The sequence below is a fragment of the Chiroxiphia lanceolata genome, chromosome 1, assembly GCF_009829145.1.
Source record: "Chiroxiphia lanceolata isolate bChiLan1 chromosome 1, bChiLan1.pri, whole genome shotgun sequence".
In the NCBI taxonomy this organism is placed as follows: domain Eukaryota; kingdom Metazoa; phylum Chordata; class Aves; order Passeriformes; family Pipridae; genus Chiroxiphia; species Chiroxiphia lanceolata.
In genome coordinates, this window is record NC_045637.1 from 115838833 (window position 1) to 115983011 (window position 144179).

The 144179-nt window shown below is 39.6% G+C and overlaps 1 protein-coding gene and 1 long non-coding RNA gene across 4 annotated transcripts; one reads left to right on the forward strand and one right to left on the reverse strand.

The window, feature by feature from the left end:
• Positions 1–19229: 19229 nt before the first annotated feature.
• LRRC3B (leucine rich repeat containing 3B) lies at positions 19230–66051 on the reverse strand. 3 transcript variants are annotated; one of them, XM_032707655.1, is made up of 2 exons: positions 65908–66051; positions 19230–21460 (listed from the first exon to the last, which is right to left on the reverse strand). In XM_032707655.1, exon 2 carries the CDS (start codon positions 21295–21297, stop codon positions 20518–20520), a length of 780 nt encoding a protein of 259 aa, XP_032563546.1. In that variant the 5' UTR covers positions 21298–21460; positions 65908–66051; the 3' UTR covers positions 19230–20517. The 3 variants fall into 3 exon arrangements, with proteins under 3 accessions (XP_032563546.1, XP_032563537.1, XP_032563528.1); XM_032707646.1 differs by lacking the exon at positions 65908–66051 and adding an exon at positions 65158–65176; XM_032707637.1 differs by lacking the exon at positions 65908–66051 and adding an exon at positions 54007–54025.
• A 72449-nt stretch (positions 66052–138500) lies between these two features.
• On the forward strand, positions 138501–141394 carry LOC116793787. Its single transcript, XR_004359589.1, has 3 exons — positions 138501–138655; positions 139413–139534; positions 141314–141394. It is a non-coding gene; the product is annotated as an uncharacterized LOC116793787 (long non-coding RNA).
• Positions 141395–144179: the final 2785 nt, after the last annotated feature.

The following is a 144179-nucleotide window of genomic DNA, read 5'->3' on the forward strand; positions in this document are numbered from 1 at the left end:
TTTAATTAAACGTGTCCCTTTCCTTCTTTCATGAAGAGACTGTCGGCTAAGGAGCATAATGATTAAAATAAAAATTAATTATTCAGAGTTTCTGAGGACAAAGAAAGATTTCTTTCTCAGTCAATTTACAGTGAGTCAGTCTGCCAGGGCCAAGAATCAGGACTAAGTGAAAAGAAACCCAAGTAGGTAATTAACAGCAGTAACAGCAACACCAGAGGTGGGAGCTCAAAATACCATAAACATAAATGTTCTTCAGATGCTGTTTTTGTTCAGACTGACTGGAAAATGAGAGCAGTGCACTTTTTCTTCAGAAACTCATACTGAACTCTTTACCTTTGCCATATAACTCACTCCAACCTTATTCTCAAGGTTTAATTTTTGATACACACCTTCACAATCAAAATTGTAATTGCAATACGTTGTTGTTGAGAAATAGGCAATTAGATATAACGTTCCTAATGTGCTAAAATCAGTGCCATATTTGTGAAAAGGGCTTCATCTGTCACTGGAAAAATTGTATACCCATTACTAACTGTTTTGTTCCTATTTTACTTGTTTATTTTAGGGTATTAGATGGTCATTTCATTGTGGGATTCAAGAAGTCACGATAAGGCTGGCACAGCTCAAATTTCAGCTGAAAAACAACAGGAGTAGCAGTTTATAGGTAAAGTGATGCAGAATCAAAGACGCAGCACAAGAAACCGATAGCCTTATTTTGATCATGGTAAAATATAGACTGAATACTGATGTGCGGAACTCTGATGCTTGAAGAGCCCGAAATTGCCTAAAACATACTGCAGCCCATCCAGATTTTTGATTTAGCAGGTTTTTGGGAGAGCTGCTTTTTATTCAAATTTAAGTTACTTTGTGCATATGAAGTTATCTCTATAAATCATATTGGACATATATTTAAAACCAGACACACTTGTGAGTAATTCTAGTTTTATACTGACACAGATATATCAGTACTGCTTATTTCTGAGGATAAAGTATAATAATTAAAGATAAAAAAATACATTGCTTAAATAAAGTTATGTATGACACATCATAAATTAGATTAGAAAAGGTCAGATGATAACAAAGCCTGACTATATGCCAAGACCTCCAAATACTCATTCAGCTATTAATTGGGTACTTCTCACAGAAGAGCCTTGGCTCTTGGCCATTATATTTGACAGTACAAACTTGGTAACTCAAGGGGAGTGCTCTTTGAGGGTCAGATGGATGCTGCTTTGGTTCTCTTCTCACTTCTGTCACAAGCAGCCAGTCTGACTACAGACAGAGACCAGAGCCACATCTATGACTCTTCCTCACTTCTCCAACATTTGGCAGTGCTTAGCTGGCAACTACCTTGTGAATCAAATGACTTCTGTCAGCCCTTTTAAGAAATGCAGAAGCTGGAGATTAGGAAGGGAAAGCAGCCTTTTACGTCCCCTCCTGGTGGTAAGGATCCTTCCTAGAATCAGGCAGAACCTGGCTTTCCAGTAAATACTCTTTTAAACATGATTTTTCTCTCAACAAAGGTTGCCAAAGTAATTTGTGTACAGCATTCACAGTAAGATAGGATCTTACCATTAAACACCTCATTTAAAAAGGAAAATATCCTCCTTATGTGTTTGAGGATTTTGCCTTCACTGGGGTTAACCCATAGGTCTCCCGCTAGCATTTTCTGCTCAATTAGTTCTTTCAAAGGGATTATTGAATCTACAAAAATATTGCGTAATCTGGGTTAAATCAGGAAATAGTATAATGAGAACAAGTTACATGGGAAAGAGAGGTCAAAAAAAGCAGCAACAGGAACTCAGAAAATATGAGGATATAAATAAAAGGACAGGTGCTATCTTCAGTCATGCAATGTGATTTCGACTCAGTAATTGACTTAAAAATAGAGGACACTAAAAGAAAACATTCTGAAAAGCACAGTAGAGGCCTTAACCTCAGCTGGTATAATTCACAGAAATGAGTACAGAAGTGAATCACTATGGCAGAATAATAAGAACTTACATATTTATAGAAGAAGTGGCAAAAATAGCACTTGTCAAAAAACATTATTCAAAGCTAGAGAAAAATGCTTATCGAAGTAGACCACATTCTGTGAGCAGAGCTGTGATTACTATATTATGATTACAGTAAAGGCAGGCGATGCATAGATTAGGTTAATTTTAAATATAAGTTAAGCAAGAAACATTTGGTAACTATGATACAGATGGTAACAAGCCTAAAAAAGAAGGGATCATGTTTATATTTTCCTCCACGGCAGTATTTTTGGAATGACAATGGCTAAGACAGAACAAATACTTAAGTGGATCATGCTCGGCTGCATATATATCTGATCACATTTCAAACCTTGCCAGTTATGTGTTGGATATAATTATCTCAGACCCAGGAGAATTACTGAAGGAATTTTACTTATCAGAGGCAACTGGTGATTTTAAAGGATGGGCATTCCTCATTGGCCTATGGAGAAAAAGACATGAAAGGCTAAGATTGCCTTAGACAACATACACTTGAATTTTAGCCTTCTTGCTTTGAGGTGAGATATTACATCTCCAATTTTCCCTGTTTCAAAACAGTCCTGCTCAGCTCCTGAGCAATTTCACTGTAGAGAAACTTTGAGAGACAGAATAGGTGAGGAAATGCTACTTTCCTCTTTGGTTAATTTTTTTTCATTTGAATAGAAAACTTTCATAAAGTTGGAGGAATTCTGCTACAAGAGGAGTAAACAGGAGGAGAAACATGCTTTTTGGTCGGTATCCTGCAGGCCAAGAATACTGCTAAATCTGTGCTTTAATTACTAACATTTTATGCAACTGTCTATAATTAAAAGTAGAGTTTTCACTCAAAATGTATCTTATGCAAGCAACATATGTTTCGTGCAACTGAGCTTAACTGTTCCTATCCACTGAAGGAACAACTTAATTCCTGAAGAGCTGAGACCAGACAGTCTCCTTACAACGCTGCTGTGCTTCAGGAACCCAAGCTCAGTGTTACCACTGCCAGGTTTGTAAAGACTGAGTGCGATACCCTTGTTGTTCTAAAGCAGCGTAGCATGGTACTACATAGGTTTAAACCTACAAAGACTGTGACTCCTGTTTTAGCAGGACTATTTGCCTTGAATTCATGCAGTGCCAGGATAATTGCATCCAGAAGCAGTTTTCCCCCATGGTGGCTAAATGCAAAGCCCTGTAGCAGAGCCAGCTCCCCAGATGCATTGCTGGGCCATTGCATCCATTTTGCACATTCATAGCTGAGCAGCTTTTGTATGAACCGTTTCAGAACAGTGTATTTCAACACAACAGAGTTATGATAAAGGGTAGAAAGTGCTCTTGTTTCAATAAAATTAAGGAATAATTCAATAGCACAAAAATCACACTGCTTAATTGAAACTTTTAATAGCTTTGAAAATACATTTATTAACAAAATAGAGTTCCAGTCTTCTCAAAGATCAATGAAATCTGTATGAGCGTGTTATTTCTTTGAGAACTAGCAAGGCCAGAAATTGTTATGGAAATGCTATGGTTATTGGCTTTAAACAGAAGCCAACAAATTATAAAATAGCTAAGCCAACAGCTTTGATTCACTATACTTGCTTTGCAACTGAATAGGCTAAAGTGAAATAAAACTAATAGACATGCCTCAAGGTTAAAAGATAATTTTTCTGCAGAGTAATAAAATAACAGATATAGTTTTCTTCCAACAGAGGAACGACAACAACAAAAAAGCAAAAAAAAAAAAAAAAGCAGGAAAATTTCAACACCACTTGGAGCTGTTTGCAAATCATCAAAACATCTCAAAAAAAAACCAGTCAATTTTTTTCACATCATTTTGAACTAACTCTCCTCAAATGCTTAGAAACCTCTTCTAAGAGCCAAAAAAAGAACTGGCACCAACTTCAATTCTATGCTGCAACATCATGAAACACAGTGCAGTAGGATAATACAGTAATAATCCTTCTTGTTCTCCTAATATCTTCTCTTTAGTTTGTTTTGCCCAGAAATGTCCTAAGGATTTTTTTTCATTAGTCTCTTTTTGTGTGAAATACTGATCTGATGCTGTGAACTCATTACCTTATCCTCCAACACAAGTGTCATCAGCTGTCACTGCAAAGCTCACACAATGGTGCCAAGTGCTACTAAGATGTCTGCCGAGCAGCCAAAATGTGTTCATGGTTTGATTATTTATATTTAATCACTTTAGAAATATCAGAAACCATACAACTAAGCACACACTGTCACCACTTTTCTTTTATTCCATTCTATAAACATAGACTTTGTTCAAGTCTTTTCTGGGTATTGACCCTGTACATTACAAACATGAGTATTCTCTGCCATCTGTGCACAAGACTCTTCTTGTTCTCACTTGAAACTCTGACATTAAACTTGCACGTGGTCATGAGAAATGTGCTTAGGATTGTGCAGTGGCACTGAAATGCTAAGGAAGCCTCACTGTGAGTTTATACTCCTTTGGTAGAGACACGGGGGCCTGAGGCTCCACAGTAGCACAAATTTCAGATCAAGTTTGCAGCAATGCAAGATGTGATCAGCAAATCTGTCCAAACATTGTTTAATAATAGGCAAACTCTTTCTGACCATCTAGTGAAAATCCCACTTATTACATATTTACCAGTCTGTCTGTTCTCCAGTTTGACAGTGAGCTAGAACAAGATTATCTAGCAAAGTGCCCAGTGGAGTTCAGGATGTTTTGAGACAGGATTGTAAAATAAGCAGTTGATTGGTAACAAGTGTTCTCCTCTACAGTTATCAATATTAGTGGGATGATGAATACTATTTGTTCTCAAAAGTTGGAAACACTGCATTCATTTAAACAGCATCAGCATTGTTTTAGCCGTCATAAGGCCTCCGGCAAGGTACGTGGGAGAAGTTGACATGTTTTTGTAGCCAACTGACATAATTGGGAGAAAAAAACCAAGCAAGATTTTTTTCAATTTCTGCAGTTTGCAAGATCTTGTCTGTTGGGTTCCCCCCCTTTTTCTCAGCTATATCCACAAGTCTAAGAAACAACAGTACCTTTTCACTTTTATAACTGGCACAGTAAGCAAAAGACAGCAAGTGCAAATGTGCTTGAGGACTTAAGAGGAATGTAAGATCTTTGATAACTTAATTCAAAACCAACCAACCAGAAATCTGTGTGTGACCTTTAGTGTTCTTTAATAGTAGATAGAGATGATCAGGAAAAGCATATTACATTCCCCTATATATGAAATTTTGCAACTGCTTTGCTCAATGGCATATCTGTCACCAGCAGTGGAACATCTTAGATGTTCCTAACATTGACAGATCTCAGGTTAGAAAAAAAAGCTTAGACAGCTGGGTGCACTAGGGTACTACATAAAACACAGTTTATCTTGATCCTAAAATTCTGTCACAGAGTATATTTTTTTATCCTAATCTATCTTAAAGTTTTCTGTTGTTTCCCCAACCCCTTTTCCTAGGATAACTGCAAAAACAAGAGAGGAAGGTAAACTCAGAGACTCATACACCATGTAACAAGCCGGAGAAGTTTGTCTCTGAGCAAACAAGCCATTCTGTTGCCAGCTACTTTTGAAGAGCTTGCAGATGCACAAATTGATCTTCATGCTGAATTTGATGAGCCAAGTGGAAGCACTTCAGGATGTCACGTATTTCTAAAGCTAGACTTTCCCTGCCAGATGATTAATACATACTGCATTAGGATATGATGTCTGACATCAAGACCTTTAATTGTAACGAGTGGCTAAGCATTCGGATACTCTGAGCCCTTAATCCTCACTCGAGACACTAAAGTCAGTGTAGTTTTACCCTGGAGTCAGTCTTAGAAAACAAGATATAAAAGGAATGTCCTTTCTTTAAAAGTGGTCATTAGCAAGCTGCATGTGTTTTAGAGGAGTTCTTTGGGTTTTGTTCTCACCAATGCCGGAGCCCCTCTAACCATGTGCACAAGAGATACAGTTAACACACCGCATGTAGAAAACAGCGTTCTCAAAACATGAAACTCTTTTTCCAAACGTGCTGCCTCCCATTATGGGAATCATGAATGGGCTAGATAAACTGTTCTGCAGAGCTTGGATTTGGATATATCTGCAGAACACTCCCCAGCCCTTAGACTCTACTGGGGTTTGTCATTTTTCTATATTGATGCAGAGAACTGAATCTTGGCTTCAGTGACTGACAGGAAGGAAAAAAGCAAAATGAAATGGGAAGAAACACTTGTCACAAACATCCCCACACGTAGGGGTGATCTGGGAGATGATCTGGGTGAGTCCCATGTATGGTGGGGCATGGAGGCAGCAGCAGTGAAAACTCTTGCTGATGACCAGGTTGACAACCCACCAAACTGACTGAGCCCACACATTGCCCTTACTCCAGGTGGAGCTAGAAAGAACAGCTCCTATCTACTTGATTCCCACCTTGCTGGCAGCAGTATCCCCACAGACCCTCACTCAGCATCTCTGAGCACCATAGCTCAGCACAAGAAGAAGAGGACCTGGGCTTGGCTCCATTCTCCCAGGATGTCCTGCACTTTCAAAGTGAAGAATTGTTTTTATTATTTTAAAGAAAGATGCTTTTATTTCTGGCTTTTACCTTCTTCCTAAACGGGCATTTCTAAATTTAGGGTCTTCATTAAGAAGATGCTAAAGGAGCCTTGTTCTTTAAGAGAAATTTTTAATCACCTTGACTTCCAAAACAATCTGAATAATCCAGCTCTAAGTCTCCTCATTAAGGTCAGATTTATAAACTCAATCAGACTTTTGCTTGAGGTTTTGCAAACTTGGTCCTATGTATCAGTGTACTTGGAGCTGGAACACAGATGTTTGAAACTTCAGGAAATTAAAAGAAATTTAAACCTGTACATCAAATATTCCTTACCTTGTAGCTGACATGAGAGAACACACATACTTTGTATGGAGCCTTTCTTCCCTGTTGATTTGGTGGCTAAATTACAGCTGGGTAAAGTACAGATGAAGAGAATAAAGCTAAACCCTTCTTGATTTTCTTTCATGCTTTCCAAGACTTGATAAAGGATGCATCAAGGATGTTTGAGTTGCTGCATCTCCATGAAGAACCCAAACTGTTATTAAAACTTTATGATCTCTTTTATCTGAAGTTAATTAGCCACTGAAAAAATATTACAGGCTGAGTCTGAGGTAGTCTGACTTAAAAAAACCTCTTTAATTTCTCTTGTTAAACATCGTCTCATTTGGCTGTGGCAATTCACTACTTTGCTATTTCTGCAATCACTGTAACATTTTGCAGTTCTCGTAGGACTTCAATTTCAAAAGTGAAAAGTAAGCAAGAGAGAAACAATAAAACGGAACTTGTTTTCTAAACACCTTTCCAAGCGTCCTCCATATATCTTTTCCTTTGCAGGTGACCTGCAGCAAGGTGCATTTGTCTGAAAGTTGAAGAACGCTCCTGTATTTCATTTGGAGTTTGTTGATATCAAGCATCCCAGCAGACAGGTCTCCCATCCATACCATTCCCATCTAAGAATGATGAGGTCCTAGAAGAGGCTGGTAGCAAGCAACAAGGGTTTACCTTTATGGACTTGAGTATATTTCATGGAATAATAGTGATAATAGTCCTGAGTAATTCTCATTTCCTTGACAATGATAAGGATCTTATGTAGAGACAGCAACCATACCTAAAACATTAAATAAGTCTTCAAAAAAAAGGTTATTTTTAAATGCAGGATGCCTGCTTGCAAACTATTTCTCCAAAAATTCCTTATAGAAGCAATGGACATAATACTAGCATTATAACCACTAACCTTAATAACCACTAACCTCTGGTTCAAAAGTATAGTTTTTAACTTACAACAAAGCCTGAGACTGAAATTTTCGAAGTTCTTTAATTTTTAAAAATCTTTTTGTATGAGGGAGATATCTCTAGACTGGGAGGAAGGTGGTCTTGAGTCAACAAGAAAATTTTTGTGTTTTAGCATGAAAGGTAGAGCACCTCATAGGTTCAGTTTTAGAAACTTGCTAATCAGCCCCTGTTCACTGGCAAACAATTAATGTGATGTGAAAAAAGTCAGGGAAGATTTAGTTACATCAGCATGCTAGGAATTGGTGGGAAGGTATGAAACTTGGAGAAAAACATCAGAAAAAATGGTTCAGAGTATGTAATTTTGTGCTCACAATCTACCTCTCACCCTGCTATGTACATGTGTGTTCACTCTCAAGAGGATAAATACAAAGCAAAACTAACATGGTCACAGTAGGCCTTCTGAACACACAGACTTCTTGCTTCTTCTGCCTCCATGTCTTTGTGGTATACTAGCAGGCACTTATAAGAAGAAGGAGCAGAGACACAAGTCTTCACCACTCCCTGGTACTTGTTAGTTAGATTATAACTTCTGTTTCTTAGCTCTGTTTTACTGTCCTTGCAGTATGGCAATAACACTTGCAGTATGGTAATAACTTTGCAGTATGGCAATAAAAACAATAATATTTTACTGAATAATTCCAGGGAAAAACCCAAAAGACGTATTGGCCTTCATAGGTTTTGGGCTTTAAGGTGGGATAGGAGTTCATATAGATGCTTCTTGTCCTTCTTTGCACTGATGAAAGAATCTGATCTTTTCAAAATTCCCTGAAGAACATAATTAAAATTAGATTCTCTTAGTTATCTACAAAGCCTTGCAGCTGTCACAATTTGAGTGCTACTCTTCTTGATCTACTTAGCCCTGACAGCTTAAGTCAATGTTGAATTAAACTTGTGCCAAACCATCCCCTTTATCAGTATCTTTTTCTCTGATAGGAATCCCTAGGCACAACTGAAATAGGAGCACCTTTAAACTAGACTGGTTAAATATTCCCCCCAAATTACCACAGATTTCTTTCCCTCATGCTCAGTGAGGATGCTGGCAGTTAAAAATGCTTTCTGCAAGAGGACCTTCAATGTGATAAATGAGAACAGCTTCTTTGATTTTAATGGAATTACATTAAACTACTTCAGGTAGGGATTTGACCCTCTACACTACTAGATTTCACCCAGGAAGGCATTACAGAGGGATAGGTGGTCTCCCAGATCACAAATTTTTAAAAAGACATACAAAGCAGACAGGAGAAAGCAAGGGATGACTTGATTATATAGCCTGCTCCCTTTTTCACTACATCTTCCCTGTGTTTTCAAAGGCACATACAGCTGGTTTAAACAGCTTTCAGTGGGAAAGCAGAGCATGGACATTATTTACAAATTGCTTCCAGAAAGGAAAAATATCTTTCCTATTCAGTCTTTGATGAGGGCTGAGCAGGGAAGAACCAAGTATCAGCTTGAAGAGCCAAGCTGTGGGGTGGCAATATGGCACTGTGGGATCAACCCAGCAGCCACCATAAATTTAATGGCACCTTTTTTCCCCTACCCCACTTGGTGGGAACCGGCCTTGCAGCAGCAGCTGCAGCAGTGGGATGCCTTCTCCCAACCCAGGTCACCAGGCCACTAAGGTCTCAGAGGCTGCAAGTGGCAAGAGAGAAACACTCTGGCCAGCCCGAATGGAACTGGGGAACTGACCTACTCATCGGAAGCATAAGCATCTTTATACTCCTCTCTTCTAGCTCAGCTTTGCCCCCAAAAGGCCTTTTCAGAGCAGAGAGCAGCATCAGTGGTATTATGGGAGGCGGAAAACAAGTCATGGTGTCAGCAAGGGTTGTGGTGACTGAACAGGAGAATTCCCTCTGCATCCCCCTCTCCCTCTCAGCAGCTGCCTGAATGAATGCATATCTCCATCCATCCTCTCCAGGTAGTTTTCTTACCTCAGCCTCTCTCACCTCTTCCTTCTCTCTCTGCAGGGCTTCTCCCATATATAGATTGCCAGCTTTCTGGGTTTTACTGGCTTTTCCAGGCATTCCTGTAGCCCCTTGCTTCAAATCAGGTCCTCTTTCATCCACCCCAGCTACTCTTTTCTCCCTGGGAGCACAAGGTGCAGATTCGCATCACGCTTCACCCTGACCCTCTGAACGACCTCTTTTCTCCAATAGGAAATGGAGTTTGCATGTGGACATGCACAACGTCTGAGAGACAAGTGGATGGTTTGGCACTGAAAGACAGAGAACCCCCTCAGGTGTAGCTGCCCAGTGAACAAAGTGTGTTTTGCTCAGACACAGATGTCCTGCGCTCAGTCAGGGATGTTCCAAGAACCTGGCTGACTCCTTGCCCTGGGGTAGTGCCCTCAGACAAAAGCAACCTGGCAGGCTCTGACATGACATATATCATGCAGTAATTAAGTGTTTCTGCATTATGGCAGTGATAAATATTGATTTAATTACTCTGCTTTCATTTTTACACAAAAGGTTCCAGTATTAGGCCAGTAAGAGAATAGAAAACAAAATAAACATGAATCTCTTATATGAATATTGGAATAGCACATGAGCACAGCAAGCACCCTCTGACCCTCTCCCACCCACTCTCCAACATGTCTGCAGATAGTTTCTCTGGGATGCCGCCCAAGCCCATCATCTTTATATGCACTAACTCACAATGTCGAGCATAAAAATTCCTGCTCTCCTACCAGCAAGACCCAGCTGAGTCAAATCCTGCTGCACCCACACAAGTGCACACACACGTGTATGGGAACAGGAAGGTGGAACAGCTGAGGTCCATGCTTCATGAACCACTGTGGTTTTCCACAAGGGATGAGAACTGATGTTTCAAACCAAGTTCATCAGAAACAGCATCATCAGGCCTGCAGTGAGGGGTGCCATCTGCTCACTTTCCCCAAATTCAGCCAGCCCACGCAGTGCAGGCATCTTCTCAGTTTGTGTGGAAAAGCTGGTTCTCTGTGGAGCTCAATGCAGCACCTGCAGCAGAAGGAGCACACTCGTCAGACACCCAATACTGTGCTCACGAAACGTGAGCAGTTGTCACCCATATACCCCTACCAGCTAAAACTGACTGCTGTACCTATACTCATCACCGTGCTATGCCAAAACAAATCTACGGCAGTAGAAGGAAAAGCATTTCAACAATGATTAAAGACTTGCCTGCAGGATTTTCCAAATGTAAAGCCTATTTAATCATTGCATTTCTGTGTGCTTTCAGGAAAAGAAACTCAGCTCTAAATGACTCACTCTTCTCAGCCCAAATAATTTGTTCTCTGTGCTAAGTATGGCATCTATTTACTGAGACAGTCAGGGGCCAGGCATGAAATGTGTGTCAGGTCTCCTCAGGTCCACAGTTATGTACAGTCATATTTTTAATTGAGGCACTTTCCATGAAAGCCCTTTCCTCCACACCCCCACAGCTTGGAAATTCAGAGCTTGTTCATCCCAAGGCAACTTTCTGCTCACCTCCACAGTGGTATTCACAGAGAACACAATGGTGCAGAAACAAAAGTAATTGGAAAAAATATCAGAATACAAGCATTTTAACAATAATGGTGGGTATTTTCCAGAAGACTGCTGACTCCAGCAATTTTGCTATAAAGTAACTTTGTGAGTGATGCTGCCTGAACTGTGACCCATTGCTAGAAGCTAGTAACATGCACTTAACCCTCTTAGATTCCTTTTTTTCACTGACAAAGCCTGCCCTCATATACACACACTTAGGGATTCCAGAGGTCTATGTACAGGAAAATACAAAAAGACACAGTGTGTCTTTTTTCATATAAGAAATAAAAATTTAAGGCAATTGTCATTGCTAATTGTCACCAGCATAAGGAAAGGCTAGTCCTTCATTGCCACTCGAGAATTCTGAGAGTGCACCACTGTAGAGCTCTGTGACATAATTATTTGGAGGCTAAACTCAAATTAACCCCTTCAGTACAAAAGCAATTGCCAGAACGGTCACTCAGTTCACTCCAAATCAATAACACATTTATTGCAGAAATGCTGATCCCACTGAAGGCAATAGCAAAACTTCTGTTTCATAAGCAGCCCAAAGTACATTGCTGGGTGTGGGAAGAAAGTTTTCTAAAAAAACAAGCACAAATTCAAGTTCAGTCAGGAATTTTGGTGCATTACAACATAAAAACCCAAGACAGATATCGTTTTCCTTTAATTATCTAAAAATAAATTATTTTCAGCATTGCAGTTTGCATCTACTATCATGCATAGTTTCAGCTTTGCCACAGCTTTTGAAAAGAAACAGATGTTTCCAGGTACTGCAGAGCTTCTTTGTTTGAAGGAATACTTTTATACCTTAACCAGCTCTTCTAAGCAGATAGCCTTTTTCTACTTCAAAACTTCAGAATATAAAATGGTAAATTTCACTTTATTCATTTAATGACTAGCCATGTTTTAAAAACAGCTTGTGTATACATATCATATCTCATTTACTTTATAAAAATCCCTAATAAATTAATAAGTTCATGAATCTTCCAAAAAACACAAGAAAAGACCAAATCTCTGCCCACCCATGCACATATCTCCTAGTGAGGTTTAACATTAATAGCAACAGGAAATAATTTTTGATAAGTGAAAACAAACTTGCTTGAAGATTCAGTCTGAAGAGCCATGAAGTTTATTGAACCACAGATGCAATACTAAATAACAAAAGACTAAAGACGGGGGGAAAAAAAATCTAGTTCGCATATAGCTGTGATGTGGTTAGACATCCTCTTCTTGGAAATCCAACCGGCTGTGTTGGTGTTTTTCCATTTGTAATATGGAAGAGTTTGATGTCCCAAAACTAACTTGTACCACTCTGTAGAAAAGAAAGTTCCCTATGGTTTTAAAGGATCAGCTGTCTGGGATCCTGACCTGTGGTGTATCTGCTAGTAGTGGTAACCAAGTCACTTCAAGGAGAGGGTTCACAGACGTCATGCAATCAGCAGTTTCCCTCCTTCTACGTATGTCCTACAACAAAACAGCCGCCAGTGCTGAGGTGGGACTCTGAACAAACTGCTCTCAGAGTGGCATTTCCCAGGTATGGTATTTCCCAAAGCACTCACCCTTAGGGACTACATGAAGAAAGAGACAAGATGTTTTTGTGTTCTGTAATAGCAACCAGAACCATAGCTTCTGAAATAGGATAAAAAAAGGTGTGTTGGTTGCTCCATATACAGCCACATTAAGAATATAAAAGCCAGCATTTACTTGAGAACCTGAAATCTCCTTAGTATTACCTTAATTTAACAAAAACTCCTTTCCTTTGCCACTAAATTTAATTAACAGGGTAGAGAGATATTGTCTAGAGAGCTTATTTGTTGCAGTCACAGGTTATTTTCAGCCAACTTGATACGCCTCAGTACTCTCTGTAGCTAAGAACTCCATTTAAAAGAGACTTTGCTGAAAAAAAAGGTAATCTGGCTTAGGTACAGAAATAAAAAATTGGTAAGCCATGAAATGCAGCATTGAGCACAAAGCTAATCCTCAAAGGAAGAAACAAGAATGGGTCCTGGTAGTGTTTTTTCTTCTCTCCTTTTTGTCTAGCTTTGATGTCCAAAGATAACCTGAAAGTTCTGAAGCCTGTTTTTCCTTTCCAATTTTTTTCCTTGCTTTTATACATTAAAAACTTTCAGAGCATATCTGAAAGAGCATGGTTTTATAGCCACACCTATATAAAGAAAATGTATATTTTTCTGATATATACCTAAATATCTTTTTACAGATGTGCAGACAGGCATACAAACAGACCTCAGTGAGACATGGTTTAGCTAATATGTTAAACTTCAATCTCCATTTAAATATAAGTAGCGTCAGGTCATACAGTGCCAGTATTGGGGAAGATGTAGTTAAAAAGACCTATTTTTCCAAATTAAGATGGAGCTATGAAGAAGTCTAGAGATCACAAACTCTTTGACTATGAGGCAGTGACTAATAATTATGAAGGATGAAGATGGACATTTTTTGTTGTGTGTTTTTTTTTGGTTGGTTGGTTGAGGTTTTTTAGTTTGTTTGTTTGTCTTCCCCTCAATGTCGAGTTTAATCTCAATTTGGAGATTGCTGCGTCGTTACAAAATCTGCTTGCAGACTGCCCCACCAACGCAGCAGGATGCTCACAATGTGCTTCTGAATCCTCACAACAGCATTAAGAATAACACAGATGTTTGATTTCCCAAATAATTAACTGCTTCTCAAATTTCCTTGCAGTAGGGAAAGCTTAAAACCATCTCATTTTTCATTCTGGAGTTTTTTTGGAATTAACAGCTGTATTCAGATTCACAAGCATCTCAAGAAATCTCCTCCAAGGGCCATAACTATCTCCTAGGAGAAAAACACAGCCAAACACATTTGTAATGCCAAGAATCTACTCATTAACAAGTGCAGAAGAGAACAGATTCAGGGACACTAGCTGCACTTGTACACTGGTTTTTATACACAGGACTTCCTTATGAGCTAGAAGGCCTTATATCATCCACCTTACTATTTTGCTTTCTAGAAAATTGTACTGCTTTCTGAGACAGAAGGAAAGCAAAAGGTTGTTCACAAAGGTCTGTAACAGCTTGATATGGTAACCAATGGATGTGACTAAGGATCTCAGAAAGAGGATGAACTGTGCCAGTGTCACATTTTCTTCCACATCGCGTGCAGCTGGTACTTGGACCAGGGAACATTGCTAAAGGCTGAGGACGGAGGTGTACTTGGCGTAGAGGCAGCGTGAATCATGGCTTTGAAGCAACAAAGCAACATGTTTCATGATTAAATACGGGAAATCAAAGCATCCAAAGAAGTTCCTGTTTTATCTGTGTGCGTGTGTATATACACGTATCTGATATAGTCATGCACGTGCCTAAACACAGGGAAATGAGTGAATTTCAGAGATGTATGGATGACGTGCACACATACATACTCATGCATTTATTGCCATGCAAAACCCACCTACTTCATATGTTGCTATAGTACGGCACATATAAGCTGTGTCTAATGCTTGTTGGCTGGTTTCACTCCTCAGATTAACTGACTCGGGCAAAAGAAAACCAAAGCTTCCAGGGTATTTCCCTGTAGTAAGTGGCATTGTGAAGTACTTATACTTTCAATAAGCCATCACACCAGTTTTCACTTGAAGAAACAAGGATGAAGGGATTTCTTCGTGAAAAACAAGTTTTTAGCCTCATTTTAATGAAGAATCTGCAGGGAAATTCCTATCCTTTCTAGATGAACCACCAGGTGAGCTGTAATAGTATCAATGCAACTTGATATGTCAGGCAAGGTCTTTGAATAACTTTCCCACAGGTCCCCAGTGGAAAGCTGTCACTCCTTTAGTTAACACGATCTTGGCACAACTCTACACTGAGAGTCCAAACCCTGTCCAGCCATTAGTACTGCAATTCACCGTGAGGAGATACCAACATTTAAACATGATTTTGCTTTTCCTGGACTTCATTCCCACTCCATACATGTGAAACCTCCTTGTCCACAACAAATACCCTTTCAAGCCTCACAGGCTGGCAACATGATTTGCATCCCGCTGGATGTATGAGAGCATTGGCGCCATACAAATCAGGCCCACCTTCTCTTCTTCCACAAACACCCACAGCAGCATCTCAGACAGAATAAGAGAAGTATAGACTTGTGAGCCTTTCCTAGGGAAGCCACCCCTGCTTCCTGGGATGAGTGGAGACCTTCCTTGTTAAGAATTGTATCTACATAATGTTAGTATTGTTAACTGCTAACAACCTTGATTTCTGAGAATTTGTGGAGTCCTACCTTTGAATTTGTGTTTTCTTCTCTACAGTACCCTGAACTTCATCATTTAAATGCATGCTCTCTACAAAAAGTATTTTAAGAAAAACCCATAACCCCTTGCCTAACACTGTCTAATCAGAACTGCTCTATCTTCTGTTGCAAGAAACAGAGATCAGACTTCCTGAAGTTACCTTTTGTGTACTACTCCAGTTATTATCTTATGGCGTCTCACCCCCATGCTTGGGGATTTTAGATGTCTTCCCCTATGGAAACAATCTCATATCCTTCATGATCTTATCGTCTTTCTCTACACAGTAATTCAGATATAAGTTCATCTTATTTGAAGACAAGGAGAACCCGAACCGAACGCAATGTTCCAGATGTGAGTTCATCACAGATTTTATTCAGTGGTTTATCATGCCATTCCACCATGATGTTTGACTATTTCCCTCCTAACAATTTCTGGTGTTTGTCATTGAAGAGCTCCCCATTGTGCCTCCAAAATGTTTTTTCCATTTGATTATAGCCAATTTAGAGAATATCTTTGTGTTCATAGCTATGGATGTGCCATCTGCAGTACTCTGTAGTTATTCAAACCAAATCCGACCTTCATTTTATCATCACCTGCCAACACAGAAATGTGAGAACCTTCTGTATTTCTTCACAGTTAACTGTATGTTGGACTGCCCTCCATAACTGTTTATAATCCACAAATGTTATCAGCTCCTTTTTCCACACCACCCAGAAATACACTGTACAGCATTGGTCCTATTCTGAGACCTTTGAGACATCTTCTCAGGAATTTCAGTAACCATTCTCCTTCAAGAAAATGGACAATCTCTTACTTTTGTTTCTTATCTTCTAACCAATAATTAACTCACAGGATGACTTTTTCCCCTTCTCACATGCTAGCCTAGTTTCTTTCAGAACATTTGTCCTGTCTATCCACTGTGCTCCTTAATACCCAATTAACTCTTGGCCCTTGCTTAAGTGGGACTCCTGTTTCTGATTTGCTTAGAAAAAAAAAAATGTTCCCATTTGTTTTGGCCATACTATGGCTTTACATCCAACCTCACTAGAATTCATATCCTGTTTTCCTTCTCTGGATTTCCCTCTTACAATTTAAAGACTATGTTTTTAACTCATGAAAATCTCATTTACTCTTGTTTAGTTTAGCTCTTTTTCCAGGTGTGGAAGTCAAGGGACACCCTTTTTAAAATTCTGAGACCCCACTGCACATCTAAACATGGTGCAAGATTCCATGACACCTTCAAGCATTTAAGACTCCAGCTGTTCCTTTTACTTTCCTTTTTTGCTTCTTAATACTTACAATTTAACAAGCTGAAAAACAATGTGGTAGATTTTCTGCATGGCATCTCTTTGGTAAACTAGGGTTCTGTTCTCTTCTTTCGTCCCTGGGAAGATGAGAACCTGGATCACCACACTTTCTGTCCATACTCAGCCTCTGAAATTTATGGCAATTCCAGTGCAAAATCTTGCTATTATGAAGACTTGAAAACACAGTGTCTGTTAACAATGAAGATATCTGTATCTAATTCTGTATCAAGCTAAGAGCAAAATAAAAACATAAAGTCTGAGCCTAAATACACACGGACCCAATGCACTATCACAGATCTTACAGATCATAATAACACTAGAAAACTAACAGAGAAAAATCACCATTAGTTTTAAAAAAAAATTCAAGCTTGAGAGAGTTATCATTAACCATTTTGAAACAAAAACTAGGGAAGTTTTTTTTTAAGAAAATCAGGTTAGACAAATTAATGACATATAAGTTATTAAGCCCCAGCTCTACATTTCCTGAATTATCTTAATTGAAAACAAAAATAAAAAATCCCTGTGTTATGTATGTCCTTCATTTTCTGCCACATGCTATCTCCTGTGAATAAGGAAATATCAATTTCCTCTCATCTGTATTTACCTGCTAAGGTATCATAGCAAAAAATACAGCAATTTACTCATTTGTGAGCAAAACTGTTTTCGTAAATAACTCCTTGAAGTGTTAAACTTTTATCAAAGTTTAAAAATTTGTGCCATTGACTTCAAAGGGCAGAGTGTAGGCTTTTCTCCAGGGTAGTTTTGGACAGAAAGGTGTGTAGCAAATGTGAAAAAAAATGCATCTTTTCATGTTAAAAGTTTTTATCTTTCTTTTCTGTTTCTTTTCAATGAAATAAAGAGATATAGCCCAAATATTTGAGCTGACAGGAAAACTTGCATTGTCAGGTCCACATAGATGAGGAAGAGTGATTTAATTAATTTTCCTCATCAGCTAAATTCAGCTTGATGAGTTTGCATCTATTGGTTGTCCGAGTATTGCCTTGATTCTCACACTTTAAAAAAGAGATTTCAGTACAGCCTTCAAAGGAAAACTTTTGTGAGGAGAGATGTTTGATAGAGATCAATTAAAGAAAATCAATAGACCTGGAGAACTGACTGGAAACCATCCTTCCAAAACGTTTCTACAGAGTAACACTTAACTTGGTTTAAATTAATTTTGGTCTGGATTTAAAGATGTAGAGTCAGAAATTCAGCTTGGTTAAATCTATACCAGCTCCAGATGCTGTATTGTAGATCAAGTAATAAAGTGGAAAACCAGAAAAACTAAAGATACATTCTTTACATTTTTGTCAGTCAGGTTTGGGAAGAGGGGTTCTTTTTTAAAATGTTACTTGAAATATAATTTTTAAAACCTGCAAGTGTTTTTAAAGTGTTTTAGGACCATCCAGAATTGTGTAGATGTTGCTGTTTAAATAATTTTGTCCAAATTTTGTGTAGAAATTTCTGCATTCAGCTGTGAATAAACACTGAATTCTTGATTATATTAGTACCTCCAGCTCAGTTCCTTCTTTTAGCTAGTCCTCCCTGCTCTTTCCAAAAGTAGCATACTAGCTGGATCCTAAATATCACTTGGGGAACACAGTGATAGAAACTAAACCAGTTTTATTCTGAAGGAAATTTTAGAGAAATTAGGAGAATTACATCAGGAACAAATTTGGCTCAGCCTATACAGAGGCACTACACATCCCATTCAGTAAGGTTTGTTATATTGCCAGTACAGTATAATATTTTATATGCTCTCTTCAGAATCACATGTGTATTTAACCCTACTGCTTTTGGCTCCTGAAGGAGGCTATGCAGAGCTTGGGGGGCTGGGGTATATAGCTAGATAGAGCTTGGAAAAAGGAAAGTATAAAATGCTAACTAAGGAGGATGTGTAATCAACAGTCTCCTCAGTTTAGAAAATAAAATTTTTACTTAAGGGAGGTAGTTTCAGGAACAGAAATATCAGACAGCAGATATTTCCCGGACAGACTGTGCCCTTTACAAACATTAACACTCTCTTGATTTGCCAAAAACTGTTCATGGAGATAAAGCAACGCAAACAGCTAAGTTGGTCACAAGAACTCAGGTAGGACTTAGTCTACAAAGATTACATAAAAGGTTGACTCTAGGCATATTGAAAAAAAAATCATCTTCATTTTCCTGCTCTCTGATTTGCTTTGAAACAGATTTTAGCTATTCTTTTAACAATGTTCTGAAAGAAATAAGATAAACAAGCTAGTGCCCTCTAAAATATAAAAGAGTATAACTGTAACAGAAATAACAGATAATCTAATTGGAGAAATGATTCCAGAGTTTTTTCTTAATTTTTAAGGCTGTCTTTTAACACTTGTTCTAGCAAAGCAGCATTTTATATATTTTTTTATCCACCCTTCCGTAATCCACATTCCAATGTCAGTTAGACGGGACCTACAGGGACCCAGAGACAAGCATCATTTTATTATGGTAATAAAGAACAAGACGAATACATTCTTGAGAATTTGTTCCCTTTGAAAACTTTATCTATGAAAAAAAAATAAATCATATTTTTAAAGACAGCAGAAATTTAAAATATCCATTTCATATGCAACACTGAGTTTAACTCCATGTGGGCTTTATATCTTCCCAAATGTTTAGTCACAAAATCATACAAAAACACGTATTTTGTATCACACAACAGAATATGTCTAGCTTATATATTAATTTATTTCCTTCATTTTTTAAAAAAAGGCTATACTCTAAAAAATAAAGTCACTTTTAGTTATGAACAGATTATATACAGATTAAAAAAACCCAGGTTTATTAGGTTTTATTTTAATCATCACTAGTGGCATTCCAGTTTGAACAGTATACTAAGTTTGCTCTTGCCTTCTTGCTGTACTCCCCAGTGCTGAGGACAGCCGCATGAAGCTCACACAAGGCAGTAAGCAGGTGTAAGATGAAAATCCACCACATTCCCCCAACTTACCTCTCTTTGACATCCTGAAATGCAGCTCCTTTATGTTTTCTCCTCCCCAGCACTGCCTAAATGCCCTCTGAGGTCTTAACCAAGCATCAGTTCCTTACACGCGGAGTCAGAGCATTCTGCTCTCCTCACACTGTGCCCCTCTCCCATCTTGGTGGGTAGACCCCCAGACAGGCTACCATTCACCAGCTTTTCACTTTGCACCCATGGGTGAGAAGTGCCCTTCAGGGACCCTCCACTCCTGGACCTCTTCATCATCATTCCTCTGAAGAAACCAAGTGTGCTCTGGCACTGCACAGGTTTCTGATCAATAAATTACTCTGCTTTACATGGTTCAAATTTAAGCTTTTATTTGGTTTTTAAATTAAAAAAATAAATTTCGTTATTAAATAGTGGAATGGGTCTAAACTAATGTTTACATATTAATTCACTTGTTTTAGTATACCACCAGAGAAATAATTGAAGTATACCACCCAGACAAAACTTTCTGTTAGAAAGCTCAACAGTGGCGTAATTCAGTTAAACAGGAAAAAAAAAACAACCCCAAAAGTCTTAATGTTTACAATGAACGTTAGAAGTAAACCTCTGGTTTTAGCGTCATCCAATTCTAGTTCTCATCACAAAGGCAGTCATTGTATTCAGAATACTATACCACAGTGCTAATGTCATCAGCTTCGTCTGGTTTCTTTTGCCTGCTTGGCAGGGATTTCAAGTACTCAAGGTGCCTCCTTGCATCCTCCTGATTCTGTCGGACGTAATAAACTACATAGGAGATCACCATGGTGAACCAGCCAAACATGGTGACCAGCATGGCGTAATCAGTAGTCTTTTTAGGAAGGTTGCAGAGGTCAGCATCATTGGCAGCATTGAGGAATGGTCTCCCTGCGTGTTCATCCAGCACAGAAGTCTTGCAGATGACGTTGTTGGCTGTCTCATGGTTGGAGGCCATGCTCCGCAATACCTGCTGCAGTGTGCAGTCACAGTGCCAGGGATTGTTTGCAATCCTGGCTCTGGCCTTTAAGTTGTTGAAAGCGTTTTTGTGCACGCTCTTAATCCGGTTGTCAGACAAATCCAGAGTCTGCAAGGTTTCTGCCACCCCTTTAAAGGCGTGTTCATCTATAAACTCAATCCCATTTTTTGATAAATTGAGGACTCTCAGTTGGTGCAAGTCCTTAAAAATTTCATTGGGGATAGATGTTATCTGATTGGAGTCCAAATAAAGTAAGACTGTTTCTGGAGGAAGATCTCTGGGTATTTCCTTGAGGTTTGCATTGCTACAGCTGACATTCAGACCTCCAGAGAGGGAACAGAGGCAGCCTTTTGGGCACATACTGGCAGAATGAAAGCACAGTATCATGAGGACAAAGCTTTGTAAGAGCAGACACATGGAGAGGGAACGAGTTAACCACAGGTCTACCAAATGCATGCTGGGGTGTCAGCATAATCACATGACCATTTCTCATTCAGCCAACTATGGTGGAAAAAGGTTCGGCAAAGCTGAAATGTGGCTCCATTTTCTTCTGTGGGTTTAGTAAAAAACAACTAACACATGGGCTTCCTCATGGTCAGTGCTCTTCTTAGAACCATGCCTACAGAGAGGAAGGAAAAAAAGTTCTTTATACCATAAACTCCAACCCTAACTTTGTTTTCATAAAAAGAAAACAGAAATTAAAGTGAAATGCAACACTAAATAAATGAGCTATTATCTTAGGTAACTCCTATTAGCATTAATCTGAGTTTAGTGCATATATCCCCTGGACATTTTTAAGAGGATAGACTGCACTTACTACAAATTGCACAGGTTTGGTCTTTAATACTTATTAGAGAAGGCACTGGTTCACTTTTATCATAGATTTTTCTAAAACAGGTATAAAACTAAATTGCATTTTCCCTTGTTGAAGTAGAAGATGCATTAATAGGAGCCAGAAGTTGTATCCCCAGCAACAGTGACAGGTAAGTGAGGAATTTGTGGTGGTTAATGTGAACTTATCTCAAAATAATTTATGCTATTGTAAGTCTAAATCAAAATACTTTAGCAACAAAATATTTTTACTATATCAAGGAACAAAAATTAGGTAAACCAAATGCTGCTGCAAGACACCATAAACATCCACCATCTCCTTGTTTCTCTCCCCCCTCCTTCGCTTCTGCTTTCGAATGCTGGACTTCCCATACTTTCCAGTATTTTGTGAGACCCACAGACATAATTTCTACTTCCAGTTATCTTGAAAAATTTATTTGCATTTAACATAGAGAAAAAGAAATGGAACAACTGCCAAAAATTCACATACCCCACTTCCAAACCAAATAAAACTCACACAAATCTATGTACGAGCCAAACACAAACTATCTTATTTGTGGCATATATTTTGCTAATGGAACATATGAAAAATATTGTTCCTGCTCCTCCCTCTCAAGTTAGCCTAAAAATAGTAAACATCCAGAAGCTTTTCCATTTTCTCCTTTAATTGGAACACAAACACAGAAGTCTGAAATGCTGACCTATATGGTTTCAAACACAACCTTTTCCCCCACCCCTATTATGGTAAACTATGAATTTCTAACGACAACAGGTCCATTTGTTTTCATGTACATGCCCTCTGTAGAAGCTCAGATATTTGCAGCCTTCAGGTTGTATTTACATACAAATGAATTATATTTTTTTCCAAATCCACACTGTAGTCTGCTAAACAAGAAAATCCCTGCAGGGAGGATATGTATGATTTTACACGAAAAAGAAGAAATTGCATTGCAATCATTTTTTGCTTGCAGAATTGACATACCAACTACAGTTTCTGGCACATTGCAGTAATATGGATCAGATGTTTCATGCAGAATTTCAAACCCATAGCTCAAGTTTTATTTAATCCTTTTTGTTGAGGCACAGTATTCCCCACAGGAAAAAACATAAAAAACAACTCAAACCCATCTTAATAGTATGTACATTATGCGTGGTTACTTCATTGCTCAGGAATGGCAAAAGCTCAGCACACACTCACTGCAACTACTGCAGAGAGTAGTGTATTACTACTAATGCTCAACTTACCTATTGTTCAAGTCAGAGATTGCCCAAGAACCTAAACAGAAAGTTATACTTGGACTCCATAAAACTTCTATTCTAAAACTAAAAAGATTGTAGCAATGAGAAGTTGTGAAGTTAACCCTGGAAATGTGAAATCATTAAGAAGGGAAGTAAGCAGAGCATGAAAAGCTCCCTTTGAGGAGAGAGAGGTGAGGTAGCACCTCCCCAGTCAATGGAGTCCTTCATGACCTCTGTGGAAGAAACGGGCTTAATGTGAAAGAACCCCACTGCAGTGGGTTCATCCTTTCCATTTCTCCCTTTGACTCTTTGGTCGCTGCAGTGCCTGGTCTTCAGACCAGACAGAAATCTGCTACAGAAGGAGATAAGTTCCAGAAGTTGTTTTTTCCCAGCCTGCCCAAAAGCGCTAAGTACTTGCTAAAATGTGAAGCCCATTTGGAGGCCAAGCTGGAGCTGGCAGCTGCTCCCCCCGGCATTCCAAGCTGACATTCTGCTTCTCCCTCCAGCAGCCCTGGGTGTTGCAGCAAAATGGCCCATCCCCTGGAGATTCAGACACCTATTGTCTTCTCCCTTCATGTCTCACTACTGGGCTGCACCAAAAGAGTACATAAGTCGTCCAGCTCATCGCCACAGAACGAGCATCATCTCATCACCTACTACTCGTACACAGTGGCTTCCCACTACCAACCCCGAGTCCTACTGCTGGAATAGATGAGGGTGAAAGAGACAAGACCTGAAGTAGTCTCAGATGCTTAATTTTGTAGAAGCATAATCATACTGTTGTCACCAGAGTGTGACAATTGAATAACATATTTGCTCCATTACAGGCTAAAAAATCCTGCCAACCTGGAATTAGGGCACAGACCCTGCTGAGTCTTCCACAGTGCACCACCGAAGATCATGTATCAAAGAGGCCCCAAGAACCAAAGACAATGTGGAACATCTTCATCCCACTGAAGACAAATGAAACTATTTAATGCAATAATGGGTTTAGAGTGGAAATAGTAGGATCATTACAGACTAAGCAGGAAAATGTTTAATGAAGCAATGCCTCTTCAAAAGACATAACCAAGTAAATGGATACAGAGAGGGGAAAAGCTCCCAATGTTTTAAGTTGTTAGAAAGAGAAAATACAAGTTTAAATGCATAATGAACAACCCAGTCAACAAAACTTAGCTGAACAAGAACAAAGGTCAGCAAATTCTCAGTAAATTAACTGGAAGAAATGCAATAGGACTGAGCAACAGTCAGGGTAAACAGAGCTTTGTTTGCTTCCATAATCAGAATATCTGATCCAAGGTATCTGAGCTTTGGGTTTCAACAATAAACTTACAGCAAGAACTTTCTTTACTCCTTATCACTGCAAGAAGAGAAAAGAAAACTAGGATCTACACATTTCTAATGCCAATAGGAATATTTATGGGTTCTTGAACATCCATCTAATTTCATCTGCTTGGAATACAAAAAATAAAGAAGGTAGCAAAGTTGGAACTAACACAAGAGACAAACACTAAGGACTACAGAGAAAGGGATGAAAGACACAGAATTAAAATAAATACATAAATTAATTATAAATCTGCAAATAAAGAACAAAATTAAAACTAAATTAAAAAGTAAACAAAGGTACAGGGAAGTGACAGCAATTCAATGAGTACTGGTAGCAGCATGTTATAAAAAGGTTTTTTGTGTACATTTCTAAAATACAAATACAAACATAGAAAACCTAACATACAAGTCAAATATTGCAGGGCAATAAAACTGGAGACAGACGATTGCACAAAAGAGTTCTTTGCAGTCTTGCAATTTAAATGGGTTTTCAAGCTTTACTCTTCTCATGCTCCCCCAAGACCATTCACTCAATACAAACATCCAAAAGCGAAGAATGTTCAAATCCTGAAATCCTCAGGGAAAGCACATTGCTTTTAATACATAGTGAGATTTCTACTGAGCTTCAGGTGTCAGGTACTTTACAGTAAAAAAGGTGCAGAGACTGTATCTTAGCACTCGAATGCAATATTACTAAATTATCTGTTTGATTAATAACTTCTCCCCACAAGAAACTAATGATGTAAAGAATAAAGAAGCATTAGTGCCTCCAACTACCAACATGGAAAAAGGGTCCACAGACTTAGCCAAGTCACACAGACGGTCCAGGAACAAGACTGCCTGCAATATTAATTTATATTTTGTCTTCAGGGCAAGATACAGGAGGAAAGGAAATCCAACAACTATCAAACAGAACAGCCTAAAAATGACACAGACTGAGACTTTTTGTTGTTTAGGACAACACAAAGACAGCAAAAGATGCATAAAAAAAGAATCAAACATATATATAGTTAAAGATGTCTGACCAGGGGAAGAGGTTTCTGCTATGGTGTAGAGACTTTCAGAGTCCACATGGCAGCTTCAGTCATTACCCAAGTACTCACACATGTATGAGTAGTTCCTTATTGGTCCTCCCTCCACACATCCCACGCCTCCATAAAAAGTGAGAGTAGAGGAGCTGCCGACCCTTGCACTTAAGGGCCAGCCACTGCTGTTAGAGGATTCAAAAGCATAGACTAAAATCAACTTTAAGAGGTATTCTGCCTTTAGTATTTTGAATACACACACACAACCCCCTCAGTCATCAGGTGAAATCAGCAGAGCCACTTCTTGATGACACCCTTCCTGGAAATTTTTATCTTCCAGATGCAAGAGAGGGATTTACTCCCTACTTGTTCATGAGATGCCCTCTCCAGATATTGTGTATCTACATTTCAGCAGGGTCCTTCAAAGATTCCTTTCTAGCACTACAAAAATTACCTGTGACAATCAAATATCTTTGTTCAAGTCACTCCAACAATACAACACTTCCACTTAGAATTTCACCTGAATTCTCAGTTTCAGGTGAATACCCAAACATTTCTGTTGAAGAAAGATCACGAACACCACCCTTTTCCTGACAGCTGTTCATCAAAACGTTAAAGACAAAACCACGATCCAGTGTATTTAAATACCTTTATGGGTTGATTCCTGTTGTAAATCACAGAATGAGGGCCACAAATTAAGTCTGTAAAACAGGATCACACATGTACACACCAATGTAACACTGGGATCCTGAGGGAAGCAGTGAGGGCACAAGAACAAGGCAAGCTTATGGAGTCAAGTCTGGGGCAACAGTATGAATGAAAGTGAGAGCATAGCTGGCAGCCACTTATAGAATTTTATTTGGCTTCTAGGGTCAGAAGGTCTGGTTACAAAGGGTTTTCACTGTTGATCTCTTATGTCGTCGAGTGATATTTCCATCTCATGCATGATCACCGGTGCAGATCCCATAAGGTAAATTACGCCTTCACTGGCAATTGAGCAACTACACCATCCTCTTGCATGTGCAAAAAAAAAAGAACTGCACACATCTCACTGTGAAGGAAATGAAGGGATAGCAACTCCATTTTTTGTATCAATAATGTAAGGTACTAGAATAACGTCTCCTCTTAAAAGCTGCATCCCCTGATGAAAAAGACTGCATCTGTTACTCCAGCAGTGTCGAAGGGGTCACAGATAACTACTGATGCTCAGCATCTGCACACACAGGTTGTACTTACAGTTACTTGAAGGCACCATGATTAGAGAGGAATTTCTTGTTACTGTAGCTTATGTGCTCAAAGGAGCAGGCAAGATCAGAAGAGGTAAAAGGAAGAAGCCAACAGATCAACCACAGGGGGTGGGCTGTTGGCTGCATCATGACTGTACTCAATCTGTCTGGTCTGTCACTTTTCAACCACCAGAAAAATTGGAAAAAAATATGTACAACACAGTTTCCCAAGAACAGGGATTGTAGAGGATGATGCACAATTCACCTGCCTAGGCTCACCATGCTTCTGATGATGTACAGCTACAAAACTTAAATGACCTGTTACTAACTTAAGGCACAGTACCCAGAGAAGTCCTCATTTGGAAATGGATGCCAAATGGCACCGCAGAGCTTCGCACTCCTTGGAATCACAAGAGCCCACAACAAACATCAATTTCCTCAGTCAATACCAAAGGAATCCCTGGGAACAACTGCTGGCCCTCCACACCAGGCACACACTGCACATGGCGAGGTGCCTCCCATCCTCCTCACATATAGCCCATACAACTCACATATGAATCTATAGAGTGCTCCCATTTCTGTGGGCAGCAATACTGCCTTCAAAGGAAACACTCAGCTCCCGGTAAGCCTTTAAGAGACCCCTGAAAAAAATAGCTCAATTTTTCAAACCTGGTCTAAGTCCTCCCCTTCAGAGTAACAACTTTCTTGTGTGCCAGCATCGGAATTTTGATACAGAATTAGAAAAGTCCAGGAAATAAGACTCTTACAGGGCTCTTTTTTTAGACACCCTTTACAGCAAACTTGCACTTTGAATAAATATTAAAATTTTATAACTAAAAATCCACTAAAAGGGAACACTGTAAAAAGATCATTGTTTTATCTGACTTCTAGAAAATTACTGAGATGTTTTATAGTTTTGAAAGACCTGACATTATTATAACTTTTTTCCCCCACTTTAAGACATTTACCATGTTGGTTTATAGAAAAGATGCTCATTGATAAATCTAGTTTCCTATTCTCTATTAAAACAGGCCTTAACTTTGCCATATTGAATATTTTTGTTTTACATCAGGTTTAGCAAAGTACCCACTGAAGTAGAAAATACTCCCTTTTTTAATACATTGTTTTCCTTAAGTTCTGCTTCTTGTAATGCCAGTCTGCTTGTTACAAAATGCACACAAACACCTGCCTTGTTATCCTCATCCACACAGAGCAATATTTTTTCTTTTTTTTTTCCCATCGTGATAAAATGCCATCTACTACTTTATCTCTAAAAAAATTCCCTTGCAATTAGTATTGACAAGACAGCCATAAGCTGGAGACTATAGGCTGAAGTTAATGGGTGATTATCCTACCTGAAAAGTCCAGTTTGCTAGAGGACTAAGGACAGGACAATTTTACCTGAACCCAAAGATAGAGATTTGCCACCACTACTCCCTAACAATTACTAATGGCATATTTATGACAGAGAACATATCTACAGAAATAACTATTTATATACATCCTACCCTTAATCAATCTTACACTATTGGTAAATACAGACCTTATAGTAAGCTACACGTTGGGCTTTCCTGTGCACCTGTGTGTCATGCTTGAGAACAGCAGAACCTCTGGAGGCTAACAGAATCTGTGCACATTGGGAAAAAACCTCCATGAAATCCTGCCTGGCTCCACTAACATCTGCAGGCTGAATTGGCCCAAACTTTTTAAAAAATCGAGAAGATTGATGTAAAAATGCTGAGCGTCCTCCTTTCATATCTTACTCTAAATTCTGTTTCAAGATTTAGATGATGGCTCAAAAGTGACAGAATCAAAAAAATAAAACTTAAAATATTAAAAAAAGAAGTTTTGGTTTTTTTCTACTTCTCTATGGACATATGATAAGACTACACCATGGCAATGTGACAGACTGAGTGGGTATTGAGCTGGAAAATGATGATACTTACAAGCTAGAGCTGTGCAGGAGCAGCAAGACCCGAAGGAGAATGCAGAAGCCCCTTCTGACCTCTGTGCTGTCTGTGCACTACAGAACAACAAATTTCATGGGACCAAGTAAATTCCTTCAAACAAACAACACAATTTTTCAAAACAATACCACTTGTGTACTGTCAGCACACCACAGCTAAGGGTAATCTCACTAGCTGCACAGACGGACACTGAGTCAGGCAACTCAACCTTCTCCATGGCTCCAGGACTACATGAGGAAATTCAATTTAGCAGATGAAACAAGAATCTCATTTTGAGTCTCAGGACAACCTCTGTCTTTCATGTCTCTCTCCCTGTCACTCCTCAAATGTGTTGGTAGCTTCAAAGCTCAGCTACCTTGAAGGTAGGCAGTTAAAATGCTATGAAGCACCACACCAGAGAGATGCCACAAGTTGCTTGCAAGGTGCCAGGTGATTTAAATTCCCAGAAGAAAGTCTCTAGCAGTGAAAGCTTCTCACGATTGCACAATATGGCAAGATGAAATCCGAAAGAAGTAAGAAGAGAAATTAACAGAAGACAACGGTAAATGAGGTGGGGGAAAAAAGGAGTGCAAAAGATCACTGATTCTATGAATAATTGAAATGTCATGATTAATCAGTGTAAGCCTGAACTTCAATTGCATAATGGATTCATTATCTAATGAAACACCAAATGTACTCAAACTATAATATTCTCCCCAAAGATAGAACTCAGAATGCCACTTGACATTTTGTTCCCAAAAAACTTCCAGTATAAACATCTATGTATGTATAACTGTTCAGGCAAGACACTTCCATATAGGTAAAATTTTATAGATCCTAAGCTATGAATGCCCTCTCTTAACAGTCAAAGAGTAATAAAATGGTTGAGGAGAGAGCCAAATGAACATTTTAAGCTATAATTACTTTCTGATTGTGAGATCACTGAATTTATCATTCCTTATTACAGATTAACGGCTTAATTATACTGTGTGGGCAAATGAATCAGCACTTTAAGACTGATGTGTTGAGTTCATGCTAAAGAATGTATTTGACTTTTCTCCCTTTTCACGTCAAGTCAGGAATTATTTCATAACTCTCAGCTGATAAATACTTGTGTGAAGCTTAGCAGATATAATAACAGATCAATGACAGGAAAGTATTACCAATCATCTCCTAACTTTCCTATGATGTTTTGCTCTTGGAAGTCTTCTGTGGCAACACGTTTCTTGGAATGAAATGTTATATACTTGCTGGAAATGAAAGAAACAGCTGTAGGGGATGCTCTTAGGTCTAACAAAGATTGAATCACTTGCTTTTAAGAAGTGACGCCTACTTTTCCCACTTATCTCCTGCACCCTCTTCATATGATGTAGACTACAAAACGCTCCAGTCCCTTCCCTGAGCAATACAACCTGATGGGAAATATAAACAATATTTTGTATGCAAATCTATGCCACTTGAAAAAGTAAAGAAAACATTACAAACACTTATGGTGCGTATGTAGCGGTAACATTAAGTTAAAAATGAAAGGCATAAGATGTAAGAGACATCATAATCTGCAACATCATTTATCACTATATTTGGGAGAAATTGTCTTGGCAACCTATAGAAGAATGCACTCAAACTGGTTCAAAATATGCCAGTTACTTCTCAGCAAACGTATCTGCAAAATGATTTTTTTATCACTATATAAGAACATGAAGAACCACATTACAGATGCTAAGGAAAATGCTCCAACACATGCAAATGACTACTTGTGAAGAGTTCTCCAAAGTCACATAATTTGTTTCTAAATTAATTATTAGTGTGCATTAAAGCAAAAAACATTTTTAAGAGTTTGGGATTATAGTCTATCAAGTCTCAGCCACATTTTCTGAGACAACATCAACAAGCATTCTGTTTAGCAAGAAAACTCTTTCCACTAGCAGCTGAGTCAATCCTCCATATGATCTATACTAGAAAAAAAATATACTCTGAAAGCTTAAAATAACCTGAACTGGAAATACTTTGTCTTCCTTGGGTAGAGAGACCCAGACTAAAGTCTGTTCTGAAGACTGGTTATGAACAGAATACCTAGGCACCTTTCATGATTGCAGTAGGTTTTCAATAAATCTGATATAATCCAAGGGAAAATGTTTTCAATGCAAAATGGCAATTTCACAATATTTGCTGATCTATTTTTCTCCCATATCATAAAAAACCATGACTGAAGTGAAACAGACAAGTGCCCAGTTGGAGCCATACCCTGACTTTATCCAGTAGCTAATGATGGATGCTCCTTCAACTTAATTCTCCAGTATCAGAACAGAAAAAATGCCGTCTTGATCTCAAGTTAATTACACTGATCACCTCAATGATTACCAGCATAATCAGTGGCAAGTCTTGCAATTCAGTCTTGATAACTGCATCTGGTGACTGCAGATGGTGTCCTTGTCCAACTGAAAATCTCATTCTTATTTTGCAAAGTGTAAATCTAACCTGTGGTAACAAAAGCTTATCAGAAGCTGATAGGCCTTTAAGGAACCACTTTGCAAAGACAAGATTGAGATCACCTAGATGCCTTTCTTCCACTTTTAGGGGTGTTTATTTGGTTCTGTGTACTGTGATCTTCAGTCTCATTTGAGGTTCCTCCAAATGTTCCTGCAACTTAGTAGGCAGAGAGAAGTTGTAATTAGGCTGGGGAAGCTGTGCTGATAATAAAGTCAGCAAGGCAGAAATAACCATGCAAACCTGAAGGGACCGTTCAGCAAGGAACATGCTAGTGGCTTCGTAGAGTTGACAATCGTTGCACAAAGCAGCCAGCAAGACAGCTGCTGGCAGCAGATACCTGGGCACTGGGGAGTCCTAGAAGAGATGTGTTACAGACTCCAAAGTAAGACAAGGGAGGAGGAGAATGAAGCAGAGCATGACCGAAAGTTGCTTTTTCCAGCTGACCCTCTGTCACAGAGCAGGTTCCCAGGAACTGCAATGAGACACATTTCTTGGGTTAGACAGCTTAAAAGGAAATATAGATGTGAGCAGAGGAAGTGCCCCAGGGGCAGTTTAACATCCAGCTTCACAAACTCTTGCTTTCAAAATGGGATTTAGATTAACCCATCGTGTTAAACCACAGGAAACCAAGGCTGTTTCTCTCCGTGCACAATTGCCCAGTGACACAAACTCAGAGCAATAATCCACGACACAAGGAATTTTCAAGGAAAGAAGTTGGTAGAAGCTACTACTAAAATGAAGCAATCTGATTAATATACACAAGATAAGACTACAAAGAAAAAGAACATACTTCCAGAGCAATTACTCTTTACGAAAAAATACTAAAGGGGTTGAAAAAACCCCACAAGATAAATTAGCAAAAGGGGACAGCAGTTAAAATAGAGTACCTCAGCAGTTATTAATTCAGCTCCTTGTGCTTTGAAATATGCTAGCTGTATAATAACAGGACCTTTAAGAGGCATGCAGAAGTACAGTAACTCATTTAGAAAAATGCAAGAAAAATAAAATGTGTAACCGCATATAAAAGAAACCAAAAAAGTTTGAAACTTCCAATTAAAAGTTCTAAACTTAAACACCACAAAACCACAATCTCCTATTAAAGAAATTAAAATTGTGACTTATCCATGCATTTCAGAAAACAGCAAAAGAGAGAGCAAGTATGGAATAATTATGAGATCAATCAGCAATTAAGCAACTTCAAAAGATATTTAAGTGACCTTCCAGAATCTGGACACACTGAGCTAACTACAAGCCACTTGAGCTTGCCAAAGAAACTGGCTGATCAGTGATGCTGGTTTTGCTGTGTCAATGGTTATCAGACCTGCACACTGCCACTTGCATAGCTGAGAGAGCAAAGAGCACATCTACAACACACAAGCACACAATGTATTTCCCATTTCTCACCAAAGGTGTCAAGCAAAGGTATCATAAATGTTTACTGTACCAAACCACCCACCACTAAAACCACATCCTCACTTTTAATACTTTAATCCATGAGCAGCTCCAAATAACTGTAATTTCTTTTTCATCAGCTTGCCAAAAAAACTTACCTTTTTTTTTTCTTTTCTTTCTGTCACTGAATGCCATAATACCGGGCTAATAATAGATTTTCTTTCTGTATTAAGATATCATTATAGCTCTAAAAGCTCAACATGCGGGAGACTGAAATAGTCAGATACAGGGCTCTTGTACCATGACAGCAACATTACCAGGTTCCCATCAGGACCTGATTTTAGCTCTGCTGGCTGCTACTGTCATTAGAAGCTGAGGAAAAGACTAGCCCAAGCAACCTCTGTAGCCCTGCTTCAGATGAGGATCCCCCAAGCAAGTGAAATCTAGCAGTGTAAAGCTTCAATGCCATCTTGTGCTGGCAGCATTTCCCTAATTAAGAGTTTAAGGCCAGATGGAGCCGTTAGATCATCTAATCTGACCCCCTGCCTACTACGTGACGTATCATTTTACCCGGTAAACCCCATATTGAGCCCAGTAATTTAGGTCAGACCAAAGCATGTCAGAACTGAGGAGACTGCTGTGTGCCAAGGCAGTACCTTCTGTACCCACTGTTCTTGCACCATCCTGTATCTTCATCCACCATAACAGTTAAACTATTCCAGCAGATGTACCTGCTCCACCAGGATCTAGACATCAAGCAAGAGCCTCTGTTTTCAAAAGACAAGCTATACTGAAAGATAACGTTACACAGTTCATCATAAACACTGACATGTCTCCAAATGAAAGTTAGAAAAACTGGCTATTTTTTAATGCGCTGGTGAGTTACATCAGGCCCTCAACTGCCATTAAAGGACTTTGCAAATTACATGTGTTACATCTAAACAACAATCAGCACATTTTCATCTTGAAATAACTACTCTGGAGCGTCCCCAAAGCTTACTAGGAAGTCAGGTAATTTATTTATTATTTCTTTTAACCACAGAGTACTTTTCCAAACTCATAAAAAACCTCGCTGTGTACGTTCCTCTTCTGAGGACATAAGATGATAGCAAGTTGTTATTACAGCTTGATGTAGCAGATTGAAATCCTTTAAGGGTTCTCTAACCCTTACTCAGCAAAAATCTTCAGCCTGCTTGCAGTCCAGCAGCTTGATGAGAGGTAAGCCTTCAATGTTCAGGGAGTTGAAATAGAAATTGTTTATCAAGAGTTGCTAAATAAAAGGAACAGCTCTAAAGAAAAAAAAAATAATCTGCATTTTTCAGTGGAAATAAACACTAGTCTTTATCAGACATGAAATTTAGCTGCTCAAGAAAACCAAAACCAAGGCACAGCTGCTTGATACTGAGTGCACAGAGATTTTCCAGTCAGTCATTCATTCTACCCAAGGAGAAAAGAAAGCAAGAGACAAAAGAAAGTATTGTAATGGCTGCCTCCAAGATGAGAACAAATCCTTGAGGTCATATTTATTCTAAAGGAAAAGAGGTCTTTATCAGTTGCACTAGAGCACGACAGGAAGAGACTAAAACTCGGTTCAATAAAACCCTTATTTTAAAGAGAATACACCAGCTCTTTGTGTGTCCCCTCTGAGGTTATACAGACAAGTTGACTTTGGCGGAGCTAGCTGATACAAAAGCAGGAGTTGTGAAGGAAAAAAAAATCTTGATTAGCTGGGCAATGATCCAATAAGCAAGACACTGGAGGCTGCAAGTTCACAGCCGAAGAAGCTCAGGTAGAAATAATTTATAGCAAATTAAGTTAGGTCATGATAATGAAATTTAAAGACATGTGGGACATGATTTATTTTACTAAGGCTTGTTGGAAAGTGAAAACCAAGCAGTGCTAACAGGAGGGCTAATTTAACTCTGGTCACAGTTGGTACTGGCACTAGCATAAACTTAACTTGACATACTTGGAATGAGAAAGAGAATACAAGAATAGGATTTAAAAAAAAAAAAATTTAACACCATTTTTCCAAATTGCAGAGGAAAGCAGGGCAAATTCGGTCCTCTGAATCACTGCTGCTTGTTTCCCAATTTTAAAACACCCTGGCACGCAGCCCTCAGTGGCAAACGCGGTGGAAATACCTGATCGCAAGCATTGGGAAGGGATAGAAACCAACACCTGCACTGCAAAGCCGCTGCCATCAAGATGCAGGAGGGAGGATGGAAAACCCTAATGGGAGAAGGTCTAATAAGAGGTACAGCCCCCTTGCAGGTCACTAGAAAGTGGCAGCAATGGCAGAAGGGATGCTGCCATCTTTGAGGACTTTGCAAGTTACCTCAACAGGTTATCTCGTGGCAGCCTGGGCTTTGGCTTCATTTGGCAACAGATGCAGTGCCATTATGTCCTCAACTGTCCCTCCTGCCACCCATGTTTCTCATGCTATGAAAAATACCAGGTGAAGGGGAAAAAAGAAAGAGCCACTTTATAATGGATGAAGGCAGCAGTTTGCAGAAGGGGGAGAGAGAGAGAGAGAGAGTAATGAAAAAGTGTTAATATTAAAGTAATAAAGCTTGTGGCCATTTTTCAGTCTGAAATGCACAACACCATAAAACAACGCTTAAAGGCACTCACTTCTGTTCCAAACCACCTGCACGCTAAGGCACCCTGCTATTAGCACAGAAGTTGTTTACTACCAGTCTCATTTCAGTCTAACTCCAGGAGAGCCATAAAGCTGAATTTTTTCACTCAGTACAAGGCCTCAAGTGGCCCCAGGTTTTCTTTGGTATGCCAAGCCTCACTGTGTCACCTGCAATCCCTGCCCAGTCACTAACCCACTCATTTCAAACAAAACGTATAAAAGTCAAATCAGAGCAAAGGGAATCTGTGCCTGGAGCACGGCACACATAAACTCTCCTTCCCCCCTTCTCCTCCAGTTCCTGAAGCAACAGCTACTCTCAAGGAGGTCTATTGAGTACAAATACGATGGTGGCTTTGTCTGCCAGTAAGTGTCAGTTGTGTCCTACGCTTCCCCAAAATGGTCTAGGCGCATTGGTAGGTAAAATGAGACTTCTATTTCCTCTCCTAAAACAATTCCTTCCAAAAAAACCAAGGGAGAAGTAATGAAATATAATGGCAGAGTAAATAAATAATGGATATTGTTCTGAAATTAAGACAAATTTTTACCTGTTTGTTTTATTTGTCACTTGCCTCTTTTTTCTTTTTTTTTTAAGGGGGGGGGCGGTGGTGGTGTTTGTTTCTTTGGTTGCTTTTTTGTTTGCCCCAAATAAAAGCATATGAATTCAAAGCCACTCACTCACTTTTTTCCTCTGTCAGAAACAAACCTTAGGATTTAGGGGCTTTCTATAGAGATGGCCAAGGTACAGTGAAAGTCTTTGTCTCACTGGCAAGACTACTAATTCAAGGACTAGAAGACAGGAACGTTCAAGGCTGTCAGAAAAGCCTGTGGAATTGCAGGAAGAGCAAAGAAGAAGGAGAATCAGAAATTACACCTGTGCTCTCACTTCGAAGGGAGAAAGCCAGATGTGGGAGTTTCACATGAGAGACCACATTGGCTCATAAGCTGATGGCTGAGCTCCTTACAACCTGGAGCCCAGTGAAATTGCCTAGCCTTAACCAATTCTATAAATTATACCATCTTTCTGGGAGTTACATGACAAACCATGAAACTGCCCACCATCAGCAGCATCAACCTCCTATTGACTAAGAAGGTAGAAAGAGATGGACTGCTGTGGCCACCAAACCATACAGTGGTATAGTCTTTCCCCATACTTACACATCTTCACAGTAAGAGAGAAAATAATGAAAAGTGCCTTGTTAACTGCCCTCCTCCTTTCAAAAGCACCTTTACCTCTTTCATGCACTCAAATCTCATATCTGAATACAAGTCAAGAGTCCAGGACACCCGAAGAAGTCCAAATGGCCTATGCAACATTGTTACCAAGTCCCAGACCACATACCATGAAGAATGGCAAAACAAAGAGTAAAACAAACTGTATCACTTGAGAACAGAATTTTCAAATCCTTTTCCTCATGCTTCCCATCACAGGAAGCATTATGTTACTCATTCTCCTTTCCTTAATTGCCATAGATGCAGTGCCACAGTGCTGCGGCAACAAGCAGCCACCTCCATAAGCTGGTTCACATCTGAGCACGCCCTGCTTCCCTTCTTGCTTTCAGTCAGGCAAAGGTATTCTTCAGTTCCATTCTGCCCCATCTCACTGGACAGTGAGGATAACAGACTAGTTCATGCACAACAAAACAGATTAAACTTTCGTAATGAAGGGCTGCCATACAGTTTCAGTGTCACTTGTTCTGGTCCAAAGACAGTTTGCCTGCATCCCAAAAGGATGCTTCCTGAGAATAACAGATTTTCCACCTCTTCCAGCTGCAAGGAGAAGCCTAACCTTGTAATCCTACATTTCAAACCTTGCATCCTTTGCTAGCCTGAGGAGCAGCCCAGTGTTAAACCTCGGTCAACGCAGTGCTGTCAACCCATATTCAAGCTGCTCCATGATAGATGAGAGAGCTGTGTAAGCAGTAGGTGTTTACATGGCAATAGCCATATGTTACTGATCCACCAGAGCTCTCACGGTGCTCTGTGCTCAAAAGTGTCTCACCAGAGCACAAAAGAGAAAGACACTCATAGCCATGTCATCAGTAGTCCCCCCATACTGTCACCACAGTGGACGTGTCTTCATCAACAGGACTGCAGCAGACCTCAGTCCCATGCCTGCACCATCCTGTTCAGTACTCAGCATCTTGCTACTGGCCTCATTGCTGCTTTCAAAACATCAGAAGACTGTTAGTAAAGACAGGAAAAAGAAACTACGTTTGCAAAAATTATTGGATGTTATCCACTGGATGTTATGGAGGCAGGGCACAAGGAGCTGTCTCTCTAGCATGAAAGCATACAGTCACAGCTCTAGGGGGAACACTCCTCAGTAATGAACTCTGAGGTTAAAACCACTTTTTCCCATGATCATCCAAAGAGTGTCCAAGGCACCTCGTGAAAGGAAGGCTAGAGTGAGTGACATGCACCACATTGAGTGTGAAGAGAGAAACAGAGGTAGTCTCCTGACTTTCAGCCCTGAAAAGTCACTTCACCTGCTTTCCTTTTCATTAGGATATACAACCTTTCCTTTCTCTTTCCACTGAAAAACTGTCATCTCACAAACAACCATTCTAGAATTCTTCAGAGTTGCACACTAAAATGTACTTTGGCAAGCACTTCTGCGAACAGGAAGAAATGAGTGAGTCTATCATCAACCCAAAAGGTGAGTTACAACTTCAACTACAATATTAACTCACCAGATCATCATTTTGTATCATGATGTTGCTTTCACAGTTGTATAAAAAACTTCATAAAGAATGAGCAATTAATTCTCCAAACATGGTTTTAGCATCTGCCTTAATAAGGCAATCATTTATTCACAACCAAAGAAATACTAGCTTCCTTTTAGAATCAATGTTAGCAGTAAGATGAGAGAAAAAAGATTCTCTTTATAACCTGCAAAAAATTATTTTATTTAAAGTCAATCAAGTATTTCCCAGGCAAAATTCTATTTCTTACCTTTACTCATTAAAATAGGGCATGACTCAAAGTTGGATGGTGGATGAAGAAAAAAAGAGTAAAAATAATTTAATATTGTTCCCTAAACAGTGGCATTCTTTAAGTAATTTCTTATTTCTGCTGCATTTTTCACAGCATTTGTATCAAATGCATTACTAAAACTTTAATGGATATTTTAAGGTTATTGGGACATACATATTTTCTTCTTGGATTCTATGAAAACCATTTTTATAAAATATTACTTTTCAAAAACTTGAAAAACTTTTTAAAAATTGTATAAACCATTATACAATATGAAAATTTTCAATCAAAATACAAAATTTAAATAATGTTGGCATTGTTCTGTCTTTCTAAAAAGATGGTATTTTTTCTTTAGCAGTTCTACCACTTGGAGCTTTCACAGTCAGCTCTCTTCAAAACTAAGAGAAGGTGCTTCTTTGGTGCACTAAAGGTTACAGCCCCTTATGAACAGGTGAAAAAAGTGGCCCCACTGAATGCAGCTTGGCTGGGCTCACACTCAAGATCTTAGTAATGACCTGAAGCAGAAGCTCAGACGGTTGTGGTGAGATCAGACAACATGCTCTTAAGACAAGACACTTAATATGGGGTATGTTATGAATGGTCTATTGTGAACAGACACACACATTGCAACTCTGACTTAACAAGATATGATGACAACAGAAGATATGCTGAGGAAAATAAATGACCTTTTTTGTGTAACAGTGCCAGCAAAAAGCAGCCCAAAAGTTGGTACAGCTACTCTTGGGAATAATTACTGCAACCCCTACAGTCTCCAACTAGTTTTAAGGCGGTACCAAAGTTCCCATGCAGAGCCATCTGACTTGCGTGCAGGATGAGGAGCAACTCTGGCAGACCCCCATGTGATGCTATGCTGAGTCCTCAGTGTTGTGCAACCCCCAGAGTCACTGGCTCTTCAAGGAACCCTAAGAAATGGAAAGGCTTTAAAAAAGTTATAACCAACTTAAAGCTGGTAGAGCCATGCTGGAAGGGTAGATGAACACTGGCAAAGATGGGTGGCTCCTCAGCTCTGCCTCCATTCAGTGGGGATGTCCAGTGTCTCTCTGGAGGGCAGGGCTGACTAATCTATGCTCCCCACCGATGGTTCAGTAGGAAAGGGATGATCTGTGCTTTGCACTGCCATAAGTGGTGAGATACTCAAGCTGTGGCTGGGCTTGGAGCTCAGAAGAAGCCAGGAGACAGAATCCTGCCTCCCACTGATGGCTGCACCTGAGAGGCACCATCTTCACTTTTTTTCCTTTCTTTATTTTACCCCATTTGACAACTGCACATAAATACTTGTAGATTAGAACTGTTACAGCACTGAAAGCTTAAAGCAACCTTGCTCAGGCACAGACGACAGCTCTCGATGGCAACATGAATGTGACTGCAGACTAATTCACCTTGCTGTTCTGACACATGAAAACCATCTCTGAAATCACAGCACTGTCTGTAGTCACTCCTGTTACACGTCTCTGCGCAGTCAGTACTCAGTCAGGCCAACACACAAGAGGAGAACACAGAAAATTCTTTCACCTTTTTGGTAGATTCATATTGCTTTGTGCAACAGAATTTTTCTTTCTCAGTGTAACCATGGAAAGACATTAATAGTTTAGCTCTAAATACAGGTCTATCAACAGAGTCTAAATTTACTTAATACACACATTCTGCACAGAACTGGTTTGTGTTTAAAGCACATTAGATAGTTAGAAGGACAGACTACTATCAGAAAAAAGGCTATCAATTTAAAAGCTATTTATTCCTTCAATATTCTATTCTCAGAAGTCCCAGGCCCCTGCAACCAGTGATAAAGTCTGGAGCCATAAAGACTTGCCATCAGTAGAGGAAGATCCAGCTAAGGGACATTTAAACAAACTGGACATACACAAGCCCATCGATCCAGAAGGATGCATCCACGACTGCTAAGGGAGTTGGCTGATGTTAACGGGAGGTTATTCTCAACTGCCTTTGAAAGATCATGGGGGTCAGAGGAAATTCTTGAGGACTGCATGAAAGCCAGTCCTATTTTCAGGAAAGAGGATCCCATAAAATAGAGGCAAGTCAGTTTGACCTCCAACCTTGGGAAGGTGATAAGCAAATAAATCTGGGAACAATTTCCTTAACATATGGAGTAAAATTAAATGATTGGGAGTAGTCACCATGGATTTATGAAGGCAGAAATCACATCTGACCAACCTGATAGTTTTCTGCAGTGAGATACCTGGCTCGTCTCACTGAGATGAGAGAGAAGTGGATGTTATTTATCTTGACTTCAGCAAAGCTCTTGATGCTGTCTCCCATAACATCCTCATTGACAGACTGATGAAGTACAGACTAAATGAGTAAATACTGAGGTGGACAGAAAATTGGCTGAACTGCTTGGCTCAAAAGCCTGTGCACAGCAGCACAAAGTCCAGCTAGAGGCTACTCATTAGTGAAGTACTCCAGGGGTCAGTACTGGAGCCAACATCATTTAACATTTTCACGATCCACCTAGAGGATGGGAGAGAGTCCCCAGCAAGCTGGCTGATAATACAAAACTGGGAGGAGCAGCTGATACACCAGGTGGGTGCGCTGCCATCCAGAAGGACCTGAACTGGCTGGAGAAACATGCTGACAGGAACCTCATGAAGTTCAACAAAGGGGAATTCCAAGTCCTGCACTTGAGTATGGATAACTCCATGCACTATTGCACGCTGGGGCCTGTCCAACTGGAAAGCAGGTTGGCAGAAAAGGACATAAGGTCCTGACAGACTCAAAGTTGACCATAAGCCAGAATGGTACCTTTGGGGCAAGGTAATGCATCATGGGCTGCATTAGAGAGATCATTGCCAGCAGGCTAAGGACGGTGATCCACCTCCTTTACTCAGCCTTGGTAAGACAGCTCTGCAGAGCTGGGGCTAGTCCTGGGCTTGACGGTACATAAGAAACATGGACTGAAACAAGTCACCTCCTACCGTGAGTCATCTTCTACTGCGAGGGTGGTCAAACCTGGAACAGACTACCCAGAAAGGTTGTGGCATCTCCAGCTAGGCCTGCTGGACAACAGGCTCTGAGCAACTTGCTCCAGGTGACCCTGCTTGAGCACAGGAGTGGACTAAGCAATCTCAAGAGATGCCTTCCAGCTTCAGCCATTCCATGATTATTTCCAATCAGGTTAAACAAAATAGCTGAAAGAACGACAATTCAAGAAGAAAATACTTGAAAGTAGCATAACTTAAGACAGAGGTAAATCTAGGCTTTGCAGCATAACTTTTAAATCCTACCGAAGTACATTTTTATTTCCTGTTCATGTTACACATGGTTGTACAATCTGTGTTGTCTGTCAAGAGTAGATGCACTTCGTGGGGTTCTTCACTTGCAACAGGGAATTATAAACACACCCCAAAACAGAATTTGGCTGTAAATATGGGGAAAGCTATACCACTGTATGGTTTGGTGGCCACAGCAGTGCATCTCTCTCTACCCTATTAGTCAATAGGAGGTTAATGCTGCTGCTGGTGGGCAGTTTCCACTATGACTACAGTAGGTAAACAGATCCAATTACAGATGTTCTGTTTTAAAAAAAATAATTCTAAGACACAGTGTAAAACATTAATTGAAATTATGCTCCTTTCCACAAGAACAATACTTCCTAAGAAATGGTTATATTAGCAAAGTAACACTGAAGAGACACAATTATTGTATTGCTCTGTGACACTAAATCAAAATAGTATTCCCCTTTTTAAATTCATACGAACATCCAAAAGCAAAGGACCAAAATTTCAAATATCTATTCATTTTTGTAACTGAAGTCAACAAATTGAATTACTGAATTGATAGCATGACAATACCCTCAATAAATATGCATAAACTTATTTGGAAACTCTTGAAAGGAGAAGATTTTTAAATGACAACAAGTCACACACAGTCAATTTATTTTGGTAAACAAATTCCTAAGTACCTAATGGACCAATTAAGTGATTAACTGAATTCAATGCATCAAACACTAACTTGGTTGCCTACTTTCATACAAGCTGTTTTAAAAGCACTGCCGTTAAATGAATAAAAAAAAAAAAAAGAGAGAGAGAGAGAAAATGTATAACCCTTTTTTAAATGCTTTTGGGCAGCAAAAGCCAGTAAGAAAACAAGGGGAAAATTTTGTTCTGTTTTCTGCACCCAAATTACAGAAGACAGTCCTGCAAAGTGTAGCTAGAAGGCTTCAAAGCAAAGCAAACCCAATCCACTGAACTTTGTCCCTACTTAAGTATCCTGTAAACTGTTCCAGCGATTTCAGAAAGAGTTGAACTCACGATAGAGCAAGCTTTCTAAAATTCAACTTTTTGTTATTAATTTTAAAATGCCAGTCAAATGGTTTGTAATACAAAATGCATTTTTCCATCCTTCATTTACAATCTTGTCTGAGGCCAGTTCACATCCCTCTACAGAGATTTGACATATGCCAAGGGAAAAAAAACCAACTCCGCAGGAATAAGCCATCAAGGCTTTCCCTGAAGCCTCTTGTTGGGTTTTGTAGCCTTGAAAGGAATAAGGCTATTATTATGCTGGTCCCTAGCTTGCCAAACCAAGAGCCCCTAGACCTGTTTGATATCTTGTGATTTCATTCACTCACGGATTCTTTGTGGCTTTCTTTTGCTATCTTCCAGCAGAGCCAGCACAACTGTTTTCATCTTCTGGTATCATTCAAACATTCTATCAGGCTATTTGCTTAACCCAGAAATCCCAGGGGCTTCCAGGAGCCCCGGCTCTGAGGGAAAGTTTGAGCATTGCAAGACATTGAAGAAACAAGGCACATTACATCTACTCAGTACTTCTACAGGTCCAGACAATCTGCGTTGAGAAGAGGAGCACTTCTGCTTACCAGTTTCTTTCAAAGCCACAGAGGGAGTCAATCATGAAGATAACCTCTACATGTAAGCAAAGCCACTACATCATGAGATCATGTAGTTCATGCCTTGAAAAAAAAGCAGCATCTCAATTTTCAAGTTCACAGTAACAGAAATACCTTTCAAATTCATGGACTGATAGCACTAATAGCAGACAAATTCCTTTTAAATGCCCTGAACAATTTGGTTTCCCATTTCAAGGCAACAAGTTTAATTCCTTCTTCTGTTTTATGCTGAAGAGAAGCTCCCTTAGGCACCAAGCCTAAAAAAGGCAGCCCACCACATCGCCCCAGTCGTTAACTCTGAGCACTGGCAACCACTGCTTACAGATCTTCTCATGGTGGAAAAGGGCCATGTATAAGAAATTCAAATGCCCAGATAACTCAAAAAAGTACTACTTAATACAGTATATTCAAGCATGGCTACAAAAAGTAAGCAAGATTAAACAGTATGGTAAAGAGAAGAAATGAAGTATAAACATATTTTCCCTTACAACACCAAATGGAAGTCACACTCATTTAAGCAAATATTTTGCTATATTGATAGAAGCCAAATACGTGCGGTCTTTTTTTTTCCAAAGCCTTCCTTTAGTTGTTGCTCGTAAACTGCTGTGCTTATTTTTTGTTTGCTTCATACAAAATGACACAAGAAATTTGTGTTCACCTAACACTATCAATGAAATGCTCTTTGCTTTTTTACAAGTTGTTTGCAATGAACATTTTAGCCCTCTCAAATGGTGAAGAATACAATCAGTCAACCTCTTCGTGCCTGTCCTATGAGGATACTCATCCTCAGTAAAAACAAATTTCACTAGCCTTAGTCAGCAAGCTGTAGTGGCACATAGTAAAACTACAATACGCATGAAAAACTTACAGACTTGCTAATTGGTAGCAAGATAACAATACAATATGCTCTCTGAAAACCACCCAAATTTCCCAAAGTGCCTTTGAATAGCTTCTCTTTTTGAACAGGAACTTGATGTTTCACGTTCAATCTGTGCACATCACTTTCTCCTTCCTCCCTAAATTATAAACATTTTTCTTACATTTACTTCTTCTGAGATTCAGTAGTGACAGTTTCCTCCTTACACTCCTACATATATTTTGCACAAGCTGTTAAATAGAATTAGTCCATGCTTCTCTTTCATATCAGTCACCATTGGCCAAAAATTTTTCTGCAGAATCTGTTATAGAGGAATCCAATTGACTTCACAGCTGCAAAAGCTCAACATCAGCCAGGCTATTAAACTAAACAGAAAAGCGAAGTGTTTGTAAGTTATACTTGACCATGCAGTTGAATGCAAGGCTATTTTCCCTGTGCTCTGAAGGAACCTAATTCACAGACTTTAGAGAAATTCCAGTTTTGACCCTTACCAGCTGGCAGCCAGGCTGAAGAAAGGTTTTATGGACTATGGTCATGTAGACCCTTCAATGGCCACAAGAAGCATTTACCAGGTGAAAAGAAGGTCCCCAGTGGCTGACAGCAAAGGGATATGAACACAGCCATTTGGAAGACAGGTTGAATGTGTCCAGCATAAACTCTATGCTGCCTTTAACTACCATAAGAGCATCCTTTACAAGCAGAGGACCACTAAAACATTGCCTGGTGTCACTTCATTGTTGCACTCTGCACAATACAATAACCCAGGTTAATTCTACAGGATACCATCAGCAAGAGGGCTGGCTGCGACTTTAACCTAAATGCGGAAAGAGATTATTTATTTACTTGAGCATAAAGGTACTCCTAAAATTTCATGGCAAATCTTTACTGCAAATTCCCCCTTATCATTCAAAATCAGCATTAACAAGTTAGAGTTATCCAGAGAAATGAAACTTTGCAGTCTTCACAGACTTAGCAAAGAAGAAAGACTGATGTAAGCAAATTCCCTAGTCACCACCCAAAAGGCAAATTACAACCTGATAATTCCTTCAGTTGCAGTTCTCTAATCATCTTTAGTAGTGAACAGGAACAACCACTTTTGAGGTAACAATCTAAACTCAATGTTTGATATTTTAAAAATTAAATAAAAATACCAGAAAAGATACACGAAGAAAACAAACTGAAGTGACATTGTAAAACTCCTAGATTCTGGAAGATGAAATAATTCAAGTCTGAATGTCCTTCCTTTACCACGTGCTGGGACCACATGGCAGAAGGAGCAAAATCAACATGTGCGGTATTTGAAACTCATGCCACAGAACAGACAAAAATGGTAAAAATAAAGAATAAACCTATTATGCAAGTGCTGATTTTTGCATATGTTTAAATCTGGAGGCACACTACCACTTCCTGCAGAGCTTTCTGCCAAGTACAGAATCCACAGGGAAAATGGCACAGTAATGACGCAGTGTGAGAAGCCTATCTGGGACAAACTTAATGCTGCCCGCCATGCGGAGGGTGCACTTCCAGGAATAAAGAGTTAGTCACCCTGTCTACCTCCACCACTCATCTTTTCATCTTCTGCATATTCTGCTCTGCAGAGACAGGCATTCACACCTACAGGATGCTGCTAAGTCATGTGGGGACATGTCATGCAGGGAACTGCTCTTCTACAGAAAACTCCTGCAAATATAATGGACATCCCACTAAGATATCTTTCTTTATGGAGATTCCCACAGGTGGTTTTGCTATACCCTGTTCCTGAATGCAAGCACCAATCTGCTTCTGCACACTCTGACTTTTCTCAAGAAGGTTAGAAAGGGGCAGAGAGCATCTTCTTACATTCTTTGCATATACTGTGAGCCATAATTAAACAGAGGAATGATTAAAAATATTGGTTTAGAATCACAGATTCATTAAAGTTGGAAAAGATCTCTAAGATCATTGAGTCCCACCATTAACCTCTCCACAACCACCTACACCACTAACCCATACCTCCAAGTGTCACATCCACTCACCTTTTGAACATTTGCAGGGATCATGATTCCACCACTTCCCTAGGCAGCCTATTCCAGAGCCTGATCATCATTTCAGTGAAGGAATTTTTCCTAATATCCAATCTAAACCTCCCCTGACACAACTTGCGGCCATTTCCTCTGGTCCTGTCACTTTTTACCTGGGAGAACAGACCAATTCCCTTAAATATAGAAACACCTACTAGTTATAGAAACCCTTTCTTTTTTTTTCTTTTGTAAAATAAGTTTCTCTGTGGAATTGTGATTTATGCTGAATGCTGTAAACATTTCTTGTTAGCTCACTCCCAAAGCTCATTTCAGAATGGGATAAGATCACATGCAGCTATCCCATGAAGCAAATGAATGAGTCATCAGTCTGCAAGTTAAACAACAGACAGAATCGTAGATTCAGACCAAGGTAGGAATAGTAATGAATGAAACACCAGGTTCTAAATTACACCTCTGGAGAAAGCACCCTATGACAGCAACTCATAAACATACCTGTCTAGCTCAGCATGAAAAAGCATATAGGGAATCCAGCGGGACACTTCAGAGAAAAACTCCATGGAATTAAAGGGAGGGGAAAAATCTCCCTGAAAAATGTTTGAAGCAGTTGAAGAAATTCAATTATAGCAGCATACACCTCTGTAAGTAACCTGGTCAAGTCTTGTATCCTAGGTTCTTGCAGGTTGGTGTAAAGATTATGGACTAGGAAGATGTTTTTTACACAAATTAAGTAATTCTAAACAATTTATAGTGAACTCTATTAGTTTTACTTCTACTACGATCAGTATAGTTTTCCTCATAGAAGAAAAAAACAACAGTGCAAATGTTTTCTCATTTTCAAGTGGTTTCTTCTTTGACTAAACAGAGACAGCAATCTCAAAAAATAAGAGAATGTCTCACGAACCACACTGGCAAAAAAAGGCTCAAAATCTATCTGTGCAGTTTTGCTGGTCTAAATGCAAATAATCTAGGTATAAGTTTAGATTTCTACCAAAGCAACTGAAAGCAAAACATGTCCCCAGAGATCTATAGCCTGATTAGTGATGATAAGCTGAGATAGCACAGCCCCAGCTGCTTGATATTACACAAAGAAAGAGGTGGGCAGGTTCAGAGAAAGCTGCACATATTGGTTTCACTCCTATTCACAATTTACCCCTACTATCTCACCCACTCTCTCTTCACCAAAGCATGAAATGACAGTTGCTTAGATTTAAGCTGTTCAATATTCAGCTATTGCCATCACAGACTACAAAATAAATTAACAAAATGCCACCATTCCACACAGTAATTCCCCCCAAACATCATGCTAGCCCTATGAATCTGCAGATGTTTTGCTCTCTTCCTGAACTCTTCTGCTCTGTCTCCACCTAACCAGCCACAGCACCTGCACTGTGTTGCAACCACAGTTCCTTCTTCCCTGCTCCAAGGCAGCACTGAGGATCGTTGTGGGTGCAGTACACATTAGGGGTATTTTCCCCCAAAACCTTCACCTGCACCTATACCTCACTGAGCATTGCATCCAATTAATTACCCCCTTGGTTATTGCATGATACAGAGGTCATGCCTACCACTCTCCTGAAAACCCTATCCACAGCCAGTGCACGACTGGCTGAGCTAGTTTAGCCCTCAGTGAGAGACAGAAAAGAGAGCAGGAAGGAGGAGAGCCTGGGAATAAGGCCTTCAGGTCTGCTCTTCAGAAAACTTTCCCACACGGTGACTGCTGGCTCAGGTGCAAGATTCACAGGTTTAATTTTGGTGGTTCTCTTCCTACTAACACTTTAGCCCAGCCACGCTGCAACATACTGTGCACTGACTGCATCAGTCTGGGCAGAGTGAACATGCTCTAAGTATCTGGCTGAGAAAGGTGAGGACCTCATCAAGAAAAATAATACCAAAAATGTATTAAGAGAATGAGTGCTCAAAACAGGGCAGTACAGGATGATATGTCATTTAAGGACTTGCAACATATACCAGCATATTCCAAAGAGGGAATACTACTAAATTTTTATTTTGATACCTCCAAACCCATGATTCAACAACTTAATAGGAAGATAATTTTGAAGATTATTAAGACTACAACTCTTCTTCTCCAATCTGGAGCTGCTTCTTCACTTACTGATTTTTTAAGGTAGCTCAGTTTCTATCTCTGTTTCATGGCTTCTAATTAGCTTATTTCTTATTTTAAGTATTTACAGCTTGGGAATAGAAAAAGTAAAGGGACAGGTGATGAGCAGAAGGAACAAAACCTGTCTGTGCAGGATAAACACTCCAGGAGATGGACCTCACCTGCGGTCAGGATGGAAAGCGGATTGGGAATGTCTCCTTCCTGCTCATGAAAACACAAGTGGCTGTGAAAAGATTGTCTTCTCACCAGATTGTGGCTTCATCATACCTACCACGAAGTGACCCAGAGCACCCCTGCCACACACACAATTAAGTTCTGTCAAGCCTCTACTGACCACCTCTAGTGCCCAGCACATGGCACACTTTAATTTAGCATTAGCAAAATACCAATAGCCCCTGGAGAGACTTGGATTTAATTCTACTCCAAAAATATGTTCACTGTACTAGAAGCAAAGTAGCATCAGTGAATAATAATTATTAACTGTCAGCTCTTTGAACATTTTCATAACTATACCTAATGTCTTGGAAAGGATTGCTCCCCTTTCCCAATACGAATGCCAGAAACAGCATTTTTCTAAAAACTGTCAGACTGCAGATGTTAACTCTACATTTCCTTTCTAAACTGTACAGATTCTGGAAGCAGAAGAAACAAGAATTCAGTATGTAAAATTGCAGTTCAAATATTTTCAGCAGCCCAGCAAAATCCTGTTTCTGTGAGTTAAAAACCAAATCTGCTGTGAGGCACAGCATGTACCTCATGGCAACAGTGTATATTTATGTTTCTGCTTCCTGGGAAGTCACTGCTATGTAAAAGGGTATGACTGCCTTTACAGGTCAAGGTAAAAACCTATTGTCCTGAAATGTACGGAAAATGGAAAATAGATCTAGCACCCTAAATACACAGAGCTATCAGAAGGGGTTGAGAAGCAGGAGACATCACCACCAATTTACACAGTTTAAATAGCACAGTCAATGCCTTTCTTCTCCATGTGACTTCATGTTTTTCTTGCTTTTCAGCCCTTTGGAAACCTCACTCACAAGGGAGAAGATGTCACATTTCCCCTGGAACAAAACTGGCTTATGACACATTGTATAATTCCAAAAATACATCATGCATTAATTTGACACACTCCTGTCATCAAGACCTTAATTTCTAATACCTTCTTTTCCAGATACTATGAAAAAATTTTTCTGCCTCAGCTATCTAATTTGTAACACTTCAAGAGGGCAAGTGTCTTCCTGCTCATCCTAAGGTCCTTCACATTGAAGATTCCCAAACCTCTGAGGAAGGTCTGCTTGAGTCTCTTCTTGAACATACTATGTTCTCATCCTAGCAAGTGACTGCTAGTGAGCTGCTTTTCTCAGCCAACACTTAGTATTTTAATTCCTATAATTTCTTGACTAATTTCTCCCCTCTTTTTCTGTGCATTAGTTTTTCCCCCTACTCTTGTGTTCCCATTAACTCTTTGCTTTCACCTTGGTTTTGCTTTCCAGACCATGTGTCCCTCTTTTCCTTTACCACCAGGCTATCATGTGTGCTACAAATCTCAAATTCTGCAAAGAACTACAGTCATGACTTCTGTGCAATACTCTACAAGTCTAGGAGTGCTGTCTGGCAATTGTTCAGGTAGAACCCCAAAATTTAAGTGGAATATTTTCTGTAAAATAGATGTGCTTCTGCTACATAAACTTTATGCCCTCCTACCTTCCCTAGAATTACAGCTGCTTCTCTCTCAGTTGTAAAAAGGCAGGGACAGAGACAGGATATATGGACATACTGAAATGCTTTATAATATCTTCTGGTGGACAATTAACTGTAGTCTGTGAGCCAGAGAACTGTAAGAAATCCACCTGCTCACAACTTTGCGACCTTCTGGTGAATTTTGGAAGTTATCCACCAGTTCAGATAAGCTGCCATTTCATCTGCCCAACAGACCTCACCTGGTTAAATATTTCATAAATCTTGCCGAAAGTAGAATCATATTGGCAGACTCTGTATTAAAATGCAACAGACCTTTTTTTTCTGTTACCTATAATACTGAGCTACCCCTGCAGTGACCTAAGATGAGAAACCAGTGACTAGGGAGGGGGTGCAGGTACAGCACTGTCAATGCCACTACAGGCAGTATTGTCACAATCTGACCCAGCTGTTTTTACCTTATCTCTCTCATTGTACATATTTTTCTCACCCTGTAAGCCCAACTGTACACACACACAAATCAAATGACCTGATGCTGTGGTTTTTTTACAGAATATCCAAAATTTTTATTCCCTGGTTTGAGTTTGATGATACATAGAATAACATGAGTCGGTCCCCAAAACCAGAAAATCACTCCAAACTGTAAACTAATGTTGCTGACATCAAACCTGTCTCTCTAAATCAGCCCTAAATTAAAATATCAAAAGGAAAGATGCTTCACAGCAATAATAAATTCTGGTAATTATTTTTCATAGCCTTCAATACACAGTCATTTGCACTTGTGGAAGACAATTACAAAACATTACTCTGACTTTATGCATCACCAAAGCAAACCAGTGAATTTGATGTACCAGTGTACTCCCTTTGCACTGCTCTCTGTGACTCTGCAGAGTCACAGGGAAAAACATAAACCAATATTCATAATTTTAAAGATTTCCTTTCTGTGTCCTCTGCCACTATTTTTTTGTTCAATCCCTTCATGGTCTCACCATCAAAAATCAGAGCACCATTTACTGTCACAAAGCTGCATATCCTGGACATCATGGTTTTGAACCAAGTTCCATAGATGGGTACATTGCCCAAGAGAAAGCAGCCTGGCTGAGCTACCTAAGAGAATAGCAGGCAGGGGATAACAATCTTAACATTAAGGCATAACAATTTTAATATTTCTGGATTCAGGTTTAGGAAAGAGGAAGCAATGGCAGGTGCTGTTAGCTGCAAGGGACACCTGAGGAGTCACTCCACAGCATTGCACACACGAGCCAAGGCTGATCTTACTTTTCCTTCCCACATGCCTGGGCAAGCAGCCAAGCTAAATGCACACAGCACTGGCATGGAGACTCAGCTCTGAATGTGCTCTTTATACCACATACGTTGGTCAGTTTGACCAAAAACACCTGTTAATTCTGCCCAGTACCAAAAAAAATTAACAGAGCTAAAGCATCACTGTCAAGTTGGAGAAAATGACCCTGACTTGGGTGAGCAGCTCTAGCAGAAACCGAGGAAAGACTGGAAGATGCGTCTTCTTCGGTTCGAACATACTCATGTCTTTGACAGTAACTACTGTTTTTCTGCCAAGTTTGCATAATCCTTTGCACAACAAGATATGTTTAACACATGATCTTTTAATGTATTTTTTTAAAAAAGAAATACAAATATTTCTGCAGCTATGAAGTTTAAAAAACTTCAGATTACAGGTTTTACTCTGGCCTACTTCATTACACACTTCGTGTGCAAACTTATTACAGGAAAAGGTTACCTAATTAAGTTTATTATGCTTTGTGGGGTTTTTTGGTTAATGTATTTAATTAAGAACTTCTCAATTTATGTAATTTATTACGGCATGACCATTGTTAATGAAGGTACTGTTGGATAAATTCATGCAAAGGAGATGAAGCAAAGCAGAATGAGGGATTATGTCCTCAGACTTCTGAAGCCAAGAAGCCTGAAATAAATGCAAGTTGTGAGTCTTTGGAGCAGACGGTGCATTTATTGTAATTATTTCAGACTGCATGCTGATTGGAAAAGATTAACATAAATAGGAGCTGTTATTGCAGATGTTTCTATTCTTGCTAGGAAATCCCTTGCATATAGGAAGCACCGAATAAAAATGTGAAGATGCAGTACTACAGAATCGTAACTTTTGTTCTATTCTTTTTTCTGTTCTGGACAGAAGAAACATAAATAAGGCTGTTCATCTTCAGGACTTGTTACCTCAGCAACATGACAAAATATCTAGATGTAACCTCATTACTCAGCACTGAGCGTTTTGGCACATTTCCTCCTCCCTTCCAGAAGTGTCCTTAGATTGCACGACACTCGGTCACCCTCCGGAGGCTGCATGGCCTGCAAGTACAACCACAGTTGGTGCAATAAAATCCGCAGCATTTAAATCCTTGTTCCTCTGTTCACCACAGCAAACTGGACACATAAATAAGTCACATGTAATTCTGATATTTCCAACTTCCTTTCTACATTAACCAATGAAAAGATTTCCATTCAGTTGGGAAAAAAATACACAAACCTCTTATTTTTGAAAATTTTCCAAAAATTAGAAATTGATAAAAATACCCAAATATAGTACTAGAGGTGTGTATAATACCTCTCATCATATCTTCTGATTTACTTCCTCATGTCTCATAATTTGTTTTCGTCTCCATAGGATCACAAGACACAGAAACCAAGAATTACAGTAAATGACTCAGGGCAGGACTTTTTTGACTGCAACTTCAATCTGCTAAGGTCTATCACTGTAACACTTCTTAAAAGAAGAATTATACAACTATTCAGCTCTTTGTTTTTTTGTGGACCAGCTTCATGCAGTATCCTCCACACTCGCAGAGATCAGTATGAGTCAAAGATGCTGTGGTCAGTACAGTGTCTGTCTACAGGCTTAACATTATTTCCTGTGGTTCTGCACTAAACTTGAAGCAAAAAGATCATATGGGCCTGTCCATACACCAACAGAAATGGAGATGTATGTACACTATGTTTGACAGTCTCAGGACAGTCAGCTACACCACCATGGGCCAGACCCCAGAGCTTCCCCAGAACCTGAAGCCCCAGAGCAAGCCTCAGCCCTGTGCCTGCACCATTGGTGGTTGTAGCAACGTTGCAGATCTAAACACAGTTTTCTTGGTCTGGGAAGGAGAAAATCCGCTGCTGCCTAGGACTCATTGTGCCACAAGGCTAGCGTCCACCAAAATGCACCCAGGATGCTGGGCGTTACGGCTGCCCAACCCTGCTAGCAGATGGCCCAGGCTCCTTCCGAAAAGAGATGAGGCTATTGAGGATGGTCACATGGTGACCAGCAGCTTAAATGCTGCCAGGAACCAGAATGCCACCAAGCACGTCTTTCTCACAGCACAGACACTGCCGCGGCGCCTAGCTAAGACAGCTTTAGTGACAAACTCCACTGACAGCACAGCACATCTCATACTCCAGATCTGTCCCTTTATTTCAATGTTATGAAACAGTATCATCAACTGCAGCTCAGGTACAGCTTCAAAGAAAAACGTACGAGCGCAAAAACAACAGCCTTCTCTAACATTTACAGAGCAACTTTCAGCAGAGTGGATCTCATGGGATTTCTTAAGCCTTGCCAAGCCAACTGTATAATGCCACAGGTTTTCACAAGTGTAGCTAAGGGCAGAGTTTGGGTCTCCATACATATGATTTCTTCAATTCACTGCCAGCTGTAAGGGGTCAAACGCTGACAGAACACAGAAGCAAATCTCCACAACAACACTGCAGAGGAAGGAAAGCACGACCTATGGCAGTGCCAAAGGGAATTCACCACAACTTCTGGGATTTGAAAAAGAGGGAGCAAGCAAAGAAAAAAAAATAATAACAAAAAAATACTGCTTCCCCAACACAGTAGGTTGCAACAGAAATTCTACCCTATTTTCAGAGGGGAACCAGGAGATTTATGGGCACAATTACAAATTCTGCAAATCCTTTCCAAAGGACTGTCCTTCGAATGACTGAAGCAAGATCCCAATCTCCCCGAATTAACTACATAACAGGGCTCAGCAGGAATTAAATGCATTGTATGACTGTCACTTCTATAATTTTGAGTAGAATCTTGTTTTAGTAGCCTGTCAGATGATAAGGGTAGATATGAATTCAACAGATAATACTGAAGTCCCAGAAACAGTTATTTCAAGTATTTTTGTATTGCAAGGTAGGAACAATACCATGCTTCTCATCTGGAAATATGCTGTGCTCAAATCAGTACGAATAACATCCATTCTTAAGGTGTTTTCATTACGATTTTGCATAAGTCTATAACAAACTGAGACAGTATGCACACTATGGACGTAAATCTACTATGGCTTACACCCACATAAATCACAGCAAATTCACCAGGCTTAGACATGGGTTTACATCAAGTCTTTAAATATGAGGATTGTCAAGCAAAAAAAAGAAAAATAAATCCACAATACTGATGTTTCCAAAACAAATACCAACCTAATCGCAACCTCAGTACAACCCTGATCTCAGGTCTGAACCTGTGTACATTCTCATGGTTTCTCCTCCTTGTAAGAATCTGTCTTGTAAGTTCCTTCTCTGTCAGCTCCAGCACAGGTGCAGGAGGACCAGCGCCAGGCACCTGCACTGAAAGTCCTTTGGTGCCCTGCTCCATGTAACCCTCAGCCCACACGAAGTGTTAAGCTGGTGCAACGGAAGAGTCCTCTGCAGCTGGCAGATCTAAGAGAGGGGGAAACAATTTTTCCTGAAAGCAGCAGCAATGAAAAAGGAAGAAAGACAGTAAGATAAAAAGAAAACAGTAAAAAGTTTAGGGACTGTAAACATTCTCATTAATATCCAAATATTTGCAAGGAAAACTACACAAAGTTTACTTTTTATTAACTCATTACAGTGCTATGCTATAATAAAACATCTCTCCACTCTTGATTGGGAAATTCTGTACTTGTTTAAGCCTTTTTAAGACTTTTCTATCACCTGAGAACACTTCACCTTCTTATTCAGAATGGACATTTTCCCCTGAGAAAGGAAAAACCTATGCAGCTCCCATTTCAGACCTCCTAAGCTTCTTCAAAGATTTTTTTCTTTGTTGTACGAATATCTCTAGTGGACTTTGTTGTTGGAACATCACTTTGGTTCAGAGGAAAATCAGAACAAGGTTTTAAAAGTACTGGGGAAGAAAAACAAAAAAAAAAAAGGGAGAAATGTCTGGCAAGTAAAACATTTTAAACTCACATTGCAAAATGCCACATGGGACTCCCCCATTGCTGAGAACATTGAAATCTCACCTACTCACCCTCCCCTAAGCCATGCCACTCACTAAGGAAGAAGAATTGAGTATTTTTTTCTCAGTACAGTTTTGGAAAGCCTTCCTGTAGTCCTGAATCACTACCTTGAAGGCTTTATGAAAACCACAGCAATTAAAACCCTCAACTCACATTAACAATATTAAAAAAAAAATCAAACATTGGTATTTTAGAGTGTAGTAAGCACTCTAAAATAAAAAAGTAAATTTGGCAGCAGCAGGTACAGAAAACTTGCCATCATTCTTTTTACACCCTGGACCAGACACCCATCCTATAAAGAAACTCCTCTTTTGTATAAAAAAGCTCTTGAACAGACTTTTAAGGGAAGCCTATTACTGCTAAGGGCTGTGAGCCCGTCACACAGATGGCCAGAGACTGAGCTCCTGTCCAAGATGCTTCTCTGGATGCATTAGTTCCATGACTTGCCCTTTGAACCAGTGTCCATGTCTCAGCCTTGACAAATTCTCATGTCCTGTGCACACCCAGGAAACCCATTTTCTCAGGGCCCAGCAAAATGCCTCCATCAAGGATGCCAAGAAAGTAGATGTGGGCTTAGCAAGGACATGCTTTAGTATTAGCAGCATGTTTTATCCTTTACCTCTCACCAGAAGCACAAATCTTACAGGAAATGTTTCAGCATGTTCTGATCTTTCTGCCCTTCATCTCTTCAGATGAGCCTTCTTACACAGGTATTTTATCTGGTACATCCCTGCCAGCTCTTAATAGACAGCACTTCCCTTTCGTGCCATCCCCCAAGCCTGACACGCAACTCCGAACCTCTGCCACATCTGATGAATTAGTGCTGACAGAGGCTGGTGTTATGCTTGGTTTGTTTGTTTGGGGTTTTTTCTGTATGGGCAAGGAAATGAAGTTCACCCTTCAAATGAACCAAGGGTCAAACCCCTAATGAAAAATTAAAGGCTCTCACCATTACAGGGAACTACAAAACAGCATAAGGAGGCAAGGTGAACTTCACCATGTCCCACAGAGCCCCTGAAGAAAGAGGTGTGCCCCAAAGCTGCGGTCTGATGTGGTTGTAGGTACAACATGTCCTTGCGGTGAGGAGGCTCGCAGGAAACCTGCAAACACCTACATCCTTCTACAACACTAACAATGAGACAGCAGCCACACTGCTGCTGTCAGGCAGCGGGGCACCTGATGTTCAGCCCAGTGTTTTCTTTGCTTGTTAGCACAGCCATAATATTCTCCTTACGGTACTTGAGGAATACAGTGTTTCTCTCTAATCTGAAAAAATATGGGCTTTGGCACAGGAAACAGGTTTCAAAAGATGGGCTTTTTTTTTTCCCCTGTTCTGATGTGAAAACGTTGAAAAGATACTGCAAGTATTTGCACTCCATTTGTTTTGGAAGCAAAGACACAGGCTACTCGCTTTTAATTTCCTTTTTCCAGGTTCATTCTTTATTTAGTAATAAATATAAAAATTCTTCTGAAAAAGTAACATATTCAAGACTAATAAAATCCAAGTGCAAAATATTTTTAGAGAGCAGCTTAGGTACAACTATTAAGCTGTCAAATAAAATCATCTAGTCTAAGTTATACCGGAGAAGGGTCAAAGTTAATAGCTAACTTCTCAGATTGAAACTGTTTCCAGGAGCAACTCTTCTATCCAAGATGCTGCTGGGTAACTCCAAGAACAGTCAGGGATATGGGTGAAAACAGAGAACTTGAGTAGTGTTAGTGTTAGCAAGAAGTTCACCTCTCTCCAATCTCCAGTTTTCACTACCACAAACTTTCCACCTCTGCAGTCAGCCTACCTCTAGATCAACTGACCACAAGCTCAGTACCTGTAATTGAAAACAAACAAGCCTTTTTTTTTTCCTAGACGGCAATAATGAAATGTAGTTCCTGAGAGCTGATCTTTAAAAATTCAGTCTCTGTCAGCTGTGGTATTTCAGGTCACTAAAACATTACTCTATCAGTGCCCTTTACCTGCAACTGACCAGTGCAAAATGAAGAAACAAAGTCAGAAGGGCTGAGACCAAATGTTTTTAGAGTCACATTAACTCCTCATACACACATCTGAATTTACAAAAATGTTAGTTTTACTACAATACAGCTATTTATTAAATTCAGCAGTCTTTTTTAACCCCTTGCTTTAAATAGTTTTAGAAGAAAGGCAATAATACTCTTTAAAAAAAATAAATTAAGGAAACTATGGATGCATAGGAAATGGAGGAGGCTACTTGGAGCAGCTAAACGAATGGAAAAACGCATGTGGTCATAGAATCAGCCTTTAGTTCCCCAATGCTTTACATTAATGAAGTACTGCTCTGCAAGCCTGATAATATTTTAGTCTCCCTTTGCAGATGCCCAAGCATTTACTCAGTATTCAAAGCTGCACTCCATAGCATCTAGCATCAGAATTTAAAACTAGCAGGCTCAGCCTGCAGATTAAAAAGTGCTTTGGTGAAAAAAGAACCAAGACACATTAACTCCAGGCAAAAAGACCCCTTTTGGGACTCCACAGAACACCAGAGTTTACCTGCTCTGCAACTCCACAGCAAGAGGAAGATAAAGATTCTGTCCTCATTCACCTCATGTTTTTCTAAGGACTTCCCAGCTAACTCAAATGTCCATAAACTTTTTAAAGCAATTGACATATCGTCAAAGCATTGCTTGCCAAGCCATGCATGCCACAATGCAAAAAATACTCAGATGACAGTGCATGGAGAGTTTTTCTCTGAGGGAAGACTAAGTTCTCTGGAGAACGGACAAGGTCTGTAGAAGTATGTCTGTGGTGATACAGCCACACAGAAAGTCCAAATTGGAATGGTATTTTTATACCTGAAACCAATGTAAAATATATTTTATTGGATCTGATCTGTGGTCAGATTTCATCTCAAGAAAGATCCCCAGCATGACAGCTTTTTGCATGGAAAAAATAAATATACATTTGTGAGCTGAAATCAGTGACAAAGGTGTATAGCAAATATTCCTATGGCAAGCTTGTGAGAAAGGGCCATTCTCAGACAACAAAGCCTGAATAAGAGAGGGTACATCAATTATTGCTGCACAAACCAAACAAAGAACAGCACACAGCTGATATGTTCATAGCTGTTCATGCAGCATGACAATGAGAAGGGCTGAGATGGTATTAGACAACACAACAGCATGCATTCAACTTTTAACAGATTCATACTTTTTTTTTTCTTTTTTGCTCACAACCAAAGGAAGTTGCAATGCTACTGACACTGCACAGTTGACTGTTGTTTTTCAATTTGTTAAGAAAAGTCTACTATAATTAAGGACTTGCTTGGCCTCTGTCAATTTTGTTCCACACTGCTGCCTCACACTTGTTTAAAGAACTGAGAAAAAAATTGTTGAAAATGTGGCAGATAGTGGAAAAAAAACAAGTGTTAAGCTTGTCTCCTTCAAATTAGGTGTTATTTGTACAGATGGAGCACCTGCCATGACTGGCAAGAAGAACAGTCATGTTGCTTTGCAGGAAAAATTTTTAGATGGAAAGTTATTGAAATACCATTTGTATCCATCAGGATTGTTTTCTGAGCCAAAGATTTAGGTTTCTTGCATATCTAAATCCTGTCAAGTTCTACTCTAGCAAAATACTTGTTTATAGAATCACAGAATTGTTTAGGTTGGAAAAGATCATGAAGTCCAACCATTAAATCAGCACTGCCAAGTCCACCACTAACCCATGTCCCTAAGTGCCTTATCTACTCATCTTCCAAATACCTCCAGGGATGGTGACTCAAACAGCTGTTAAAATGCTTGATAACTCTCTCAGTAAAGAAATTATTCCTAACATCCACTGTGCATCAGGGCTGCCAATAAGCATACCAAGTAAATGATGAAAACGATGAGCAGAATACGTATACAACATTTTCTGTCAAAGGCCAAAAACTGTGAAATACTCTGGAAACAGAGAATGACCAAGGCATTTTCTCAACAGAAATTATTAACTTTTCAATGACAACAGTTTGCTTACAACCAAGAATGGGATCAGCAATCTGGTCTGAGACATGACATGTCAGCTTTGCAGCCTCAATACATACTCACAGGGAAAGGATTGCCTATTTACTGCATGCTGTCATCCATGTGCTGCTTTTCAGTCAAAGCTGAGATGTTCTTATTCTATCTGGATTGGTGTGCTTTGGTTACATGCAGTGTGCAAGAAGTGACAACTAAAGGTCTGAGAAATACTGTGATCTGAAATATGGGGAGTTGTTTCACTCTAAGTTAGAAGATCCTACAAAACAACAATTTCCCACTTGTATCTCATTTTATAACTTGATGTAGATAATTTCTTTGAAAAAATATTCCAGTTTGGGATCTCTTTAAAAGATAGGGGATATCCTTGCAGCAGCAGAGTGAAAACTGGTACTCCCACCTACGGAACAGGACCAGGCATACCCAGAGAACAGCAAAACCTGAAAATGAGAAGCAGACCTCTGACACATGCCTTCCTTTTTAGTGCTTATGCAGATTGGGACTTACACATATTGAAACAGTAATACTCCATTACAAACCTTGTTAAAAATAGACCATTCAAAAGTCACCAATTCCTATCTCAATGACTAGGTGTCAACAAAGGTGAAAACAACTGCAAAAAGGACATTTAGAAACACTCACACTATCTGAAGGTTGCAATGGCAGTTGTACTCTGTTAAGTTCATTTCAGAAGAAAAGAACTAAGAGTCAATCTCTCTTTTGACACTAATAACAATAAATTATGTTTAATAAAACATGGGAATCAAGCTAAATTTTAAAGACCATTTGCAGTGAATCTAGGAAAAAAACCCTAACCCAAAACCAAACCCAACTCTAGCTAAACTTACTATAAGGAATGACCCCTGGATTTACTGATTCCCAGTCTTGTGAACAGTCTTCTGCCTTTGAGTATCTTCCCTCTTCTGAAGCTCCTACATTTGCACATACTAATTTTAAGATTTTTGTTCTTGGCAAATACCATTTTTTGCCATTTCAAAATTAATCTTCGGAGTAAAAAAAGCACTACAGAATCTGTTTTTAAAAGTGTGAGAAAAGGTTTTTTTGAGTTTTTGCCTTTTTCTTTTTTTTAAGGTAAAATTGTATCAAAACCAATACACAAACACCGCTAAAAGAATTAAAAATAAAATTAATTGAAATGGAAATCTAAAGAGATTGTGACAATTTTCATTGCCAAATACAGAATAAAAATGGGTTAAAAAGTCAAGAATTAAAATGCCAATAGCTTAAATTTATTTTGGTTTTAATGTTGATAAGCTGAAGTTTCATCAATAAGATATATAACCAACCTTTCTTGCTTAACCACATATGATCTAGCAAGCAACTTCATAAACAATTTTTGTTGCAGTTCCTCTTTCAAGAGAAAGAAGTATTGGCCTGTGCTCTTAAAGGCGAGGGAGTACTTGTCTGAACTCAACACTATTCACCCAGTGCTTTTTCTTCTCCTCTAATTATAATGCTTTTACAATGCCAAACACCATGGATTCATTTGAATGTCCAAAGGCTTCACCCTTTTGCTGCAAATTATTCACATGCACTTAAAAATGTGTACTTTGTAAGTATTACAAGAAAACTTTGCATGAAGCAAATTCTGCTAAAGCGATACACATTTGTAATCTAGGTGAGGGAAACAGCCCTCACACTGCTGTTCACAAGCCACACTAACTCCCAGTGCAGGCATATTAAACACCCAGTCATTCAACCATTGTAATGAAACGCTGAATACTCATGATCTTTACATATGAAGTAACTTTACTTAGAACAGTTGCAAAAGTACGCAACCCAGTTTTGGTAAACTGCAAAAAAATACTCCCTTTAAAATCAATGCCATGATTTGGTGGAGAAAGCAACTTTAACAGAGGTAAATGATAACACCATTAAAAATAACATCCACAAATTATACCTCTTAAGACAGCCTGCCACCTTAGACATGCCATCTTTAAAAGTACATGCCTTATTAACTGAGGTTGTGCATCAGAAGGATGAAGCAGAAACGTGAAGTGACCTGCCAGGAGAACACTCTGTGTCAGACTTTCACAATTTGAGTAAAATACTGGTTGTTATGTAAGCACCACAATAAACAGATTCATACAGATAATATTTTCCAATTGAAAACTCCATGGAAATTTAAGTCCATCCCCTGACCTTTGATCCCTTCCTGTCCACCTTCTGCTTTCTTTATGCGTTGTTTCCCTTTTCTAACTTTTTAAAATTCTGTTTGTCTCTCCTTTTACTGTCACTTTATAACTGGACTTTTCATTTATTGTTCCTTAAATAATTAAATAGACTCCATTTGCTTTCCTGCTTCCAAGCCAGAGTAGCATCCCACTTATGTGCTATCACTCACTTCTATCACCTTTCATTTTCTCTTGTTAGCATATCTTTATAGTGCTATTTGGCAAGCACAGATTAACTTTCTTCTTCTTCTTCCCAAAGGGTAAGTTACCAGCTTTATGAAACTGTCATTAATGAAGTGCCAAATTCTTTAAAACGCATGCTAACCAGCTGAATTGACCCTGAAAAGCAAAGGTAAGCCTTAATCAAGTAAATCAAGATCTGCAGCGCTAATTTTCATCTCTGTTTAAGTGAAAAGACTAATTATTCAGGTCAACGTATCTCTGAAAAGGCCTTTTACCAGTCCTGTTTCCTCGAGAGGCATTTTTATCTACTTTCTGTCTGTGGAGTTGAGATACAAAAAGCCAAATTCAACTCCTGAGCAAGGCTTCTAGTCTCACTCAAATTGACCAAAACATCTTTTCTGAAGGTCCATGGCAAACCCATGGCACAGCACGGAGCTGAGCCAGAGGGCTATGGTACAACCCCACCAGTCACCTCAAACTTCAAGAGTCAAGCTAGATAGTTCAGCCACTACCTTTCTCCTTGCTGTCTTCTATTTCTCCCCTATTTTGAGAACATCTGGCCTTTTTCATCTGTTCTCATTTGGTTCCTCTCTTTCTTTCATCCCCACAAAAGTTCATACCCTCCAGAGAAAGAATACCATTTTAATTCAGCAATCACTGCCTTTTCCTTGCTGATGGAAAACAGAACCCAGGAGCTGTGCTGATCCTTATGGTAAAAGGTTTTCCCCATGCCCATTGCCAAACTCAGTCAGAAATAAGCCAGTTTCTGAAAAAGATCTGCTTGCTGAAGGTACTCAATGGAGTATTTAAATATCCAGGTGGAGAGGAATAAAAGATACTTTCTTGTTCAGTAACGGTAAGAATTGCTTTTATATTTCAAAGTTCAAACCAAGTGTGTAAAGCAAGCCAGTGCTAGATACAAATGCTGATAAGTCTATAGGGGTAAACAGTGCAGGTCATCAATGGCAAGTACAGACACAGCCACCAGTTACCCACAAAAATCCCCATGAAGCTCGATCATACATCTTGAATTGTTGTCAAATAATGAGATCTTCCTCTACAGTGGGTACAGCAATTGTACATCTGAACCATGAGCTCTGATGAAGCAGCAAGTAAAACTGGTATCACATCATACTCTTTTTTCCTCTGGGATGCACCCACAAATCTGCTGTACATCCAGACTACCAAACTCACCAGAAAGATGGAGGCACAGAAACTACTTATGAAAAGAGCTGGACTGAAACTAGAAGCAGAGATTAAATTCACCAGAACAACCCTAAATTTGATGCTACTTCACCCACAGGACATTGGACCTAAGAGCAGAAGGTACACCTTGTTCATGCATGTATTTGCAGACTGTAATCCCTATAAAAATACTTACTGAATGTGCCGAGAAATTCCTATATCCTTTTTGCTTGTACTTTCTGTAGACATACTGACATTTGATTCATACAAGACCAAAGTGCTCTACTAAAATCACACTTTCTGGAGGTTAGTTTTACTAATAAATAAAATATAATTTTAAAACGCTTGACCAAACAAGCCAAAGTAAATGCTACGTATTCCATGAACTCAAATAATTTATTCCTGGCTCAAAATACTGTCATTTTTAAAAAAAGATTCTGTTTAACATTATTGTAAGTTTCTAAATTGTTCCATAAGAGTTTTCTCTAAGCTTACGAACAAATTTACACATTTTTGCTAGCCACAGAACACTAATTTAATCTACATTCTCTAATGAGGGCTGATCCAAAGACCATTCATGCAGATGACAAGGACAGTAGTTCTGTGCAAATCCTGTAAGTCATCAGGATGTAATATTCCACTCTGAGAATAAGTACCTTCCTTAGTTCATCTTCTGATTAACTGAAAAGGCAACAACAAATATTTCTACACATATTCCTTCGTGCTTAAATCATCCACTTCATAAAAAAGTTTAAAACCTTCCTGCCAGTGAGCCATGTATCCTTGTGTTACTTCCATAAATATTCCTAGTGAAGTGACAGGAAATATCCTTAAAAGCAAGACCCAGAAGTACCTTATTATTTAACTGAACATCTAAAGGTGCTTTTGTAATGAAGCAATACATTTTCTCTAGCTTTAGACACCTGAGTTAGCACTTCTGAATACAGTGGAATTTTATAAATTTCAGTTCTCCTGCCAAGAGGATATTTCTTGAGCTGACATATCATGCACTTGCTCTGTTACTCTAGTTACTCAAACAGCGTTTCAGTGTGAAGAGGAAGAGTTTCCTACCTCCTAAAAGATTTGAAATAGAGCCCATAAAGTACATGTATCCTTAAGTCTTGCTATTCAGTTTATATATGGCAGAGCTCTCACAGACTGTATTAGCTCAGCACTGGATCCAGACCACAGACTTACATGCCTATTAAATTATACTTCTTTTTTGATTAGTCTCTCATTTGAGGCAAACCACATTCATTTTTGATAGTTGCAGGTACAATCCTCCTCCTCATTCACTCAGGCCCTGATCTCCAAGATACTGAGCAGCTTCAACTCTCCCTAAGGCAATTGAAAACTACAATCACACACAGAAGCTCATTTTAGTTGGACTGAAGTCAGCGCAAATTTTACAGCGGACCTCAGGGAAGGTAAGATCAGGGTTCAGTGACCCAACCAGCAATAGCTGAATAAATGTAAGAGACCTGGACTTAACCTCACATTCTTCTCTTACTAAAATCCAAGACATCTCATTAGCACCAATGAGCACATTCCTACACAGTGTTGTACACTGGAACTCTCTTACAGTGGGCTTGATCCTGCTATCTTGAGTCGTCATGGTATTACCTGTAGAAGTAATCCCACAGAAACCCACAGCAACTTGCACAAGTAAGGGCTGCAGCAATCACACTGTTATAATTAATTCCAAGCATTTTTACTATTTAGAAACTAAACTAGAAAATTAGACTCTGAACATAACAAAGGTTTTGCAAATTAGTTCATTCTACAGCTTACTTTCTTTCCCTCTAAATCAAACTAGAAGTCCACTGTGTGCCTGTCCTTTTTAATTAAATTACTAAGAACAATATCAATGGGTAAGCCATATGAACACTGTGGTGTTCTATATCAAAGCCTTCAAGCTACCACATTCAGTAGGGCATGACGCACACCTTGCAATTTAAATGTACAAATTATTAGACAGATTACTACAAGAAGAATTTTTTTCCCGTTCGTTTTCAGCATTCAGAAAAGGCTATCACATTGGAGTTTTCAGCTCGGAAAGAGGTAATTTTCCTTTCCAAATCTGTAACATTTTCTCATGGCAATTACTTTTTTAAAATAATTACAGTAATCTCATAAGCATTGCCTTATTTTGTTATTTTCATATACATGTAAATAACTCTGGGATTACTTCTTTGAGAAGAGCACTAAATGTTGTTTGCCTGGTTTTCATTCTGAGTCTTTAAGTAGAAGGTTTATTTATGCTTTTCAAGTTATTTGGCTGTTTTTATTCTGTAATCACACCATTTCTGCTATCTAGGGACAATCAGAAAGACTGGGTGATAACCTGCAGCCTGAATCACTTTGACATTTTCTAACAGGCACTCTAAAATCTTCTAATTTTTGAAGGCAGAAGCCAAAAAGGAAAGAAGGATTCTCATTGGCACATCTGAGGCATTTTCCAAATTTTTGGCAAGGGAAATTCTGGATGTGTAGCTCGCCAGAAAGCCGAGAGAAGAGCCCGCGGTTCCCACAGACACCGAGTACCAAACACCCGGTTGTTACAAGCGATCCTGACATTTCTGTCCGGGCTTTAAGGTCGCTGCCGTGCTCCGCTCGGGGCGCCGGGACGGCAGCGGGACCCCCGTCCGCCGGTCCCCGCGCGGGGCCGGGGGGCAACACACCCCCCGCCACGGCTGCGCCCCGGAGGGCGGCACTCGCCCCCCGGGGAAGCCCCAGCGCCACCCGCTACGGTCCCGCCCGGTGCCTCGCCGTGCAGCGGGGGCGACGCAGCTCACCTGGGCGCAGCAGGCACCGCCGCTGCCCCCGCAGCCCGGCTGCCCCCGCTGCTGCCATTTGTTGCTTGCGTTCGGTGGGAGATGCCCCCTCCTCCCCATCGCAGCCACAGCCGCCTGATCCGTAGCAACTGGTCTTGGTAGATCTCAAAGTGGAAAAATCCTACGGCAACACACACGGCGTCTTCCCACCCCTCCCCACCTCCACCGCCCCCTTCCCCGCCAGCTCCGCTTCGCGCTCCGGCCGCCGCCCGCACGCTGATCGGCGCGACCGACCTCCGGCAGCGCGCCCCGCACACGGCCGGGGGGCAGCGGCCAGGCGCCCTGGGAGCGGAGATATATGAGAGGGCGCTTTATTTTCCTCTCGCCTTTCTGATGCCGCTCCGGTACGGGACCGGGGGCCACGGGTCTCAAATCGCTCGTTTGCTCCCAAGCGAGGGGGTGTCAGCCCCCTTCCCGCAACCTCCGCCTCTTGATTCCCTCCCCATCCCCCGCTGCCTCGGCGGAGCTCCGACTCCATCAGCCCCCAGCACTCACAGACATCCGAGGTTCGCCAGCACGGGCAGGGGGAGAGAGTATCTCCCCTGGCCCTCGCCGATCAGTGCCAGGCAAGGCGGCACGGCACGGCGTGGCACGGCGGTAGCCCCTCGGCGGCAGCACCGCTGCTCGCCTTCCCCCCCCCGCTCCCTTCCCGTGGAGTTTCTTCCCGGCGCTGCCGTCCCCCCAGCGCGGCCGCGGGGCCCCGCAACTCACATCGCGGCGCGGCGCCTTCCCGCAAAACTTCCCGGCTATTGCCCCCGGCTGCTCCGCCCGGCTCCGCTCCGCTCGGCGCAACAGGCAGCGCAGCCTCACCTGGCGCGGGGCCGCCGCGCCATGGGAGCGACGGGCGGAGCCTGCGGGCGGCGCGGCCGGGGCGGCGGGGCCCGGGCACGGCCACCGCCCGCCCTGCCCTGCTGCCTCCGCCGGGCGGCTGTGCTGCCGCGCCGCCGCTCCCTCCTGCCCCTCCGCTGCGGCTGCGGGTACGGAGGCAGGCGGGCAGGGAGGGAGGAGAGAGCGGGGCGGGGAGGGAGCGAGGCAAGAGACCTCCCTCTCGCTCCCACGGCACAGCGGGGAGGTGCTGGCCGGGGCGGGCGATGCTGCCCGTCCCTCACTGGGGCTGACGGAGGGCTCTCACCCTCCAGCTCCGCGGGCAGAGTCGGGGCCGCCCGGTGGAGGCCAGTGCGCGGGCACAAGCGCTCTCTCCCGCGGGGTGCCGAGGGGCAGAGAGCCCTGCCTACCGGGAGCGCCGCAGCGGGCGCGGGGTGCCTTAAGAGGGTGCTTCTGCTCCCCCCAGTGCCCGCCAGGTTCCCCAGCAAAATACGAATAAGGTTAATTGTTTTGCCAATCTGAATGAACAGCTGTCATTGCCAGTGTATAATACTTTATTCGGCAGACTTGTATATTGTAGCACAGTTCACCTACAATAGCTGAACTTACTCTGCGCCGAACCTCACCAACTTTTTGCCTTGATCCAGTTATGCAGACCCTGCTTTGGGTTTACCACGGTTCTTGCCGGAGCGACTCAGTTCTCTGAGAGGTGCTGCTGTGTTGCAGCAATTGCGTGGACTGTCAAAACACAGACTTGAAAGAACATCACCAGCTGATTCCCTCTCTCACTCAAACGTGCATTCTCTGTTGTGCACTTTTCTATTCTGGCTCTGCAAAGTAAACTTTCTATGCATCTCATGCAGCAAACAATTTTGTTGCCTGTCTCCAGGTGAAATCACCTGGGTAGATGGGTTTTAGAAAGATCCATTTTTGCTTGGTAGCTGGTTTGCTTTAAGGTGAAAGCTGCCTAAGATGCTGCATGGAACAGAAAATTAATTGACTTGGATCTCCTCTGTTTGGGTTTTTTTGTTGTTATTTTTTTGGTTGGTTGGTATTTGGTTTGGTTTTTTGGGGCGTTGTTTGTTTAGGGTTTTTTTGCCTCCAACTATACAAAGTGGTTTATCTCCATATAGGCCATTGTTAAAAAGAAACTCTTAAGTCAGAAGGACCTGTACTATGGCCACATACAGGTGGTCTTTGGAAGGGGGGGGAGGAAAACTTGAAACTAATACATTGCTAAATACCATTTTCCATCTGTGAGTCTCTACACAAGTAAATATTTACCTTCCTGAGTAATATGTCTGAATGATATTAGCAAGATAATGTAGGAACAGGCCTTTGTGTTATGTCAAAACCTGCTCTTTTTGCTCCTAAGAATTATTGCAAATTGATTTATGAACACTTTCATCTATGCCTGTCGTTTTACATTCTTATTAGTGTACGAGGAAATAAAAAATGCAAAGAAACTTGATAAAAATCACTTTCATCGGTTCCTTACACGTTTCTCTCGCTGACTGACTCAACCCAGCTTTGAAGACATAATCAGTTAAAAAACAAAAGCATAGTACATGAGCATGCATTTCTACGTGCAGTGTGTTGGATTGTGTCAAAAAGCCAGTGAAGACAGACAGAAGAAGCCATGACTGAACTACCAGCCTTGTATCATTTGCAATGGGAAACGATTTTCAGGCTTTGTGAGCTTTACTCCTTTAGCTGAAACTGACTCAGATTCGTTTTAATACAGTGGAAAAGTATTAATCATTGCTGAAAACCCAAATCCAAAATCTAATATGCAGGAGCCCTTTCTTACAATTCAGTTTGTGCTCATATTTATACTGTTCAGTATATAGGTATCTGAGAACTGGGTATAGCACCCAGAATGGATGCACTTGGTTGCTCATCCCTGCAATACACCATATGACAGGCATTGCAAATCTCCTTGGAACAACTTACTACTCTTAAGTATTTTTTAATGAAAAAAAAATTAGCAGATCTGATTTTCATTTGGCTCAACAGTAAAACAAACAAACAAACAAAAAACCAACAAACAAACAGAACAACAATAACAACAACCAAACAAACAAAAAAGAGATTAAATAAAAATGTGGTAATTTCACTTAAAATTGAACCTCTAGTTGTAGTTTGTGGAGTGAACATAGTTAACATAGTTAACTATTATAGCAATGAGACAACTGAGCTTGCATAACTTAATTTACCGCATTAGCCAATGATGTTATTCATCGTATTGATTTGAGTGTGATTGTTTATGTCAAGGGAAAAAGAACCTCACAAAAAGATAGAAATACTTATTTTTGTTGTTGAAATTGCACCTTATTTTGTGTTTTTAGACCAGCTGCACATGAGTAGCTGGTTTGCAGGCTTGTATTCAAAGACTCACTCCTGAGAGCAGCTAAACGTCTACAGCTTCAGCTGAAATTAATGGGTGTTCAGTATATCTCTGAAACAGATAGAAAGTACTTTTTCTGGAGGAAAATTACTGTAAAGGGATGCACAGCTACTTGCTGTTAAAAATGTCACAGATTTTTAAGAACTGAAATATTGCTGATGTCATGATTGTTGTGTGCAGTAGAAAGACTATATTATTATTCCAGGTGGAAGAATCTTAGGTCCTAGAACAAACCCACTAGCAGATTCGCTGACTAGCTTACTGGCATCTCATGTCCCTTTTACATAAGTAGAAGTGAAAGGATTAGTCCTCTATTAGGAAGGAGTATTAGTTTAAAGGATAAGGAGAAGGTAATTTGATTGTCCCCAGATAAGAAAAAAAATGCTAATACTTGCTGACTTCTACACATAGTTATTAAAATTAGGGAGCATAAAATAACAGGGGATACCAGATAGTTCTTCAGTTTCTCTCATAAAATAATTTTGATAAGTGTTTATAAATATTTAGGACCCAGTAGTACTAACCTTTACACTAATATTTTTTTCCTAATGCAAAAAACTCTACATAATTCAGTGAGTTTGTGAGTAAGGATTATTCATACTAATAAGACATTACAAGTTTAGATCCTTAAAATTTATAAACATTAACAAAATATTTCAATTGATTAAAGAATCATCTGGTACTCTCTATTCCTTTAGTCTTCCCAGATATTAAAAGCTTTGTACAAAAATCAGCGAAGAATGCCACTTTCACTGCTCAGATAAATTGAGTGACCTCCTCTTTATCCATTGACTAATATTCGTTTTACTAGACGATCAATTCTCTTCATAGCCAACAATGGTATGAAATTAATATTCTAGATGTAGGTACATTAAAAAACTAAATCTCACAACGGTCTTACTTATAGTGGCATGTGCTTAGGAGTTTAAAGGGAATATTGTATTCACGGGCCAGATTGTGATTTTTATGTAGAGAACAGTGCAAAGGCATGTCAGCAGTGCATTCTTCTTGGGATTACTCCATACTCCAAGGAAGGACACATGCAGGTCTCAGAGCAGTAGTCTGTGTTGAGCCACAAGAAAAGCAAAAAGCACTAAATTTTTCATCCTGGGAATACTAAAAGCAGCACAAACCACAGTGTTCACACTACAGCCACATTCCTAAATTGGATATCTGATTCTGCTCTCTCTCTAGCCTGGATGGTACCAGCAGTCTTTATGCTCCTCTCAGCCCATAGGTACTGCTACTGCATGTAGAGGTGATGAGATTTTGCCCTGAGAAGATTAATAATAAATAAAAGTCATCTTTGGGGAGGGCCAGTACAAATCCTTTGTGTCTCCTAATCTTGCTTAAGCCCTGTGCTGGCAACACACAGACCATCTTGATTTATGAACACTGCTACTCTCACAAGGCTTTGAGGACTGGACATTAAACACTCTCTTCAAGAAGCACCACTAGTTTCTATGTTCCTGTATTTGGCAGATTCTATCACTTTGAAAGGTCTGTCTGATCTTGCACATAGTCCCTTTTCTACGTAGCAAAGAGATGAACTGAATTATAGAGGAGAATTTCTGTTTTAAATAACAGAAGGTCCTGGTGTTTTAGTCTTCTCACAGAATAGCATGCATTTCTGGGATACTTAAGTATTGGAAAAAGAACCAGAGAATAAATATATTTAATCCTGGTCAAAACTGGTTGGTGGAAGTTAGGTCTTGTAAGATATATTTGTTGTGGAATTTTTGGTTATTTCGAAGATTTATGTAAAAGATTACAGGTCTGCATAAAAAAAGCAGATGCATTGATAGAACGTACTTGGATTTCTGCAAAGCAGTTAACTTAATGCCACATGACATTTTGATTTCAAGTCTTGCATTACATGGAATTAACAGGTCACCTATTGCGAGGATTAAGAAGTGTCTCACTGACAAATTTCAAAATGTAGCCTTTTAATGGAGAGATTTCATTCAATGTGGGGAGTTTCCCCAGCAGAATCGGAAACAGTCTTCACCTAATACTGTTTTATATTATTTTCAGCAATCCGGGCCATGAGATAAAATCTTTGCTTTAAAGGCTTACATATGGCGCAATTTTAGCATGGTAAATAAAGGAGATATATTACTTCTGCAGTGATTTGATTTGCCTGAATGATCACTGTCCAACAAGGAGCACACTAAATCCATTTTACTACAGTCCAAAATTGTAGGAATGCACACTGTGTCAGAGAGCAGAGACTTGTGGAATGATAAAAAGTCATTACCCTAATCATCCCTACCATGAGGTCTCAGTACATTGCTATGGAAAGGATTCAGCACAGTCCTTGCATGTTTCCAAAATATCGAGCACATTTCTGGTGCCTGCACTTTAAAGAAGATGAGAAAATATTGGAGAAAATCCAAATATTTTGCATGTCTAGTACAAGTCTTGAGATGGGAGGCTTAAATAGCTGGACATATTCCACTTAAAAGCTTGAAAGGACACATGGAATAGTTAACAGAGGTGAGCTTTTCCACTTTTGCTGACAAAAGCATAACTAAATCCAGTGACTGGAAGTTTAAGGTTAGATGTAATCAACCTTGAAATCATATGCAATTTCCTAGCAGTAAAGGTAATTAAACTCTGGAAGAGCTTACGAAGGGAGGTGGTGCACTTACCATTGCTCTATCTTGTCCTAAAAAATGGCTGTCTTTCCTAGATACAGCTTTACTTCAGCTTCTGGGAGAACTTCTAATGTACAGAGCAGACTCAGGGAGAGAAGGAGGGTCACATCAGGCTAGATCCCCTGGTGATCCCTCTAGCCCTGCATCCATTAGAACAATGCGACTGTGCAACTTCTTCCATTATGGCTGAAACAGGATGGCTTGAATTGCACCTTGTACACTCAGACATTTTCAGGTTGGCATTAGGTTAATAAGTATAATCAAATCTCATCCTTGAGAGCTCCAGTTGGCTGCCTACAGCAGAGAGGAAGAATCTCTTTTTCACTCCTCTAAGAGATATTTGGCCTCATATATTCTGCAGCAGAACTTTTTCTCTTCCTTTGAACCTATTATTTATCTTGCTGTAACCAGGAAGAGAACGAAGCGACACAAAACATTATCTTAGACATCTGATGCTTGAGTTTGAATTAAGCCCAGGCCATGAACAGTAGAGATTTTAATAGCTCAGATTAGCAAGGATGCCATTATTTTGCATGGATTTTTTCTGTGGTTGTCTGTGCATGTCATGCCTAGTAAGCTCTCAAGTATCGGAGGTGCTCAGGTACTCCTTTAGACACATAACAGTTTCATTTTTTTAAGGACTAAAATACTATGGGCTAATGAAAGGAGTTGTCTCAGCCTTGATGTACGAGTACAAAATTTAATAGCCACCTATGTGCAGAACAGACTAGATGTTCTGATGATCTCTCTTGGCCTTAAATTTGTGAGGAAATATAAAACTTGTACATAACAACAGCCTTTACTTTTCAAGGGCTCCCAGGAACGCACATGGTTACACCAGGAGTCACAAGCACCAAACAGTCTCCAGTACCGCTGGTCAGAGAGAGACAAGCTCACTGAGAATTCAAAAACCAAGCATCTCCCACCAAAATTTAAAAATACATCTGCACAAAATATTGCCAATTTCTTGCAGATCTTTGTCTTGCATGCATCAGAAGAACTTCGCAGCTGCTGCCATCAGTAGTCCCTTCCTGCCAGAACTACCGGAGAGAAAGACAGCTTGGTCATGGAAAAGCCCTATTCAAAGCAGGTTTCTGCAGACTTCCAGTCCTAACCTATGAGATGTTCAATCTTCACGACAGATGAGGATGCTCAGTATGCCTGCATGAGAACTTGGATATTTAATACCTTCTCTGGCAAAACATTTATAACCACACCATTGCGTTTCGGGGTAGTTGCAAGGTGCAAGTGGCTCCATCCAGGAAAACCATTACCGAATAAATATAAATTAGCTGGTTTTCTGTGTAGACTGACATAATTAGTGATAACTTATTATTAACTTCTTACACAGAGAGTTATGGATTTCACTCAGACTGATGAAACAAGATAGAAAACACATGTACATGTATCATGTACATGTATCATACCAGTATAGACATCTCTACAACTTAATGCCACTGAATAATATACTTATAAAATAAGTGTTGTATTAATCACTAATAAGTGTGATGAATAGTGTGACACTGCAAAATATTTATAAACAAAGAGAACCACCATGGTATTACAGATCCCCAAAACATTTGCATCTGGAAGCCTACAAAATCACAGGAGATATAGCTTCATATAATGCTTATCATCACAGAAAGTGGATAATTTTTTTTGCTGCAGGGTAGGAGAAAAGGACACATTATAGTCTCAGCTCATCAAGATATTTGTCTCAGATTTATCACAGGTTTCTCTTAAACTACAGTTTTATTTAAGAAATGGGCTTGTGTCTTTTAGTATATGGACAGACTGCAAACGATGTTTTCCAAGCAAATCCTCTATTGCATAATCTTTGCTATCATTTTTAATAGCCAGAAGGAAAAAAGAAGTTTCCATAAACAATCATTGTTTATGATGGGGCATTTACAAAACAAGCAGCACTATCACAGAGTCAGTTTTCAGGGTGTCTGGGCAGAAAATGAAAAACTTTGGAGGATTTATTATCTTCCTAAAACAGAAAAAAAATGAAAAACTTTGGAGGATTTATTATCTTCCTAAAACAGAAAAAAAAGATTTTTAAAATGTAGTCCAGCAACAACTAACAATAACATAACAGGTATTCATTTCAGCCATCTGAGACATGCACATTTGAGACATTGTTCAGAAGATATTGAAGATATTACTTACCTTGTGTAGAATAACATGATAACTTATAAAACTTGATTGCTCTGGAAGAATTCCCATGGTACCAAGGATCTGCTATCTTGAGTCTTTTAGAATAATCAGCTTGATTGATTGATTTCAGGTTGAATTTTTTAAATTGTGTCTATTATTGTTATGTAGAAAACTGTTATCCAAATTCACTGGAATATTGTGCATATTTACTGAATGTGCATATTTTGCCATACATTCTCGTGGTATTTTTCATTAATAGAAACAGAAGCATGATGTGCCCCAAAAAAACTACCAACCTAAGACCCTAATCCTGCAGGTGTTTACATATCTACTCAATATTATGCACCAAGAGTACTGACATTGACTTCAACTGAGCCTTTTAAAGGTTTTAAAGTGAACTGTGTGTCTAAGTCTTCTGTTGAGTGACACTTTTAACAATACCTACAGACACATTGAGAGAACAAAATATATAGGTTAAATGATACCTCATGCTTAGGCACCTAGATAAAACGGGAAGGTATATGCAATTTACTTTCAAAGTAAATCTTGCTCACAAGGTGAAAAGTGCTACATAAAAGCAGTTATTACTATAAGATCGCTATTGTTTTTCTGCAGCCAGCGTGTTGAAAAAAAAACCACTTTTGTCTTCCCTGAAATTGTCTTGCAAGACAATTACATTATGGTGTAACAACAGGTGTGTTATGTTATAGAAAAATATGTTATGGTGTAATAACAGGTATTACAGGGGAAATTACACGATCTGTAGCAACATATATGTAGATGTTCTATGTATGAAGATTTTCTTCTCTTCTCAGCTATCAGACATCCCTTGTTACTACTCTTTGTTGTGGAACATCAGAGAGGATCAAGATTGAAATCCTAAGAAGATGTGCACTTCCCCCCGCTGCCCTCTCCCCCACCCCAGGTAAATTAAACTCTGAAAAGAAGCTGATGGAGATTTAACATAGTTTGTGATTCTTATAATTACTTTTACTTTTCACCAGTCTCCTTTTTTTGAGAATTCCACAGAAGACAGTCCCATGCGCACTTCCCACTGTATTAAGTTTTGCCGGTACAACTGGGATGGAGAAGCACCATAAAAGAACCAGAGCTCAGGAGCAAATGACAAGCATGAACACTGTCTTTCTGTTTTTTTAGGAAGTGGGACAAGCATGACTTTCTGCAAAGAAGCCAAGTAAGGGATTTTTTGTTACAGGTCACCAATTTTAGGCAAATTGCCAAAACTGAAGTTACTGACTCTTGATAGATAACAGAGAGATCTGGAAGAACAATGGTAAAAAAAAGTTCAAGTAAGCACATATTTGAAGCATAATTGCTCATTTCTTCTGGTTGTCAATAAGATCAGACATTTCTGCTCTTGTTTAACTAGGCAAGTAAACAAATCCTGACTAGCCCTCTGTTCTGTTGAAAGGCACTAAAGGCTGCCATCCAGATTGTTTAACCCAAATGAACATTAGATCCCACTTAAAATCAGTGGTCTGCCAAGAATTCTTTCAGGCTCAGTGAAGTATCTGATGGTATTAGTCATACTGATCATTAGTCAGAGGGGAATAATTGCCCCAGATGCCCAACAGGCCAGAGAAAATGCCCCATGGTAGCAGGGTTTTCTGGTTGCAGGGAATGAGTTTTCTCCCTCCCTGAAAAACAGCTGGAGCTTAGAACCTCTTTATTTTCCTATTATATTTTTAAGGGAGTCAATTATCCTGTGGCATATTCATTTAAATTAATTTAAATTGTAAATAAGTAAACAGGATTAGACCAAGGATTTGGCCTGACTCTTGTCAGCTTGGGGTAAACAGTGAGACAAGCTCCCCAAATACTACTACTGTCAGCTAACAACTTGATTCACTAAGAGAACAGTCTTGTGATGATAGTCATACTAAAAGTGCCTAAAATCATTAGAATTAATTTTAAAGTGGTCTCTAGGAAGCAGCTGGACAGGGACTTACAGGAAGATAATGAGAGAGAAAGAGAGAGAAAGAGAAGTGAGGACGTTAAAATGGACTGGTTAATAAAATATGAATGCAGACAAAGCTTTGCAGCTGAGATTCTACACTAGCATTTAAAAATAGCCATACATATTATTCTGTTGCTGAACCTATATCACTTTAAGTCTTTTGGAAACATATTAAAATTACTCGAAGAGGGACCATTTTCAAAAGCTCCCTGGAGTTATGAATGATAATTAAAAAGAGTTTCATTTTAAATCCTTCTGTCTAGTTCGACAGTATTATCTGCTTACAGACAACTCTCAGAAGGCAAAGTCATGGCCTTCATCTGGCAAAAGTATTGTCCAGTGATGATGCATTTTCTTGGGCTTACAGTAACATCAAATCTTATATATGGATGTTACACTGACAGGACAAAATCATCAACTACCTCATTGTTTTTAGTAATGAGACATTTCTGATACAGCATTATTCATCTAAAATCAAGGATTGACCCATTTCAAAAGTCAAGGAGAACAGGAAAGAGTCAGCTGTACTTCAATTTTCCATTTTAGGACAAATATTCTGTAGATCGTACAGAAACATTATGAAAATATGTGTTAAAATGAATTTGAGGGAGATGAGTGGTTGGAAAGATTTAGATGGAAAGATCTCTGTGTATATATGAGTTCAGAAAATCATGATCTCGGAAATAAGATGATTCGGTAAAAAAGCAGGGTGGGAAGAAATTCTTTAATTAATCTGGAACAGGATACTGAAAAAAACCCCAAAAAACAAAAAGAGAACTGAATTTGAAGTTCTTATTAGTCATCAGTGAGTCAAGACGTGTATCTGTATCTGACCTACAAAGAAACAGATTCTTTAAGCACCATACTGCTGTTCCCTGTTGGGCATGCTAAACTGTGCTACACTTTAGAACAGCATCTGCCCTGGTGCAGGGGGAGGCCTGTGCAAGTTTCTTCCATTTAAGCCTTCAAGACAGAACTGAAGTGAGATCTTTATCTTTTCTTCACTCTTAAGTACTGATTTACATCCTGTTCCTTGTTTCCTGTCCCTCTCGTTTATGTGCAAGAAGAGGTTGGGCAGCACTTCCTAAATGCACTGAGGAATCTCCTCATAGAGAGGTTGTGTGTGCAAATATTGTGCATGCTTTTGAGAGTGAGTCAAAATATGGCCCCTGTTACCACAGAACAGTAATGAAACAACATGTTTATTCTTATGAGGGGTGCACAGGCCCTTCCATGCTTCTTACAGTTTGGTTTGAATTGTTGTTTGCATTATGAGCCTATCAGTTCAGGGGTTTAACAGGGCCAAGCAGCTCTGCTTCAGGCTACTATTTGGCACACAACACCACCAGTACAAGACTAATAGTTTATTTCGACAGTTTAATAAAATTCAATAGCTCAACTGTTGCCCAGCTCAAAGACAAGCAAAAATGCATGTGGAGGTTTTTGGATTTTAGAAACTGTATTCAGACTGCACAAGGCATCTTTGCGTTTAAAGCTAACTACACAAAAAGATGAGTTCCTAATTTGAGGTAATTGCCTTGCCAAATTAGGCAAGAAACTTAATACAACATTGGCTGACATACTAGTAGGTAAAAATTATGTTCAGAGATAGCATAGTGAACAGTTGAAATTCAATGGAATTTGATTTTAAATATCTGTTGATGACTTAATAACAACCTGAGTCATCTGACATGGTGGGCTAAAACGTTGAATTGCAGTCTGTGCTCCTTTGTAAGGTGTTTTGAGATGTGTCAAAGAACGTTTCACACCTAAGTACGCATAATTATTATTTGTGGAGGTCAATAAAAGCTAAGTCGATCCCAGAAACTGGAATGGTTTATTCATACAAAACCTGGTATTTTATGGGTCTAGAGTACTACGTATTCGTAGGGAGGTTTACATATTCATCAGGGGGTCGGCCTATTACAATTGGGGGTTTTACAGAGATGAGGTAAAGAGGAAAACCCAGGTTTACAAATTTTGGGGTCTTAACACTTACACCATAGGGGAAAACCCACTTTATCTCAGGGGAATTACATGGGGGGAACAGGTAACACAAAAGGAGAGATAAAACACAATAGGTCTTCTGCAGATGCTTGACAACATCAGAGTATGGTCTCTCTGGCTTGGGCAGGGCACTCCACACCGGTGATGTCCCATTTACTTCCTAAACTGATATTTTTTCCCCAACTCTTGTAGCCCACGGCCTTTTGCTGAGACCACTCAAATTCCTTTCTGCAGATATATGAATTCGTGCTGTAATGTCTTACATGACATGAAGCCCAAAAAGGCTGCTGAAAGAGAGTGACTCTGCAACACTTTAACAAGGATTTGACTATTTCTCCTACAGGTTAGAGACTCCTCATATTTAACACACAATGCGTTCTGCTCTCTGTGGACGAGTTATGAACGTGTTACATAGATACTCTCAAAAACACTTATAGGCTGATTGTTAATATCGGTTTTGTATATCCCATCTTTTCAAAACCTACCTTTCAGTATAATCAGCACAAATGAGGAAACACTTGGAACCACCTGTGAAAACCTCAGTCTTTTTTGGCCCTGTTAAAAGAGATGTTGGGATAGTCCACGATCTTTCCCTCTAAGTGAACACAGGATAAGGAATAGCTATTCCACATCTGTAAAAAGTCATGGGACTTTTGATCATATGAGAGAAGAGGACTAGCTAGGAAACGAAAATAAGTCTGTAGTGCAGAAGAGGTACTTTGAAGAAATCTTTAATTTTCATGCTGTCCAGGATGAAAACAGAGCTTGGCCGTCATTTGAAGCTGTTCTGGGATATGTCACAATGAACAGAGATTAGCTGTTATATTCAGCATTTGTTTTGGTATCCTCAATATCCTATAAAATTCTGATCTTTATCAAATTGGGCTAGAAGGACAAACAAGCCAATAAATCTATTTTTATTATGATTATGTTATACAAGTCAGGGATTAAATAAATGTTAAATATAATGCGTGGGAATACTAGCTCATCATCTTCCAACCATAAGGGTAGGTATTAAGAAGTAGTCTGTAGTATGGAACTGTTGTTCAAAAAGATTATTTTTCTTAAAATTATAGCAAGTAGAATAGCCATTTTTTATTAGTCATTAGTGCCACCCATCACCATGAGTACTTAGTCCATTTCTTACACAGAACAGCTATTGAAAATGCATTGTTGGCTTTAACCTAGTATGCCCTAAATGATTTGGGATTTGGGAAATGCCCTGTACTTTCGTGTCCTAGGGCCACTGGGGAGACCAGCAGAGATTCATAAAGGGAGATGCTGGCTGAAATCCTCTGTAGCAGGTTTAGATCTTGCTCTTGGCCATGAGCTTTGTTATTGTTTAAGGTGTCCTGCTCTGTGTTCACGCTCCATCTTGCAGTTAGGGCAGGGTAGGCTGTAGGATGTACATTCGTGTGTGCCTTTCTTCTATTCTTACCCCATGAATTTTTATTACTGGTGCTGGGATAGATGCTTTGACCTATTTTTGAAACTGGACATGTAGAGTTATATTTTGAAAATGTGAATGTAAATAATAACCATGTATGATTAGGAGAAAGAATGAGTACCACAGAATTAAATACCCAAGCGTTGCTATTTATTATACTCCTTGCCTCTGTCCTCAGTGATGTCTGCTAAATCACCTGGCAGGAGACCTATGCTGTGGAGAACTGCTCTGGCATGTGGGCAGCTGTATGGCAAGGTGCCTGACACCGAAGAAATTGATCTCTCCTTGCTACTAACTGCATCCACAAACTGGTCTCATCTCAGGGGTGGAAGGAACAGACTCAATTCCAAAATCTGAACTGGCAGAAGCCTGTAATCTAGCAACAAACGACCATAGTCAACATTATACCAGGGGTATTAGTGACAGAGACACAACTCTCCAGTTTTGGCTGGGCCACTATCCTAGTTGATATGTTTCTTCACAGGTGAGGACATGTCCTGTCTGAATCAGGCAGATGCAGGTGGCCTGACTTCATCTTTGCACCTTTCTTTACGCTTTTCTCCACAATGACGTGTTGTGGGTAAGGTTCTGTAAGACAGTATTACTAGTTAAAAGTAGCACCATAAGCAGAACAGATCCTGGGATATCTGCTGCAGAATGAGCAGTTCTAAACAAACTTTTTATGTTCATAGCAGAGAAGAAAGAGGACTTCAAAAATTTTAGTCACTGAATATTGGAATCTCTTTTGTAAAGACTAATCATGTCATACTATAGCACAAACCTTCCTTGGAAATGCTGCTGAGAAGACACGTAAGAATGGCTGCATCTCTCTGCATACTATTGCAGTAGCTGCATACAAAAGCATAAACACAGTTCAGCTTGCATATTTACAGCATTCAAATTCACTGACCTTGCATTTCTAGGGAAAAAAAAAAAGAGAGAGAAAAAAAATTGCAGGGCTTCCAATATTTCAAAATCACTATTTTCTAATGGTGACATAACTGTGATATTTTGCACCGATACAAGGCAAGTTGCCTGATAGTATCCTAGGCTATGCTGTACAGAAGAGAGGTATAATCATCCCTAACATTGGTGGCTGCCACCATTCTGTATGTTCAGTTCTATTATTGCATAAATTGTTTGATTTAATTAATGCAATATTTAAAACATTACATAAAATATTTAATTTTAGAAGGGGCAGCTTGAGGACAGGTTTTTTCCATAGTATAACATATATTCAAACACAGAATATATTTTACAACATATACCTAAAGCTCGGAATTAAAGTTCAATGTTCTATATAAATGATTGGGAAAAGCCCACAATACCCATCCTCTGAGTATTGTCAGAATTTATGGGTTGATGCTAAGCCTGTACTAATTTTGTAAAACATTGATTATACTTCCAGCTATAGTAAAAAAAACCCATACAGACATGAATATATGTTAATAACCTGAAAAAAGTAAGCATAAAAAATGGAGTTTACATTGCGTGATATATGTAAAATGTAAAAATTCAGTAGCAGTTCAGACATTAAACTTTATTTTTTTACAAGTTGTAAGAATAAGGAGATAGATTTCAGTTTGAATTCCTCAAAAAAACCCTCTCATTCATAATTTAAATAGGTTATTTGAGTGAGAATCTATGCAGAGATTGACTGTTAGAAACAATCAGTCATTAAAATGGGGTCATGAAACATAAACCTTCAGAGAAGGAACTGGTATGCTTCACTCCAGGAAACCATGCTGCTCGGATTGTTTATGTCTGAAACGATATCTGTTTGCAGGATTCAGATCAGTGAGGAGGAACTATAGTGCCTTCTCTTTTTTCCCAGTCCTATCTGGCTGCCAGTGTGTCTGAGCTGTCAAGGAACAAATGCTCTGACTTCATCTCGCATGCTCTTTCCTCTGTATTCTGACAATGCCTCTCAGGTTCAGCGATGTGTCAACCTCGTTGTAATGATTGCTGCTAAAATGGATGCACTGAGGAATTAAACATGGAGATATATGTTGAAATTGCCTTTCCTATTTGTCAAAGGTGCCAAGCCCCTGAAAGAAATTTGGAAAGAATAAACACATCTGTAATGGCTGAAGGTGGGTTTTTTCCTGCTTCTGCAGATAACACTTCATATAAAGCCAGCCCTCTTCACTATGGTTTTCTTAGCAGACAGAATCTTACCACTAAAACAGTTGCAATCAGAAATCTAATTGCCTTTCAGAGGATCTAAATCCCTTTCAGGGATTGCATAAAACAGAATCACTTAATTTCTAGTTCATCATTCTAGCCTAGCATCTTCAGCATTCCTGTATTGTTTTCTAAGTGTTTGCACCATCTATGTTAATAAAGATGATCATGTCACAGTCAACAACTGAAAACAATGTCTTCAGGAGGAATGGTTTCTTATGAATGGAAAATGCTTAATACACATGCATCCATCCCAGGAGTCCAACACCCTTCCTTAGGAAGAGCTTGTAATTGATTTCATACAGAAAAGCCTTTGGGATCTCTATTAAATAAATTAGGTTTAGTGGGAAGGCTCCATCAATCCAACAGTTTCCCTAAAGTACAATTTTTAACCCCTCCATTGCTCTCACAGGGATTTGGTTATTATTAAAAAAAGAAAAAGAAAAAAAGGGACAGAGAAATAGGATAGCAGCTCATGCCATTTAAATAAATGTCAGCTTCAGCTGACTTTACCTATGCTGCAAGAATGGTTCTTTTCAGAAGGCTACTTTGCAAATTTCAGAAAAAAATATCATGAGCTGATCTTTGGAAACATTTCTGCAACATTTCATATACGTCTCACCATCCAAAGGAAAGGGTGTGGTATGGGGCTTGATCTAAACTCTTGATGAGTTGTTGTTCTGGGAAGACAGTTTGTCTGAGATGTGGTTTAAGTTCTTGACTTTGTTTTTCCAACATTTCAGTAAGAGTCTTACACAGCCTCTAGGCAGAGATTTGGACCAGCCTGGCTCTGGTCCAGAGGAGTCAGTGTCTGAGCTGAACGCTTCTTATGTGTCACATCCACAGATTAAGCTGCCTTAGGCTCAGGCCAAACTGAAGTGCTCTTTAGAGAAGAGCCTATATTTGGCTTACTTCTTGACCAACATGGCCCAAGATAACCAATATCGTACTCTAACCCAGACTGCCAATAACTGCCCTGAGTTAAGTAGAGCATCAGTGCTCCAAGCCAAGGCTAGACTACAAGGAAAGAGCGAGCAAGGGTAACAAAACTCAGTGGGATTATGACTGCTATCAAATCCTGGCCTCTGTGAGGATTACATGGCTATTCCTGTTGAAACTAGAATTTTCTCTTAACATAGAAAAAGGACAAGAAGCAGTTGATAGTGTTTGTTACCCAGCAATAACCTTGCAATGGGGACACCAAGACTTTGTCCACTGCCGAGTTAGAAGTCCTGCCACCAGCTAGAGAAAAACAGCAAAGAACTCTATTGTACACAGACACAGCAGACAACTTTAGATAAATGAATAATCTTTCAAAGTAGGTAAAGTACTTTTCATTCTTGTATTTAGTCCAACCAGCCGAAGTCAATGGAAGCTGAATTAGCTCATGCACTTTCAAATGAGTCATCACTCATGCATTTGCTCTGTGAAGTGCATCTCCTACTGCTCTATTCCATGGAGACACAGTGCAATGAGGGCAGTACTCAAAAAAGAAGGCAGTTATCTGAATTTCCCATGCTGTTTTCTCACTACTCAATACATCCTGTCTAGGATCTTGCCCATGCAAGTTACTGCAGTGTCACTGATTGTAGCTGGTCTATGCTGAGTTACACAAGACTAAGTTATATGGAACACAAGAGTAAGTTATATGAGCAATTACCTACATGAAATTTTTAATTTGAATGTTAATATAATCTCCTATGCAACAGACAACATTCAAATCAGATTTTCTTAAAGTTTTCTGTTGTTGGAAACATATACACAAAAAAAGTATCTTTGTAAATAAGATCTTAAATTAAATGGGAAAATTCACAGACCGTTCTCTTTAATTAATTTGAGCATCACTAATTTAAACTAAGTTCTCCTGAGTAATTATGGTAACAGCACTTAAAAATAATGTTCCTGTGAAAAGCTTTGCTAATTCAGAAAATGATCAGAATTGATGTTGCTCATTCTGCAAAGAGGAAAGAAGATTGTATCTGTTGTGGCACATGCAGAAAGTTCTAGTCTATTAGCAAACAAGATCAAAAATTAGATCATTAACACTGGCTGAAACCAGTTAGATTTTGATATTTAAAAATTATAGGTCTTATGAGATCCTTTAGATGAAAAGGGAAAACAAAGCAAAAATGGTGTGTACTCACAATGGGAGGGGAAACTATCTTTCATAATACTAGTAGACAACTGGTTAGGTTGCAACCACTTTCACATTTTATCATTGCTATAAATACTTCTTTATTTTCTATTAAATTAATGTCACACTGGCCAAAATTATCTTGCCATCATGACAAGCAGCTGCTGGACAACTTGTATTTTTAGTTTCTTCCTCAAATTTCTCACAGGTTAGCTTCCAGGCTCTTCTGATTTAATTCTACATACTGTAGATGCCTCTGGCTTTGGTCCAGTAAGTAGAAAAGTTTTTTTATTTAACCTGCTGATTTTTTGATTTTCTATAAAATGTCATTGTGTGGCTGTACTTCAGTGAGCCCCTACAGAAATACAGTTTCTGCAAGAACAATGCCATGCAAAGGGGAGTTAAAGCATTAGAAATTTCTCCTGCAGTGACTGGTGAGATATTGAAAGAACAGCTTTCAACACAAGTCTATACTCTTTTGCCTTTACATGAGTTCAGCATATCCAATGAAATTGATTTGGTGATGATTTGGTTTCTTTTATCAGGGATCTGATGTTCTTCCTAGAGTGTAATTCCATTTTGTTGATCCACTGGGGAGAGCTGTTCATGCAAGGAGCCAGTCCGTAAACATGTTTCATTGGATGACCGTCAGTGGCGTTTGTGAGATAAAATATATAGATTTTTGTCTGTAAGAAGGGTTAGTCTATAAGTGGACTTAATATATGCAACCATGGAGTTACAGAACACTCAGTTGCACACACTCAAAATGCTGAGCATGCTGCAAAATATTCCTTAGTTAGATTCATAATCACAAGTTAAATTGTTTCATATATTAATCTGCTACGAAACAAGGTGGTGTATAAAAATAGCTCCTGCAGCTTTGTAACTTCCTGTTGCCCACTATGACCATGCAAACTCAGCCAAGCATAGTTAGGGTCCTGCCTTTTTAGATGATACTCATCTGTGTCCCCGGTCTTTCGGGGGGTGGTAAAATGGGGTTACTAATCTGTTTTACTTAGAGGCTGTTGACACCACAGTCGTGATTAGACCTGTTCATTTGTTCTCTATTTCTGTTCATTGGCACCTGGTATTTATTAGCAGTCTTTAAAGAGTCTAGACTATACAGTGGAGTAAATATCACAGACAGGAAGGAAGTATGTAGGATTCTATAGGGAAGAGCAAGATGGCTAATTTTAGATATTTCTATCATTAAACATGTAAATACTGTATGCAGGCAACTTGTCTGGCACTTCTTCCATAACCTACAAATCAAAAGAAGATTCTGACCTTTATTTGTTTCTGTAGAAAACTGCAAGAGGTCATAAAGGAGTGTATATGGGGCACTTTCTTTTTTTAATCTATGTTGAAATCTATGTAGTGTTGAGAATAATAGCATATGGAAAGACAAAGAGGTTTGAGGTTGTTATGGTCTTAACATACCACAGTATTCACTTCTAAAATTGTTTTTTCTTTTGCTTTTCTTTCTGATATCAACTAGAAAATTAGATACTATGGAGTGAGCAAGATAAACAGCAAGAATTCTGATCTTCTTCCTCATTTAGAAAACTGAGATTACTTTTCTATTGGGTTGCATTTGCTCATTTTCAAGTGTTTCTTAGAGCAAAGAAAAAGCCCTAAAAAGTATCCCTCCAAAGCACTTTTTAGCAAATTGGATGGCAGTACAAGATTTCTGCATTAAATTTAGACATAAGTATCAGAAAGAAAATGTAGTATAAAAAGATTTCTCTTTTAAGTATGTTTATATTTAGATAGTGCTGGGAACTTCAGTCCAGTTAAAAAAAATTTGACACTAGGTTCTCAATTGACTTAGGCTGATGTTGATATATTGCCCTTTGTTTAAAGAAAAAATAAACTGAATTGCTGGAAAGATGAATGGTGTATCTTTGCCTTGTTGTACTACAGTATAGGGGACTAAGTACTCACAGAGTATGTTTAGATTTTAATTTTTGGAAGGATTATCTAGAACATAACCTTTCCTGGTTTGCACCTGATTAATTCCAAGGCTGAATACTGAAAAGCTTTCTTAGGCAATATTAGCACTAAATTCTGAGATATCATTTAAGAGTTTGAAACCAGATTTGCAAAGGCATTTATATACTTAAAGGTGCAAATAGGTATCAAATAGGATTTGCGAAAAAGCTTATACAGGATCTGGGACTAGTTCCCTTTGAGAAGTAATGTATATTAGACGTCAAACAGACCTGGTGTTTTGGAAATATCATTGGGCATTTCCATGAAAAATTAGATGCCTAGGGATCTTCAGAGTTTTTATCGTTTACCTTCCATCTGAAATTATTTAAAAATCTATCTCAGATTAAGAGAGATGAAACAGATATAAGAAATTACTATATCAAATTAAAAAAAAAAAAGATGTGACAACCTGTAAACATCCAACACATAAGTTCTGGATGTTCACATTTTAAACTACTATCTACACATATCTCATGAATTACGAGACCAGGAGGGTGTAATATATACAGAGAATAGATTACCTGACTTTACAGGGCTGTTTATAAGAACACGTCTGATTTGACTCGGCATTTGAAATATATTTATGGCACACAAGCTCCTTTTCAATTGCAAGTCAAGTACAGCTATGTGAACTATTACATTTTTCTCCTGCTGAAATCCAGAGAAATTAAATTGCTGCCTTGAGCCATGTTTTGAACTACTAACTATTGCCACTTGAACCAAGAAAAGCTTTAAAACTTACACTGCAAGACTTCTCCAGAAGCTACAATATCCACCTCCAAGTCACCAAGTCAGCTGCTGATGGGAACATTTTTTTTTCAGGTTGCCCCACAGGTATTTACCTTTCAAGTCAGTCACTGCTGAGTTCATTGTGCGTTGATCCTACATGAGTACAACTGTAGGTCCCTAGGAAGGATTTACAAAAAAATGCTAGCGTGCCTAAAATGTTAGTGTGCCATGATCGCGCACATGAAACAGCCCTGAGCATGAAGACCTGGCAGATGAATCTTACTGTGTCCCTGTGCAATGAGATAAAAAAATCTTTCCCTTTCAGCTTTTTTTAATCAAACAGAGAAAACCAAGAGAGATTTCTTTTGTTCTGTAGTTGTATGTGTGTCAGTGCCATGCCTTTCCCAGTTTATTTGTTGTGATTTATATTTTCAGAAAGCGTATATTTTGTGCTGCATGAGGAATGTCTCTGTTGAATCGAATTCTCTGACTGCGGCTACTCTAGATGAGTTCAGTATCTTAATCTGATGGTGATTTCTTGTTTTTATAAAACCAGTGTGTACAGTGGCTGCACTACTTACAGTAATTAATTTTGGTCTCATCCTGCAAATTCTTCACTCTGCAGGAACTGTCAGAAAAAAAAACCTGCTGCATATAATAAACCAAAATAATACCCTATAGCAAGTTTCTATTTAAATATTGTGCCACAGGTTGAAGTCTCCTTTAGTTGTATGAGTTCAGATAAAGCACGTAGAAGTTCAAAAGAAACAGGAAGATTTTTCTAAAACTTCAGCAAGGCTTCTGTAAGCACTGGCATTAATATACCAAAAGATAACTGAATATCCAATGTGGCTGGAAAACCACTGGTTCTATCTGCAGATCTCTCTGATGAACGTGAAGGAAGGACAACCACAGAGGATGTGAGAAAAGGAGAATGCAAGGATTAAAAGACCAGAAGTGGCCTGAGTTCCTGTGACTGGCAATCTAGCAGAGCTGGGCTCTGGTAAAATATTCTCTAACTGCAGTGTTAATACTAAATGCTAGCAGAAATTGGCCAGCAGGCAGTACTTGTGTAGCAGATGAGGGGAAAAAACCCTGAAACTTGTATGGTCAGATCATAACTATAATTGTGTCAGCAGTATTGTGCCTTTTCTACTAGTGGACTTGTCACCTCCTGAAATTAGAAGCCTTCTCCTAAGTAACTAAACTGGATTAAGGTAATTGTAGGCAATGTGTAAGAAGCAAAATATATCCCAATAAATGCACATTATACTTTAATTTTTCTCATGGACTTCAAGAAACAGGAGATGCAGAAGAACCAACAGATCAGAGAGTCTGCTTCCCTCTGATGACATGGACTGCTCTTCACCCATCCTTCCCAGTGTTTGGTACTGGGCAGTCAGCCTTATTTTAAGCACATCAAGCAATGACACACTTAGCCTACCCCTTGCAGGTCTCCATTCCTAAACTTCCAGCTCATATACATGCTGAAGTAATGCAGTAAGGGATTTTGGGAGTGTGCAATTTTTTTTCTCAAATTGGCAAAAACTACTTTTAAATTCAAAATAAAAAAGAAAAGAAAAGAAAAGAAAAGAAAAAAAAGAAAAGAAAAGAAAAGAAAAGAAAAGAAAAGAAAAGAAAAGAAAAGAAAAGAAAAGAAAAGAAAAGAAAAGAAAAGAAAAGAAAAGAAAAGAAAAGAAAAGAAAAGAAAAGGAAAGGAAAGGAAAGGAAAGGAAAGGAAAGGAAAGGAAAGGAAAGGAAAGGAAAGGAAAGGAAAGGAAAGGAAAGGAAAGGAAAGGAAAGGAAAGGAAAGGAAAGGAAAGGAAAGGAAAGAAAGGAAAGGAAAGAAAAGAAAGAAAAGAAAAGAAAAGAAAAGAAAAGAAAAGAAAAGAAAAGAAAAGAAAAGAAAAGAAAAGAGAAAAAGAAAAAGAAGGAAAACCTTTCCAGTTGGAACCAAGGAAAAACTCTTTATATGACCCAGTATGACAAAAATATCTTCTACCTGCCCCAGGTAGAGTGTTGGAACTGGAAGCACTGCCTACTCACACCTTTGAAGGTTCAAAGGTGATGGTAATGAAGTGATCCAGTTTACGTGCTTAGCTTTTGGATCCTCATGTTGCTGAAAGTAAAGAAACTATGAACTTGGAGGTTGGAGGCACAGCCCATTCAGTTAGGTAAACTATGTCAGGAGATTTTCAGCTTAGTTGATGGTATCTTACTTTCGTCTGAATGGTCTTCCTCAGATTAGTTGGGTGGGTGGGGGGTTGGGATTTCCTAAGTCAAAGGAGTAGAAAATGGGGCACAGAGGGAGCTCCTGAGAGAAGTCTGGGAGACCATTGTCCAGACATCATGAAAGGGAGGACGAAACAGCCTGTTCATAACCCTTGTCATAACCCTTGTCATGGAGAAGAACAGCTGATCCAGCAAATCAGGATGCTATTGTGCTGTTGTGGCAACTGCTGAAAATGGTGATAGAGAAGCACAGAACTGAAGCTCTGGGGGGTGAGACGGGAGTTTCCAGTGCTGCGGGGGCCACAAGGTCCTCTCAGATAAGCTTTGTGTGAAACACTTTCTTGTTTCCCAGCAATTCACTTCTGGTTTTGTACAGTTCACCCTTCGCAATCTGCACAGTCATTGATGCTCACATCAGCCAGGGAGACACATGCTGCATACAGACCCTCCCTCAGCACAAACACAAAGCAGTGCAAGCGAGACAGTCTTGCCATTTTCCATACAGCTACTGTTAAAGGCTCACAAAACATGTGAGTTATTTACTCATTATTGGCTGCCCAGTTCCAGGCATGGTGCTTTCCAAATAACATGAAGACACTAATCTCTTCCTACAGAACACAATCCAAAATAGGAAAGATCTTGTTGGAACAGGGGTAAGGGACACCAGATACAAGCAAAGGGCTCAAGGCAATTAGCAGCGATCACCCTCTTAAAATATTTTTGTTGCTGCTGTCCTGACACAGCAACTTTCCATTCTCCCATTGCTTTCATATAATATCACCCTTCAGTTCAGCTATTCACCCCTTCTATCTGCTGGAAATTATGATTGCAGTTTTTCCAAAGAGCTCAAGCAATGTTTTATTTCTCATCCAGCCAAACACAAAAATCCTGCAGTAATAACATGTCTTTTCCAGGAAAGCTCATGTCTAATATCAACTGGATGAGAACTTCAAAATTCCTGCACGAGGAGGTAATTTTAGCTGTTTATGTGCTAATAAGCTATCTAAGGGACTGAAGAGATTTCTTATTTGATTATATCTCTTACGAATAAACCTCTGAATAAGAAGAAAGCTTCTCCTTTCTACTCATCACAGGTTACTACACAGCTATGGCATGAGCAGGTGCCATCCTTCAGTAGCTGATGAGTGAACCACCCATCCATGGCTGATGTGTCAGTTCTCAGCATATTCTGAAATATTCTGGAATTTCACTGTTTGAAATATGGCCATTTTCTCAGTAGAAGTAGAAAAATGTGCTGAAAAATATCTCAGTGAACAAACTGACCTATTCTCCTGGGCAAGATGCTGTGAAAGTGAGTTAAACACTGTGGCTTGTCAGATGTGCTAGTAGATGAGCTGTATTCTCAACACTGATCCTAAGAAGAATACACAGAGCAAATTTCACTTTTACAATTGCTAATTGAACATGACTGTGGCTGATAGCACTTTCCTACATCCTCTGCCTACCCTCAAAAACTATGTCTCATTTGTTTATTGGAAATATTCATGCTTCCTCAGAGATCCAGCAGGGACTGAATCTCTCTGCCAATAGGACCTTGCATGTTGAGTAATTTTTCTGCATTTGTTTCTCACTCTTGCCTGATCCAGCCAGTTTAAATCATCATGTTCATGCAACCCTTCTGCCAGCAGATAAGGGAGTGCAAATCATGCCTAACTTTGCATTTGGTTATGCCACCCCTCACAGTCATCAAAGAAATATCAGGGACATCTAGACTCAAACTGAGCAATGTCAGATAACTTTTAGCTTTACATATACTTTCAAAGTAACAAACAACCCCGGGCAAACTGTTGAACAAGTAGCATTCACAAGGAGACAGGCAGAAAGAAGGAGACAACAAAGAAAAACAACATCGGTTGAAGCGAAACATGTTGGGAAACCATGCTTTCAGAAGGCCTGATAATATGAGATGAGGATCTTCGGTACATTGGGTTATGACTTCCACGTATTTTTGTGCATGGGCTTGCCCAGACCCAAGCTCACACATCAAAACAGCACTCAGTTGTCAGCACATCAGCAGCAGGCATCAGAACCACCCAAGTTAGCTCCAACAGAAGCCAGGCTCAAATGTAACACTCTAATTTAAGTGCATCTCTAGAAGCAAAATGTAAAATTTTCTTCTACCTGCAGATAGCTTTTTTCCTAGACTTGTTGGAAAATGGCTGACAGTGTGAGGTTTTTGTACTGGAGGTAGCCCCAGAAACACTGCATTTCAGTGAGATATCAGCCACCAGCAATGGGTCTATACTGCCAACGACAATTAAAACTTTGAAAAGTAGCATGCAGTATCTCCCAGTTAATGAATAGTGATGAGTATGTTATTGTTCATAGACCTTTGAGCTTGGCTCAAACCTCAGGTAATTTTTCATTATCTTGCAATCCTCTGCACCTTCAAATCAATCAAAGTTCTTCCATGAACTTCTGAAAAAGAGGGTAAAATATCTCAGGACATGCAAAAACTCACCTGCTCTGAATACACAATAGGGAAAGCACAGCTCATGGTGTACTACTAGCATAAAGCAACATAACCTGTATCAACCCAGATAAAATACACCCACTGTTACCTGATTTATGACAAAACATTCTCAGTGCAGTTGGAAGAAGTGAATTCTGGAGGGTAAGACACAGATTAAAAGAAGCTGGTTTTCTGTTAAAAAAAAAAATTAAAAATCTGTAATTCCTTTTTTTTTCCCTTAAAAAAAAAAAAAGAACAACAGTCAGCTGGGAAGGGCATCCAAAGTTTTCCTTATGCACAAGCAAAGCCAACCATGGCCTTGCACATCATCAGGCCATATAAAGCAAACAGAGAAGTGGCAGTAGCAATGCTCAGATCCTTTTCCCCAAATGGTAGCTGAAACCTGTCTCACGAAAGAGATCAAGATCCCTGTTACTTCTATATAGGAGTTACATATATCCATATAGAGAGACTAACTCAATCTGTATATTATATACAGTATGTTTTGAACAGGTTGTTTTTCTGTAAATACCTATACTCAGAGGGATGGCTTCAGTCTGTGTTAAGGCTATGCTGTAACATCAAGGGTTTAATAGCTGTGTGGTGAGACCAAGGTAGCCCAGGGCACTCAGAGACTTGTGCATCTTCTGTCCCTCTTTTAGGGGATTCCTATAAGCACATCCACAGCATTCTAGAAGAAATGCCACAGGGCTGCCAGAAGCAGGGAGTGTGATATCCTGGTAGCAATGAAAGAAATCCTGACTCTCCCTCATGATGTTGCATTCCTTAGTTTTCCTGTAGTCAGAGTTTTGATGGATGACTCTGCTAGGTCACAAGGATGAAATGCCACCTGTTTCTAAAACAGCCTCCGCAGGCAGTTCAGGTAAAAGCAATAGAACAATGTAATCCCCTCAGTCTGCTGTTTGCCCTGTGGCTTGTAAATATGGCTGGCAGACTACCAGGCTGTGTGTGCAGGCAGTCCTCGAGCCTCCAGACCCAGCTCGAGGTGACCATAATGCCCATCTCTCTCTGTGACGGCCTCTTGGCTGCCACCTCCACCTCTCTATCCTCACTGGAACACAGCTATTTCTGCTTGCATGCCTCAGGCAATGGTTCCTTTTGTTTATTCTGCTCAGAGGATTAGCAAATCAAGCTGGATATTAACCCAGGAGGCAACATAGTGCCCCATAAAGAGCTAACAGCGTGTGACAGTCTGCTGTGCTGTGTCCCAGCTGTGTACTCAGTGACCCCAGGTCTGGAACAACACAGAAGGCACTGAGCCCAGTGCCCCTGGCATCTGACTTGGATTCGTGTAAATTAATGATTAACAACTACTAAAAAAACTACCTGAACTATACAAACGGTTTTAGCTCTGTATTTCCATAAAAGAAATTTTAAATGTTCACTTTTGTACCCTTTATTGCCAAGTCTCAGTACAGCACTTCAAGTCAGTTATGGGCAGAGATACGCTACATAGGATCACAAAACATGGATATTTTGGGATTCAGTTTCCTTAGGTGCTATGAAATGGACGTTCTAGTGAATGTTGTGCATAGCAGGTCTTTCTTTCCTTCCACAATGTGTTTAGCTCCAGCACCAGCAATACATACTTCAGGCTGCTGGCCAGCTGTAATAAGATGGATCCATATCTCAGGAAGAACAACTGGTCTGTGAAAACCTCCTGTTTCTGAGACTGCCTCTGGACCTGGTAACTATTACAGCCAGTAGAACTGAAATACAGAAGACATTTGTGGTTTTCCCAGTAGGCTATTAGATTAATGGCTTCAGAGGAATGGTTTAACAGAAAGGAAAATTTAAGTCATTGTTTGGATTTATTAAAAGAAGGAAGATCTTGGACCAGTTCCCTTAAAAATTAACATCCCTCAGGGCCTGAGATGCTTCTCCTGCTGCTTGCAGGGACCCATTTGAGGCTGAAGCATGGATGAGAGCTACAAACCTTGCTCTGGGTCTCTGGGTAGAGGAGAAAGAAAAAGGCCATGGAGCAGTGGAAGAGAGCAAATGAGGATGACAGCTTTTTCTGTGTCTGAATTACCAGGAATTTGAGATATTGTCAGACTCTGTCTGTCCCCTCATTCAACATCAGCCTATTACAGGCTGGACTGAGGACACCAACTTATTTCATATGACCAATACAATATAGTCATCACATCTGGTTACATAAGTAATATGATGGCTATGAGTAGCCTAAAGGTAAAAGGTTTGATGAGGTTTTATTTTCTCTCTGAGTTCCTGGAAACATAAAATGAAACAAGGAGGCAAATGTCTGAATGAAAGAAATCCAAGTAGTATTCATGAATTTTTTTGCTAGGCAAATACCATTACTAAAACAGACTCTTAAACACATGAAATACTCTTAGGGCCCTCCCTATTCCCCCCAGGACTGTCCATTCATTGGTGTAGGTCTGTGTGTGCTTTTAGTTTAATAAAACCATCCCAGTAGTGTGTTGTTGAGTTATGGAAAATGTAAATCTATGGGAGGCATTCAGCTCTGACTCATTATCTGTATCTAACCACAGGATCATGAGCTCAGAAATAGAGTAACTTTCACATCAACACAATTAGCCTACAGCATTCTTTTCACCTGTAGTTTTGTCACGCAGCATACAGTTTTGTTTGATTTTTCATCCCAAACACGGTTACTGTAACACTATAAAGTAATGAATGAGTGAGAAAGCATGGATGAGAGAGGCAGGTTCTTTGGCAATGTCCTTGTTAAGCTGCTGGCAAGTTGCCTTATTCAGGATGTGGAACAGCAGCTGAAAACAACCAAACACCAAGTCTATGTCATGAAGCCTCAGGACTGCAGTGCTGTTGCTAGGGATCCTGCTTGCAAAGTGCCATGGTTGAATAAAGTAGGTCAAGAAAATTACCATTATAATGAGATTCTCCTTGCTGTTCTCTAGCCTGTCCCCTACCTGGCCCTGCGTCACTGCAGGACCTTCCTCATTGCTTCATTTTTTCCTTTCTGCACAGTGGCCTATCTGCACAGAAATGGCAAGAAACTCTATTACAGCCTAGTGGGAAAGACTCAGCTTTTAAAACAAAGGGAGCTCTTGCTTGGAAGCGCTCAGTCTGAGGAGAACCCATAGTTCCCAAGTGAGCTCTGCAACCTATTGCTGTCTTCTCCCCTTCTATCAGATAGCCACTCTCTGGTATAGACTAAGTACTGAAAGGATGGATTTAAGGATGGATATATTCAATGAGAAGACCTAATTTAGATGCCCATTAAGACATACAGCTGTCTTACCGTTTCTCTTTGGCAGACCAAGCATCTCCTTCACTCCCTGGGAACAGTGGGAATATTTTCTGAGGAGGTGCCTAGTCTTATTACACCATCCAAGAGAAAGATAGGCACATACTTCTGTGAGAATACACTAATTTAATGAGTAAACACTAAGCATCCAGCCTAGGAGGTCCCAGATGCCTCACATCTGCCCTATTACAGCCCTACCAGTACAAGCTTGCTTTTTGAATTAGGTCAATTTGCTTAGAGGTTACATTATGAGTCAGTTCAGGGTTCAGGACAAAGATAATGTACCCAAAAAGTACCAACCAAGAAGAGATTCTGAAAGACCCTGTTAGCCTGGAATAGGACAGTTTCTCCTCTGTTTGCCTGTGGGAGTAGTTTTGTTAGCTGGCCTGTATCATCACTGTGGTCTTATCTCCATAGCCCAGATGGTAACCAGTATTTTGGAGAGTGGTGGCCAGGACTGATTCATTTCTGTTCTTCACATTTTGAGAACAAATATAAGTTCTCTCTGTTCCTGTACCACTGCTCAGGAAGACTAAGATCAGGTTAGTCCATGGCACAGCCCAGCACTTAGCTCCACCTTTCCGGCCAGCCATGCCTGAGCACTCTTAAGAAAATGACCTTTAAGAAAGAAATGGCTCATGTCTCCATTTCGTCATCAAAATGAAAATATTAATAACTACTTACTTAATAACTATGAATTGTTTGTACAGTACTTACCTACCATGAAGAGCTAGGAAGTGTTAAGTGCTTAAAAAAAATGCTAAATTTGAAAAATTGCATGACAATGAACTCCTATAAAAACAATAAACTTTTTATGCTTGTACAATGACTTTTTATTCTTCAGCAGTGTTGCTGTTGTTGAGCTTCTCCATTTCCTTCATAAATGCCAACTGCCTGATGAGAAGGTTATTTACTAGGAGTGCTGGTGATACATAATCTCCATCTTCCTCTCAGAAAGAGCCTGGGGGGAGGGAGAGGCAGTCGTATGCCCTCTGATAATAGCACAGTCCAAAGTGAGGAATATAATTACACATATATTTTTGTCATCCTTTCACCTGAGGCCATAGACAATATTTTTGGATCTAGCTCTCTTGTTTTCATGTCAAAGATAAACAGATGATGCTAGTCAAGTACTTCCTTTGGTGCCCTCCCCTATCTACAAAGACTACACAGGGAGTGCTATTTCCATTAAAACAGCAGGAGCAAAACAGAATCAATCAGCATTTTTAGAGATCCCTGATTCTGACTTACCGAAGGGGTTTGTGCTAAATATCACTGCTTTAATTTCCTCTGATGGAGATTCTTTCTGTTTTGTTTTGGGGTTTTTTTATCTCTTCTTTTTCTTATCCACACACAACCATCTTGGAGAGCAATTCCCAAAACTTTGCCTTTGCCACCTGCCTCAGGGAACACTTCTCAGACCCACAGCTCCATTGCCACCAGGATGCCTGGTGAGCAGTTATTTCCAGGACATCTTATCGTGTCATAAAGGTCTAGTTAAACGCTCCATCTGATTAGCTCAAAACCCGACTACATGGTACAGCTGTTCCCTATAAGCAGGCATATAAGTGTAACAAAAGACCTAGTTCACAGCAACCCAAAATAAGCTTTCAATGTAAAAGGAGGTCTCCAGGAAAGAAGAAAAAGACTACAAGTTTCAAAGTACCAAGTTTACATCTAGAACAAGAGTCATATGGCATCTGTTGTGCTCTGAGGCTTTGTCATCTTGTTTTATTTTATTTCACAGCAGTTGCAATTGTCCTTTGATTCTGACGGGCTATTGTGCTATTTTCCCATGAGTTCTCTTTCGATTTATGTAAAGGATTTGATTGGACCAGATTTCTTATGTGTGCTGAAGTGTTCCTTGGTCCTGCCGTTATTTATGTATTTATTCTCTAGGTTTTTTAAGTACTTGACAAGAGGACTCCAGGTGCTGTTAACTATCCTTTAAGATACTTTGACAAAAATGCCAGTTCCAATTAGATCAAACAACCCAACAGTGAAGTCAACCTCATACATATTCCCCATTTCAACCCTGTCCAGTGCAGCTCTCTTCCAGCACTGTGCCCTCTGCTCATCTCTTGAGGATGAGGACAATTTCTCCAAGATCTGCAGGAAAACAGCACCAGATGCCCAAACTTTCACATTTCAAACTGCTCCAGCACAGATACTGCTGCTGGCTACAACTGTGGCAATGGCAAGGACAACAGGAGAATACAGAGGGAGGGTGCATCTGTAATGCGTGATTTCCTTTGGCACCCTGCGCTTTCATGCTGTTCTTTCCAAAGAATACAACACAGTCACTTTGTACAATGCTGTCAAGAAATCTCTATATTCAACATCTCTATATGTTACTGGTCATCCGTTCTGATGCAGCTGATAGCAAAAGATTTTGCGGACAGAAGAGGATGGTCCTTTATTAATAAGGGATTTCAGTAAATATTCAATCACCAAAAGTTCAGCACTTCCTACTGCTCCGCAGCCATTGTGCTTCATCACTGCTGCCAGTGCAAAATAATCTTCAGAAATACTGGTGAAAGCAGGGAATTAAGGAGTTATATATAGTGCTTACAGCCTCTCCACAGGAGTGAAACCAGGCCAGGAGACTTGTTAGAGACAGGAATGGGGCAGCCCTTTGCTGTTGTAAGTCCAGAGGAACTGCTGGATCAGACTGCAAATTAGAATATCTTCAGGTGGGAAACCAAAGCAGCTTTGAACTGTCTCTACATATAAACACTGTCTTAGCATTGGCTAGGACATGAATAAGACCAGCATCTGTAAAGAGGAGAGACCCTTGTCTTGGTCAAAATCCTGTCTACAACATCTGGTGTTTCATCAGAGAAAAAACTCTAGTCCACTACCTCTGAATTCATCACGTGTAAGGGTTGCCATGGGGACATGCTGAGACTGTGCCATTTTAACATTTCTCTTCCAGATTTCTCAAAATTTGAACACACGAACGAAACCATCAAGCAGCTTCAAAGCTGCAATATATCCCCATCCTGGCAGACTTGAGTATTAGCTGCTATTTGGACAGTAGCTGTGGGAGCATTCACTGTCCCCAGACTCCCTTTGGCCATGAATGCAAGAAGAAAAAATTTTGGGGTGAATGGCTCATAAATGCAGCTCATTTTCAGTGCGACAAGACAGAGAAGGAGGAAGATATGAAATATTTAAGAGAAGCTTCTGAACATCATCCATAAAGCTCTATCTGTGTTTTACTTATGTTACTTTTCCAGCAGACTCACATTCATTAGTCTAAAGCAAGAAGACAAAATTGACATAAGGACCTGTGATCTAAACAGGTGTTAAGAAAGGTAAACAAGCCTGAGAGCTTACCCAGAAATGCTTGTGGCTTCTAGTTATTCAGCCTTTTTTCCTTTCCAGGCTTTATCTGGGAGAGGAATTAAACAACAAAGAGAGAGAGAGGAGGGAGAGAAAGATGGTAAAGAGGCAAGAAAAAGGGAGAAGAGTACTATAGTTAACTTTAGCTGGTGCAGCATATGATCCATGTCCTGTGGCAGGAATAGGGCTCAGCTGCTCTCCCTCAGCAGCTACATAGTTGCTAAATATGACTGCCAGGACTACAAGTACAAAGAATGGAGGGGTCATCTGGGGAAAATTAAAAATACCATGGAATCAGTGAAATTTCTCCAGGAATATTGTAAGGATGAGGATATCCTAAGTGTTCTGCGTTGATCGTCAAGGCCATAAACTGAGGGTATGTACACACAGCAAGTCACACTGTGGCTCAGAGCTGGCACAAGCTCAAATCTTCATGAAAGCTTTCACTGTCCAGCACAAAGTCTTGGAAGCTCCATTTTGCCTTAGCCTTGAAGCATGAGTGGCAGTACCTTGAGAACATCTTATCCATGTCCCCGTGCCACTGCTACCCACCACTGGTCTGGAGATGTCCATTCTGAGTTATACATTGGGGCAGTTCTGCTGGCAGCAGAAGCTTATGTAACGCCACCTTTAGGTCTAGGGGTCAAAGCAGGGTGACTTTAGGAAATGCTTTCTGACTTTTCTTCTTCCCAAGGGATGGTACCAAGAATGAAATTGAGAAAAATCTCCAAACCAAGAGGAATCAGGATATATAATTATGCTACTTCATACATCCTATATTCTGATGATGTAATTTTGTAGATCCTTTTTAATATTTAATGCACAGATTTTTTAATCAGGTACTTAAGTTGTTATGGTGAGCCTAAGTCAGGTCATAAATTTTTGGCAAGTTTTTGATGGCTGAATGGGATTAGAATAGAGAATGTTCTTGATAGATTGGAGAAGCTTTCTGGAAAAACATCAAGATGGTTCTCAGCAGGGGTGAGTGCAGCGTACTGCACCCAGGCAGACACGGTCAACTAAGCAAATGAGTACACACTGAGCCACAAACTTACTGGACAGCAAGTTCTAGAATAACGTCTAATAATTACAATGAATAGTAATGTTTGCTTGAGTCAATGCTATTGGGAAGAGAAATCATAACCCTGGATTATAAAAAGAAGAGTAAAATCTGAAAGATGCTCTACTGGTAAGATCTGAGCTGGAGTAGTATGTCCAGTTTCGGACTAAACATTTCAAGAATTATCTGGAGCAGCTGGAGAGCATGAGAAAGAACAACATAATATTAGAAATCTAAGAAGCATCACCAGTGAATAGTGATTGAAATAATTTGTGTTTATCTCAAAAGAAGCCCTAAAATGTAGACAATTGCAAAGTGGAAGGGAACAATTTGTTATTGCTTGTTTAGATATGGCATAATGGGTCCCCGTTGCAACAAAGAAGATTCTGAGGCAAAATTAGGAACTATTCTATGTCACTAAGATAATGGGGCACAGAAATAAATATGGTGGATCATCATCGCTGGCACCTTTGACTAGGAATTATGTAGTCTTTTGGAGAGTAGGATAAGAAGGGAAGACAAGTAAATAGGTCTGATATGCTTTTTAAGTCTCATCGGTGTATTTTATTGGGCAATAATTCTCTCTAAAAGGTTATTCATTTTGTTTTTACGCAGAAATGTGACATAGAAAAATGAAGAAACCAGAGATTCAAGAGGTTTCTCAGCTCAAGTGTAGGATGGCGCCTCTAAGTATTATACAAAGACAAAAGAGGAGCAATTCCTACTAGCTTGGTCTTGCCACTCTAGGGAAACAGTGCAATTAGAGCAAGGAGTGAAATACCAGCATGATCCAAACAGGCTCATTATCAATGAAATCTCAAAATGGCAACATCAATTAATAAAATGCACCTTGCAGCATGAAAGTCTGGCATGAATTTAAGCTAGCTAGAGGGGGCAAAAATAGAAAATATACAGGGGTTTTTGATTCACTTTATCTGAGGAGCCAACATAATCTTTTGACACTTGATGCAAAGACTCTACCATTTGAAAATTTTTTTACTATCTTATGTCTGTAATATGTTTCTTAAGACAAAGGGTTGGTTCAGATAATGAAGTATTTCAGCAGATGAAGTTACATTAAAGCAACTCCCTTATCAATCAGAATTAATCCTTCATATCTGACATTTGCAGCTAAGGTGTACAAGGGGATCAGGTGATATGGCAATGAGTAAACTCACTGGCTGGAGCTAAAAATACCGTAAGCCACATTTGAAAGTTAGCTCTAAGATGAATAAATTACCCTTTGAAGTGAAGTGAGAGGCACATATTTGACTATCAAACAATATTGAGTATTTGGTACTAAAGAAAATCCAGATGTTACTAATAATATTTATCTTTTTCTTTACAAACTCTAGTATCACATAGTTAGAAAGGCCAAAAGTCAGTATAGTGAAAAGATTCCTACTAACTCCAGTGCCTAAAAGCATCAAAGGCCAGATCAGTGAAACAGCACTAATTCATTCTAGATACAGCACCTGGGATCAGGACTTCAGCACGCCAAACTGAGTTTCTGGTTTAGATATCGTGAATCAAGGAATGACAGTACAAGCGGTGTCCGTAACGCCTCACTGAGCGTTCCGGGGTTTACAAGTCAGCTTGATCTAGTAGAGAAAATACATCATGGCTTTATCCTCGAAAGCAAAACCATCAGTGTACGGTTCACTGCCTTCCCAGCTACCTTAGCAAGGGAAATGAGTTGCATACATTTGCAAGGGCCCATAGTGTTTCCCAACAGCATATTGTGCTAGAGCACATAGGCACTGAACAACCTATTTGCTCAACATCAATTGCTCGAGAATAAACCACTGTGCTGATGGTAGAAGGGCTCAGCTGCCGTGAACACCACCAGTGGGTGGTGCACAGCACCAGAAGCCAACACAGGGCAGCATACCCTGGTTGAGGACTGAGAGCACTATGGACCTGTTTCTTCAGTGACTCACTCTGTGCAGCAGCTTTAGCAAGGGAAGTCCAGGCAGCTGCAGTTCTGCCAGCTCTCATGATACATTGCACTTCTGTAATCACCGAGCTGGTGTAAATTGATTCTTGTTCCCTCTTTTTAACATAAAATGCAATTTATCTCTCAGAGGAGATTTTTGGAAAAGAAGAAACAGTTCAAAAATTAACTTTGGTCACAGAAGGTGAAATTTTAATTTGCAGTTCAAAGCTATGTATTAGTGAATGGTACCCAGAGGAGGAAAAGCATACAGCTGTCTGAAAGGAATCCAAAATTCAAATAAAATGTTTCCAGGTAAGCTAGCCAAATTTATCATAATTACTCTTGGGTGAGCAGACTAAAGCCTATAATTTGTGGACAGCATCCTACAGCTATTATGTGTGTAATCAGATAAATACTGTAGGCCTGGACTGAGATTCACTTCTTAATATTTGCCGTAAATAAATACATAAATAAGGCAAAACATTATGGGGTTTTTTTTTCCTTTCTTTTTCTTTTTTTCTTTTTTATTTTTTTTTTAGAAAATGCTTTTTTTCCCATCAGATAGATAATTTCACTGAAACTTAGACATGCAGAAGCTCTTTTATCCACAGTTGCCTTTTAGAAAACACTTGTGTGCCCTAGACACATAAAATATCCTTTCAAAAGCAATTTATGCCACTGGCAATTGGCTGTCTAAAGACTTGAGGATTTGGGGTTTAAGGCTGGATTTTTGAAGTCTCGGGTCTTTGGTCACATTTTTAAAAGTAGAACTCCAATACCAATCATTGAAACCATTTTAAAGTTTAAATTTCCTAGATCACTGCTGTCTCCCTAAAGAGTTGTGTAATATTGATGCTCAGGTTATGGCTAGACATCCTACTTCTAGGGAAGAATTAACTGCCATTTCCCACGCAGGGAGTGAGCCCCCAGCTCTCCTTGCAGGGGAGTTGCCAAGTTCCTCTGGCCCCAGCTGCCAGAGAGGAGAATGCAGACTTGGTTCTGCAGCATGGCAGAGCCCTGGGCAGCCATGCTGCGGTTCTCCCATCAGCTGTAATTCAGCCCTACCAACATACTGTCAGTGCATTTTTTCAGCTCCATGAGCACATTTTTAACACACAGAACTCCTCTGCTTCTCTCCCAGATGGGTTATCAGGGCTGTACAAGGGCAAAAATCACATGAGAAGGCACAGCTGCAGCACACTGGAGAGCAGTCAGTATCTTTTCATGGGCAGTTTCTGCTCCCTCGTCCTGTCATACAGACCATGAAGTGTATTAATGATGAATCCAGGGGACTGAGCATGATGAACTAAAGAAATCAACATGCTAGACGGCAGCATGGAGAGCCTTTCCCTACACTATGTCCTTCTGGCACTGGGAACAGATGTACTGCAGCAAAGAGAGCAAATCTGGACTTCTTTGCTGTGCTCTTACCAAAAATCCAACCAACAGAGATCTACACTTTCTGTTGAAAATGGAATTACATTTGAAGGAGTAATATAAAGGTAGGCTACCCCCTTGGTCATGACCATGTTTTATTCATATTGTCAAATTTTATAGGGGAGATTTATTGCATGATTTAGTGTCACAGAATTTGTCCCATTTAATTTTGTTCTAATTACTAAGAAAGCGGTATGTAAAGCCCTGAGGCTGGGGGTTGGGAGTTTTCATTTGCTCATCTGGTTTTGACGAACACTGAGTAGTGCCATTTAGATAATGCAGTGGTAACACTTCAGCCAGCATAATATCCAGGAGAGTTGACTGGTAGGCATTTAAAATGAAGGATTATCTTGTGTTTGAGGTAGAGAAACAGGACTCTGGAGACCTGATTTCTGTTCTTTGATCAGTCACACAAATCCCACATGACACTGGGCAAGCCAATTAATAGCTCCGCATCTCTGTTCTTCAGCAAAATTGAGGGGAGGAATGTTTTGTTTTAAATTTCACTTTTCTCCAAAAAGAGGAAAAACTCTGTGGATTGTTTCTTATTTATTGGTATAGTAGGAACCTCATTTCTGTTATGCCCCTCAGTGTTTCCAAAGTTCAAAACAAAAAATCCTTTTATATTTTCAGGATCGGTTTTCACATGAATACTGAACAGTGACTGAGTCCTCTTCCACCTAAATTGGTCCTAGGGATTTCTTCACTGGTTTTCATTGTTATAATTTGCTATTGCTTGCCTGGCAATGATTTCAGGCCTCAGAAAACACTTTTGGAAGTTATTTTACAAATACAATCTGTAAAAATAAACTCTGTGTGTGTGGGCGAGAGATTGTGCTTTTGTATCAAAGTAATAGTAGTAGTTTTGCTGCAGCTATGATGGTCAAAGAATGTAAGCAAAACAGATTTTCTAAAGAGGCAATGTCTCTTACTAGCACAGTTAGGGTGCCAAATACACAAGCCCTAGGTCAAGTATATGTATATACATGCAGTGCTCACATTGCAAATTCTGAAGTATCTGTGGAAAATTCATAGGTCCAGCCTCCTGCTCTCCTATCCTCTTCTCCCTCCAAAAAAGGTGCAGGCATCTGTGCTGAATTACCAGCAAATGTACGGAAAATATTCTGACGTTGAATCTGTGCAGATAAGATTAATATATGAATAGCTATTACAGGGGTCAGAAGAAGAGTTTGTTCTCATTTTCCCATCCCCACACTGCAGCTGACAGCTCAGCACTTCAGCTACAGTGATGGACAGGACCATGCCACAATTTCCTTTCAACTTTACTTATACAAGACTCAGATTATTTGGACAGATAAATATCAGATTGAAATAATTTACTGCTGTACTTCTCACTGTATGGTATAAGTCTGCCTTTATTACAGCTTAAGCTACTGAAATGAACATTTAGTTTTATTTTAATTTTCTGCACACTTACAGGAGAGAATCGTTGTTGCAGTTATGATTTAATAAACAACAACTTGGACCTGGACCAGGTTAATAGACGACTACCAGGAGCAACAGCAGGACAGCCATAAAACTTCTATTTTCAGTCTTAGAAAAAAGGTCTTCTCATAATGAAATATCCTAACTCCAGATTTGCATCTGGGGTCATAGAGTTACAGCTTTTTCTACCTGGCATCTCACACCTGTTCTCCCATTAGGAGGGAACATCACAGTCCATTTGTTCTTCTTTCTAGCAGTATTTCAGAGGAGCAAGCCACCTACCTAGAGAATGTTTTACTAATGCAAAGGAAACTGTAGTGGGTTGATCCTGGCCAGATGCCAGGTACCCACTAAAGCCACTTTCTTATTCCCCTCTGCGACTGGACAGAGGAGAGAAAAAAAACAGCTAAGGAATCATGAGTTGAGATAACAACTGGGAGAGGTCAGTTGCTGATTACCTTCACAGGCAAAACAGACTCAAAGTGGAGATATTACTTAAATTTGTTACTAACAGGATCAGAGCAAAAGAGTGAGAAGTAAAACAATCTTAAAAACACCTTCCCCCTACCCCTCCTTCCTTCCATGTTCACCCTCCTCCCCCCACCAGCACTGCAGGGGGACGGGGAATGGGGATTATGGTCAGTTGTTGTTTCTGCTGCTGCTCAGGGAGAGCAGTCATTCCCCTGCTCCTGTGGGGTCCCTCCCATGGGAGACAGTCCTTGATGGACCTCTCTGTTGTGAGTACATCCCTTGGGTAGCAGTTCTTCCCAAACTGCTGTCCCGTGGGTCACTTGTCCCTGGGGTGCAGTCCTTCACAAATGAGCTGTACCGATGTGGATCCCCCCCAGGGGCCAAAAGTCCTACCTGGGATAAACTTGCTCCAGTGTGAGCTCCTTTCTCCATGGGCTACAGGTCCCCTGGCAGGACCCTGCTCCATCCTGGGCCTCCCATGGGGTCACAGCCTCCTTCATGCATCCACCTGCTCCAGCATGGGCTCCTCCATGGGCTGCAGGTGGGTCTCTGCACCCCGATGGTCCTCCATGGGCTGCAGGGGGACAACCTGCCTCACCATGGTCTGCACCATGGGCTGCAGGGGCCACAGCTCTGGCACCTGGAGAACCTCCTGCCCCTCCTTCTGCACTGACCTTGGTGTCTATGTTGTTATTCCCATGTTCTCACTCTGCTCTTCCCTGGCTGGAATTATTTCTGCGCAATACCTTCTGTTCTTAAATATGTTATCACAGAGGCGTTACTATCACTCCTGATTGGCTTGGCCTTGGCCAGCAGTGGGAAGTCTGTCCTGGAGGCAGCTGGCATTGGCTCCACCAGACAGGGGAAGCTTCTAGCAGCTTCTAACAGAAGCCACCCCTGTAGCCCCCCTGCTACCAAAACCTAGCCACAGAAACCCACTACAGGAACTGAGCCATTACTATTAGTTGCGTACTCGTGGCCACTATTCATGGTTAGACTTCAGCCTAATTTGACAATGACCTTTTGCCTGATGTTGTTAATTTTGTTTCCTGTAGTTTTTCATTAAAGGAAGATAATGAAGATACAAACTTCTTAGTGTAAATAATTAAAGACTGACTAGCAGTGCAATAGCTAAAAGTAGATTCTTCCTCTCCTGTTTTTTTCTTGTTCATATTTTGATGTACCCTTAAAAAAATCATGAAAGTAGAAGACTCAGTAGCCTTCAAAAATAAAGAAGACTTCGTAAGACATCATACTGTGTTCCATGAGAAGCCCTAGTTGTATTGCCATTGGAAAACTCACAAAGAATAGTCTGTAAAAAGATTTCTTAATGAAGACAGCATGTGAAAGAAGAAACACACTGTGTGTCTGGAAGGCCCATACTGTTAGCCAGGACTGAACTGCCCCAGCAGTACTGGGCATACATGAGATTTTTGATCACCAGAAGATGATAGTTTTCACTACTAGCATTTTGTATCACTATTGCTGAAACAGAGGATATTGAGGTATTGCTCAGTAAGGATTCATTTGTGTGCACCCTTTAATGCATTCAAGTCTAGCCTGTTGTTCAAGCAAATGCATTTCACAGGAGCGCCTCATAAGCAATCTCTACACACCTTAGATGGGGAAATTACAATGATTTTAAAACTGAAGCAGTTTCATACTGCATTATCACTGTCAGATATGCCTTAAAGACCAGATCTTTCTTTGGCAATGCCAGAAATAGTGAGTGTTCTCACTTATATTCTTCACTTGGAAATAGTGAGTTTTGTTGCAATCTCTGCTTCTCTTTTGAGCAGGACCAGCTTTTATCTATTTTCTAGACGAGGGAGTACTTTTTCTGTGCTATGTAAAGTGGTAAAGCAGCAGTAAAAGCAGTAAGGGGTTTGGACTGAGTGGGCAATTTGACTAGGATAAATCTGTTGATTCTAAACTGTAATGTTTCAGCTGTCCAACTAGTTTGCTCACTCTAATTCCTCCTAAAGGTAAAAACATAAACTAAAAAAATAACCCCCCAAAAAGAGAAAATGTCAAAGCTGATTGATGTAGTTACCAGTTTACTATAAGTAAATAAATAAATAGATAAATATTTAGTTATTTCAGACTTCTGGTTGCCTATAGCAATTGAACAAGTACCTTGGATACTGCAAGTGGGCTAATCTGAGCATACTGTAAGAGATAAATGAATGAAAGTTACTTGAATAGTAACCTTAAGCTGTCCTCTTCCAACATGCTAAAATTCCCATTCCAAATGTATTTGTAAATATCTCACATCTGTAAGGCATTTTTTGGAATAATTCTAATCATAAAATCCTTAAATATTTATAGGAAAACAACAGATCTAGAGATCATTGACGCTTCCAGTTTTGCAAGTAACCTGGATATTGCCTTGAAATTTAACAAAACCACAAAAGGTTAGAAGTGGCTGAAGATCTGCAAACTGGGCATGAAGATATGCTTTGTTGTTTGAGAACTGTGTTAAATTACGAGGTGGAGTTACTATTCAAACATGCACCATAAAGCCACTTCGAGTGTGGATTGCAGAAGCATTTTGGGTGTCCTAACTATGCCCACTGCAGCAAACAATAACACTGACAATCTTGGAGCCAAATTTCAGCTGTCGATGCTGACACCCGAGGCGCTCATGCTAGCTCTAGGCCTTGCTTACACTATTCCTACGGCCCATTATTGGTTTTGAGGGTTTTAATTCCTCTGTGGAAGGTCTTAAGCTTCTGATACAATATTGGAGAGTGTTTTGTGGCTTCTGTTGCAGGGTCACCATAGGGTATGTGTCTGTTACATGGTCATCAGTGAAGTAAGGAACTGGACCCCATGGCACTACACCTATTTCCATCCCTGTTCCTAGATACCCAGGGCAATGCCAATATTTTTTAAAATTCTCTCCACAGACATTATGAACAGAAAGTAACACAGATATCTGAGACTTCCTAAATATTGTACTGGTAAAAATCTAGACGTCCCTTCCTGATCTTCACACCCAACTTAGTTAGGCAAGGCTTTTCCTGAAATTTGTGGTGGTTTTGACTGAATAAGGGCAGCAGGATTTGATCTCATGATAATAATATAAAAATCTGAATTCCAAACAAGGTGTATATAAGAAGACTCACAGAAATCCCTTGTAAAAGGAGTACATAATCTTTTTTCGTAGAGGAAGAAAAACATGGCAGAGAAACAAACTGCCAGATACTTTCAGAATCAGTGTTTCCAGCACAACAAATATTCATTTTATACATTGGAGTACAAAGCTATGAATCATGTTGTATATGAAGTGAAAAAATTCAGAAAAAGTTATGAATATAGACAATTACTTGATGTAATCTCAACCTTCTACCAGTTCTGTTCAGATTCAGTACTGGAACTAACTCCCAATTTAGTTTCTTCTTCAATAGTCTAACTTTCTATTTAGTGTACAGGGGATTTCTAGTTAAATAATACACCTCCACTATAGGTAAATTAGTTATGATTTCTTTATTTCTATCTGACTCCAAGTATTACAGCAGTTACAAGCCATACAAAGAAAGAAAGAAGGCATTTCTGTAAATGGTCAAAGCCCAGTGCTCCACCTGCTCCAATTGCCTTATGCCCAGTAAGTGGTAGTTGCTGTGACAAGGAAAGGCACAAGAAACCCTAATTACTAAAGAGCAAGAGAAAGATTTTCTCAATGTTGACAGAGACAAGGCAATAAATCTATTTTGTAGGCTGCATTGGCAATCAAGTGAAACCAAATAACAAAGGCCACAATCAAGACAGGTCAAGATGAGCAACTAAAAAAAGTAAAAAATACATCAGTTCCAGTGGGAAATGAGTGGGAATGCAGTCCAGTATCATCAAAACAGGCTTCAAAACAACAGGGTAGGCTCCAGGAAAGGAGTGGTCAGAGCAAAAGCAGGATCTTATGAGTAAAGACTGTGCATGCACTGCCATTTAATGGGTGCCTGATGGTGAGGCCTGGACCTGGGCAGAGTAACCCTCAAGTAGCTGCTGCCTGTGCAATAATTCAGCTGCTGAAAGCTCATACTTTCTCACCCTCTAGAGAGGCTAGTGTGTAACCAAAAGCGTCATGAAACTTTCAATATTTTTTTCCCCTGTCAGTCTACTTTTTTTCTTTTTTGTTTTTTCTTTTTTTTTAAGTCCCATAAGTCTCTATGGCATTTTCTATAGGAAAATAGCATGCTGAATGTTTTTTCTTAAAAGGAAAATGTCTTGCTTGACATTTAAAGTGAACCATCCGACCACAAGGCGTTTCTGCATCCAGACCCACAGCAGAAAGCAGAGGAGAGGAGCAGAGCACTCCACTCCTGCAGTGCTACCGAAGCCAGGCTGATCCCACAGCAGCTCCCATAAAGGGCACCTCACGTGCACTCAAAGACGTAAGAAAGCAGACTCTCCGAGAATTCCCAGATGGGTAAGGCACATCAAGATCTCATGGTGGTGACAGAGACAGCAGTTTTTAAAATCAGAGTTATAATCCTAATGCAGCTTTTAGGATGAAATCTTGCTTTTCTATTGATCACAGCATTAAAACCTTTGTTGAGCATTAGATCAGGACACCAGTGGTATTCCTGAGACTGTTGAAATCTTTGCAGGGGATGCCAAATCAGGATTGTAGTTTTAATCTTTAATTACCAAGGAAAGATAAATAATATAATAAATTTTTCTTCTTTGGCAATGGGTGTGCACATATAGACATTTCCCTTCCAGTTAGTAAATATCACACCCTGACTTTTGGCCATCATTTGCCATATGATGAGTGAGAACATTTTGTTGCTCTCTTTAAGGATTTATTCCTATTTGGAAGAAAATGGAGGTTAGTTGTGAGCAGTGCAGCACTGCTGACAAATCTGCAAAGCCAAGTGCTTTGTTCCTCATGAACAAGTAAGATGAAGTGAGCTGTGCAGAGGGGCTGCTGCAGGCTGAGGTCCTGAATAGATGGTTGTTAAGAATATTCATTTGAGCTTTCAGAGGCATTTCTACCAGGGGCTGCCCCTGTGATTCATTACTTCTCTTCTAATCTCTCCCACCCGCAAGTCACCAATCCATCTGGCTGGTGGCAAACTGAAGCATAAATCTTGTAAGTAGCCCAGCTTTTGCATTTCTATTTTGAAGGATTTTGACACTGGTGGGCAGGTTTTCTTACTGCCCATTAATAGCTCACCTTAGGTGGTGTCCAAGGCTCTGTACAAGAACCACAGTGTCTGAGGATTTCACGAGTTTCCCTCAGCTATGTGGTAACTCTGAATTGCTCCAGAGCTGCCTAGTTTAGAAGCAATGTTTGCTTTAGAGGAGATACACAGATCTATGTGCTTCTGCCACAGATGAGCAGCACAGGACTCCTGCAGGTACCCATCCCATTCCACCCAGAAACTACCAGGGGAAAATGGGTTCTTCAACAGTTTGTGTTTGACCGTTTCCAAAACCTCAGCTTTTGCATGTCAGGACATTCTGCAGATTGGGCCTCAGTGATTCAGCCAGGACAGCTGGTGAGCAGAAACATTTTCTGGTCTGCAGGCAAACTTACCTCACCTAAAGGGAGCCCATCTGTAAATACTGACCATCCTGAAACATTTATCAAACAAATGTGTTCCAGTAGCACAGAAGACTCTGCTTCATTGCAAATCAGAGGCAGAAGCCTGATAGAACATAGATAGATTCTTCTGGTGAAGAATATCAGCATTTCAGTTTGTGAAATGTTACACAACAAAGTAATAATCATGGCCTTTCTTGAAGAACAGTTAGGTAACATTCATTAAAGCGTAGTTGAAGGAGCCTGTCAGAGATCAAAGACTTCAACTGCAGCACTCAATGATTCTTGCAAAAGTGACTTTCAAGGCCTCTGGATATTTTTAAATATCATGTTTACTACTTTTCCTCACAGCAAAGGAAGAAAATGTACGCAAGAGTATACGTTACTCTTTCACTACATCTCCTATTCAGTGATCCTAAGTTAAAAATGCAAATATTCATACAAAAAATATATGAAGCTATGTACACAGATTTAACAAGCAGAAAAAATTATAAACAACCATACTTCCCCAGTCGCACTGGGGAAGGGAACAGAGCAGAAAAAATGAATGGGATTAAGAGAGAACATAACCAGGGGCTTAGAAAAAAACCTTTAACAACATGGTCATTGTATTAAAAATCCAGAAGCTGCTTAAAGCAGCACTTGAACAACTCATCATAGAAAAAAAAAGTAATATAAAAGAAAGATAAAGCCTTCTGAACAATACAAGTCTTTTCTTTCCATTCCTGGAATAGACAAAATAATGTCTATAGTGGTTTTCCTGCTAGCTGGAGTCATATCCTTTCCTTGTAATATGCATAGTTTATCGCTGTTCAATTTTTCCCAGATTGACAGATCAACATCCCATTATTCTAGGTGCAGTAAAAACACAAATGAAAGAAATATTGTTGCCTCACAGTGTTAATAATCTGAAGAAATAAGATAAAGGATGAGAGAAAAGAATTATGACTTATGAGAGAGAAAAGAGGGAGAGGCATAGGTCTAGCTGCAGTTGTGACTGCAGGCAGTAAGTTGTAGACACTACTCTGCCTGATTCTACCTGGAGAGAAAGAGAGCAGTGAATCCATATCTTTGATTAGCCCATCTTAACAGATACAAGATGCTGAAAGAAAACAAAGCTTTCCTGAAATCACATATGCAAGACTGGAGTTTATCTTCCACAGAAATACTGAAAGTAGAATGAAATTCCTTGGAGCACACTGCACCAGTTTAGGAAAAAAAAAAAACCAAACTACATGCACACACACAAATGGAATCTGAGAGTTAATCTGGAAATTATTTTTTCTCTGCAGACTTTTTTTTTCCACTGGAAGACACTTAGCAGGTTTTTTTAAAATCTGTTTTAGCTACACAGAAAACATTTAACAAACCAGAGGACTAATTTTTCATCTCCTGCCTTGGGGACACTTACCTCAAAAAACCTCAAAATTCACAACCAATTTATCTTCACAGGTGCCTGAAAACATAACGTGCCTTAGCACTTTGATGCCTGCCGGGTTTTCCAGCAATGTGAGAGCTATTGAAGGGAAGAATGTTGTTTGTCATAAATAACACTCCAAGGAATATGTTTGTTCATTTTTCTCTTGGGTAATGCCAGTACTTCCTCCTAGGTTCTATCATTCACAGAATAGCTTGAGAGGAGCCCACATTGCAGAAATCACAACCACTACCCTCCAACAATACCGGTCAAAAAGCCTTAACTGTTCTGTTGGTCCTATATCCCAGAACCTAACACAATAGGACCACAAAGCCAAAAACACCACAGGCACTGCCATCATTGCATTGCAACACTTGTCTCTCTAAAGCCATCCCTACAGGACATTTCATTATCAGTACTGCTTTAAAGTAGTGGAGGGAAAATCATATGGCACATGTTCTTCAGGGCCTTCAGGATTTTTTCAGAATAAAATTAATTTTAAATATTCCCGTTCCTCTTGCATGCAAATACTCCTGTTAGGGTAAAGCAGTGGTTTGCATTGCAGCATGCAATATGTGCCTGTATATCTGGTGAACAAGAGTAGGAAGACTCTAAAGACAGTAGAAAGAGTTTAAAGACAGAGAATAATATAGAACAATAAAACTCTTGCGAAAAGTAGGAACAGAAATCTTGGATGAGAAGTTCCAATAGTGAAAACAGGACAAAGAAATGGTCCCATCATATTTAAGATGCCAAATATCCATTCAATGTTAGCAGAGTTCAGCCTCAGGCTGCACACTAGGAATAATGAGAAAGGTATGTTATAGATAATTTCCTGTATATATTTCGTATACATTCTTTTTTTCTAAAGACAGAGTTTTTCAGTAGTTTCTTCCCATCTAACTTTAGACATTTGCTTAAATATTCTCTGTTGAAAATATATTTGGTCCTAGTTTCCTTCATAGTCAAAGGAAAGACATTGGCTTGCACAGAGTAAGGTTAAACTCTGTACATACCTATCAGGGAAACCTGAGATGGCTATGGCTGCATATCATAGACAAATGGAGGCAGTGGGCAGAGCATGACATGCCTGGTAACCCTCACTATCCCGATAAGAAGACCTGTTTGCTGGCTTCCTACCCCTGTATAAATATGCCAGGGAACAGGGAAAGAGGGGGTGCTGCACAGCTAGGTCTTACCTGAACAAACGGGGATGCAGCTTGGTTGTTCCCTGACCCACAGACATATCCTACACACCTAACCTGAATCTAGGGTAAGCACCAAAGCTTAGGAAGTCTAACATCTAACCTGTATTTAGAGCGGCAACGCACCACTCCTACTGACACCTATTTCACCTGCTTTAGGTAAGGATCTGTACCTACACCCACGTAAAAAGGCAAGGACTGAAAGGATTATATGCATACACAGTGAAAAAAACACATTAAAATATGTAAATAAGAACATTGCCTTTCAAAATCTATTTTAAAACCTGTGTGGGTTTTCTCTGATCTTCTCTCGCCCTCACCTTTTCCCCCCTTTAGCACAATTGAATGAAGAATAGAAAAACACAACCAAAAATTTCAAATATGTCATTTTAGCTGCCTGAAGCACTTTTAACTTACTGCATTTATCGTACAGCTAAAACAGAATTTGATAATGCCATGCAGTCTATCGTTGTAGGCTGCACTAAAGGATTAATTGAAGGTTTATGCTGCAGAATGCTATGCTATTCTTATAAACAAAACCCCGTTACCTCAGTTACTAAGGATGTAAGTTTTTGAGTTCAGTGATTTGCATATTTCATACACTTTTAGTGACTAAGAAGGGGAGGTTGGAGCAAGCTTTAAGGGACTGTTATGCTGGAATCACTTATTTTACATTACAACAGGTACAGGTAAGAACAAAGGCCAAAAGAGTGTCAATGCTGTGTTTGTTTTATTCTCCTCCATCTCCATTCCTTCATCCTACACACACCTCCTGGCAGCCCTTATTATCTGGATTCACATAATAGACTTCCTCTTATCACTTTCAGTTTTTGCTTTAAGACTTGTTTTACGTGCAGTGTCCACTGTATGTTAATCAACAAAACTGATGGGAGAGAATTTCTCTCATTGCAGCTTTCATGCTTCTTCATGCAGAGCCTTACTGTTTTCTCGTTCAGCTGATGAACATGGGATGATCTTATTCTAAGATCTTACACCAGGCTGAAAATGCCACCATTACTGAACAGATCCTATTTACGGAGGTTATCAGTGAATGCTAGGCAGAAAACACCTGAAATCATGTTGAAATGTAATTCTACATCCGCTGTCATCAGGCAACAACTTTAGAAAAGTCTAACCTTTTATTGTTGCTTTCGCTGCTCCTTATTTTATTGCATATACAACCTGAAGAACGGAGAACAGGTCCAATAGGATATTTCTGCTTTGGCCTATGATAGAGACCCAGACTACAGAAAGTCCAATAAAAATTGGTTTATGTGAAAAATTGCAAATCAGTGTTATTGCATGCATTTGAAAACATAAATTCTGTTTCATAAATTTTAATTTAGGACAAATTTGTCAGCTTTTGAGTAAATATAATTCGATGCACACTTCAGGACATGGAAGGAAAAATACACAAAACTCTCTGGATTTTGTAGTATTTTGGCCTCAACCCCTACACCATTCACATTTTGTGCCTGGTTTGGGATAGTGATAGCTGGAGTAACACACTTTAATACAGAAATCTTAGTGTATGCCTGTATTTTCAAGAATTGAGAGGGTAATCTACAGGATTCTGTAATAACCTGACAAAGTTCTGATGTGGGGAAACTTAAACAGTAGCTCACAGGATAGGAGTGTGTGATCTGCTGCCAGGCTGGCTGGAGTATCCTGGGAAAGCTGAGTCAGCTGAAGCCAGGCTTGACACAAGCCTGGAACAAGGAACAAGACTCAGCCTTCCTCCAAGCCCAAGTTTGCCTGCAGAAGGACCCACCAGCCTCAGGAATTCAGCAATGGATACCAGATTAATTCTGTGGATGCAGCTGGAGAGGTGCTAAGACACTGCAGCAGTGCTTGACATTTGGGCAGCTGCACTTGTGAAAAACCTTAACTTATACCCTGACTTTCACAGAACTTTACACTTCACCTCTACTCCTGACGTAGCAGAAGCAAGTTGTGGGATCAACCTTCAGCTGGTAAGAATCAGCATCATTACATTCATTTTGTGAGAGGAGTACCAAGTCCCAGAATACAGTCCTCCTCTTGCCAGTCTGTCACTAGCAATCACCTTGCTAAGGAAAATATAATTTTATATTGTTCAGGGTTTTCTAAATAAAAGAAAAGTTATTCTGTTAAAGGAAATTACATCAGTGATTAAATAAAACCTGAACTGCATAGTTATAATCTTGTCACTACTGTATAGAAAAATGGAGCACAAGTGCCTGCCAGAAGGTTATTTTATAACTTCAGTGCAGTGGGGATTTCCTAACCATTTAATGTACCACAGAGGTAGTTTCCTGGATACATAGCAATACTTCATGGGAAAGGCCTGCTCCTTGGACACAATGACACCTGATAGATATGTTTGAGAATTTCCTAATAAAGCCTGAGTTTAGGACTGCCACCTACCCAACGTGCTGTATTAGTGATGATGGTGCTGGCAATGCTAGTCATAATTTTTGAGCCTTTTTTCTTCTGAATAATTGATATTCCGAGAAAGGGAAAGAAGAGCAATGTGAGTTTCTGTGAATTTGAGAATTACTTTCAGAGCACCAGAACAAAATTAATGCAAAACACTTTCTTGGACATCCATGGCAAATATACCACTGGCTCTCTTCATTGTGAGGACGATCATCAGATCTTAGAAAGTTTGTGTATGGAAGAATAAAAACTAGTTATTAAATCTCATGGGATGGATAAATGTGGCAGAGAAGCTGATTTGACTGCTACAGCATGCTGGGATTAAATATTGTTCACTAGACCTGGGTAATGTGAGGAAGGAAAATGAAAATTTTAATTTTAAAATAATGCTACGCCAGGAGTGATGTAAATAAAAAGAATGAACACTGAACAGTAAATAGAAGTGGGTAAAAGCTGAACTCAAATTTCACTGGTCAGACTAACAGAACTGTGTGGGTAAGCAAGTCAGGCAATTAAATACATCAAAATAATTACATAAGGAAAGACTATGAAATAAGCTGAAATTTTTTTAATTTTTTTTTTAATTTTTAAATTTTTTTTTTAAGAGACATTGTGATAACTGTTGTTTTTTTTAATCTATCATTAACCAGGACTAACTATTGCCATTAAGAGCAACATGAATATCAGCAAAAAAATCAGATTTTATATAAGTGCAGTCTGTGAGTACATTTTAGTACCCTAATGCAAAGGAAATTATTCCAACACAATGGAATAAAAATTAATTTCAATCACTATCTATGTTTCTGGTTGTTTATATTGCAAAAAGAAACATGTGGAAAAGATAGAACTGAGAAAATCGAAGGATTTGAAATTGCTAACTACTTAAAAAATACTATAATACCAAGGAGAACAGAGGTGGATGCAGAGAATATTAATGAAAAAGGCATGTAGTTCTGTTTTGTACTTCCAAAATTTTCATCTTTTTAAATTAATACAAAGGATGCTAACACAAGATATTACTGATACAAAGCAGTTAAGTGGAAAGAAGCTGACGTGAAACACAGAGTACTCCTTAGAAGAGCAATATAGTGATAACAAGTTACAGCACTGCATATGAGGACACAACACCACGGGGCTACTCAAAGACAAGACGAGGAAAGTCTTGTGTTAATACCATTCCTAGGAGAAGGAAACAGACAAGCAGGAGCTGTTAGATACTGGAAAGTAAAGGGGGTACTTCCTAACCAAAATCAGGGCAGATTACCATAATGCCTCCTGTCTGCTAATTCACTCAGTAAGATCTGATGAACAAAATAAATAAAAAAAACCCACCTGTTTGTGCTATCCATTCTCAGACTGAGAGTAATTGAAAGAGGTAAGAATTAATATGAAATATGATTAATTTTCCATCTAATATAGTGTTTTCTTCAGCTTTGAGTTTACTAATAACAAAAGTAAAAGCAATAGTAAATAATTAATATTCTGAATAGCCATGGAAATAATATTTTCAGTTAGAGGATCATCTAGTACCAAAATAATTTTTAATGTATTCTGCAATTGTATTATAAAGGTTGAAGACTGCTGAAGTTAATTGAGCAATTCTGTGATGCTTAAATTTGAAGACTCTTTCCAGCATCCCATTATTATTTTCAGGTCAAAATGACATGTCAATCAATGGGTAAGAAACAAGACTGAAGTCATCTGTCAAGCTGGCTAATTCCAGTATAATGCCGTAGTTTATGTTCAGAGCAGTATTATGGAATAGACAATAGTTACTCTAAAGCTATTTGAGCTTTATTGAGCCAATTCAAGAAACCCTTGCTGAATACATATAAAAACCTTTTTCATAAATCTTCAGTAAGATTAAGCTGGAGTGACTTTTGCCCAAATATGAGTTTGAAAACAGAAAAAGAAGTCATAAGTTTAGGGTATAAGAATTAGACAGAGAAAATAGAGGTATAAAGCATGAAAGCCCATCAAAGCCACCTTGAATTTAAGTGTTGGCTTGTGCTACAGTGTCAGATTAAAGAATGGTAGGATTAAAGAGAAACCAAATACTCTTTTCTCTCAGAAGACCCTAAAGCTGATATACCAAATATGCAGATTTGTCTAGGCAGTGGACTTGTAAGATCTTAAATGAAAAAATGTCTCTATCGTTTTATGCAACTTCTTTGTAATAGAAAATGTTCAGACATTTTATGGTTCTCACAATTTCAAATGTCCAGAGATGTCATCTGAAGAGGTGTAGGAGAAGACCAACACAGTTATCTTTATCCTCTTGTCACACCCGAATCATATGTATGTAGTGGCTTTGCACAAGTTCTCTGTTCTGCTTCAAATTTCTCCCATAAATCACACAAAGCATTACTCTGAAGTAACTCTTCTCTCTGCTTTTCCACTCTGTTACAAAAGCTTCAACAGGATGAAATATTTGCATATTTAACCCAACCTAATTTATCTGTTGCTTAAAAAGACTGTATCTTACCTCTCTTTGTGGTCTGAAAATCTATACAAAATTAATATCTGGTTCTTCTCCTTTAAAAGATGGATCATCATCATACATTTTCTGCGCTTATATATGTTGTTCTCAAGATGGCATGTAAATCTTGAGGGTATAAGCAGTGGAGTCACACCATCTTAGTCATATCTGCTGATTATAATTCATCCTTATCTCGACTGCTGTAGCACCCTTGCAATTAGCTGAGTGTGATTCTTCTTTCTGCAAGCCAGTCCCTGTCCCAGAAGAGTTTACAGTCTAAATGATCAAGGCAAAGAGAAGCAGATAAAAATATGCCTTATACACAGAATGAATAATCCAGAAGTGGCAAATATAATTTGACTCCATGCTATTTTTCTGGTTTTGCTTATATGAATCAACATGATTGTATTGGGATGCCTTGTTCAGGAAGAGGGTAGAAGATCAAGCATGAAGGTTTGAGGAGAAGCTGGGGCAAAGAGCCCATGGACACAGGTGGTGTAGTGTTGAGGGTAATTAGTTCAGAAAAAACCCAAGCTATGTCATTGCTGATACTGTGTCATATCTCATTGACTTCTTCTTGCAGCTTCTGCACGCAAAAAAAAAAAAAAATTATGACTGCTAAAATAATAACAGAAAGTATGGAGTTTGCAGTTTGAATTTATTCAGCCCTTCACAACTCCAGCAGAAAAGAGGCAAATAACTGCTGCAAATGGCAGGCAAGAGCCCACTCTTCAGTCTACCAACAAAACATCTGAGTGTCTGTAGTAGGGCTTTAGTGCTCTTCAGTATGACAAAGTGAGAGATGGCAGTTTGCAGAGTCTGTCCCCAGAGGGAAGGTTTCCTCTACAGTGATGCTGTAGAAGTAGTTTCTCTCATTGTAACACAGTACAGAGGGCACGCCCCACTCCCATAAAGGCTGTGCATCATTCTAACCCCTTGCAATGGGATTTCTTTTCTGAACAGGACAAACAAGTAAATTTTTCATAGTATATTAGTTTCTCACAATTTACAAGAAGTACTGGTAATCACAACTAAGGCAACAGTGACTAAACTCTTCCTATAAAATAAAACGGGAACAAATGAAAAACCATGACCCATCATGGTCTTTCAGAGTGTTTGCACGAAATTTCAATCTTCAGTCTGAATGTGGAGCTGGTTATCCTCTCTGCTGTGCTTTGCTCTTCTGTAGAACTTGAGCACTTGAGAACTTGAGAGGATGAGAACCATATTTTTGCATAGCACAAGACAAGCTAAAATGTAGAACTCCAGTGATCATCTCTTAGAGTATTTACCTGATGGCAAATCAGGATCTCAGTGGGAGCATCAAGGCTAGTGATAACTGAGCAGCATACTACACAGTGGGGATGCCTATCATCTGAAGAGATTAACTTGATGAGAATTCAGTAAGGAACAGTGCTGAAAAGTTACCCAGGAAACGCAGCTGGCCTAAAACTGGCTATAAAGCTTTCCTTTTTAACTCTGGGGCAGGAAGGACTCCTCCAAAGGAAGAAGAAAAAATTCATGTTTTGGGAAAGAATTTATTTGCAGGAAGGGACTTGGGTATAGCTGGTGTCTCCACTGATGAGACCAGGATCCTGACCTAGCTCCAAGAACTGTGAGAAAAAATGGTAACAGTGAAAGAAAATGATCTCTGCTATCTCACTTTGAAATACACAGTGTGGCAGGTTACTGAATTACTCCTGAAATTGAAACAATGGACTTCCATTAGACACTCTTGTAAAATCAGACTCTTCCTGGTAATAGCAAATAAAACAGATATAATCCTCAGACTGTAGTGTCTGAGGCCAAATACCTTTCTATTTTCTTTCTCTCTTCCTCACAGAACAGTCAAGGCTTTCCTCCCTCATCAACTCCCACTCTTCCAAAATACTTTTTCCCATCATAAAGCAAGTTCTGATTTTTTTAAAACCTGACTTCTAATAGTAGAACAACTACAAAGAGCATAATGGCAGAAAATGGTGAAGATAAGCCTATCATTTCTGAAATCCTCAGGACTTAGAAAGGGAACAGCTTTCTTTGCTCATTAAAAATATTTCACATTTAAAACTGCTGAAATAAGACAGCAGAAAAAATGTCCATCTGACTACATCTACCCCCAAAACACCATGTGCCTATTGCTATCTGAGTGATGTAATCACCCCTTTAACCATAAGCGACTGTAATTTATGCACATGAAAAGCTCTTGACAAGTTTAGAACCAGCAAACTAAGAAGTTACAAAAAGTAGGATTAATACAGAAAGCATCCTGGACACTGCTTGTGACTTTATTTAGTTTGAGGCCTCCTCAAACTTGCTGAGTAATATCCATATTTTTAATACAACCTTTATACTTCTAAGCACCTGAACAAGTGAACACATATATGCTCTTTCTCCCTGAACCACTACAGTACACTGAGGAGCAGCTGTTTACCTGGCATAGAAGTGCAGGTGCCACTTCTGTGCATCACTATTTGTTATAGAGGGATTCAAAGGGCCAAAGGACCCAACCTTCTAAATCAAACAGGACATAACAAATTGTTCATCCTCTACAGCAAAAAAACCTGTCCCAGTCTCTCATGCTCTGGGCCTTCTTTCCTCAGCATTCTCCTCTCTCACCACTCCTGCCCTGCAGGTGTGAGAGGGAGAGAGTCTTTCCGTGAACTAGAGTGTTGGTCCATGATCCAACCCCCTGTTCAGTCCACCTTTCTCCCATGCAATTAATGCCAGTCCTCCAACCACAAAAAACTAATACAGGATTTCTGCCCTTGGTGGAACCTGACAGACTTTGCAGTAGGTGTCAATGGCATGAATGCCCATGCTGCTCCAGGTCAGATTTCTTCTGGAATCAGAAAAGTTCTTTCACAGCCACTTTTAGTGCCCTGGGATGGACGGAGAAAGGGGAGGGATATCTATCACTCCAATTCCAGATCCCCATCAGTCATGTATTTTAGCATATCTCTTCCTGCCTCAGTGTACCTGAATGTTGGCAGTACAGCATAACTACGATGAAGTGAGAATGTGACAACAAATGCCAGACTCACTCCAGCCTGGCCTTTACAGCCAGACTGTCAGACCCCAGCATGGTCCCAGCATTTGAACTCTGACCCTGGAAGAGATAAATCCATCTAGGAACCACACATGTTCGTCATGTCCCCTATCTGGATGTTGTTTCCACTACCTTCCGCTAGTGAAACAATCACTGAAAATGGCAGAGGATGAGGACATGGTCTGTGGGACAGAGGGAGCACAGTCAGTGCCCATGAGCCCTTTGGATATCAACTACAATACTGATACTAAAGAGACAGAGATCTCTCTGCTCTTATTCTACAGGTGAGTAGACTGAGCAAGCAGAGATTCACTCTGACATCATTTTGCACAGGGTTCCTCTATGTGTAGCCCTCTTTCTACCTAGAAAGAGGAAGAAAACAGGAAGAAAAATCCAGGCCAAAGTGTTTTTACTGAGAATAAAAGGCTTCCAAGGGGATGTGAAAAGACTAAAGATCTCAGTTCATGAGGCTTTCTTATTTTAATTAAATTAACTAAACTTAAATTTAAAAAAATAATAATTTTATTATTGATAAGAATATTAATTAAAATAAATTAACTACAATTTTGAGCCAAAGAAAAAAAACAAAACTAAGTTCTAGGAATGAGATGCAGCATCAACACTTCTCACAGTCAGTGCAATGCTCAGGAACAGAGATTTATCTTAGGAAATTTAAAACGGTATTCTTATTTCCTAAACCATTCTTTGCTTATTGAGGATCAATTTGTTTCCACCAGGGCTGACAAACTGCTGACATCCAAGCTCTTCAGAAGTTTTCAGAAGAGCCATAAGTCAAAGGATGCATGTAATCTCAGTGACTCCTGCCAACAGCTTTAAAATTTGAAAAAGATAAGATGTTTTAGAATACAGAAAAAGAGAAAAAAAAATTTCTGGTATCCAACACAAGTCATCTGTTTCTTTGTAAATTATCAGGGTAAGTGTTTGGTTTCTTAATACCATATATATTTTTGTCCCCGTACTAGGGAATGGTACCCAGGCCTCTTAGATGTTAGTGAAGTAAAACATAGTCCGTAGGATTAAAAATAATATTACCTTGCATTTAACAACATATTTTTGAAAATATGCATCGAAAAGCATAAAAGTAAGATCTTTCTAAGCAACCAGTGCAGGAATGACTACAAACATAAAAATTAACTGTTGAAAAAAAAATAAAAATAAAAAAGAGAAAACACTACAAGAAATAATTGTAGATCTTAAATAAGAATGGATAGAAGGGCACATACTGAGATAGTCATAACACTTTACTGCCACAGAGTTTTACTCAATGAGCCTTGACAAGTACAAAGCTATGAAAAGTTAAGTCTTATAAGTTTTAAGTGAAAGAAAATATTCATTTTCACTGCACTTTAAAGAAAATATTGATGACATCACTTCACAGGCCTCTGTGGGAAGGCCATCCCACATTTTTGTCACTATTCCAGAAAAAAAATTAGCTCCAGATGCTTTTGTTCACTTTAATGATTTATGATGGGAAACTTGAGCAAATAATTTCTGTGAATTTCTGTGGATTTCATCCTCCAAGTCATTACATGCAATAGAATAAGAGAATGCCAAAAAATAGTAAACAGTAAGAAATTATGTTAAATATGAGCAGAAAAAAAAAATAAATGGAAGAACGAAGGACAGCTGAGCTGAAACCTCCTACCAGGTTTCAGACTATCCTGTCTTTCTTATTTAGTCTGACTACAAAGTGCAGCCCTCTTCAAAATGGTATACAGGAATAATGAAAAATGGAGAATTCAAGTTGAGTTTAAGTCAGTGGTATTCAACAAATAGTTTGGCTTACCTGCCTTCAGAAGGTTTGTATTCAAATAATATTCCCACTGCTGCATATCTATCCCAGTATAGGTTAGTTTTTTAAGTTAACTGATTAGACATGCTACATAAAAGGCAGGTGTTACCATCAGGCCTGGTTAAAATACCTAAAAATAATATTTTAAACATTTAGTCGCTTTCACTTTTAAGCATTTCAATATTGTACTTGCTTCACAAGTCAGATCTTCTTCTGCACAGTCATGAGAGCTGAACATTATTTTTCTTTTTGAACTGGCAGTTAATGTTCTAATGTAGATCAGCTTACTGCTGCTGCTTGGGCTTTCAGTCTGAAAGCCTATCAAAAGGCAAAAATCTCATGACAGAAGCATGGGAGTCATCAGTATCTTATAAAACATGAAAATCAATTCTGCACAGTGGGCTTGTCTAGCCAGTCCCAGGCAATACCTTCGTACTCAGATGAGAAAGTCAGACAAATACACTTAAAGTGGAATATTGAGAAAGACATTCCCAGGAAGTAACCTCTAAAACACCGGAGGATATACGAACAGTCTAGACATATCTTTTGCCACAAAGAAACATCACTTTATGTTGTTGAAATGGTGTATGCAGAAACCACAAAGAGGAATTGAACATTTAATTAAAACAGAAATGTCAATGTGAAGAAAGAGAAAAAAGTGGCATCAGGAATGAGGAGATCAAAACACACCCCTGTTTTTCATCCACAGCTTTCAGTGCTTAATGAATCCAATAAACACTTTAGAAAATGAGCGATTGTTAACTAGCTCAGCAGGCTTTCTAGCATGTGTTGGAGATCAGGAGACCTCATTCCTCATGTTTACTAACAGAAATCTAAGGCACAGCAGGATTTTGGACTAGGTCCTTCTTACTGCAGGATAGCTGTAATAAAATGGTTTCTCCACAACACTGTCTAGCCCCCACTATTCCAGATTCCGTGTATTCACATAGATAGCTAGCCCATGTCTTGAATTGCCTATTCTCTAAACAGATTAGCTGAAGACATTAATGTTATTAATCAATTTCACAGATGAGGAATTTGAGCAGATGAGGAATTTCAGCAAGGAAATTAAAGGCCGAGTGGCAAAACCCATGATCAGCCCCAAATGTGTTGAATCAGAGTCCTTTAATGCGGACTCGTTCTTTTTGTCCGTATGCTGGTAAGGACTCTGTTACAGGTAGATAGTTAATTTTGCTCCATATAGAGCAAATTAACATTTATTTTCAGTGCTGTAGACAGAGAGAAAAAACATAGAGAAAGAAAATAAAAATACTCTTCTCTGTAGAGGGATCACAATCATACTCATTCCGATATGCTGTCCTAAACTAAATCCTGGCAATTTTATAAGTCTCTTTGGCACAGAGACAAGAATAATCAACAATCAAAGATGTTATAAACAGTAAACAGAATTGTATTTCCTATAATCGCACCCCTACATGCACTGCTGCTATGCTGTTATATATGCACATGTTCTTTGTGAATCCCAGAGGAGTGAGCAGGGTATTTTTGAAGGTTAATAGAAGAATTATGTTTCTCTTACAAACAGGCTGCCTCTTGAGCACTTACATCATATGCACACTAATCATGTATTTCTATTAATTTAGATTTATTTAAAAATGTTAGTACCCACCCTTCCAAATAGCTATAGGCACCCACATATTATGAGCAATCTGTAGTGTTATAACAGTAGAAACAAAATAAGAAAAGTCTTCATATTTTATTAAAATGCGTTTTTTATCAAGAAAAATGAACGTTCAACATTGTATAGAACTCCAGGCCTGGGAATATCAAGTATTCAACCCCAAAAATGCTTGCAGGGAAAATCTTACCATACACTTCTCATTTAAAACAGAGGTCTTTGTGTAAAATGGCTAAGGTGTGTGGGAAAGACAGACTGACTCTAGTAGATTATTTTAAATACTATGGGTTAAAAGTGAGAACTCTGACTGCAAAGCAAGGAGCAGCCTAGTCTGACCATATCCTGAAGATGAAACCCTACCTCTGGAAATCAGTCTCTGCAGTTTCATCACTCTGAACTGTAAAGAGTATCAAAGAATCATCCACTGCAATGACATCAGTAATGAGCCAGTCTTCAAAGCTAGCTAAGACACAAATTTTGAATGACTATTGTATTCCTTCTAGATACATTTTAAAAGATATACTTTCAGCTCAAGTAACTTCATAGTTCTCTAAAAGTAATTCAGATTCTCTCTTTGAGAGAATTTTGTTTGAATAGTCTGTAAGCAGAAACTTTTTAAAATGTGAAAAGACAGACCTTGTCTGGAAACTCTCAGGTATAAAAAAATGTCTTATGTTCTAAAGAAATATTGCTTCTAATTGTATCACAATATCCCTAAATGGGACATCTGACGACCATGGAAGCTACCAATATCTCTTTCTCAAACTGCCTTTGCCCTTTTCTGCTTCAGGAAAAAATGACTATCCATGCTGAAGCCTCCCCAGCCACCTAACTTATATTCCCACGATCATGTATGGGCAATCATTCACTGGCTTTTAAAGTGTCAGAGCACTTGTTCTCTAGAATTTTTGCATCACTATGCAATCATTTCTGTTTATTCTTCAGAGCTGTAACTGCATCTCCTGGAGACATGCTCAGTCTTGCTTTAAGCTAAACCAAGTGTGTCTTAGCAGTCCAGTGAGAAGCCTGTGTTGCACAATGAGACCCATGCAGCTGAAAGTACTCTGTTATTTGGTACCACAACCTGTCGACAGAAAGCTGGCTTGGATACATTAGAAAACCTACAGACACATCCCTGAGCCTGGATGCCTCCCAGTACCACAGAGCAACCCAGTCTCTTGCTAATCCAAATTTTATCTCTACTGATTCAACAGGATTTATTAGACAGGCATACTTGGGAACGCTCTGTCCTGTCATGACAATGCCACAAGCTTGTATCCTGGTATGCTGCACCACAAGTGTGTTAGTAGAGAGACAGCTCAGGGGAGCAGAGTTTGTGTCCTTAAAATCATAGAATAGAATTATAGAATAGAATCACAGAATCATCAAGGTTGGAAAAGACCTCTAAGATCACAGAGTCCAATCTTTGAACACTACTGTGCCAAGTAAGTCATAGCACTAAGTGCCACATACAGTTGTTTCCTGAACACTTTCAGGGATGGTGATGCCAGCACCTCCCTGGACAGCCCATTCCAATGCTTAATCACCCCTTTTGTGAAAAAATTCTGTCCAACCTGAACCTCCCCTGGCACAGCTGGAGGCCCTGTCCTCTCATCCTGCTGCTATTTGCCTGTGAGAAGGACCTGACCCCCACCTGGCTACAACCTCCTTTCAGGTAGTTGTAGAGAGCAGTAAGGTCTCAGCTGAGCCTCCTCTTTTCCAGACTAAACAACCCCAGCTCCCTTGGCTGTTCCTCAAAAGACTTGGGCTCAAAGGACCCTTCACCAGCTCCATGGCCCTTCTCTGGACATGCTCCAGTACATCTATGTCTTTCTTATAGAGAGAGGCCCAGAACTGAGTACAGGACTCAAGCTGCGGCCTCATCAGTGCCAAGTATAAAGGGACAATTACTTCCTAATCCTGCTGGCCATACTATTTTTGATAAAAGCCAGGATGTCGTTGGTCTTCTTGTCCACATGGGCACACTGCTGACTCATGATCAGATGGCTGCTAACCAACATCAACACCAACATCCCCAGGTCCTTTTCCACTGAGCAACTTTCTAGCCACTTCAGCTGCCTTCCCATGTCCGAGCACAGACCACTTCAGCCCTCTTACTGCCTCTGTTTCAGCAGCCTTGTAGCTCAGCACAGCCTTTTGGGCAGTCACAGAAGAGACAGAAAAGGCTCCTGACTCCTAAATACAGTGTGCTTGTTTTCTGTTATTCAAACCATGACCCTTGAATAGGTGGCCCTATGAACACTAAAGTCAGATGGGTACCTTAAGCTCAAACCCGGCTGTTTTACATGCTTATGTCACCACAAAAAACTGCTTTAAACTATATTATCTTACAAAAATTTTTGTTCATAGCAAATGGAGGGTACCTCCATGCTTGCACTCTATTAGCATCAGGAAGTCTAACACAGTCTCTATAATTTCTGAATTTTTAGTGTTACCATGAAAAGAAGACAAAGAAACATTGTATTAGAAAAAGATAATCCTGAAAAACCTGTGTTTTATTTAACTTTCAACTGTTTAAACAGCTCTTCAACAGTTCCCATTAAATGGGGTGCTGTGTCCAACATGATGTCCACGAAAGAAATCTTGCCCCAAAGAGGCACTTATCCAGCTGAAGGCTTCTTTTAGGGCTGATATATAGAGTTGATGTTGGAGTCAAACTATAGCCTTGGCACAGCCTTTTGTTGATTCTTAACCTCAGTTTTTCTACTCCAAGAGAAATATAGAAGCAGCATTATCCTGAATGCTTACTTTGAATGACACTAATTCAGCCCCTCTGAAATGCCTGTGCACTCAACTCGTTTGCTTTGCCATTTCCTGCTTCTTGTCTTTATTTACTGTCGTCTCAGTTATTTAAACTGTTTATTGGAACCACTAACACACATCAAACTCCTACTCTATCACATTGCTATTTTTGTTAAATTTATAATTCTTGTTTCTGTGTTATTTATTTAAGACTCCTTTAACTCTTTTTAGTCTTTGACTTTGTCTAAAAATGGTTCATCTACACAGCCTGCTAAGTATTTCCCATTCTTTACTCAACCGCATAATTTAACCCTCACTCACAGATTTAGCTGCTATCTTTCTTTTAAAAGGTATGCTTCCTTCTGGGTTGTGAAAATTACTAAAGTAGCTTTGTTCTCTCTAATTCTGCAATAATACAGCCATCTTAATGTACTGCCTTTTCTTGGCAGAAAAGAATACAATGAATTTCAGAATTCTTCATCCCCTCTATTTTGGAGCCTTGCAATAGGAAAACAGCATGGAATAATAATATATATGATAGATAGATACTACTGCAAATCCTTGATACTCTATAATAGAATTCATTGTCTGACTTAATGCAAAGAAAGAAAAATTGAACTATGGCCTCAACCAGGCCCTGAAAATCTCAGGTCTAGGATTAAAGCTATATCTGAGACATAAATAACTCTTGACACTGTTGGTAGGACCCAAGTGTTTAGTACCATCTTAGACACACAGAGGAATGGTACCAACCCTCAAGATGCCTCTCCGACCCCAGGCAGGTGCCCAAATATGTCTGAGACCTGTGAGCAGGCAGCTGAATTCTATGCTTAGAAATAGAAAATTCAAATACCAGTGGAATATAGGGTTCTGTGACTGCTCCTTAACTGTTCTTCAAGAGGACAAGCTGGTTATCATTCAAGTTACTTTGAAAATGCAGCCCTAGGATGCCCAGAGTATCCAGGCATCACACTCCCTCAAACTGCACACAGATTCCTTGTTCCTACTTTTCTGTTGCTGCAGTAGAGCTTGAAGGGACTGGGGCAAGGATGAGCTGAAAAAATGATACTCAGATTGAGTTACAGCACTGGAAACATACAAACAAGGAAATCTATGTAGAAAGGAAAGACAGGTTGGGTATTTTCCCTTTGAAGGATGGAGTACTTTGAGTACTTGTCACCCAAGGTACTGTTTTCAGTGAAATCAACAAAGGTTATATGCAAATGCGTGACTCACTACAGACCAGAGTAGAAATATTACTAAAAAAACCCACAAAAATCTAATGTAGTATGAAAATAAATTGTCCTTTCAGGACACTACCAATACTTATCTGAGGCAGAAATTATTACAGCAAGCAATTATCAACATTATTTAACGCAAAATACAAAAGAAATTCTTCCATTTCACTGATTTTATTCTCTTCAAGAAGAATTTGATGTAGTATTGGAAAAGGATATTCTCCATCAAGTAGAACTTCCTACTATTTATAGTATTGCAGTTTTACATTTCAGTTTGATCAGAAACTCCTTTCCCAGACACTGCTGGAGGCTAAGAAATGACTCAAAGGAAATTTTTGAAGCTGATCCTCTGCAGACTGTCAGTGTACACTGTGGTGTTTTGAAAAGTGCATGTGTGAGCACAAATGGACATGTGGTTATCAGTGTGGATATCATTTCTTGCAATGGCTGTCTCTTCTTCCAAAGCTATCTGACAAAAGACAGGCACTTTTAATAATAACTCTTGTTACCAACATCCTTTTACACCTCTTCTATTTCAGGGTATGCACAACGTGTTGCTATTATGCTGCTTGATGGATTTCAGAATGGTTCCACTTTGGAAAAGAGGCAAAAGAAACAAAACCACTTTACTACTTTCACTTGGCTGCCAGAGGATATTTTGAGACATTTTGTAACCAGATAGTCTGAGAGGTTTCAATGAGGGCAAGAAAGAAAATAGATCTTCAATGAAATGTAAGGATTGAAATATCATTCAGAGTACTTCATACATCGACTGAGCTCATGTACACGCATGACTGAAAAAGTCATTAAAAAGATGAGTCTCAACTGCAGTATGAAGTCAATATTTTTTTTTCCTGTCCATATGTTTTTGAAGATAATAACTGAATTTTCACTGTGGTTTCAAATCTCTCCAGCTGGGTAATTTGTGTGACACACTTTCAAGGCACCCACCAGATAAAATAGCTAAATAACTTGTGGGTTTTAATGCATCTCAGAACACAACTGCATCCATCACAGTTCATGTGCTAGAAAGTAGGAGAAAAATATTTTCATTTGACAAATTAGGCACTGCCTCCTCAAAACAATCTAATATTTATAGACATTCTGGCAGACTAATGAATAGATAGGTACATTTGCATAGAAGGACAAGGACTAGTTTCTAGATGAAAGAACAGAGCAATGTGATAAAATGTTAAAAGACAGACAAATATGTCATGTAGGTTCTGATTATGCCATCTGACTGTCAGGAGAAGAAGCAGTAACTTGCTAGCCACATCTCAAGCAGACAATTCAGCAATCAAAAAGGCTTTGAACATTTCACCACAGCTTGAAGAATTTGGATTTTTGGACTCTGTTGGTACTAATTATATTTTGTTGTTGCTGTTGGAATGCTACTTTTGAAATTATCTCTGAAAACTATCAATATATCTCCAGGAAATCCAGCATTCCTGAATGAGATCAATGCATGCCTTAATTTTAAACAGTAGCAAAGAAGGATATATAACATCTTATCTTTGCTATGATATTATTATGTAGAAGAAATCTGACCTCATTTTTTGTTCAGCAGGCTAATTATTCCACCTCATATCATGCACATTTTTAAGTCATCATCAACAGGAAACTGGTATAATGGAAACCGTAAGAAGAGATAATTTCGTTTAAAAAATCCATCATCTAATCAATAGTAAATAAATAATGGAATATTTAAAAGTCTGGTAGGGTATCGTGAGAATTAAGAGATCACTATGTTTATGTGAGGTGAGCTAGAGCAACTTTTTTACTGGTAGATCTTCTTATGAGCTCTAACAAAATACAACAAAGTGAAAATAACTTCATAAAGATTATGTCTATAAGAGGCCTTGGAGACCCTGGCTGTGAATAAATAGACTTGCTAGGAAGTATATAGAGATAGAGGCTTAGGTATTTGGTCTGTAGGGACCCTGAAGGGTTTTGATTAGCATCATAAATAGGAGTTTCTGTCGTAGATGTTATTAAGCTGTTTGAGAATCTTAAGGAACCTTGTTTATCAAAGACAGAAATCACAGCTTTATAGATATGACTAGCTAATCTTAGGACAGAGATAAAAATATAACATTAAAGAGCCTTTGAAGACTATTCTGCAACCCTCACTTGCACTGAGTTGCACTTAGCCTTTCAAGGAGGTCATAGTGGAACAAACTTAATATGAGAACAGTTGCAGAAATATGCTTAATAACACAATAAAATAGAACAGGTGCTTAGGGCCTCATGGCTTAGGGCAACCAGCTGGAGTTGCCAACAAAGTGAATAAACTAGGAGGGTAACTAACCTGCAGTGGAAGGGAGATATATCTGGCCCAGTCAGGTCTCAGAGTAGGGCAACACTTTAAAACAGTCCCTGTAGCAGCCTTGTACTTCCAAGAATAGAAAGCAATTCTATCTTGATGGCAAGATAAGGCATTGCTCACATAATACAGAGAATCACAAGAAAATAATGTATTTGCTACAAATTACCAAGAGACATACTGCACAAGCAATGCTTTCCCTATGAGTATCTTGGCCAGAAAAGTATGGGAGATCCCCAGGAGAGATGCGGGAGCTAGAGCCAGACTGCCTTCCACAAGTCTATCGAACAAGTGTTACACTTAGAGACTGACCTGTGCTTTCTACATTCTTTTGCATGAAAATCATACCAGCTCTTAAAGTATCCCAGAGACTGAGTGTCACTCGACTTCCTTTTAGTGAAGCCCTCACTTTCCTGTAGTGGTGACTAAAGAATTTTCCTGGTTCTTATCATGGGCTCACCACATGAACAGCCCCAGTACAATTTCTGATTTACTGAAATAATTAATTCTCTTTCTTACTCTGTTCCCCATAGTGCACTTTACAGAAAATAGTATAAACATTTCATCAATTATTTGTATACTAATAGCCCATCTTACATTATCTATCTAGTTATTTTATCCATACTTTATTTTCTCTTCCTGGTTAATCTAACTCTTATCTTCCTAAAATGTCCCTGAGACCTTCTGCCTCTCTGATAGAGCACAGGCCCTATCACCAGAGCCCTTGTAATTAGGCCTTATCTGTTAATTCAGATAGGACTTATGGCTGAATATTCTTGAGCAGCTCAAACATCCATAGATCACTGAGATACATTACTGGCTTCCTCTTCCATCGGCTCTTCAGTAGAATTATCTTTTGAATTGAATTTCCAGGACAAGTGAAGCTGGAGATGAGTACCTTTGAGATGCTAGCAATTTAAAACACCAGCAAAAGAGAAGAGGATAAAAAGAAGGTTTTGGAATGCTGAAAAGTTGTAACCTTATCCAGGTGCAGCACTCCAGCCCAGAGGTACAAGTTTCCAGGAATATAAACCATGAGCATCTTCCTGACTCACTAGGTCTTTGCAGAAAATTTGTTTATGACATCCAAGAACAGAATAACTCCACCTCTTAAATTTTGATTTTTCCAACTTTGCTGTTGTTGACATAAATTTGTAACAAACAGACTTCAGATTCATGTGTAAATATTATACTGGATAAGTTATGGAAGTCACTATGACTTTCAAGTGTGTAGTGTGCTGTGAATCTGAAGAGGAGGTACAGCATCATTCTAGACATAGTTCAGTCTGGTATAGATAGTCATTACAGAGACACCACAGACATATTAAAGCAGAACGTGACACCAGGTTATTGGTGATGGAGTTTATGGAGGTTCCTTTCAACTTCAAGAACTGAAAAATCCTCCAAAGTTAGCTTTCCAGTTCTTATTTGATTACTGCCCAACATTTTGAAAATTCACATCTCTCCTTGTCCAAATAATTTCATTGCTTTCAGCTTGATATTTATTTTAGTTTTATTACATCCTTCAAAAGACTAGTAAAGTGATCAGAAGCCCAAGCCAGAAAAAGGTTCTGGATACAACTACCCTTGCTGTTCTGTGGAAGGAAAAGCTGACCTTACACCAGAAAAAACCAAACACACATTTACTTCACCTTCTGAGCTGCAAAACTAACAAAATATCATAAGTGTAGGGTTTATGGTAAGCTGTACTGCTGACATAGGGGTCAAGCCTGTCATCCTTCCCCTCAAAACCATCAAGTTGCAGAACCTCCTGCATCAGTCTAAACTGTTGCCTGTTTGAAGCTACTCTTCCATCCCTGTCAGCTGTACTTAATCCTCAACTGATGTAAAGGGTATGAATAGCTCTGGAAACTAACTGGATAAATTAGGAATATTTTCCTTCTCTGTATGAGAATTTTTGCATTTTTTTTTAGCTTGCATTTTGTCTTGAAACCCAGAGGAGGAAAAAAATATCAGTAGAATAAACAAGTACAACAGAAGTTTAAATCACTTGACTTGAAATTTGACACATACTAATGTCTTGACAGAAGTTTCACATGACAGTACAACTCAAGATATAGAAATAAATATCACACACACATACACATCTTAAACACCTACCAAAACATTGTATGTTTTGCAGATTCAAAAAATTTTGGGAGGAATCCTGCACAAGCTGACTGAGATCTGTATCCCTAACACACCTGCCTACTCACAGAGGGTGGTTTGTAACTCAATTGAGAACCAATACATGAGTAGCTACGGGACTGGACCAAGTTTTTAATCACCCCCTATAGACATCTCTTTGAGTCCTGAAAGCTGTTTGGCTGCAGTCTCAAAGCACCCCTGGTTGGGCAGGGTCTTTTGGATCTACCTGGGCCTTATTTTGGATTTGGGTCTTCGCCAGCTCAGGTACTGTGGGCACACCCCAGGCATGCAGTGCTGCTGGCGGGCACGAGGTGTGCCTCCATGCACTTGCCTTCCTCTCCCATGGGTGCAGCAACATCTTGAAGACAAGGCAGTAGATCAAGGTGGGCTGAGCCTGGGACCACTCTCTCTCTCTCCTCGCATTGGGTCCTTAAGGAACTGTTATCTTTCCTTAGGCCCATAGTTAATGTCTCCTGGGTCACCACCTTTATGATCATGGCAGGGTTCCAGGCAGAAAACCTCGCTTCAGTGCATGTGTTTAGTACCCAAAAGTCATATCCTCTTATGTTCAAAATACAAGTGTCTCTCAAATCACTCTCTTCTGTTTCTGCATACAACTTTGTTTGAATAAAGACAGAACTAATCCTGATAACTAATTTAAAGATCTGCCATTATCATATACATAAAGCACTTCAAAGATAAATGAACTATCATTCTGGAGCAAATACTCCTATTTCTTATAGGTACATGATACCCAATTCTGTCCTCACGAGGAACTGGCAGATCACAAGGATATCTTACATAATTTTATTAAATTCCTAAGAAAACAAATTTGCAAAGTGTTCATTCTTCAGTATAAAATAATCTCAAGGAAAGATGAGACAGGCATCTTACCCTTATTTGCATCCCTTAAGCTAACTTTAGTATTTTGTATATAAATTCATTGTTAATTAGGGATTAAGATCACTGTCTTTCATGGGTCAGCGTAGCTCCTGGCAAATATGTTCCTAGATCTAGATAAATTTGGTGAACTGACTTGTTTATTTTAAACTTTTCCCTAATTTTTTTGTATTTTGCATTAATTCTTAGGATTTCTGCTACTCTGTAGCTTAAATGAGGTGCACTGGAAACTCATGAAATTTTGTATGTTCCTGTTCCATTTCAAGCCAGCGAGAAGAACAAAAAGATCCATTACAAGCAGCATATGTAATATATACATTACATATGGATAGAAACAACACACATTTATGCAGAAGTGCTGGTAACACTTATTAATGATATAGCCAGCTTACACTTAATCTGACTTTGGACTTATATGAATCTGAAAAGAGCAAGGCAGACTGAAACAAACTCTGTGAATGTTTTAAGTATTTAAAATAATAATTTATCAAAACCCCAATTAAGTTTCATTGTTTGGCTGGATTTAATGTTTGGGATGTCTGGGTTCATTTTCCGGGTTGTATGCTTGCTTTCAACCCCTATAGGAGCCAAAGTAATATGACAGATGGAACTGATGGTGAAAAAGGTAAGGATTCACAGACAATCAGTCAGATTAAAGATATGTCAAGACAAAGTCAGTCCATCATAATAGCAGAAAGTAGGTGACACAAAAAAAAGAGGAGGGAAGGTTCATGACAGGGCTGTGAATGGGAAATTTGGTGGAGTGTAAGAGGTAACTACATTGGTTTCTTCTGTAGGAACTCAAATAATAACTTTCACAGTTATTTCTTGATGCTATAAATGCTTTAAAGGTAGCTGTACATACAATTAATAAGAATCCAACCCAGAATGCAGACAGTTCAGCCAAGCTGACTGCATACGGACTCTGGTTAGCTTGCATAGAGCTGCATGTTGAAAAGGAAAATCAAAGCTAGCCAAACACAGCTCTGTTTTAGCATGACAGTCACAAAAACTGAAAATATAAACCCTCTGCATCTTGCTAACTCTCTGCAGCTCTTAAAAGGAATTTTAAAGTGCTCTGAAAGTCCCCTTTTAGTTCTAAAGAAGAAATATAAAGTGACTTTTGGTATGTATGAAAACATCAGTGGAAACAGCAGAAACACGATGCCCATCACTAACTCCACGTGTTATGTACCATGCATTGGATAGATGATGGCAGACACATGTTGGATGACAAAAACTTCCAATTCCTAAATATTTTTCATTCCTCAAAATGATATATTGCTCTTCCCTTATAATCCATAGTGGCCTCATACAAACATACACTGCTTGTTTTCCATCTACTTTCCAGTCCCCTGCATTCCAGCTAACAACATTGACAGGCCAATGGATTTAGTCAACAGCACTGCATTTGTGAAGCTTACTTTTATTTTGTTTTCCTTTTTTCTTTTTCTCTCACTTTCTTTTTTTCCACCTCCCTCAGGAGGCAGATACAAGAGCCTGCATTTTTAAATTCTAGGTGAAAAAATTTCTGCACTTAAACCATTTTTCATGATGAAGTTCTATATTCACTTCAGTAGTAACGCTAAGTATAAAACAGAAGATCAAAATGAAAGGGTCAGTAGAGCAAGGTGCAACAGTAAGTCTGAGTTCACTTTACAGAGATGGCACTACATGACTCTGACCAACCCATACATAAAAGCAGAGTTTAGCTGCCCTATGATCACCACATTAGAGTGAAACATTTTAGCAGACCCCCGAGAATATCCAGAAGACGTGCAACTCAGTAAGAGTGCACTGATGAGAGCCAAAACATACACTGGAAAACATGGATGGTCAGACATTCCTACCTTGAATTGGCTTCATAGAGATTTGCTTTCTAAAAATATGAGACTATATTTCTCCAAACCAACAATTAATAGAAAAAGGAAACAGAAAACAAAATGTGAAGCAAAGTAATTTTGTGTCTTCTCTTACCCCAAGGCAAGATCACCTTTACCCATGTCACCTTGACTAGTAGAATGGAGACAGGAATGCTAGACAGGCTTTTATGAAGTATTTCATGAGAATAATGCAAATAATTGTGAATATTGGAAGAATATTTGTGCGTGCACAATTATTTTCTCATTTCAAAAGTAAAAAGTCACCCAGTTTCTCATTGAATGTATCCAGCTTCAAAAACGCAAGGATTACCAATGACTTTTTCCTGATGAATAAAAGAGCAGTCTGCAGTTTATCAATTATTTTTACCTTATTTTGGACAAACCAAGAGACTGAGGCCTCTCTAATCTCCCACAATATGATCTGCCCAAAGGACAAGCATTCTTGTAGCTCTTTTTCCAACATCTTTTTTTTAATGAGGCCACAGCTTTCCTACATCATGCTCTATACCCACTCTAAATGTTCAGTCTCATCCAAGTCACCACCTCTCTGCTCTTGCTAGTACATCTTGGGATGACAGAACATAGACTAAGATACTTTATAGCCACAACTTTGCCAGAGGAATAGATTTTCTGCCACTGTCTTTTCTTAGGACACCATCTATAAAACAAGCTCCCTCTACATATGTTATGGCTCCAGGAAAAATAAGCAATGAAGAAATTAGCTGACAGGGGTGCATTAGCTGACGTGAGTCAGATCAGGCTGACCTTTCCTGAAGAGGAATGATGCTGAAGCTGATGCTGAAGTTGAGGCCAGTCCCTGAGAAAGTAATGTAGCCATGTCACCTGGTAGAATACTGCTGCAGAAAAACCTTCCTTTATGAAGTCCATGACTTAGTCATTTAGCCTCCCTTCCTCTCACTACTATCACTTGTACAGATTAAAGCTCACTTGCAAAGCAGCACAGTTCCCCGTAGGTGTTGTGAGTGCTTTACCAAGTGACCCGGTGACACAGAGAAATTGCAAAGTGCTGTGAGCAGAGCAACCAGAGCAAGTCTGGGAAAGGGCAGAAGACAGGATGAGAGCCAAATTCTCCATCTAACCCTGGGGCACAGTTTAGAGAAGCAGTGAAGCCTCCATTTCTCTCACCCTAGCAATATTTTAGGTATAAGCGGTATTATTTCCCTTTCAAGTTTTGTACCTACAAACTTTGCACTTGAAACATCTCTGTCAGGGTCATCCTTTGCCTCCCGGCTCAGGTGTTACAGTGGCTCTCTGTGAGGCAGCGCTGAAGGACTCCTGGGATCAAACGGAGGAGAGGGGAAGCAGAAAACGACATCTAACCTTTTTCCCTCTTTCCTTTCTCTCCAATTCTTTTTATCCTGCTTTACCTTCTTGTGCTCACAGTGCCCTTCATTTCGCTTCCCAGTTGGATATTTCCCTTCCCCACTGCCTGACAAGAATTCAGTCTGTTGGCCTCTAAAGTAGAAAAAAAATTAACTGCTCAAAATTCTAAGGATTACCTTGGAGCTCCTGGGACTGTAGAAAATATCCTTTTCCAAAGCAGTGCTTTCAATGAGACCCTCAACCCTCTACCAGGAATAGCAAATGTGTTAAAGTCTGGATATGGTGTTCACTGTAAGAGGTAATTAAATCTGACTCTCAACTAAATTCTCTCCATGGACCTGGAAATGAATAAATGTAGCATCAAAATGAAGTATTTGTTGTATCTGCTCACCCTTTGTGCCACTTCTGTTAAGTAGTAGAAAGAGCCTGGTCATAGGATACAAGTAAGAACATGACATTAACTTTCACAAAAAGGCACAAACTGCAGGGGGTTTTCAGGTCTTTCTAATGTTGAAGTTATTGTTAAATGCTACACCCATATGCAAAAGGTATACAAAGGCCCCATCACTGAGCCTGAAATTAAATCCAGGCTATTGAGTGGATTCTCTCTACTCAGACTCTATGCTACTCCTCTCAACCTCAGACAGGAGGTGGAGCCAAAAGAGGTTTGCAGAACAACTCTTCTGGCTTCAAAAAACTAATTAAGACCCTACTGCAAAATGGTCTTATTTGCTAGGACTTATTTTTTGTGGGTGATGCCAAGTGTACTGTATGACTGCTTTCCTTTAGAGCTGCAGTGCTGGTGCACTAAAGGAGGGATGGGTTATACCCTGATTTCTTTCCTTACACTGCAGATTTCAAAAGTTAAGGTTTTTATTTCCTAGAGAAACTTGGAGAATGAGAATAACACCTAGCTTATTAAAAAAAAAAGTAATTTTGTGTCTTGCTTTAATCATATTGGGCCAGTACATAAACATTTTAATATATGGTTGCAATTTTTCCGTCTTTTTTTCAGTAGCTTTCCCTTCATATGTCTACACAACTACACACAATAGAAGCACCGTTCAGTGTATTTTACATCCCTTTAGGAATGCAAAGCACGTAAACAAATTGCATGCTCAGATTCTTTTTCTTTAAAATGTATTTTTGGGGAGTGAGTACCTTCAGGATAAAATTAATCTCTAAGCAGATCCTAACAGAAACCATAGATAGAACTTTAATTGTGTTTCTATATTTAGCCAGTGCTGCAATACGTTCATGTGGTAACCAGCTTTATCATTATTCACAGAGTCATATACGTAACTCCGTGAATCCAGTTCACCAAGGATTAAAATTTAATATTAAATCATTATAGCCGTACTTCACTCTGTGCCTTCAGCTGGTATCACTTCTGTGTGATATCAGTAGTTCCCCAGCTTGGCATGAACTATGGAGTGATAACCGCAGCAAGCAGTGGAGAGTGGTGCCAAGGCTCCCACGCTGGTGCCAGCAGGGCTCCTTCAGGGTGTGGAATAGGTAATGCAAGTACACAGCTTTGGGGACCTGCACTAGCCTTGTTTCATGACGTCACACTGTGCCACAGTGACACTGCTGACTGCTTGGAGACAGCCTGGGGATTTCTATCACAGCGCTGCACTGCTCCATGGAGTCATGATTCTACCGTGTACTATGACTCAAAAAAGCCAGGAGAGAATATCTGCGATGAAATATCTGGCTATATGTATATGTATATGTAAAACATCAGCAAGCCACCTTAAACTTGGTCATTTAAATGTGAAAAGCAAAACCAAGGAAATTAAAAATGTCAACAACACCAACTCCTGACACAAACAGATGCTTTCTTAATTAGAAGTGTATATATTTGTAAATTGTTATTCTTTTCAGCTCTGAGAAAAAGCACAAATATGTTAGCACCTGCCTCAGTTTTAAGTGGGCTTTCTGGAGAGGTTTTGCATTCATAGCTTAATAAGAGCAGCTCTGATTTATGCACTGACAACAGAGTAGACTTATCAGTTCTATCAGAGATGACCTAGTTATGAATTAGTGGACTCCACTCTGGTTATTTACAGTTGCAGCTTGAAGAAGGTGACCTTTCCCTTACCTGGGAAATGCTCTGTTCTTTTGAGAAGTGGATAAAGAGCTGCACTCTTCAACAAATCTAACCACAGTTATGGACAAAAGAATCATCCACAGAAGATAATTTATCACCTTCTGTACTTTCTTTGACTCAGAAATCTGCCATGACTTGATAAAGGCATGCAATAAATACTTATTTCCCTCAAGTGTTAGACATACTTAATCTATAATTTCAATTAAAATCAAATTAATACCTTAATACTCAGGATTATTTCGATTCCTCCATACTTAGATTTAAATCTGTGAAATCAAATTGCCTTTATCCTAGAGAGGTAGAATTCATCCCTCCCAGTTGAGAGTGTAGGCATCTAACATAGCCTAATCATCGAGTGGCTTTGCTCCCTCTATATTCAAAGGCCATTGATGGAACCAAGCCCTTCAGAAGGCAAACCATCTGAGCTGCTCATCTTATAACAGAATGACTTCCCTTTGGGAGGATGCAGGAAGACTGGTTAAAACAAATTGCTTAAGCTCAGGGAAGATTAATCCTACCCAAATGGTTCAGAAACATCATGGAACCACTGATGTGTCTTAAGCTATTATTGACATCAACAGTCAGGAATATCCCATACTCCATAACTGCAGGTTTATGCTGTTTAATGTTCATCTCGAGAGGCACTCAAAAGCTAAATTGCTCAGAAAAAAAACAATACTGGTCAGCAAAAATGCCCCAGAAAAAGTAACATCTTTGCAACTGTAGTGGGTTTCTGTGGCTAGGTTCTGGTAGCGTGGGAGGACTACAGGGGTGGCTTCTGTTAGAAGCTGCTAGAAGCTTCTCCTGTCTGGTGGAGCCAATGCCAGCTGCCTCCAGGACAGACTTCCCACCGCTGGCCAAGGCCAAGCCAATTAGGAGTGATAGTAATGCCTCTGTGATAACATATTTAAGATCAGAAAGTTATTGCACAGTGAAAAATTCCAGCCAGGGAAGAGTGGAGTGAGAACATTGGAACAACAACATAGACACCAAGGTCAGTGCAGAAGGAGGGACAAGAGTTGCTCCAGGTGCCAGAGCTGTGGCCCCTGCAGCCCATGGTGCAGACCATGCTGGGGCAGGTTGACCCCCTGCCCCCAATGAGGACCATCAGGGTACACAGACCCACCTGCAGCCCATGGAGGAGCCCATGCTGGAGTAGGTGGATGCATGAAGGAGGCTGTGACCCCACGGGAGGCCCAGGATGGAGCAGGGTCCTACAGAGACCTGCAGCCCGTGCAGAGGGAAGCCCACACTGGAGCAGGTTTTATCCAGGTAGGACTTGTGGCCCCTGTGGGGGATCCACATCGATACAGCCCATTCGTGAAGGACTGCACCCCATGGAGGAGTGACCCACGGGACAGCAGTTTTGTGGAGAACTGCTGCCCGAGGGATGGACTCATGCCAGAGAGGTCCGTGAAGGACTGTCTCCCATGGGAGGGACCCCCCGGGAGCAGGGGAAGGACTCCTCTCCCTGAGCAGCAACAGAAACAACAACTGACCATAACCCCCATTCCCCATCCCCCTGCACCGCTGGAGAGGAGGAGGTAGAGTTTGGAAGGAAGGAGGGGTGGGAGGAAGGTGTTTTTAAGATTATTTTACGTCTCACTCTTTTGCTCTGATCCTAATAGTAATAAATTTAAGTAATATCCCCACTTTGAGTCTGTTTTTCCCATGATAGTGATCAGTAAGTGACCTCTCCCAGCTCTTAAGTCATGATTCCTTTGCTGGTTTTTTTTCTCTCCTCTCTCCAGTTTCAGAGCGGAGGAAGAGAGCAGCTTTAGTGGGTACCTGACATTCAGCCAGGGTCAACCCCCTACAGCAACCATGAGGACGAGCAGAGATTAACACCAGACCCTCTTTGGCACCTGTCCAGGTGTGGAGCATACTTACCATGATGACAGATAAAAATCCACAAGTATGACAGGGCCCTTGACCACACTTGCAGGTTGAACTGCAATCACTATTGCTTTTCCTTTCAGTAAGTCAGCTTCTCAACAGTGTCCTAGCAGACAATAAAATCACTGTGTATATGATGCTTTAAGGGAGAGATCTGAAGCATCCAGGAGTTTATGGAAGTTAAAAAACCAACAAAGAAATTTGTTCTTCAATAGGCAAGGGAGGAACCACCTTCTGCTCATCCATACAGCCACCATGCTTCTTTATATAGAAAAATTCTTTTTATATCGAGTCACACCCAGGATGTTACAGCTATGGATAGCAGAAGACATCCTGTATTTGATCCTATTTTTCGTAGATCTTGTCTTTCATAGGACAAGTGTCTATGGGATAAGATTTCTTACAATTAGTTTTGGCCTTCAGGCTACTTGTAGTTGGGCTGCTGTTTTTAAGTTTGAGGTAAACAGTGCAAAATATTTTGTTGCCTAGATATTATTTTCCTTCCGAGCAGAAGCCAAATATAACAGTATGGACTCTGCATATCAACTAACATTGGAATCAATTAACAGGAATTCTCTTTAGTAATAAATTCTGATGGCTAATAGCAATGGTTTGGACTGGCTGACCAAAAGTTTCTCTGTGTTTCTTCCCGCAAGTTAAAAGAAACGTAGAATCTAGCAATATATGTAAGCAGTTCCAGATATTTTTCCAGCAAAATTGTTTTTCCAGACTTACTTTCACTTGTTATAACCTGTCTTTTCACACAACTGTTGAAATCTGCTTGGTAAAACAGAATAAAAATCCAACAAGTAAACAAACAAAAAAAGGCAAGGGAATGAGAATATCCTAGTGAGGGAATTTTATTAGCTCTATTGTTTTCAACAGAAGCCGTCCAAAATTTAAAATTTAGGGAGGGATTAGCCATTTGCACATTCAACTTCATTATTTCTCTGAATTCTTCATGGTTAAGGTGTAGCTTATGCTTATGCCTGGTCTCCCTTGTGGGCCTGTTTTCCAAATCATGAGTAACTGTTTGTAAGTGAATTTCGTTCAAATTTCCTCCCCCAATTTGCACTCTCAATTTGATCTAAAAATATTTTTAGTTGAAAGTGCTCTATAAAAGTCTCAGTCACAGAGAGTGTTGTGATTTAACCTCAGCTGGCAACTAAGCACCTCACAGCCACTCACCCCCACACACCCCCAACAGGATGAGAAGAGGGAAAGTGAGAAAACTGAGGGGTTGAGATAAAGACAGTTTAATGGGACAGAAAAGAAAGAAAATAATAATAATGTTGAAAGAGAATATATAAAACAAGTGATGCACAATGCAATTCCTCATCACTCGACAACTGGTGCCCAACCAGTTCCCAAGCATTGGCCCCCAGTTAACTTTCTTCCCAGTTTATACATTAAGCATGATGTCATATAGAACAGAATATCCCTTTGGCCTGTTTGGGTCTGCTGTGTCCCTTCCCAACTTCTTGTGCCCCTTCAGCCTTCTCACTGGTAGTGCATGAGAAGCTGAGAAGTCCTTGTCTTAGAATAAACACTGCCTAGCAACAACTAAAACATCAGTGTGCTATCAACACTATTCTCATCCTGAATCCAAAACACAGCACTGTACCAGCTACTAGGATGAAAATTAACTCTATCCCAGCTGAAACCAGGACAGAGTGACCAGCATTCTGTTTCTTACATGTAAGATTGGGTTGTTTGAAATATCCTGACACAAATCTCATTGTTTCCCTTTTGAAAGAGAGCAGAAACTGAATCTGTGGGGAATTCACCTTCCAAGTTGTTTTGGAGTCATAACATTTAGAAACCTAGACTGCTGCAGTCCTGGATAGGCAAGCACAATGAAATTTCATTAGAATGTCATCAGATTACATTGTCTCCAATTAACATTTTAAGTCTGAAAAATCGGAAATTCCTTCTTTAAAAAAAATAACCCTCCATCTCCCCTACTCACTGTCAGCTCTAGCAATTTTCTTGGGGCTTTATATACCAGCTACAGAACTTCAGTGATGTTGGAAACCAGCCATTTATTCAAACAATTTTGCACATCGGAATTTTTCTAGTGCCTCATACAAATTCTAGTGCCTCATTCTATCACTGCTTAATTTTCTTAATGCCTCTTATGGTGGATATGCCAATGAAATGAAAGTCAAGAACTTCAGAGCAACTTTTGTTACTATTTTTCTACAAGACTCAAGAACATTTGCAGATCCTGTGATGTAGTAAAATGTACAGCTCCTTTGCTATTGAAATCAGCAGCAAAAGAAATATTAACACAGTGATTTTCTGATAGTCTGACTTTTCGTTAGAATTTTGTAATCTAGACATCTGACTTAAATCCTAGTCCTTGTTATGGTCTCCCATATACCAAGCACAGAACCCAAAGAGGCAGTACCTAAACACAGAACAATGGGTATATGAAGAGGATAATATGCACTTGACACCCTCTGTCCCCAGTTTTGGGATGCCAATGGCATGAGAGGAGGACATGAGCCCAAACTCGTCAAATTAAGTGGGTCTACTTATATTCTGTCTATCCTCTTATGCCATCCCTTTAATAAACTCAAACTTCAACTATTTTGGAGCCAGATAATGGCTTCAGAGGAAGCTGAATTGAGCAAGATGAACTCTGTGTGCATGTTTGCTACAGCCATACCCTTTTGACTGTGGGAATAGCCTGGGAGGGACTTGCTGTACAGGCCAACCATGATTTCCTAACATCCAGCAGCTCTTTTGATCCAGCAAGCAAATGAAAGGGATAGTAGAGGGGCTGAGGTACCTCAGGCTTCAGTGAAAGAAATCTCCTTTGAACAGAAAATACCTTCTGCAGTTATCTATGGTCTGGAAGAAAAACCTCCTGCTTGTGTCAGAAGAGCTCAAATATGTTGGTGAATTGTTTTATCACAGATGTATCTCTTGACCTTTGAAATTACAAATAACTGAATCTTGCAATTAGGGAAGACAGTACCACCTCACCTACAAGTGAGTGTTTTATAGCCCACATCAGCTAAAAGTATTTTTAGATCAAATTGGAAGTGCAGTGAGAGCCTGAAGCTGATCAGAATCATAATGCAATGGAAAACCTTACACAGACACCTGTTTCAAAGTGATTCCTGGCTCAGTTGGGAGATCAAAGTGTCAGCTACTGCTGATAAACTCAGATAAGCCTCTGGAATTCTGTATGCTTTACAGATCCCAAATCTCTTAACATGAGAGATTTGCTTATTACAGTTTCTTTGGGGTCTCTTGAAATTAAATGACAAAATTCCATGGTGCATAAAAGAGTATAGTTTAGGAATGACTACTGCATTCCTTTTTTCTCAGACTAGCATGCTCTCCCTCACAGATTCATCTTCCAAGTGCTCAGTGAAGTAAATTAAAGAGAAATTGAATGATGGTTCTTATTTTTATTTCCCCAAGAATTCGTGGAACAACAGCTAGAATACACAGATGGCTAGAATGAGTATAATTTTTCTGTGAAATAATTTTTCTCTCTCTTCTCTCTCTCTTTGTCTGTCACATATGTGTACGCTACTTCCTCTTCTGATGACAAGACTGACCAGGGTGTTCATCAGCCGCATCGCCAATATTGACAATGACAAATCCCTTCCGCAGCTCAGGAGAACCTTAAATAAATTCTCCCAAGACACTAGCAGGCGTTCTCCTCCTTGCCCTGTCACTCATGGTGAAGGCTGAAAGGCTGATTAGAAATAATTCAGGGGCATTCTGGAATGGAAAAATTCTCCTTGATGGGGAATAAGTCAAGACTATAAAGTGTATTTAATTCCTTCTCTTTCCTCCTTCAGTTTTAATTAGGATTAAAATGTCTCTGATAGATATTTCGGGATTACTTTCATTTTCTTACACCATGTATGAGATTATCTGCTTCACATTAGCCTGAAAAATACTGGAGAATTAACAACTGGAAACAAAACTATTGGAAGGCAAACACATACCAGAAAAATTCATAGCTCCCTTCACTTCCCCAACTTCTCCAGAACACATGCACATCAAAAATTTGTGGCAAAAAACCAACTCAACATCCACATCCTTTCCCACAAACATATTGCTGTTTAATTGTAATAGATCTCCATTTCTGGGGCAAATGGCAAGCAAAATTGTTGGCAAGAAATAGAAGCTTGGCTGGTCAAGGCCTGCCAGGAGTTTATTCAGCACTTCAAAGAATTAGGTGCACTGTCTCTCGATAACATCTCATGTTTTATAAATACAACAGAAAAAAATAAAATAAAAATCAGGTCACCACAAAGAACCAAGTCCAACCTCGACCCAAAGCTCACAGAGTTTTTCCTTGCACAGCCATTCAGATAACTCCTTTCTCCCTGCTACCCTCACATTTTCTGTTCCTCTCCTAACAGATTCTGCTCAGGCATTGGTTCTCTTCACTTATGTAGATCCAGGACATCATTTGAGACCCAAAACTTTGAGCCATGGCCTTGTGATAGCAAGCAGCATTATTGGACTATAGCAACACCAGCAGCCACAAGCACATCACACAGCACGTGTGCTACAGCACTAGAGCTACAATGAAACAGAAATGTTCCCCTTCAAAAAGGGAAAGGAGTAAGGAATAACTTGGAGGCAACAGT

Coding starts and splice junctions, on each gene's coding strand:
- LRRC3B (XM_032707655.1), bottom strand. CDS start 21,297: ATGCATTTGGTAGACCTGTGGTTAACTCGTTCCCTCTCCATGTGTCTG.